We start from the raw sequence: 144179 nt of genomic DNA, 5'->3' as shown, positions 1-144179 counted from the left end.
ATATAGTAGAATCTAGTGTCTCATTTTGGTATCTCAAAGCTCGTGTCACACTACACATACACTTCTATTATGAGCGGTGGATGAAAAAGAATAGTTGTTGGGTCCCAATGCAGGCACATGAACAAGTTGTTTTGCCTCTCGACATATGCGTTCGATTTCCCAGTGGTGCACTGGAAGTTGTAGGTGCAAGTAGACATTGGAGCCTCCTAAATATTAGAGAGCACCTCAATATCATGGGAGGTGAGGATATTAGCAGAGCACAATTCAAGGTGAACAATAGGAAGATTCGAAAATAACTAGAGCCAAAGACCTTGGTAGATCCCGATTGGGATGTTCATGGTATATTGCTGAATTAATGGGGATTTTGAATTTTGTGAATTTTGAAGCTACTTCAAGTATGTTAATTTTGTAAAGTCCTTGCCCTCAAAAAAGTGTACTGAGCAATGAATTTTTGTATTGTAACAGCTATGAATTTAGATTTTTATATTAAAGTTATAACTCAACAAATTTACTCTAAAGTTGTCTTGTATGTGCACAATAATGGTCAGCTCAGTGTAGGTACTAGGGTTCCTATTCCAAAATGGTTTAGTGGCACACAGATTTACAGCACATGGTTTTTTTATGTTGATGGTTTTGGAGTCCATCCAAAATAGTATATAAAGACCTGTCCATAAGGGAATTGAGAACATAATATCTTATAACTTATAAAATCTATACAAAAGCTGCCCATGGATGCAAATTCTTCTAATGAGAGGATTGTTCCTAACAAGGTTGCTAGGCCAGCTATTTTAGCTATTTCTTCTGGATGATGACTCCTATTCCTCTGTTGGGGATACAGATGATCAACCTATCTAGATATCTGAAAGCTTCAAGAAAGACCTTGAAGATGTAGACAAACTGATAGATGAAGCCAAAGAGGTGCATCAAAGAATTCTCCAGATGAACAACCCAAAGAAGAAGACGAAGGAAAAATCTGTCGTGCAGAATTAGAAAGGTCTTGTATTATCGAGGGACTTAGGCCCAATAGAAGTCATTGTAAGACTTGTACTGAACTGTTGTATCTTAGCAATGACTAATGTGATGAAAAATTTCTACATGGACATGTGTCTACTCTACAAAGTACTCATAACGATTTTGAAGCAAATGTCTTTAAAATTTAGTTTTAACCAAAGATAAGTTATGAGAATAAAAATTCTCAACTGTAAGATTTCTCCCTCCAGCTTTTGAGGTGTGCAGGTGTAAGAACCTCCCCTTTTGATCTTATAATTATTCCCCTCTCTAAAATAAAAGAAAGATCCTATTTTACCCTATTTTGGCCTGGAGAGAGAAAATGTCTAGAGAGGGAGGTAATTCAAAATTGAGATATTTTTTATTATAAAAATCCTCCTAGTGTCTAAAATGATTTTCCCTTAAATAGAAATTCAAAAAGAAAGTTCCAAGGTGCAATTGGAATTAATTAAAAATAGGTATAAAGGACCTTAGTCTAAGGGTCCAGATTTTCAGAAATTTTTTATTTATGCTCCAATTAAGGTTCCTATGCACCAATAAGATTAATTCAAATGTAGGGAGGAGATAAATTGAAGAATAAAAGAAAAACCCCCCAAAAATGAGTAAATGCTCACATAAGATGAAGAGTTGACTGAGTACAAGGTTTATTAGTTAAAAATTAAGAGATATTTAGAGAAAATGATGCATTTTTGATACCTCAGTGTTGTCGGGATCTCCCCTCATGGAGGCGCCTATTTCACATGTGTGGAGGAGTTTTAAACTAAAAAATAATCAGATATTTTTATCTCTCCTCTCTCTTGTTTCAACTAGATCCAAAAAGTAAGCTAAACTGACCCAAAAATGGTCAAAAATTAACCAAACTGATCTGGAAAATTCTAGAATCAGTCTGCTTGGTTAGTGGCTCACTTTTTCCTATAAATAGAATCCTCCCCCTTTCTAAAAGCTTAATGGTATTTATGCACTGTTACTCTACTCCTACCCAAAGCTAAAAGCTTAATGGTGTTTATGCACTGTTACTCTACTCCTACTACCCAAAGCCATTTACATTGAATTTTCTTGATAATTCAATTATTTTTGGCTTAATCCTCTCAAAAGTAATTGGTGGCCACTCTTGCTTCAAACAAGCGTAGAACCCTCAATCCCTCAAGCCAAAGGAAAGCTTACAACTCCATGTAAGCTAAATTTTTCTTACTTTTTAATTTTAACTCTATGGTTTTCTTGATTTTCTTGTTTCATAGTTGATTGAAGTAAATTCTAATGCTATGCCTTGATGAAAAGGCCACCCCCTTCTCTTCTTTACAATTCAGCCCTTATTTATCCTAGAATGTTTAACAAAAAGATTAATTAAACTTTTCTTATTGTTTACTCTCTTGGAAATTGAAAATTGTGTAGATTAGAGTCCTTTACATCTAATTGGGGTTAATTTAAATTGAAAATAGAATGTTAAAATTGAGAAATGGTCAGCCATACAAAGAAGGTTATGGCAAAATTTTCTAGAATTTTGTGAAAAAGAAAGTTCATTTTTATATTATTCCAAAAGAGTAATTCCCACCGTTTGTGCATTCTAAAAGAAATATTCTAATTTACTCCATGTACATATTCACCTATGAATATGCATGGATATCATTGATATTAATTATTAAAATTAATTTCTATGCATAGAAAGATGCATAGTGAAAATTTTTATTATAAAAGTGTTGTTTTCATTGAATTTAAGTTCTATGCATAGAAAGATGCATAATGGAAATTTTTATTATAAAAGTGTTGATTTCATTGAATTTAATTTCTATGCATAGAAAGATGCATAATTGAACTTTTTATTATAAAAGTGTTGTTTTCATTGAATTTGATTTCTATGCATAGAAAGATGCATAATGAAAATTTTTATTATAAAAGTGTTGTTTTCATTGAATTTAATTTTATGCATAGAAAGATGCATAAAGGATTTATTTTTATTTCAAAAGTGTTATTCTCATTAAAATTTATTTTATACATAGAAAGATGCATAAAGGATTTATTTTTCTTTCAAAAGTGTTATTCTCATTAAAATTGCTTTTATGCATAGAAAGATGCATAAAGGATTTACTTTTATTTCAAAAGTGTTATTCTCATTAAAATTATTTTTATGCATAGAAAGATGCATAAAGGATTTATTTTTATTTCAAAAGTGGATTTATTTTTATTTCAAAACTGTTATTCTCATTAAAATTGGTTTTATGCATAGAAAGATGCATAAAGGATTTACTTTTCTTTCAAAAGTGTTATTATCATTAAACTTGATTTTTTGCATAGAAAGATACATAAAGGATTTATTTTTATTTCAAAACTGTTATTCTCATTAAAATTGATTTTATGCATAGAAAGATGAATAAAGGATTTATTTTTATTTCAAAAGTGTTATTCTCATTAAAATTGATTTTATGCATAGAAAGATGCATAAAGGATTTGTTTTTATTTTAAAAGTGTTATTCTCATTAAAGTTGATTTTTATGCATAAATAGATGCATAAAAGGATTTTTATAAAAGTGTTATTCCCACTGAATGAAGTTGATTTTTATGCATAATTAGATGCGTAAAGAATCTCTATATCAAAATTAGAATTCTCTTAAATTCTATGTTTAAATTCTATGAATAGATGCAATGAGATATGTTGAGAATCAGATCCGGGTGTGAATGGATTGATGGATGGATTAAATGTGAATAGAGGTGATAAGATGTGAGCTGAATAGATGTAATGAGATGTGATGAGAATCAGATAGGTGTGAATGAATGGATGGATGGATGTGATGTGAATAGAGGTGATGAGATGTGAGGTGAATAGATGTAATGAGATGTGATGAGAATCAGATAGGTGTGAATGAATGGATGGATGGATGTGATGTGAATAGAGGTGATGAGATGTGAGGTGAATAGATGTAATGTGAATAGAGGTGATGAGATGTGAGGTGAATAGATGTAATGAGATGTGATGAGAATCAGATAGGTGTGAATGAATGGATGGATGGATGTGATGTGAATAGAGATGATGAGATGTGAGGTGAATAGATGTAATGAGATGTGATGAGAATCAGATAGGTGTGAATGAATGGATGAATGGATGTGATGTGAATAGAGGTGAAGAGATGTGAGGTGAATAGAGGTGAAGAGATGTGAGGTGAATAGTATGTGAAGGATGTATGTAAATGAGTATGTGAAAGACTGGATGTGAACGTATGTGATGAAATTAGATGTGGATATGTATGTGAAAGAATGGATGTGGATATGTATGTGAAAGAATGGATGTGGATGTATGCGAAAGAATGGATGTAGATGTATATGTGAAAGAATGTGATGTGATGGAAAGAGATGTGATGTGACATGAATATATGTGGATGTGAAGTGATAGATATGAATGTATGAATAGATGTGGGTAGTCGTACAGGTGAAGGATTGGATGGATGTGGATGAATGTGTATGAATGAGATATGATGTGTATAGATATGATGTGATGTTATGTGGATAGAATGTATGTGATGGGATGGTGATGAGAATGAATGTGATGGATATGAGTGAATGTGATGTGGTCCGAATGGATGAGATGTGAATGAATGTGATGTGATGAGATGTGGATATGGGTAGATGGGAGTGGATGAGATGTGGATATGGGTAGATGCAAGTGGATGAGATCTGATGACGATAAATTGAGGAAAGATGTGATGAGATGAAAACGATGTGATTGGATGAGAATAGGAATACATATGAAATGGATGTGGAATTAAATAATGTGGATTGATGTGGAACAATGTGGAAAGACGAGAGTTCGTTATAGAAACTGTATTTATGACCTGTTTTTAAATGACTGTTTTATGTCAAGAATGTTGGGGAAGCATTTTTATCGTCTTGTGAATGAGGTCGTGAAGGAGACCTAATTTGATAAAAGTTGCAATAGCTGACGGAGAGTCAATGGAGGACGTCTCGTGTAGTAAGGTCTCGGCCGAGGTCTTGACCAGCCTCGGTTTGATTAAAATGGTAAGCTTCCGGTACGGTGGATGAGGGACCAAGGCAGCGGCCTATGAGTGAAGTGCTAGGTCACCTGTGCGAAGGATCCTAGAGGGTGCTGAGCATACGGTGCTGACCATACGGTGCTCGAGCTCTGGGTCGCTGAAGATACCCACACGTGCATCGTGCAAGATATTGGAACAAGGAGTAAGAGTTGTTTTCTGAATTCGAGCATGGATCTGACATTGCTGGTCCTCAACAGATGAGTCCATGGCTCTTTTATATGGTTTTGTTGTGGTTGATCTTGCTGATCTTCAACGGAGATTCCATTTTGATTTTTTTAAGTGAAAATATTACTGGTTACTATGAGCTAGGAACTATCGAAAAGTCCCCTGATGAGTGGACAGGTGGTGAGCGTTCTAGTTGCCAATGATGCCATAGGTACACCGATGAAGGGAAAATTGGAAATCAAGAGAGTCAACTGGATATTTTGGAGGATTATGATCAGTGACACTATGGTTTCATTAAATGATTGTTTTAAAGACAGTTGATTATGTGAAAAAGGCAATTTCATATTGGGTGTGTAAGTGGTGTGACTAGTTTTAAGTTTGCATGAATATTCGGCTACGGGCCTGGGAACTCTTTTCCCTGGTACCCGAGACAAAACCTAACCAAATTCTTAAATGGATCCCATCACTACAGTGGTTGGCTAACCCATGGGACTAGATGGGGTTAGGTTGGACTGATGGATCCCTAAAATGAGACTCAATTCTATTATGGTACGATAGATGAAGTAAATGCCATATAAAAATTGTTCTATGGAAAACAATCAATGAGGAAAAAAGCGTTGGTCTCTATGATCCAAGTGCAATCTTTTTCTTGATCTGACTATGGGACTTACGGGTTCGATTAGATCAGTTTAGTTAGTTAAGGCTTTTGACTACGTTAGAGAAAAATTATCCTAGAGGAATCGCCCGTGCTTTCCGGGCGAGGGAAGTTTTTTCGGGTTCGGTTTTGGAAGAACCGATGGATTCCGGGCGAGGGAAGTTTTCCGGGTTTGGTTTTGGAAGAACCGCGCTTTTCGGGTGAGGCCCCGAGTGAGGGACCCTGCCTCGCACAAGAAGTGCTACTTCCGCTGCTAGCACCCCTGAATTCGTTGCGCAGTGGGGATAGGGATCTCTCAGCTAGTATCAGAGCAAATTGGCTAAAGTGGATCAATTGAGAAGCCAAAAATGTCAAAAATTTATGAAGTAACAGTAAAAAGTTGGAAATGTGATGAAATATATACAAATTGATATTCAGACTGAAATTTATAAATTAGTAATTGGGTCTTCAGATGGAAGTACATCAGTTATATGGAATTCCTGACTTGCTTAAGGCCTAGGCATGATGGTATTTACCTTATAGTTCCAAGGATCGTGACTACCCGTTTATACCGAGGGTATAACTGCTGCTCTTTACTGGCACTATATTCGAGTAAATCTAAGACCTTGAAATTATAAGAATAAATGATTCCAGATGATTGGTTGATATGATTTTAAAATTCTAGTTGAGAACTGATGAGTTGGGATTCAACCAGATATTTTGGAGGATTATGATCAGTGACACTATGGTTTCATTAAATGATTGTTTTAAAGACAGTTGATTCTGTGAAAAAGGCAATTTCATATTAGGTGTGTAAGTGGTGTGACTGGTTTTAAGTTTGCATGAATATCCGGCTAGGGGACCTGGGAACTCTTTTCCCTGGTACCCGAGACAAAACCTAACCAAATTCTTAAATGGATCCCATCACTACAGTGGTTGGGCAGTTGGCTAACCCACGGGACTAGATGGGGTTAGGTTGGACTGATGGATCCCTAAAATGAGACTCAATTCTATTATGGTACAATAGATGAAGTAAATCCCAGATAAAAATTGTTCTATGGAAAAGAATCAACGGCTGTGCCTCTCAATAAGGAAAAAAGCAATCCAAGTGCAATATTTTCCTTGATCTGACTATGGGACTTACGAGTTTGGTTAGATCAGTTTAGTTAGTTAAGGCTTTTGACTATGTTAGAGAAAAATTATCCTGGAGGAATCGCCCGTGCTTTTCGGGCGAGGGAAGATTTTCCGGGTTCGGTTTTGGAAGAACCGATGGATTAGTCTCTTGTCCGGATATCCGTGGGCGAGGCCCCGAGTGAGGGACCCTACCCCATGCAAGAAGTGCTACTTCCGCTGCTAGCACCCCTCAATTCGTTGCGCAGTGGGGACAAGAAACTCATCAACAATCTATTTTATTATGGCAAAGCACAATACTCATCACAAAATACAATAATGAGTAGGGCTCAATAAAAATATAGAATGTTTATACAAATATGAGCCGAGCTCAATAAAAATACAAAATCTTTACAACGTTATCTCTGGACATATACAAAATGCCTCTAAGCAGTTTCGGGATCTATAGCCTCAGCCTTGGCCTCCTCCTTTAACTTAGCCTTGGCTTGCTCCTTTGACTCATCAGCCTTGGCCTCCTCCTTTGACTCAGCCTTCAGCACCTTGGCCTCCTCCTTTGTCTCCTTTGTTGGCACCTTGCCTGCCTTGTCCTTGCCCTTGCCTGCAAATGAAAGCTTTCTTTTTTGCCTTGCCCTTGCTTCCCTTCTCAAGGACTCCTTGTTTAAAGCTGAAATGCTTAATAGGGGAATGAAACGGCATCTTTTTTCTCTTCTTTGATGCACTAGTGCCAGCAAAACCAGAGTCATCAGGCATAATTGCATTATTGAGGATAATGTTTATTGCCTTTGTCCGCACACTCCACAACCAGAACTTGTCTAAGCAAACAGACTACAAAACAACATAAAAGTAAATTAGAATAATGCGGGATCTCTCATGAAATGAACATAGAGAAATTATATTACAATGACACAAGAAACTTACACACCTATCAAAATTAGTGTACTTGGAAAGGAGGAACTTCCAAAAATTTGTGACTACGTGCCAGCCACAAGAGTGCCAATCCTTTTGCATAGGAACAGGTTGGTTGAGAAATTTCCACTCTATATCCTTTTTCAATTCAAAACATAGAGTTTCAATCAATGCAATCACCCTCTTACATGCCCTACAGTCAACGATATAAAGAATGACTTACAATCAACAATTAGGAAGCAAGAAGGAAATGATATAAAGTATAATGACTTACAATTTAGACTGTCCGTGCATTCCGAGAAGGCTATTCATAAAAATTGTTCGGCATTTCACCACATTTATTAAACAAGTAGACCAGTGCCCTCTAAAATTGAGAAAGTAAACAAAAAATAGAAGAAACCTAACACCACAGGTAACTAATAACTTAAATTCCATCAACAGCTTGAAATCCAAAGAAAATACATACTTCTCTATATATGGCAGCACAACAAAGCAAGTACCCAGACTAACTTTCTGGAAATAAGGAGCAAGGTCCTCGTCAGACCTCGATGGGTCAATTAGGATAGTTGATACCAAAGGATCACAAATATATACTTGCTTTGCCTGGTTTGGCAAAAGCTCTTTCAACAGTACCCTACATATTGAATTAAAAACATTAGGAAAGGGAAAAAGAAATCAAAATAAGAAAGCATTTAAAAAAAGGAAGAGTACACACCTTAAACAAGTAAGCACAATACTGTCATTGATCTCTTTATTCTTTTCAATGAGCATATAAAAATCCGTTGGAGCAATATGGAGGTACTCCTCCTGCTCGGCCTGTACAAGAAATTGCATATAATCTGATCAGGCACTGCCTTAAGTCTGTCATTATTCTCTCCCTCCAACTTTAGAAGGTTTTCTACCAAATCATCCCTATCGACATTTTCTTCTAATAATGTCTCCTTTCCCTTCATATCTGCCCCCTTTACAAGCCTCTTAAGCCCTTGTGGACCTGGTGTTATCACCTCTTCAATAACCACCTTGTCAGAAGCCCTGCTCCTCTTCAAAGCAAGAGGAATGGAGAGGATTTTTGCTACCTTCCTATCCCTAAATGGTAGAGGTCACATGAACTTATCATACCTAACTCTGCTTACTAATGTCATGTCCTTGTCCATTAGTGTGACCCTCCTGGCATGGGCAGCACAAATAATAAGTCTATAAAGGAAGTCCTCACATGACTCTTGAAGACATGTGAGGGCGCTACTCTGCCATTTAAAGTAACCTTTCCACTTTATTCTGTCACTTATGGATCTGACAATCCTCAAGAAAGGAGCTTTGGGGATGAGGAGATTGACAACCACCTGCACCTTCCTTATCTCTGCAAACATTTTTCTTTGCCTCTGCAAAGTGACCCTGGCCTTTGAAATGTTCCTGCTGGTGCTGGGTTTGATATCAGGAAGCATAGGTTCACTTAAGATGTCCTTTGGAATTTTCTCTGGAATATCTGGAACCGGAACTAGATTCGACGGCGGCGACACTGGATCGGGCAATAGATCTGGATCTGGCTCTAGCACTAAAACTCTCCTGGCGGTCTTTTTTGTGTGCGCCATTACAACACTAGAAAAGAGAAGGCAGAGTAATTAGCCAAGTCACACGACCACCATCCAACGCATGATAAGGGGAATCCAAATCGAGACCAACATTCCTTTCCCACGATGAATGAAACAAGAACTTATAAAATTTTCAGACCCGTCCCACGGAGCGATATTTCAATTTGAAAACATGGAGAATAGATATATCGCACCATGAACGAAATCTCTTATCAATAAAATTCACCGAACCATCCATGGAGTGATATGTCGATTCGATTTCACATGGAGAATAGCTATATCGCACCGTGAATGAAATCAATGAAAGAAAAGAGGAAGAGAGAACTTATCAGTAAAATTCACCCAACCGTCCACGGAGCCGGAGTGATATGTCGATTCAAAAACATGGAGAACTGCCATATCCCACCGTGAACGAAATTAGCAAAAGAAAAGGGGAAGAGAGAGAAAAACTTCCAGGCGCTCAGTGAGCTGCACAAGCAAAGTGGGGAGAAACGTAATTGGAAAAAATCATGAAAAAAATCGTGGAAGAAAAAAGCGTGGAAAAGAAAATATTCCTCCTTTTTATAGAGCAAAATGCAATCATGCGTTGACTGCATCAACCGCCCTACACGTGGCAATTCGTGAATTGACGATGACGTAAGCCCTTCAGCACATGGCATTCGATCCTTAATCATGTGATGTCAGCCCTATTATTTGACCTATATATAAAGATGGTGCGAGTTTTTTTCCTGCTTTTCTCTGCGCTCAAAATTTTCTCGCTTTCCATATCATCCACGGTGCGAGTTAGCTTTTTCCACGGCCATACCGTCCAGGATGCGATAGGTGCATTCCTGCGTCGTTGCTTTCCCCTTATTGCACAGTGAACGGATTCCACCCGGATCAGAGAAGCAAGGTTAAGGGTTCTCACTTGTACAATGCTACAGATGATGTGGATGATTTATTGCTGGAGGAGATTAAGGACGAGCCTAGTGCCACAAAGCATCTCTTTGATCTGCTGAGGAAGGCTGGGCAAGAGAAATCCCTTTGCCATGTAGAGCCTATGTTCAACGTTCCTTGCAGTTTGGAGGAGATTATCAAGGACATGGCAAGGACATCCCTAGAGGGAGAGTGGACAGACTATTGCAGGTTCGTCGGCGGAGGGACAGTCTCTTATGGGTCCATTACATATGTCCACATGTCAAGCCTCACAGTCACCTCGTCTCAGAATTCAAGAATGTCAAAGAGGTGAGACACTTACATGATCAACGTATCAAGATTTGTGTTGACATGTATCCAGTGCAATGCCAGGAAATGCACGTTGCTAGAATATCATTTTGGGTTTGTTGCCTCTTTCTTCATGCTGATAAGGAGGATTACACAAAAGAGGAGCTCAAAGAAAGGACTGATAAATAAGAACAGTCCTTTATTTCAAGTGCTCAGTCTGTAGAAGAAGAGATCCTGGACCTTGTATCCGAGAAGGAGGAGGAACTTCTCAGCACAAATTTTGATGTGGCAGAGTTTAAGGCCTCCACCATCATTGATGAAGGAATGTCATCCGTCAATGGGGAGAGATTGACGTCCAATTTTGTCGTGCATGGGCTACTGTCCTTCCTAATTATTAGGAAGTATTACCTCCTCCTCTCCCACATTACAAAACTCTATAATTTTAGGGAGGATTACTGTCTTGCTATAAAAGTAGACGGTTGTGAAGCTGCGTCTGGTGTTCTCGATGTAGAGAATGAGCATAAGGATGAATTTCTTGCATTGGATACAGAAGTGACAGAAAACTTCTTAGAGGTGAAAAGATGCAGGGGAGAAGAGAGCTTGAGCTCTTGCAAGCACACACACACTCACAAAACACTAAAAGAGAACACACAAGGTGAGAGGCTGAAAATCTTATTCTTCTTCACACAACACTCAACACACCATATACAAAGAGAAGAGTACACACCATATGAAAAGGTACTCAACCAAATACATACTAGGGTTCTCTATAGTGTGAACCTAACTAAATTAGCTGGCACTATAACTATGCTAGTCTCTAGAATGGCTATCACACAGCCTGTCATCCCACTAACCGCATATCACCCATGATCTCACCAACCATGCCAGTGGTGTAAGTGTGGGGCCTATCCCCCAGGCAAGTCATCAGTGTCCACCGCCTCACTAGATGAGCTTGATATCTCAACACTCCCCCTCGAGCTCAACTCCATCTCATGTACACCAAGCCAAGCCCTGAATCTGCGGAGCTTCTCTGTACCTAATGCTTTGGTGAAGATGTCAGTGACCTGATCCTGTGTGCTGACATAAACAAGGTCAATGTCTCCTGCCAAAACCTTCTCTCTGACAAAATAGTAGTGGACCTCTATATGCTTCATGTGCGAGCATGAAAAACTGGGTTCCTGGCCAACTGTATAGTGCTAATGTTGTCATAGAAAATGACAACTTGTCTATCCACCACTGATAGACCCAAATCTGCAAGTAGCTTTCTCAACCAAGCTACCTCACATGCTGCCATAGCAGCACCTCTGTACTCGGCCTCTGTACACTGGATAGAGCAACCGTAGGCTGCTTCTTGCTCTGCTCCAAGTCACAGTAGCTATCCCTAAAGAAAACATGAAGCCACTAGTAGATCTTCTATCTGAGATACTACTAGCCCAATCAACATCTTTGTACCCATGTACACATATCTCTATCCCAGTTTCATAAAATAGTCCACAACGCAAAGTAGACCTCACATACCTCAGTATGCATCTCAATGCATCCAAGTGCGGCTTCCAAGGAACGTGCATAAATTGACTCACCAACCCAATAGCTTAGCTCAAATCTGGCTTGGTGATCGTCATGTAGATCAAGCTTCCTACTATGCACCTAAACATAGTAGGATCCTCCAAAATCTCTCCTCAATCTGCACTCAACTTGCCATTGTGATCCAATGGCACTGAGATAGGCTTTCAGCCTATCATACCATACTTAGACAACATGTCCAAGCCATATTGTCTCTGCAGTAATCCAATACCATGTGGTGACCTAATCACCTCAATGCCCAAGAAATATCTGAGCTCCCCCAGATCCTTCATCTCAAACTTTGTCTAAGCAAGACCTTTACATCAAAGATCTATGCATCATCATGGTCCCCCATAATGATTAGGTCATCTACATAGATGACAAGCACAACCCCTCTATCCTTATGTCTCACATACAGTGAGAAATCTACATTGGCTACATGAAAGCCAATAGTGAGATAAGATATTTAGAAATCTTATCAGACCTTGCTCTTGGTGCTTGTTTTAAGCCATACAAGGCTTTCTTCAACCTGCAAACATGCTCAGGGTGACTCACATGCTCATATCTAGGTGGCTGCAACATATACACCTCTTCCTGCAAATCCCCATGCAAGAATGCATTCTTTACATACATCTGATGTAAAGACCATTGCTTTGATGCAGCCACTGCTATCACAACTCTCACTGTTGCCATCTTGGCAACTGGGCTGAAAGTTTCCTTATAATCAATGCCATATGTCTGCGCATATCCTTTGGCTACCAATCTAGCCTTGTACGTGCTTATGCTTCCATCACTCTTACGTTTTACTTTGTACACCCACTTGCATCCAATGGCTTTCTTGCCTACAGGCAATTGCACTAAATCCCAAGTCTCATTTCCATATAGTGCATCCATCTCCTCATCCATAGCTTTCTCCCAACAGACATTTCCAATAGCCTCATCAATGCATGTGGGCTCTGCAACCTGTACAACTTTTGCCCTATATACATAGTGATGTGCCACATAACCATCATAGGTAAACCTCTGCACAGGATTCTTCACTCTCCCAGATCTTTGTAGCTTTGCATTCATGGCTTCCATAGCCTTCTTTACACCAGGTGTTAGCTGGTATCCCAAGATCCTCATCAAGGCTCATCTCTGAGCCACTAGACTCTCCATCAACATGAGAATGCCCTGCAGAAATGTCAAGCATACTAAGGGGCTCAATCACTTTCTCTTTGCCTTTATGTGATGTACTAATCACATTTGCAGGACTGGTATTATGATGCAGCTTGCCACTCCATGGTCTATCAAAACTGAACCACTAGATGAGGACTCTCCTGGTCCACTCAAAGATTGTGATTGCTGACTTGCATTCTGTGCAACCACATTTCCACTCACATCAACCCCAACAGCTTCTTTTTCAGCATGAAATACATCTGCAAGGTACTTCACTTTGCCATCCTGCATAGACAATGGCACATCTCCGACATGGGCAATTGGATGAGCAGTGTCATCCCCTGTTTCCACAAAACCTGGTCTTTCAAGGTTTTTCATCTCCTTAACCACTCCCCACATGACTTGTCATGTGGTTCGAAGCACCTGAATCAACGTACCATACATCATCTTTATGTGCTGCTTCAACATTTTCAGACATGGCATTAACAACATGCTGCATATAACAAACAACCTTTCATTATCCTCATTGTTTTTGCTCGAGGATGCATAGTTGTTTTGCTGCAATTTTCCATTTTGCATGTGAGCCTGCTTCTTATAAAATAATCTGGCTGCACATGTCCAGGCTTACCACAATAAAAGCATCCACGTGTATCATTATACTACCTTTGCCAATTTCCACAACTGCTTTGACTCCCCCTGCCTCTGAATTGGCCTTTTCCACCTACGTGTTGTTGTTGTTGTGAATTCTGGGACTATTGTTGTTACTGCTGCTGGCCATAATTCTGATTACCTGTTCGGCCACCTCCTTGGCCGCGTCCACGGCCTCCTCTACCTCGTCCTCTTCCTGAACTTGTGTAGAAGGCCTGTTGCTCTGAACTATTTTTGTTTTGTGAAGATTGTTGGTCTTCACCCAAGCTCTTCTCTTCTATAATCAACATAGACACCAAATCTGTGAAATTCAGAATGTTTTCTCGAGTCTGAATAGACGTCATGAACGCCTTGTATTGTGGCCCGAGACCACGTAGACAGACTTCCACCTTATCATCATCATCTACTGAGACGCCAATAGATGCAAGGGATTCCACAATACCCTTGATCTTCAATGCATAGTCATTCACAGACATACTCTTTTTCTCCACTGTATGAAGTTCATTCTTCAACTGTATCTTTCGTGCCTTGGTATTCATTTCATAGAGTTTTATCAAGGTGTCCCATGCCTCCTTGGGGGACTTGGCATCTTGTATGTGCCCAATCATGGTGTCCTATATACTGATAGAGAGCCAATACATAACTTTTCTGGCTCATATTGCCGGTTACTATGAGCTAGGAACTATCGAAAAGGCCCCTGAGTGAACAGGTGGTGAGCGTTCTGGTTGCCAATGATGCCATAAGTACACCGATGAAATGATTGGAAATAAGGATTCAACCAGAGATTTTGAGGATTGTGATCAGTGACACAATGGTTTCATTAAAGGATTGTTTTAAAGATAGCTGATGCTGAGAAAAAGGCAATTTCATATTGGGTGTGTAAGTGGTGTGACTAGTTTTATGTTTGCATGAACATCCGGCTAGGGGGCTTGGGAACTCTTTTCCCTGGTACCCGGGACAAAACCTTACCAAATTTCTAATTGGATCCCATCCCTATAGTGGTTGGGCGGTTGGCTAACCCATGGGACTGGATGGGGTTAGGCTAGACTGATGGATCCGTAAATCGAGAACTCAATTTCTGTTTAGTTCGATAGATGAAGTAAATTCCGGACAAAAATTGTTCTATGGAAAAGAATCAACGAATGTGCCTCTCAATGAGGAAAAAAGTATTGGTCTCTATGATCCATGTACAGTCTTTTTCCCTGATTTGACTATGGGACTTATAGGTTCAGTCAGATGAGCTCAGTTAGTTAAGGCTTTTGACTACGTTAGGGGAAAGCTATCCTGGTGGAATTGCACATGCTTTCTGGGCAAAGAAAGTTTTTCCAAGTTCGATTTTGGAAAAACCGATGGATTAGTCTCTTGTCTGGATATCCGTGGGCGAGGCCCCGAGTGTGGGACCCTGCCTCGCGCAAGAAGTGCTACTTTCGCTACGAGCACCCCTGCATTTGTTGTGCGGGGACAGGGATCTTACAGTTGGTATCAAAGCTATTTGTCTGATGAGGACCAAATATGTCAAAAATTTATCAAGAAGCACAAAAAGGTTGTAATTGTGTGATAAAATTCATACAATTTGATATTCAAACTGAAATTCATAAATTAGTAATTGGGTCTTCAAATGGAAGTACTGCAATTGTATGGAATCCCTGACTTGCTTGAGGCCTAGACATGATGGTGTTTACCTTATAGTTCCAAGAACCATGACTACCCGTATATACCGAGGGTATAACTGTAGCTCTTTACTGACAGTATATACGAGTAAATCTAAGACTTGGAATTATAAGCAGCATTAATGCTATCCAAATGATGAATTCGAATGTGGTTGATATGATTTTTAAATTTTGGTTGAGAACTGATGAGTTGATTTGGATTCTGATTGAAAATTGATGATCCCTGAAATTTTGTTGAAATGTAATAAGCTGAGCAAAACTGCGATGAGGATGAATGGGACGAGTCCCTGTGATGATTTTCTTAACTAGAATGACTTCAGCCAAATCACTATGAGTTAATGACATCAGCCAAATCACTATGAGATTAGTGGATTGTGCTGGCAGATTGCTACTGTTAACTTTTGTCCAGTGGATCAAGTTAAGGGAAAATCAGGGATCAAGATTCCAGACTCCAGCCCCTTCCGTCCAGAGTAATCAGGGTTCTATCCGCCAAAATCAAGGAAATCCCAGAGGTAGACCCTCTATCCAACCAGCAATTTCAATCCAAAGTAATGCAAGACTTCCACCTCAGAATAGGGGAAGTCAAAGAGAGTTGTTCCCAAATCGGCTGTCCACTTCCAAGGCAGTAACGCTGGAAGTGATTGAAGAAGAAGAAGAAGATAAAAGAGATCATACTCCACCTGCGAGATGAAGACATCTCGTATTTTTTAAGTGGGGTAGAATGTAAGATTCCTCCCCAGCCTCGCAGGATGTCTAGTAACTTCCCCTGTAGTCAAATCCCTCTTCAGAAATATAAAAGATCTTGTTTCTACCAGTTCTGGCTTAGAGAGAGAAAATCTTCTAGAGAGTGGTAATTCAGTTTTTACATATTTTTGGATGGAAAAATATCTCTTCTTATTAAAATAAGTTTCCCCGAAACAGAATTTCAAAAAGATTTTCAGAAGGTGCATTAGAAATCAAGTATAATCTGTTCATGAGGCCTTATCCTAGGGGTCAAGATTTTTTTAAAATTTTAAATTAAGGTTCCTATGGACCAATAAGATTCATACAAATGTAAGGAGGAGATAAATGGAAGAATAAAAGGAAAATCCCCCAAAAATGAGTAAATACTCACATAAGATGAAGAGTTGACTAAGGACAAGGTTAATAGTTAAAAAAGAGAGATATTTAGAAGAAATGATGCATTTTTGACACCTCAGTATGGGGAAATTCCCCTCATGAAGGAGGCACCTATTTCACATGTGTGGGAGAGTTTTAAACTCCCAAATAATGAGATATTTTTATCTCTCCTCTCTCCTGTTTCAACTAGATCCAAAAAGTGGACTAAACTGACCCAAAAATGGTAAAAAATTGACCAAACTGATCTGGAAAATTCTAGAATCAGTTGGCTTGGTTAGAAGCTCACTTTTTCCTATAAATAGAAGCCTTCCCCTTTTGTTGAAGCTTAATAGTATTTTTGCATTGTTACCCTGCTTCTCCCAAGAGCCAAAAACTGTGAATTTACTCATAATTCATTAGTTTTTAACCTTCCCTCTTCTAAAGATTGGTGGCCACTCTTGTTTCAAACAAGAGTAGATCCCTCAAACCATCAAGCCAAAGGAAAGCTCTCAAATTCTCCTTTGTAAGTTGGAGATTCTTCTCTTTTCTATTTCATTTTATGGTTTTTTATGATTTTTGTCTTCTCTAATATGAATATGATGTTATGCCACATTTAAAAAAGGCATTCCCCTCTCTTCTTTAGTAAATCTAACCATTCTTTATCCTAGATGAATGATTAATGGATAAAATCAAGTTTTTCATAATGTTTCTCTTAAATAAGTAGAAAATGTTTACATTAGAATGATTTAAATACTCTTGGTGAAATTCTAATTAATTTTAGAGGGTTAAAAAAATTAAAAAATGGTCAGCTATACAAAGGAGGTTATGGCAAAATTTTTTAAAATTGTGTAAAATAAGTTTTACTTTTTTTTATTCAAAAAGAGTAATTCCCATCGTATATGTATTCTTAAAGTGTTATTTTTCATCCTAAGTATAGAAAAATGCATATTGAAAATATTTTATTAAAAAGTGTTACCTTCTTTAGAATTAAATTCTATACATAGAAAGAAGCATATTGAAATTGTTATTTTAATTATAAAAGTGTGATTTTCATCATAAATGATTTCTATGCATAAACATATGCATAAAAGATATTTTTTATATTAAAAGTGTGATTTTCATCATAAATGATTTTTATGCATAAATGGATGCATAAAAGAAATTCTTTTATATTAAAAGAGTGATTTTCATCATAAATGAATTGTGTGCATAAACATATGCATAAAAGATATTTTTTATATTAAAAGTGTGATTTTCATCATAAATGGTTTTTATGCATAAATGGATGCATAAAAGAAATTCTTTTTATATTAAAAGAGTGATTTTCATCATAAATGATTTGTGTGCATAAACATATGCATAAAAGATATTTTTTTATTAAAAGTGTGAATTTCATCATAAATGATTTTTATGCATAAATTAGATGCATAAGAGAAATTCTTTTATTCTAAAAGTGTAATTCCTACTAAATTGGATTTATGCATGGAAAGATGCCTAAAGAATTTATTTTAATCCAAAAGCGTTATTCTCATCAACTTGATTGTATGCATAGAAAGATGCATAAAGAAATCCATTTTTATTTCAAAAGAGTTATTTTCATCAATTTTGATTTTATGCAAAGAAAGATACATAAAGAAACCCATTTTTATTTGAAAAGAGTTATTTTCATCAATTTTGATTTTATGCATAGAAAGATGCATAAAGAAATCCATTTTTATTTCAAAAGAGTTATTTTCATCAATTTTGATTTTATGCATAGAAAGATGCATAAAGAAATCTATTTTTATTTTAAAAGAGTTATTTTCATCAATTTTGATTTTATGCATAGGAAGATGCATAAAAGATTGATTTTTAATTCAAAAGTGTTATTCTCATTAAAATAGAATTTATGCAAAGTAAAATGCATAAAAGGTTTATTTTTAATTCAAAAGTGTTATTTTCCTTAAAATTAAATTTATGCCTAAATAGATGCCAAAAAAAAGGATTTTTATAAAAGTGTTATTCCTACTAAAGTTGTCTTTATGCCTAATTAGATGCATAAAGAATCTTTATATCAAAAAATTAGAATTCTCTTACATTCTATAAATTGATGTGATGAGATGTGATAGGAATCAGATAGATGTAAATGGATGGATGGAAGTGATATGAATCAGATAAATGAAATTGGATGAATGGATGTGATGTCCTCTAAATTAGGATGTGAATGAATGATATAGGATGTGAAGGAATGTGATGGCATGTGAATCGTGATATGAATGAATGATAAGGGATGTGAATGAACGACGGCATGTGAATCGGATGTGGATGGATGATGTGGTTGATGTGTGAATGATGTAGATTAATGTGGATGGATATATGGATGATATGGTTTGTTGTGTGAATGATGTGGATTGATGTAGATGGATGAATGGATGATGTGGATGTGGATGTATGAATGTGGATGTGAATGGGGATGTGGATGTATGAATGTGGATGTGGAAATGGATGTGTGGATGTATGAATGTAGATGTGGATGTGGATGTATGAATGTGAATGTGGATGTGTGGATGTATGAATGTAGAGGTGGATGTGGATGTATGAATGTGAATGTGGATGTGGATATATGAATGTGAGTGTGGAAGTGGATGTATGAATATGGATGTGGATGTATGAATGTGAATGGGGATGTGGATGTATGAATGTGGATGTGGATATGGATGTATGAATGTGGATGTGAAAATGGATGTATGGATGTGGATGTGGATGTGGAAATGGATGTATTGATGTGGATGTGGATGTGGATGTATGAATGTGGAAGTGGATGTGGATATGGATATGTATGTATGAATGTGGATGTGGAAGCGGATGTATGGATGTGGATGTACGAATGTGGATGTGTATGTAGAATAATGAATGCGAATGTGTATGTGAAATGATGTGACATCGATATAAGTGAATGGATGAGATGTGACGTCGATATGAGTGAATGGATGAGATGTGATGGCATGTGAATTGGGATGTGAATAAATGATATGTGATGTGAATGAATCTGATGTGATGAGATGGAAAATGATGTGATTGGATGAGAATGGAAAATGATGTGATTGGATGAGAATGAGTACACATATGAATGGAATGTAGAATAAGTAATGTGGACTGATGAGGGATAATGTGGAAAGACAAGAATTCATTATAGAAACTGTATTGTGACCTGTTTGTAAATGACTGTTTTATGTCAAGAATGCTGGGGAAGCATTTTGATCGTCTTGTGAATGAGGTCGTGAAGATCTATCTGTTAAAGTTGCAACTGCTGAGACGGAGAGTCAATAGAGGATGTCTCGCGTAGCAAGGTCTTGACCAGCCTCGGTTTGATTAAAATGGTGAGCTTCCAGTATAGTGGATGAGGGACCAAGGAAGCGGCCTATGAATGAAGCGCTAGGTGACCTGCGAAGGATCCTAGAGGGTGCTGACCATACGGTGCTCGGGCTCTGGGTCACCGAATATACCCACAAGTACGTTGGGGAAGATATTGGATCAAGGAATAGAGTTGTTTTCTGAATTCGGGTGTGGATCTAGTTGATTGACCTTGCTGGTCCTGAATGGATGAGTCCATGACTCTTTTATATGGATCTGTTGGTTGATCTTGCTGATCTTCCACGTAGATTCCATTTTGTTATGTGAATATATTGCCGGTTACTATGAGCTAGGAACTATCGAAAAGGCCCCTGAGTGAACAGGTGGTGAGCGTTCTGGTTGCCAATGATGCCATAAGTACACCAATGAAGGAATGATTGGAAATAAGGATTCAACCAAAGATTTTGAGAATTGTGATCAGTGACACAATGGTTTCATTAAAGGATTATTTTAAAGATAGCTGATGCTGAGAAAAAGGCAATTTCATATTGGGTGTGTAATTGGTGTGACTAGTTTTATGTTTGCATGAACATCCGGCTAGGGGGCCTTGGAACTCTTTTCCCTGGTACCCAGGATAAAACCTTACCAAATTCCTAATTGGATCCCATCACTACAGTGGTTGTTGGCTAACCCATGGGACTGGATGGGGTTAGGCTAGACTGATGGATTCGTAAATCGAGAACTCAATTTCTGTTTAGTTCGATAGATGAAGTAAATTCCGGACAAAAATTGTTCTATGGAAAAGAATCAACTGCTATGCCTCTCAATGAGGAAAAAAGCATTGGTCTCTATGATCCATGTACAGTCTTTTTCCCTGATTTGACTATGGGACTTATGGGTTCGGTCAGATGAGCTCAGTTAGTTAAGGCTTTTGACTACGTTAGGGAAAAGTTATCCTAGTGGAATTGCCCATGCTTTCTGGGCAAAGAAAGTTTTTCCGGGTTCAGTTTTGGAAAAACTGATGGATTAGTCTCTTGTCCGGATATCCGCGGTGGGCGAGGCCCCAAGTGTGGGACCCTGCCCCGCGCAAGAAGTGCTACTTCCGCTGCTAGCACCCCTGAATTTGTTGTGCGGGACAGGGATCTTATAGGACATGGATCCCACTTCAAGCCTGAGAAGAAGAAATTATGCCTTTTGAGGTAGCTGTGATGATGCAAAATGGTGGATGGATTAAGCGATTGGCAGCAAGCAAGCATTGGAGCCTAGCAGACCTATGTCAACACTTTAGCATCATGGGCTTTGACAATGTGGAAGAGTCAAGTTTCAAGTTGACGAGAAGAAAGGTATATCTGATTCCACTACATGTCTAGAATTAACCCTTACACTTTCTAGTTATTGTGCCACTTTCTTTATTTTTACAGATTGGGAAGCGTAAGGAGGGGACAACCATGGTCTCAGAGTCATGGCAAATGGGGGACCTTGAATTTTCAGCAGCAAGGTGCATAGCCCTACCAACACATAGTAGGCATGTGGAAGAGCTTGAAGATGAACTGAGTATATGGAAAAATAGCCTCTATTTTGATGCATGTGAGGGGCAAGAGTTTCAGGATCGAGGTGGTGAAGGCAATGACAAGCTTTCAAGCCAACAAGGAGATGTAAATGTCACAAGAGGGGCAAAAAATGAAGAAATTATAACAATTTTAGATTAGATGACATGCTTGTAATTTTGTAGCATGCTCTTTTTTAACCAATCTTTATTTAATTGAAATCTTAATATTTTTACAAACTGTAATTTTTTTGTCTAGCAGTCTAGTGTGAAAAGGCCAAACTTTAAATTTTAACTATAAATAGCCAAAGGTGCCTTCTTTCTCATTTTCACGCGATAGAAACCAAGCACGAGCTCACACTATCTCTTTGCATTCACATGGCCACCCACTTTGACAACTTCTGTGAGTTCCTCTCCACCACCCCGTGGGTGGGCAAGAGCGAGCTCTTTGTCATGTTCTCTCGTGAAGTCGACTTTGAGAAGTCGCTCGCCCTTGTGTCCCAACATTATGAGACGCAGATTGCATACATGGAGCAATACTTGGCTCCCCACTCCATCTCCTTTCCCCATTGCCCCAATGATTGCTGGGTGCCTGTTGAGCTGCTTAAGTACATTCAACAATATGCCCGCCCCTACATCCAGCGCCTTGAACGCTTCATCGACATCTGCACTTCAATAAGCAAGAGGTGAAGAGGTTGGGGAAGGGCAATTTAGGAACTAGGTTCCTCTCGTGGCTTGCCACTTTTGCATTCCTCGTCACAGCGAGGATGAGGATTCAGATGAGGAGGTAGAGATGCCTGCATTGCAGTTGGCATGGTATTTGAGGGATGACAAGGAAGTGAAGGCAGTAGAGTGCTGGTGTAGAAGAGCAGCTTGCATTAGAGCACTTTCCAGAGGGTGCACAATCTGCAGCTGAACAGCCCACTGTAGTAGAAGATGCGGGGCCATCTTCCCCACACAATGAGAGCAAGGTGCTGCCGGAGCGTGGAAGGTGAAGAATACTTATTTATTTCTTCATGACCTTGAAAAGGCAGCTGGCTTGAGAATGGATGAATGCTTGGGCATTATATGCACGCGATGTGAGGTGGGGGACCTTGATATGTCCAACCTCAGTCCTCACCTAGATAGTGCTATATTACCCCTTGCAGAGACAGTTGCTTTGGTCAAGGAAACTTTGGTTGAGACCGCGGAGAAAGCCCTAGTTCAAGAGGAGAAATTCACAACCTTACAAGACAAGCTAGAGGCTGAAAAGGATACCCTTGATACTGGAGTAATGGAGGAGACCAAAGCACCAAAAAAGGATGAGGCTAAGTCCTCGATTAGCCTCTCCGCCCCCACCAGCACTTTGGCAAAAGAAGACATTGAGCAAGAGGTAATAATCGACCTTTAACAACCTAGAAACATTTGTAATTATGTATAGGAAAATATTTTGATTTTTCCTTTGATTGCAGAGGGTGGTTGAAATTGACACATTTGCTGGGAGAGGCGGCGGCAGCAGAGAGACCATGCCAAGGTCCATGGATATGATGTTGCGTTGGCGCACTATCTTGGTCGACTTCCTGTGGATGGCATCGCCATTATCCATAGGGACTACACCCCTCAATCTGCCTTCACTCTCTTCTTTTTGAAAGCCCTCTCTAAGGTGCTCTGTGTAGCCTCTATGGCACAGAGCACCAAATGTATAGTTTTGATTAAAAAATCCCTTGCCTTCGATGTTTTTGGTTCTAGATTTAGGGGTAAGCTTCTTGCTCGTATAGGTACCTGTAGCCAAAAGCATAGGCATAGAGGATCCTCATGAAATAGCCCAATCACTCCTTGAGCACACTCTGCTGCCCAATAACAAGAGAAGGAAGCTCAATATTATAAGAAAGCTTTTGTAAAGATGATGTATCACTTCTTATTATGAATACAATACAATTTTTTGCAAACTTATTTTCATCAAGTATATCATTGTTTTTTCTAGTTTGTACCATCAATGTTTTTGTGAATGCATCAGAAATGACCCTGGGAGCCTGGGGGAGCAGTGCCAAAATAGTGCAAATTTTGAGCCTACACCGCTGCTGCTGTAGAGCCCAAATTTGCACTGTTTTTTTGACACAGCTTCCCCAACCCTTCAAGAGCAATTATGATGCATTGGATGACAAATAATGTATTTTTACACATGATTAAAGGTATTTTTATCTTCTAAATTACTGTTTCTCATAATCAATGTACTCAACTTGATTATAAATGCATCAAAAATGATTCTGGGAGAGCAGTGCCAGAACAGTGTGAATTTTGAGCCTACACCGCTGCTGTAGAGCCCAAATTCACACTGTTCTGGCATAGCTTCCCCAGCCATCCAGGAGTAATTCTGATGCATTGGATGACAAATAATGTATTTTTATACATGATTAAAGGTATTTTTATTTTTGGCAAGATGTCTAATGATGGCATAACACAGATTGTGACTGAGAAGCTGGATAAGAATAACTTCCATGCTTGGAGGTTCAGGTTAACAAATTTCCTGATGGGAAAAGGCTATTGGGACTACATAGAAGGTGAGCATGAAGAGGCACCGGAGATACCGGATATAAATCCGACTGCTGCAGATGTGAAAGAGTTTAAAGACTGGAACCAAGGAGCCAGGAAGGTTATGTATTGGCTTTCCATTAGTATACAAGACACCATGATTGGGCACATTCAGGATGCCAAGTCCCCCAAGGAGGCGTGGGACACCTTGGTAAAGCTTTATGAAACAAATACCAAGGCACGTAAGATACAGTTGAAGAATGAACTTCATACTGTGGAGAAAAAGAGCATGTCTGTGAATGACTATGCGTTGAAGATAAAGGGTATTGTGGAATCCCTTACATCTATTGGTGTGTCAGTAGATGATGATGACAAGGTGGAAGTCTGTCTACGTGGTCTCGGGCCACAATACAAGGCGTTTAAGACGTCTATTCAGACTCGGGAAAACATTCCTAACTTTACAGATTTGGTGTCTATGCTGATTATCAAAGAATTTTGAGCCTATACTGCCGCTGTGCAGAGCCTAAATTCGCACTGTTCTGGCATAGCTTCCCCAGTCCTCCAGGAGCAATTCTGATGCAGTGGATGATAAACACTATATTTTTACACATGATTAAAGGTGTTTTTATCTTATAAACTACTGTTTCTCACAATTAGTGTGCTCAACTTCATTATAAATGCATCAGAAATGATCCTGAGTGGCTAGGGAAGCAGTGTGAGAACACTACGAATTTTGAGCTTGCACCGCCGTTGTAGAGCCTAAATTCACACTGTTTTGGCATAGCTCCCCCAATCCTCCAGGAGAAATTTTGATGCATTGGATGATAAACACTATATTTTTACACATGATTAAAGGTGTTTTTATCTTATAAACTATTGGTTCTCACAATTAGTGTGCTCAACTTCATTAAATGCATCAGAAATGATCTTGAGTGGTTGGGGAAGCAGTGCCAAAACAGTGCAAATTTTGAGCCTGCACCACCGCTGTGCAGAGCCTAAATTCACACTGTTCTGGCATAGCTTCCCCAGTCCTCCAGGAGCAATTCTGATGCATTGGATGATAAACACTATATTTTTGCACATGATTAAAGGTGTTTTTATCTTATAAACTACTGTTTCTTATAATTAGTGTGGGTGTGTACTAGCTCAACCCAGTGAACACATAGGGATTTCCCTATTAGCTCTACTAGTCATCACTAAACTACTGTCATCCCACTGGCCGCATATCACCCATGATCTCACCAACCATGCCAGTGGTGTAAGTGTGGGGCCTATCCCCCAGGCGGGTCATCAATGTCCACCGCCTCACTAGATGAGCTTGATATCTCAACAAGAGGCCCCAGAAGAAATGTCCTTGTGCTTTAAAAAAACCAAGAAGAATGAAGCTTCTCTTCCTTCAGAGGAAGAATTTCAAGCCCTTCAGCAGGATATGGGCATTTTTGAGTTTGGTACGGAACTTGTTCCCAAACTTGACAAAGAAAATGAAGAGGGCTCCATCAACCTTTGGGATGCAGCAAAGTTGGAGGAGGATGAGAACCAGAAGGTAAATTATTACTACTGTTACCTGAATTAATTATTTGTTTAGTTTGTCTGGTTTAATTCTTATTGCTTCAGTCTATTTGAATTATTTCTTACTTTAGTTTGTTCCCTCCTGGTTTTTTGTCAATGCAGAGAGAGCTTGACGATGCCGATGGATTTCTTGGACGAGGTGGTGCTGGTCGTGCAAGAGTTGTGCAAGACGCCGCTCTTGCACACTACGTCTCTTCTATTGACAAAAATATAATACTTATATATCATAGCAACATTAGGAACTCAATGGAGTCTTCTTGGGCCCTTTTATTTGGCAGTTTAAGGGAGTCAAACCTTTTCTCTTAAGAAGAAACGTTTTCTAATTAGAAGCTTCAAAACGGCTACTTTATTCAAATTTGAATTTTGGGGGAAAAATGGAATTTAAAATCTAGCGGATAAAACCATATCATGTAACATATCTATGGAAAGCTCTTGATGCGTAGATCACAGATCTATAATCTCTGCTCAAATCGGAGCTTGTATGTAGAAGTTATGGAGGTCCGAAAATTGTAAAATTGCCCCCTCCCCTTTTTGGGAGAAAAAGTGCACCCTTTGACCACTCTTACACCTCTCTTACAAACCATTGGTTTTTGCTTACATGGCGGGCTCCTATTTGTCAAAAAGTTAAACGTTTCCATAACCTCATGGCAAATTAAAGGGCCCAAGAAGACTCCATTGAGTTCCTAATGGTACTCCAGGGATGTAGAGATTCCACTCCTTACACTTAAATCCCTATCTAGGTATACATGGTATGCATTTATACCTTATGATATACATAAAGTCATGCTTATAGGGAAGTCATGCTTATAGGGAAGTGTGCTGCCATCCATATCTTTGGATATGGCCCTGGTTTTTGGCCTTCTCGAGCCAAGCAGGTTATTTTCTATGTTATTCAAGCTATGTCCTAGGTGCAAGAGTGGAGAATGTAAAGTCACTCAAGGGCTATAATCGTAAGAGGTTTTTGCGTTATAGAGGGAAAATGCCTACCGAAGAGAGGGAGCAAGAAGAGAAGAGACTCAAGAGCAATTAGCTCTTTTCATTTTGTAAATATTTTCATTGTAAATCTTTAATATATGGAATGGTGCAATTATTTTTTATTTTCAAGTCAAAAGTCTTTACAACTTTCTTCTAAATGTTTACTTCCTAAGTCAAAAATGTTTACAACTTTATTTCAAATACTTTCAATTTCAAAGTGTTGTTTCTACTTCCAAAATCTTCCTATGCATCTTCGTGAAGATCTCCATGTTGCATGACGTGCTGGTCCTGTGCCAGCTTTCCACTTTCGTGATCTTCTCTGTTTGGCATTATTTTGTACTGCCCTTGCTAGATTACTCATACATGCCCTTTCCATGGATAATTTTTGCCCAAAAGTGTATCTGTAAAACCAGTTAAACATCTCCTTGAGGTAATCTGTAAGAGTCTTCCCTCCTCCATGCCGGGTATTTTTAAAATATACTCCTCTAGCTTGATAGTGAGATTTCTCCATTCCTTGTGTGCTCCACATGTCCAGAGAACCATGGGGTCATGCTCAATATCTTGATTCTCAAGCATCCTCTTCTTTCCCAACTTTTGTTTGTTTTCCCTCACCATTCTCATGCACCACGGACAAGGATTTGGGGTGTTGGCACCTTCTGGACACCCAAGCAAGCACTTTATTGTCTTCAGGTTACCCCCCAAATGCCAATCTACTGTATAAGTGTCCTTGCCCTCTACCTCAAGTTTTTCTCCCTGAATCTGTGCTTTGATGACAGTGGTAATCCAGGGTATCCTATCAAACATCCAAGTGAGAACTTCATATGTCTCTATTGGTACTTCAAATGCCCCAAGCCACCATATCTCTTTCTCAGATTGGACACTATAGAGGGAAGGTCTAGCTTGCAAATCCTCTCCCTATCAGAAGTTTGGTTGATCTCAGTAATCCCCTCAAATGTGTCTTCCACTGAGAAAAGACGATAACTCTGTACTTTTTGCATATGCCATAGCCTCATTCATGAGTGTGATACTCATTCACTCTATCCTCTTTCCTTTCACAATCTGACACTCATCCATTTTCAACACAAAGCTAACTTTGTCACCTTGCATGACAAACAAAATTAAATAAGCTTTGATTTTTCATAGACTTTTTCAACTACTTTGCAAGAGATAAAAGTTACTTACAATTATTAGGTAATCCATAGAATAAGATCATAACTTTCTGAAAATGTTGTAGATCAACAAATATATTGTTGAACTCGTTGCAAGGAACTACAATATTACCATTGTTGCCTTGCTTTGTGGTACTCTCCAGTCTTACGTTGCACATCTTCATTGCATGTCCTCTTTGCTAATCTTAATCTTCTTGGGGCAGGAAAAATATTTCGTGCGATGCCTTGTTTAAGAAGTGTATCTTGCAGTAATTGATGGAGAGCCTGGTATCCTTTTGTGCTTATGCCCACTTCATCTCATGCATTCTGAACTTCCTCAATGCATAAAATGTTAGTTATATCTTTCATTATCTCATTTGCAAGTATCTGTCGTACCTTATTGTAGCGTGGATCTCGAACTATGGAAAGAATGTCATGTTTTCTCACACAGCTACGTAACATATCTCCAATATCTTGAGGACCATTATCACCACACGCATCTTTAAAAAAGGTCCTGCAATAACAAAGATTACTTATAGCAGCAATATTATATAATGAATTGACAGTTAATGAAAAAAATCAAACAATAGATACACTCTAATAAGAAGAACTTATAACCAAAAATCAAACAAACCTTGCTGCATGAATTCTTCTCTTAAGAGCACCACCACCAATTGCAAGTGTCTGAATGTTGTTCATTGTCCTCTTTTGCTCTCTGGCTCCCATGGGTGTGCTCTTCACAAACGAGATTGTATCCTGTAACTTGAGGATGTGGTCCTCTTTCTCTTTGCCCTCTCTCTGTAGCTGTAAAATATTATTCTGTGCAATTTCGAGAGCTTGTTGCACACTACTCAAAGTGACTTGCAAGCTATGAATTTGTGAGTTTAGAAATTGAACCTTCCATACATCACATATACTTAAGCGTTTGCAATATCCAAGGAGCCCATTCTCACCCTCTCCAACAAAATGAATGAATGAATGAGGATATGTCTGTGAAAGGTGGAGAGAAATTTGAAGAAGGATCATTAGGATATAAATACCCATCAACCCAAAGATCCACATTACAACAATGACCTTGCTGTCTTCTTTCTTGCTTCTCCTGTGCGTTTAGACATTCTTTTCTGATAGGTGCATATTCATTCAAGATGCGAATATGCAAGTCTACCTTCCTCACTCGTGATGAATTTGAGGTGTTTGTTATTTCTGTGAGTGCCATAGTAGACACAATAGAAGATGGTAGATATCTTGGATCCCAAAGAGAAGCTTGAAAGAGAGACCTATTACAATGAGAGAAGGGCTTGGGAGGGAGAGGACTGAGAGAGAGAGAGAGAGAGAGAGAGAGAGAGAGAGAGAGAGAGAGAGAGAGAGAGAGAGAGAGAGAGAGAGAGAGAGAGAATCTTTTAGTTGTTGATCAGACAGAGAGGAGATGTGATAGTAATCAATGAAGAAAATGGTTTTTAGGTGGGTTTGCTATAAAATAAAAATTTTAAATTGCTAGCCTATGTGATAGTAATCAATGAAGAAAATGGTTTTTAGGTGGGTTTGCTATAAAATAAAAATTTTAAATTGCTAGCCTATTTGAAAATTTAAATTTAAATTAAACTTTTTATTTTTTATTCATTTAAAAGTGAAAAAATAAAAAAATTTAAGTTTTTCTTATCTTTTAATGACTTAATTTAGAATTTGTGGGAACTTCAAAAACGAAATTAAAGTGTATTAAACAAGATTATCTTTTAATGACTGTTGATATGAAATTTAGAGGGAACTTAAAAAACGTAATGAAAGTGCATTAAATGTGATTGAAAGTTATTTTGAGATAATTATTTTGAATTGTAATAAAAAATATTTTTGGGGCCCCTATATGAACGAGATTGATGATGTTTCGAGAGTTTTAGTGGCTAGAAAGAGAATCCTAGAGTGAAAATCCTAGAGAGGGAAAACTAGAGAGATCCCCTACTTTTAGGGCCAAAAGTAGGCGTCATTATATGAGGTTTGTCTCCTTAAGCCTCAAATAAAATTAGTCTTAATTCCTTAAAATTAGGAATCTTTACAGGGTCCTTTTTATGTTCAAATGTCCCCTAATGGTGAGATTTGGTGTAGAATAGCTCTCTTTTTTGTTTTTGTAAAGAATGCTTTTTGCTTAATTTTTAGCTTAATTTGTTGTTTTTGTTGTTGTTATTATGGTTTTTCATATTCTTAGAGCTTGCACATAGTTTGTATTAGGCTTAGTTTGCATTTATTGCATCAAACAATGCAATAGAATGCAATTTTTAGCGAATATTAGCTCTCTTTAGCGTTAAACATAGAACTAAGATATTAATTTTGGTTTAATTGTGTGTTTGTTGTTGAAATTGTTTGGATTAAAATGTTAGCAAGAAATAGGAGTAGCTTAATCTTTCAAAAATTTCTTAAAACCATAAAAAAAACCCTTGAATTTGACTAATTTCTCTTAATGGATTGATTTTTATCATTAAGGGTGATTAATCTTGCTCAAGAGAGGCAAAAAAAATCAAAAATGTGTTAATTGGGGTCTAAATTGATCATATGAGTAGTCGAAATTTATATTTTTTGAGTGTTTTGAGAGCATCTAAATGCATCAAAATACCTAATTACATCAATTGTTTTATTAATTGGAGAAATTTGACTCTCTTTGCTTAATTTTACCTTAAAAGAGAAGACCATAATTAAGAGTCTAATTAATCTCTTATTTTAGATTAATTTACACATTTGTTGATGCACAAAGATTAGCATTCCCTTGCTCTATCCAATGATGTGCTCAATTGCGTGAATTAATTAAGGATAAGTGGTATGCCTTGCAATCATATGAATTCGTATTTCCCACTAATCATATGCAGAGAGCTTGAGCTCTTGCAAGCACACACACACTCACAAAACCCTAAAAGAGAACACACAAGGTGAGAGGCTGAAAATCTTCTTCTTCTTTACACAACACTCAACACACCATATACAAAGATAAGAGTACACACAATATGAAAAGATACTCAACCAAATACATACTAGGGTTCTCTATAGTGTGAACCCAACTAAATGAGCTGGCGCTATAACTATGCCAGTCTCTAGAATGGCTGTCACACAACCTGTCATCCCACTAGCCGTATATCACCCATGATCTCACCAACCATGCCAGTGGTGTAAGTGTGGGGCCTATCCCCCAGGCGGGTCATCAGTGTCCACCGCCTCACTAGATGAGCTCGATATCTCAACACTCCCCCTCGAGCTCAATTCCATCTCATGTGCACCAAGTGAAGCCCTGAATCTGCGGAGCTTCTCTGTACCCAATGCTTTGGTGAAGATGTCAGCAACCTGATGTGCTGATATGAACAAGGTCAATGTCTCCTTCCAATACCTTCTCTCTGACAAAATGGTAGTGGACCTCTATATGCTTCGTGTGAGTATGAAAAACTGGGTTCCTGGCCAATTGTATACAGCTAATGTTATCACAAAAAATGACAACTTGTCTATTCACTGATAGACCCAAATCTGCAAGTAGCTTTCTCAACCAAGCTACCTCACATGATGCCATAGCAGAACCTCTGTACTCGGCCTCTGTACTCGATGATAGAGCAACCGTAGGTTGCTTCTTGCTGCTCCAAGTCATAGCAGCACTCCCCAAAGAAAACATGAATCCACTAGTAGATCTTCTATCTGAGATACTACCAGCCCAATCAGCATCTGTGTACCCATGTACACATATCTCTGTCCCAGTTTCATAAAATAGTCCACAATGCAAAGTAGACCTCACATACCTTAGTATGCATCTCAATGCATCCAAATGCGGCTTCTGAGGAACCTGCATAAAGTGACTCACCAACCTAACAGCATAGCTCAAATCTGGCCTGGTGATCGTCATGTAGATCAAGCTTCCTACTATGTGCCTATACATAGTAGGATCCTCCAAAATCTCTCCTGAATCTGTACTCAACTTGCCATTTTGATCCAATGGCACTGAGATAGGCTTACAGCCTATCATACCATACTTGGACAACATGTCCGAGCCATACTATCTTTGCAGTAATCCAATACCATGTGGTGACCTAATCACCTCAATGCCTAAGAAATATATGAGCTCCCCCAGATCCTTCATCTCAAACTTCTGTCTAAGCAAGATCTTTACATCAAAGATCTCTGCATCATGGTCCCCCGTAATGATCAGGTCATCTACATAGATGACAACAAGCATAACCCCTCTATCACTATGTCTCACATACAGCGAGAAATCTGCATTGGCTACATGAAAGCCAATAGTGACAAGATATTCAGAAATCTTGTCAAACCATGCTCTTGGTGCTTGTTTTAAGCCATACAAGGCTTTCTTCAACCTGCAAACATGCTCAAAGTCTCACATCCTCATAACCAGGTGGCTGCAACATGCTCAGGAGGGTGACTAACATCCTCATAACCAGGTGGCTGCAACATATACACCTCTTCCTGCAAATCCCCATGCAAGAATGCATTCTTTACATCCATCTGATGTAAAGATCATTGCTTTGACGCAGCCACTGCTATCACAACTCTCACTGTTGCCATCTTGGCAACAACTGGGCTGAACGTTTCCTCATAATCAATGCCATATGTCTGCGCATATCCTTTGGCTACCAATCTAGCCTTGTACCTGCTTATGCTTCCATCACTATTATGTTTTACTTTGTACACCCACTTGCATCCAATGGCGTTCTTGCCTTCAGGCAATTGCACTAAATCCCAAGTCTCATTTCCATATAGTGCATCCATCTCCTCATCCATAGCTTTCTCCCAACACACATTTCCAATAGCCTCATCAATGCATGTGGGCTCTACAACCTGTACAACTTTTACCATGTATGCATAGTGATGTGCCACATAACCATCATAGGTAAACCTCTACACAGGATTCTTCACTCTCCCAGATCTTCGCAGCTTTGCATTCATGGCTTCTATAGCCTTCTTTACACCAGGTGTTCTCATAGCTGGTATCCCAAGCTCCTCATCAAGGCTTATCTCTGAGCCACTAGACTCTCCATCAACATGAGAATGCCCTGCAAAAATGTCAGGCATACTAAGGGGCTCAACCACTTTCTCTTTACCTTTATGTAATGTACTAATCACATTTGCAGGATTGGTATTATGACGCAGCCTGCCACTCCATGGTCTATTAATTGAACCACTAGATGAGGACTCTCTTGGTCCACTCAAAGACTGTGATTGCTGACTTGTATTCTGTGCAACCACATTTCCACTCACATCAGCCCCAACAGCTTCTTTTTCAACAGCATACCAGCTGCTCATCTTATCAAAAACAACATCCCTACTTACCCTCAACTCACGTGTAGCAGGGTTATAACACCTGTATCCCTTTTGCTAGGGAATACCCAATAAACACACATTTTTCAGCTTTTGGATCCAGCTTAGTTCTCAGCTCATCTTGCACATGCACATATGCAATGCATCCAAAGACTTTCAAATGAGACAAATCAGGTTTTCTGCCAGTAAACCTCTCCTCGGGAGTTACATCATGTATGGCTGCAGTTGGAGTCCTGTTCATAATGTAAACTGCTATAGAAACAGCCTCAGCCAAATAGCTATGCGGCATATTCTTCTCTCCCATCAATGCTCGCGCAATCTCAGCAATGTGCCTGTTTTTTCGCTCAACAACTCCATTTTGCTGTGGGGTGTATCTGCATGTAAACTGTCTCCGAATACCATTCTTCTTCAAAAATTCAGAGAGCTCATTGGAGAAGTACTCTCCCCCTCTATCTGACCTTAGACACTTTACATATTTCCTTGTTTGCTTTTCAACCATAACTCTGAAATTTTGAAAATGAGTGAACACCTCACTCTTCTCCTTCATGAAGTATACCCACACTTTCCTTGTGTGGCCATCAATAAATGTCACATATAATACCTGCAGCCTCCCATCATAGACATGGTCTTTGTAGGACCCCATACATCTGAATTCACAACATCTAGTGCATTTCTGCTCTCATTTCTGTCACGTGGAAATACATGCTTTGTTTACTTTCCAAATTGATATGCTTCACATATTTTCTACATACCTTCAACTTTAAACTTTGGCAGCCTTGTCACATATTTTTTGCATACCTTCAACTTTAAACTTTGGCAGCCCTGTCACTTATTTTCTGCATACCTTCAACTTTAAACTTTGGCAGCCCTGTTACAATTCCTTTAGTCTGCATAGACTTCATTCTCTGCACATTCACATGTCCAATTCTTTTATGCCAAATGTCTGTGTCTGTAACAATTCCTGAACCATTTGCAAACATCGCAGCACTCACTTCAGGCATGTTTACATTCAATGTAAGCACTTTGCCCACTTTGTTGCCTTTTGCAACCAACCTACACTTGTCTTTAAAGTTTTTAACATAATAACCATCAGGGTTAAACCAAACCTACAAACCTTGCTCAATCATTTGGCCAACTAAAACCAGATTCTTTGTTATGTTTGGAACATGAAGTACATCTTCAAGGTACTTCACTTTGCCATCTTGCATAGACAATGGCACATCTCCAACATGGGCAATTGGATGAGCAGTGTCATCCCCTGTTTCCACAAAACTTGGTCTTTCAAGGTTTTTCATCTCCTTAAACCACTCCCCATGACTTGTCATGTGGTTTGAAGCACCTGAATCAACATACCATACATCATCTTTATGTGCTACTTCAACATTTTCTGACACGGCATTATTGACATGCTGCATAACAAACAACCTTTCATTATCCTCATTGTTTCTGCTCAAGGATGCATAGTTGTTTTGCTGCAATTTTCCATTTTGCATGTCAGCCTGCTTCTCATGTCAGCCTGCTTCTTATAACAATCTGCCCTGCACATGTCCAGGCTTACCACAATAAAAGCATCCACGTGTATCATTATACTGCCTTTGCCAATTTCCACGACCTCTTTGACTCCCCTTGCCTCTGAATTGGCCTCTTCCACCTGCGTGTTGTTGTGGTTGTGAATTATGGGACTGTTGTTGTTACTATTGGCTGGCTATAATTCTGATTACCTGTTCGGCCACCTCCTTGGCTGCATCCACGGCCTCCTCTACCTCGTCCTCTTCCTGAACTTGTGTTGAAGGCCTATTGCTCTGAACTGTTTTTGTTTTGTGAAGACTGTTGGTCTTCACCCAAGCTCTTCTCTTCTATAATTAACATAGACACCAAATCTGTGAAATTGGGAATGTTTTTCGGAGTCTGAATAGACGCCTTGAATGCCTTGTATTGTGGCCCGAGACCACGTAGACAGACTTCCACCTTATCATCATCATCTATTGAAACACCAATAGATGCAAGGGATTCCACAATACCCTTGATCTTCAATGCATAGTCATTCATAGACATACTCTTTTTCTCCATAGTATGAAGTTCATTCTTCAACTATATCTTTCGTGCCTTGGTATTTGTTTCATAGAATTTTACCAAGGTGTCCCATGCCTCCTTGGGGGACTTGGCATCCTGTATGTGCCCAATCATGGTGTCCTGTATATACTGATAGAGAGCCAATACATAACTTTTCTGGCTCCTTGGTTCCAATCCTTGAACTCTTTCACATCTGCAGTAGTCAGATTGATCTCCAGTATCTCCGGTGCCTCTTCATGCTGCTCACCTTCTATATAGTCCCAGTAACCCTTTCCCATTAGGAAATTTGTCAGCCTGAACCTCCAAGCATGGAAGTTGTTCTTATCAAGCTTCTCAGCAACAATCTGGTTTATGCCATCATTTGACATCTTGCCAGACACACAAATTTACCAGAAACAGCACTCTGGTTTGTCCTACACAAACTGCTGTATTTTCTGCAACAACAACGGTACTGTACTACACTCAAATGTCACCAACTGATGACCTCAATGTGCATACATACACCCAATGGAAATTGTTGACCTCCTTACAGCACACACAATGTCTACACAACCAATCTGTCTTCGTGCAGTTCTCAAAACAGAGTTCTGCAGAGAATCGATGACTTACCCGCAATGCTCAAAATTGCCTGCTTTCTGAAAAACGGAGGTCCTAATGCACCCGAAACGCTTTTTCGACATGAAATTTTTTTGTCCAATAGGATAGTATAGTTGCCCTATAGCTTTACTCCCGCGAAGAAAGCTCCTCAATCAGAGATCGTTTGCCGGTGCCTCCTGTAGAGCTCCCGCGCGACAAGGGTGTAGAAGCCAACACAAATAGAGAAGAGTAGATGAAGCTCTTACCCTCGTACCACTTCTAGTGCTTCTCTTGCTTGCAGCTCAGCCCTTAGCATGAACCAGGCTCTGATACCATGAAGAGATGCAGGGGAGAAGAAAGGTTGAGCTCTTGCAAGCACACACACACTCACAAAACCCTAAAAGAAAACACACAAGGTGAGAGGCTGAAAATCTTCTTCTTCTTTACACAACACTCAACACACTATATACAAAAATAAGAGTACACACAATATGAAAAGGTACCCAACCAAATACATACTAGGGTTCTCTATAGTGTGAACCCAACTAAATGAGCTGGCGCTATAACTATGCCAGCTCTAGAATGGCTGTCACTAATCTGTCTAAAGCTTTGCTCAGCCCTTCATCTTCTTCTAGGTTAGGTGGCTTGCCACCATTGAAGTTTTTAAAATCATTTTCCCATTGAATGACTTTAGTTTCATCAATGGAGGGGTAATTGATGTGAGGCAAATCAAATCATTTTCCCATTGAATGACTTCAATTTCATCAATGGAGGGGTAATTGATATGAGGCAAATCAAATTCTAAAGAATTCTCCCTTGTTTTAGTCTTTCCAAATGCAATGTAATGAGTCGAAATAATTTTCATATGCCCAAGGGGTGATAAAGATTGCTCTACCTAACCCTTCAATACAAGGAGCATAGACCATAGGCTCGTAAGGTCCATAAAGTTGCAGGCTTTTCTCTAAGTAGTCTCCAGGTGTAAGATTTCTCCCTCTGGCTTTTGAGGTGTGCAGGTGTAAAAACCTCCCCTTCTGATCTTATAATTATTTCCCTCTCTAAAATAAAAGAAAGATCTTGTTTTACCCTGTTTTGGCCTAGAGAGAGAAAATATCTAGAGGGAGGTAATTCAAAATTGAGATATTTTTGGATATAAAAATCCTCCTAGTGTCTAAAATGGTTTCCCCTAAAACAGATATTCAAAAAGAAATTTCCAATGTGCAATTGGAATAAATTGAAATCAGGTAAAAAGGACCTTAGCCTAAGGGTCCAGATTTTCTGAAATTTTTGAATAAGGTTCCTATGGACCAATTAGATTAATCCAAATGTAGGAAGGAGATAAATTGAAGAATAAAAGGAAATCCCCCCAAAAATGAGTAAATACTCACATATAAGATGAAGAGTTGACTAAGGACAACGTTATTAGTTAAAAAAGAAAAGATATTTAGAAGAAATGATGCATTTTTGACACCTCAGTGTCGGGGAATTCCCCTCATGAAGGAGGTGCCTATTTCACATGTGTGGTTGAGTTTTAAACTCACAAATAATGAGATATTTTCATCTCTCCTCTCTCCTACTTCAACTAGATCCGAAAAGTAAGCTAAACTGACCTAAAAATAGTCAAAAATTTGACCAAACTAATTTGAAAAATTCTAGAATCAGTTTGCTTGGTTAGAGGCTCACTTTTTTCGATAAATGAAGTCATCCCCTTTGTAAATGGTTAATAGTGTTTTATGCAGTGTTACTCTACTCCTCCCCAGAGCCAAAAACAGTGAATTTATTGATAATTCAGACCGTTTCCTCTTCAAAAGAATTGGTGGCCACTCTTATTGTTGCAAACAAGAGTAGATCCCTCAAACCATCAAGCCAAAGGAAAGCTCACAAAAATTCATGTAAGCTAGAAATCCTACTTAATGGTTTTCTAATTTTTGTTTTCTTTAAAATGAAAAATGATGTTATGCCTTGTTGGAAAGGCTTTCCCTCTCTCTTCATTCTTGAATTCAGCCTTTCTTTATCCTAGATGTGTAATCAAATTGTTAGAATTAAACTTTTCATATTGGTTCTCTTTAAAAAGTGGAATTTGATTAGGTTAGAATGCTTTAAACCATTTGGGATAATTTCTAAGTAACTTGAGAATGAAAAAAATTGAAAAATGGTTAGCCATACAAAGGAGGTTATGGTAAAATTTTCTTAAATTTTGTGAAATAAGTTTTATCTTTTATTATTCAAAAAGAGTAATCCCCACCGCTTGTGTATTCTAAAAGTGTTATTTTTATTCTATGCATAGAAAAATGCATATTAGATATATTTTTATAATAAAAGTGTTATTTTCATTAGAATGATGCGAATCAGATAAATGTGAATGAATAGATGAGATGTGATGTCATGTGAATCAGGATGTAAATGAATGATATAGGATGTGAATGAATGTGATAACATGTGAATTGGGATGTGAATGAATGATAAGGGACGTGAATGAATGTGATAACATGTGAATCGAGATGTGAATGAATGATAAGGGGGGGACGTGAATGAATGTGTTAGCATGTGAATCGGGATGTGAATGAATGAGATGTGATGTGAAATGGATGTGATAAGATGCGATGTAAACTGGATAGATGTTAATGTATGTGAAGTGATGAGATGTATGGGTAGATGCAAGTAGATGTGATCTGATGAGGATAAATGAGGAAATAAGTGATGAGTTAGAAAAAGATGTGATTAGATGAGAATGGGAATACTTATGAAATGAATGTGGATTGATGTGTGGGTAATGTGGATTGATGTGGATGGATGAGTGGATAATGTGGATTGATGTGGATGGATGTATGGATGATGTGGATTGATGTGTGGGTAATGTGGATTGACGTGTGGATTGATGTGGATGGATGAGTGGATAATGTGGATTGATGTGGATAATGTGGATGGATGTATGGATGATATGGATTGATGTGTGGGTAATGTGGATTGACGTGAATGGATGTATGGATGATGTGGATTGATGTGTGGGTAATGTGGATTGACGTGAATGGATGTATGGATGATGTGGATTGATGTGTGGGTAATGTGGATTGACGTGGATGGATGAGTTCATAATGTGGATAATGTGAATGATGTGGATGGATGTATGGATGATGTGGATTGATGTGTGGGTAATGTGGATTGACGTGTGGATTGATATGGATGGATGAGTGGATAATGTGGATTGATGTGGATGATGTGGATGGATGTATGGATGATATCGATTGATGTGTGGGTAATGTGGATTGATGTGAATGGATGTATGGATGATGTGGATAATGTGGATTGATGTATGGATGATGTGGATTGACGTGTGGATTGACGTGTGGATTGATGTGGATGGATGTATGGAAGATGTGGATGGATGTGTGGATAATGTGGATTGATGTGGATGGATGTATGGATGATGTGGATTGGTGTGGATGATGTGGATGGATGTCTGGATGATGTGGATTGATGTGTGGATGATGCAATTGGATGTGATTTGATGTGGGAATGATATGATGTGATAGGGATTGATTGACGTGTGGATTGATGTGGATGGATGAGTGGATAATGTGGATTGATGTGGATGATGTGGATGGATGTATGGATGATATCGATTGATGTGTGGGTAATGTGGATTAACGTGAATGGATGTATGGATGATGTGGATTGATGTGTGGATAATGTGGATTGATGTATGGATAATGTGGATTGACATGTGGATGGATGTGGATGGATGTATGGAAGATGTGGATGGATGTGTGGATAATGTGGATTGATGTGGATGGATGTATGGATGATGTGGATTAGTGTGGATGATGTGGATGGATGTATGGATAATGTGGATTGATGTGTGGATGATGCGATTGGATGTGATTTGATGCGATTGGATTGATGTGTGGATGATGCGATTGGATGTGATTTGATGTGGGAATGATATGATGTGATAGGGATCGTGAAGAAAAAGAAAAAAGAAAAAAAACTGCGGGAAGATGAGAAAAGATGGGGACTAATGTGAAAGGATGTGGAGTGATGAGAAAAAATGGAAATATTGTTGAAACTGTATTTGTATGTGAAATCTATTTTTAAATGACTGTTTTATGTCAAGAATGTCGGGGAAGCATTTTGACCGTCTTGTGAATGAGGTCGTGGAGACCCATCTGTTAAAGTTGCAACTGCTATGACGGAGAGTCAACAGAGGATGTCTCGCGTAGCAAGGTCGGCTGAGGTCTTGACCAGCCTCAGTTTGATTTAAATGGTGAGCTTCCGATACAGTGGATGAGGGACCAAGGAAGCGGCCTATGAGTGAAGCGCAAGGTGACCTGCGAAAGATCCTAGAGGGTGCTGACCATACGGTGCTCGGGCTCTGGGTCACCGAAGATACCCACACGTATGTCAGGGAAGATATTGGAACAAGGAGTAAGAGTTGTTTTCTGAATTCAGGCATGGATCTGGTTGGTTGACCTTGTTGGTCCTCATCAACGGATGAGTCCATGGCTCTTTGATATGGATCCGTTGGTTGATCTTGCTGATCTTCAATGGAGATTCCATTTCGATATGTGAATATATTGTCGGTTACTATGAGTTAGGAACTATCGAAAAGGCCCCTAAGTGAACAGGTGGTGAGCGTTCTGGTTGCCAATGATGCCATAGGTACACCGATGAAGGAATGATTGAAAATAAGGATTCAACTGGAGATTTTGAGGATTGTGATCAGTGACACAATGGTTTCATTAAATGATTGTTTTAAAGATAGCTGATGCTGAGAAAAAGGCAATTTCATATTGGGTGTGTAAGTGGTGTGACTAGTTTTAAGTTTGCATAAATATCCGGCTAGGGGGACTGGGAACTCTTTTCCCTGGTACCCGGGACAAAACCTAACCAAATTCTTAATTGGATCCCATCACTACAGTGGTTGGGCGGCTGGCTAACCCATGGGACTACTGGATGGGGTTAGGCTGGACTGATGGATCCTTAAATTGAGACTCAATTCTGTTATGGTACGATAGATGAAGTAAATCCCGGACAAAAATTGTTCTATGGAAAAGAATCATTGGCTGTGCCTCTCAATGAGAAAAAAAGTGTTGGTCTCTATGATCTAAGTGCAATCTTTTCCCTGATCTAGCTTGGGACTTATGGGTTCGGTCAGATCAGTTCAGTTAGTTAAGGCTTTTGACTACGTTAGAGAAAAGTTATCCTAGAGGAATCGCTTGTGCTTTCCGGGCAAGGGGAGTTTTTCCGGGATGGGTTTTGGAAGAAAAGATGGATTAGTCTCTTGTTCGGATATCCGCGGGGGCGAGGCCCCAAGTGTGAGACCCTGCCCCGTGCAAGAAGTGCTACTTCCGCTGCTAGAACCCCTGAATTCGTTACGCGGTGGGGATAGGGACCTCACACCACAGTGTTTGGGCTTCAAAGGTTAAATCCTCAAGTAAATCTAAATTGATGAGTTCTCCCTCTTTAGGGAAATCTTGACAATTTAGAAGCACCCTAACCCAGGCCTTGAAATTGAGAACTATAGGATGCAATGAGGCATAGAAGAGATCACTAGGGCTTTCTAGACTAATATCCCCATGAAGAATGGCCATTACAAATGTTGGGGCATTTTGTCTATACATATTTTTAAAAACCCACTACACTACCTCGATGTTCAAAGGAGCATCAAAGTCTATGTCTTTCACAGTCATAGATAGTAAAAGTGTAGAGGTGTAAAAATTATGGGTCTTTGCAGGAGTTCTCAAGGAAACAACTAAGGTAGCTAGATTAGAGGCATGGTTAGAGATGGTATCAAAAGTAATGTATCTGACCCTTGTTCCATTGGAGAAGAATCCTTATCTTCATGTTGATTCTGCTTCTGTGGAGAGTAGACTCCAATTCTCTTGTTTTGTCCATAGCTTCATCATGATACTTTGTGCAGTCTTCTTGTGCCTTTTTTAGCTGTGCTGGAATAAACTGTCCTTTTCTGCCTTATGCTTGAGGTTTAGCTTGAGTTCCTCTTCATTTTTCTTTTGAAGCTGTTGTACCATACTTTCCTTGGCTTCCGGTAGTCTACACTCCAATTCACTACATTGTGCTGTCAAGTCTTTTACCTTAGCCATTTCCTCAGTAACCTTGCTATGAACTTGATTCATGTCTGCTGTTACCAAGGCAAGTTCTTTTCTTGAAGTTTATAGCTTTCTTATCATATCTTGGTTTTGTTTTTTTACGTTTTCATAACGACCCTTAAGCATGTTAGCATTTGCGGCCCACTTTAAATACAAAATTTTTTCCTCTTCAAGATTGGCCACAAATTCACTGATTTGCTCTGCTTGGTTGGCCTATTCCTGGAGTTGGGCTTTGAGCTATGTTATTTGAGTAGTTTGTTGGTCAATGACTTGTTGCTTGTCTAGTGCCTTTTGTTTTTAAACTTGTGCAATTGTTTGTTTGTTTAGTACCCTTTTCAACTCTAAAAGCTGTAGCTCCTCTACTTGTTCTGTGTCCAGTCCAAACAGAGTGACTACTTGCTCATGTACTTGTTACACTTTAGGGTTTAGGACTTCCTTTTCAATCCTTTACTTCTTTGTCTCAGAGGTTCAAAGGGTTTTGACACTTCTTCAGACATTTGAGTGGTTATCCCTGAATCAATTTTTCTCTTGCCTTTAGGTTTAACTGCTTCCTGTCTAATGCAAACTGTGCTTGTGGAGAGATTACAATAAGGGTTTCCCTACACATGGATGAAGATTCACCTTGCACATGTTGGGGCATCTTTCACCCTGAGAGCCTTGGTCTCCCTGGTCTTGCCTTTGAGATTCTTGTCTTAGGAGAGTAGGAATGTTGACATCCTCTTCTTTAAGAATCTTTCTAGCCCCATAATCTAGAACTTGTTGTAGAAGATAGAAATTACCAATTGTATACTTATGGTTTGCAAAATAAGCAGTGAGTTTGTTAAATATTATATGTGCCCAATTTTCCTTACGGCCTTCTGCAACCATAAAGACAGCCTGAGAGTTTATCCTACTATGTTTGTCAGTGTTTTTCACCTGAGTGAGAAGACAGACTGCCCTACAAGCCATTTCTACTGTAGGATCCTGGATCTGTGCAAAAAATTCACCATGCGATGACTTACTCCATTTTTTCATGTGCTTATTGATATCTATGGTGCCTTTTTTTGCTTTTTGAATATGACACCTTTGAAGGCAGGCCGAATGCTTCAATGATTAACTTTCTGTGTAGCTTAATCTCAGCCTCATATTCTCCTATAGTTACCACACCCACCCCCCGTCAGCATCATATGAGTTAAGGAATTCAGTAATGAGGATAGGTTCGTAATGAGGATTCCATGAGACTCCCATCTGATCCAAGCCAGTAGTCCTCGCCTTCAGTCTCGCTAGCATCCTCTTCTTTTAGTACTGAGTAGCACCGAGTTGCATGATGAGTGAATAGCCAAGGTTCTTTGTCATAGTTCCTTTGAAATACCCTAACGGATATGCCCTCTCCATTCTTCCCAGCATCACCAAGCCAGCTAGATGATATGGCATTAATTGAGTTTATTTTTAGAATTAATTAATCAGTTTGATTCCAATTGGGTAAGTTATTCCTTCCCTTTTTTCATCAATTACACAATTATGCTTCTTTTTGGACAAGTAAAAATTGTAATTTTGTCTAAAATACAAGGGGGACTGCCGAAATATTTCCAAAATATCTCGCAATATGCAAAAACCTATATTTTGTTAAAATCTCTTGACTTAGGGATCGCCTTGGCATGAAATTCAGTACACTTGTGCCTCATACAATTATCTTAAGGGGTGCACCTTTTTGTTTGAATCTGTCTCATAGGTAAGTACCTTGTAAGATTCTTCCCTCTAGCTTTTGAGGTGTGCAGGTGTAAGAACCTCCCCTTCTGATCTTATAATTATTCCCCTCTCTGAAATAAAAGAAAGATCATGTTTTACCCTATTTTGGCCTGGAGAGAGAAAATATCTAGAGGGAGGTAATTTAAAATTGAGATATTTTTGGATATAAAAATCCTCCTAGTGTCTAAAATGGTTTCCCCTAAAATAGAAATTCAAAAAGAACTTTCCAATGTGCAATTGGAATTAATTAAAAATAGGTATAAAGGACCTTAGCCTAAGGGTCCAGATTTTTAGAAAATTTTGGATTATGGTCCAATTAAGGTTCCTATGGACCAATAAGATTAATCCAAATGTAGGGAGGAGATAAATTGAAGAATAAAAGAAAATCCCCCAAAAATGAGTAAATGCTCACATAAGATGAAGAGTTGACTAAGGACAAGGTTTATTAGTTAAAAAAGAAGAGATATTTAGAGATAATGATGCATTTTTGACACCTCGGTGTGGGGATCTCCCCTCATGAAGGAGTTGCCTATTTCACATGTGTGGAGGAGTTTTAAACTAAAAAATAATGAGATATTTTCATCTCTCCTCTCTCCTGTTTCAACTAGATCCAAAAAGTAAGCTAAACTGACCTAAAAATGGTCAAAATTGACCAAACTGATCTAGAAAATTCTAGAATCATTTTCCTTGGTTAGAGGCTCACTTTTTCCTATAAATAGAAGCCTCCCCCTTTGTAAAAAGTTAATAATGTTTATGCACTGTTACTCTACTCCTACCCAGAGCTAATTGAATTTTCTTAATGATTCAATTATTTTTGGCTTAATCCTCTCCAAAGTAATTGGTGGCCACTCTTGCTTCAAACAAGAGTAGGACCCTCAATCCCTCAAGCCAAAGGAAAGCTTACAACTCTATGTAAGCTAAATTCTTCTTACTTTTAATTTTAAATCTATGGTTTTCTTGATTTTCTTGTTTGTTTTAGTTGATTAAAGTAAATTCTGATGCTATGCCTTGATGAAAAGGCCATCCCCTTCTCTTCCTTACAATTCAGCCTTTCTTTATCCTAGAATGTTTAACAAAAAGATTAATTAAACTTTTTTTATTGTTTACTCTCTTGGAAATCGAAAATTGTGTAGATTAGAGTCCTTTACATCAAATTGGGGTTAATTTAAATTGAAAATAGAATGTTAAAAATGAGAAATGGTCAGCCATACAAAGAAGGTTATGGCAAAATTTTCTAGAATTTTGTGGAAAAGAAAGTTCATTTTTATATTATTCCAAAAGAGTAATTCCCACCGTTTGTGCATTCTAAAAGAGATATTCTAATTTACTCCATGTACATATTCACCTATGAATATGCATGGATATCATTGATATTAATTATTAAAATTAATTTCTATGCATAGAAAGATGCATAATGGAAATTTTTATTTATAAAAGTGTTGTTCTCATTGAATTTAATTTCTATGCATAGAAAGATGCAAAATGGAAATTTTAATTATAAAAGTGTTGTTTTCATTGAATTTCATTTTATGCATAGAAAGATGCATAAAGGATTTATTTTTATTTCAAAAGTGTTATTCTCATTAAAATTGATTTTATGCATAGAAAGATGCATAAAGGATTTATTTTTATTTCAAAAGTGTTAGTCTCATTAAAATTAATTTTATGCATAGAAAGATACATAAAGGATTATTTTTATTTCAAAAGTGTTATTCTCATTAAAATTGATTTTATGCATAGAAAGATGCATAAAGGATTTATTTTTATTTCAAAAGTGTTATTCTCATTAAAATTGATTTTATGCATAAAATTATCCTGGAGGAATCGCACGTGCTTTCCGGGCGAGGGAAGTTTTTTCGGGTTCGAATTTGAAAGAACCTAGGGATTAGTCTCTTGTCCGAATATCCGTGGGGTGGCGAGGCCTCGAGAGTTGTTGAAATTAGAGCAATGTGATGAGCTATGGTGGATCAAACACTAGAATCAACATCATTAACAAAGTGATTAGCAAATAATTAAGATGTAATTAGCAAGTAATTAGCAAATAGCTTAATGTAGGCATGGATAATCAAAAATCAGCAAGTTCTCATTAGGCCAATGCCTCAATTTATAGTGTTTACATCCAAGCATCAAATCCCACTGATTTCTCCTTGATTCACTCCACCTCTCTTGCTTGATTCTCTCCACCTCTTCACTTTTCCCAGAATATCTCCACACTTCCTAAATCTTCTCATGCTACCCTTTATTCTCTCCTAGTAGATTCTTCTCACCTTTTCACAGGTTCTTTCACATTTACACATCCTCTTTTACAGCCTCTAACCAAGGGCTTGTTCCCGCACACACCCTATTCACTTGTATATTTCAACACCTCCCCTCAAGTGAATACTCCTAGTATACCTAGACCCTATACCAAGTTTCCCTCTTACTTGATAGTCTGCGACTAGTTTCTAGCACACCTCCCCTCAAGTTATCTTAGCACACTTGGATCCTATACCAAGTTTCTGTCTTACTTGATAGCCTGCCGACCAGTGCCTCAAGTCCCTAAACTCATAGTCCTTGACACTCTCTCTCTCTATGTGTCCAAGGCTACTATAGTTGCCTGTGACCTTGACTAAAGTGCTCACACATACATCTATCTACCAAGTGGCCTACATCATCGGTGGCTCAGAGGTGGTTTTACTTTGTTGGGGCAGGTTACATTGGATTGTGGGGTCTCTCTCTCTCTCTATCTCTCAGAAAAGATGATTCGACTCCACTTCCTTTGGAGCCTCCATGAAGTTTGCCATGAAGTTTGCCGATGTCGTTCCTTCTCCACTGGGTTTGCTGTAACAGTCTCTTGCCATGTGACCTGGCTTTCCACAGTTGTTGCAAGTGAAGGTTCTTCCTCCTACTCTGCCTCTTCCTCGTCCTCGTCCTTGAGAGAATCCTCCTCGGGTGAAGAATGCTTTTTCTTCTCCTGCTATTGAGTCGAGCCATTTCTTCTCTTTGCCTCTGCTCTCTTGCTCTAGTAGAGCTGCTTCTATCTCGTGTAGCTTCAATTCAGGTACATTCTTTAGTGTTGCTACAATGTTTTCATATTCTCCTTTGTCCACACTCTTCAGAAGTGCAGCTAGTGCCTCATCATCTTCTACCTTTTTGCCAATAGAGCTGGCAGTTGTTGCTTAATGCTTTTATATCTGTTCAAGTGTGTGATTAAAGGTTCACTTTCCTTCATATCCAATTTGTAGAATTGCATTAACAGATTTATCTTTGAATTTTTAGCTTGTGTGCCAAATAATTTATTGAGTTCATCCCATGCATCTTTTGCCCATTGTATCCCTGTGATGTGATGAATGATTTCATCATTTAAGCTGAGTGCAATAAGTCCCAATGCTTTTTCATTCCTGCTCTTCCACTCATTTTCCCCTCTCTCTGGACATTCATCTCTTCCCTCAACTAGCCCCCACAAATTTTTCCTCATGAGCAAATACATGGTTTTTGTCTGCCATGTGTAAAACTGCTCCCCATTAAATTTGGCTATTTCTTGTGCTGTACTCATGATGATGTGAAGGGGGTCTTACCTCTTGATCCAATTTCAAGATTCAAGGGCAATGTCTACCCTTTTACAACTCAATCTGGTGTTTAAGAGATGATTACAACAAATTTATCAGCATAAAATTACCAAAAATTACATTAAATCAAGGGTAACCAATTTGTACGGAATGGTTGGAGTATCAAACCAACTCCGAATTGTAATCTAAAGTTATAAGGATCTGTATCAGTTAATTTGAACCCTCAATTACACCAAAATATAGTGATTAGCATTGATTAATCACTAATTAGCAAATTAATCCATTGTTTTGTGTGCAAAAAACAGAGTATGCGGGGAGTCCATATCTGATGCCTTAGACTTCAAATAGCTCAAATGCTTTCAAAGACATCAATAGCAAATGAGTCTAGTAGAGGATTAAGCCAAGAAACACAAGATTTGACCAAATATTGAAAGCTTAATCTCTGTTTTACCAAAGTCACCTGCTGCTGCAGATTTGATGAAGAGCTTGGATCTCATTGTAGACTTGATCAAATTGAATTCTGTCTTCACCAGCTTGTAGAGAATGCTTGAAAACCCTCGGGGCTAAGAGGAATTAGAGCAATTTGATTGGATGAAGACAAGATCTATAATTTCATCAGAAAAACCTGTGCTGGAAAAAATACGAATTGCTCCTGAATGCGTTGGTGGTTTGACGATTTGATTAGCTTGGCTGGAGCTCAAGGATGTTGGCTACCTAGGGTTAAAATAGTTTGGGCAACGGTTGAGTGTGCAAAGAGCTAGAGCTCCTCCACCAGCTGGGGGTACAGAGGTGAGTTGAAAACTAACTAAAATTTTAATTAATTTCTAATTATCTACTAATCCTAATTAATTAAATAATGGGATCATAAACCTGATGGATTCTAGGCATGGCTCTAATACCATGTTGAAATTAGAGCAATGTGATGAGCTATGGTGGATCAAACACTAGAATCAACATTATTAAAACAAAATGATTAGCAAATAATTAAGACGTAATTAGCAAATAGCTTAATGTAGGCATGGATAATCAAAAAACTAGCAAATTCTCACTAATTTAGTGAGTAATTAGCAAATAGCTTAATGCAAGCATGGATAATAAAAAACCAGCAAATTCTCATTAGGCCAATGCCTCAATTTATAGTGTTTACATCCAAGCATCAAATCCCACTGATTTCTCCTTGATTCACTCCACCTCTCTTGCTTGATTCTTTCCACCTCTTCACTTTTCCCAGAATATCTCCACACTTCCTAAATCTTCTCATGCTACCCTTTATTCTCTCCCAGTAGATTCTTCTCACCTTTTCACATGTTCTTTCACATTTACACATCCTCTTTTACAGCCTCTAACCAAGGGCTTGTTCCCGCACACACCCTATTCACTTGTATATTTCAACAAGAGTGAGGGACCTTGCCCCGTGTAAGAAGTGCTACTTTCGCTGCTAGCACCCATGAATTCATTGCGCAGTGGGGATAGGGATCTTTCAGCTGGTATCATTTGAATAGAGGTGATGAGATGTATAGATGTAATGAGATGTAATGAGATGTGATGAGAATCAAATAGGTGTGAATGAATGGATGGATGGATGTGATGTGAATAGAGGTGATGAGATGTAAGGTGAATAGATGTAATGAGATGTGATGAGAATCAAATAGGTGTGAATGAATGGATGGATGGATGGATGTGATGTGAATAGAGGTGATAAGATGTGAGGTGAATAGATGTAATGAGATGTGATGAGAATCAGATAGGTGTGAATGAATGGATGGATGGATGGATGGATGTGATGTGAATAACGTGAATAGATGTAATGAGGTGATGAGAATCAGATAAGTGTGAATGAATGGATAGGTGGATGTGATGTGAATAGAGGTAATGAGATGTGAGGTGAATAGATGTGATGTGAATCAGATAGATGTGAATGAATGGATGAGATGTCATGTCATGTAAATCAGGATGTAAATGAATGATATGGGATATGAGTGGATGAGATGGGATTAAGTGGATGATATGTGATGAGAATGGATGTGAATGTATAAGTGAAGAATGGATGTGGTTATGTATGTGAAGAATGGATGTGAATGTATAAGTGAAGAATGGATGTGGTTATGTATGTGAAGAATGGATGCGAATGTGTATGTGAAAGAATGGATATGGTTATGTATGTGAAGAATGGATGTGAATGTATAAGTGAACAATGGATGTGGTTATGTATGTGAAGAATGGATGTGAATGTATAAGTGAAGAATGGATGTGGTTATGTATGTGAAGAATGGATGCGAATGTGTATGTGAAAGAATGGATATGGTTATGTATGTGAAGAATGGATGTGAATGTATAAGTGAACAATGGATGTGGTTATGTATGTGAAGAATGGATGTGAATGTATATGTGAAGAATGGTTGCAAATGTGTATGTGAAAGAATGGATGTGGTTATGTATGTGAAGATGGGATGTGGATGTATGTGAAAGAATGAATGTGGATATGTATGTGAAGAATGGATGTGGATGTATGTGAAAGAATGGATGTGGATATGTATATGAAGAATGGATGTGGATGTATGTGAAAGAATGGATGTGGATGTGTATGTGAAAGAATGTGATGTGGATGTGTATGTGAAAGAATGTGCTGTGGATGTGTATGTGTATATGAAAGAATGTGATGTGATGTAAAGAGATGTGATGTGACATAAATATATGTGGATGTGAAGTGATAGATATGAATGTATGAATAGATATGGGTAATCGTACTTGTGAACGATTGGATGGATGTGGATGAATGAGATGAGATGTGTATGAATGAGATATGATGTGGATAGATGTGATGTGATGTTATGTATGTGATGGGATGGTGATGAGAATGAATGTGATGGATATGAGTGAATGTGATGTGAATCAGGATGTGAATAAATGAGATGTGATGTCATGTGAATCGGGATAGATGTGAATGATTGAGATGTGAGGTAAAATGGATGTGATGTGATGTGATGTGATGTGATGTGATGTGGATCGGGGTAGTTATGAATGCATGAGATCTGAATGAATGTGATGTGATGAGATGTGGAGATAGGTAGATGCAAGTGGATGAGATCTGATGAGGATAAATGAGGAAAGATGTGATGAGATGAAAATGATGTGATTGGATGAGAATGGGAATACATATGAAATGGATGTGATTTAAATCAGGTGGATTGATGTGGAACAACATGGAAGGACAAGAGTTCACTATAGAAACTGTATTTATGACCTATTTTTAAAATGACTATTTTATGTCAAGAATGCTGGGGAAGCATTTTGACCGTCTTGTGAATGAGGTCGTGGAGACCTAATCCGGAATCAATGGAGGACGTCTCGTGTAGCAAGGTCGGTCGAGGTCTTGACTAGCCTCGGTTCGATTAAAATAGTGAGCTTCCGGTACAGTGGATGAGGGACCAAGGAAGCGGCCTATGAGTGAAGCGCTAGGTCACCTGCAAAGGATCCTAGAGGGTGCTGACCATACGGTGCTCAGGCTCAAGGTCGCCAAAGATACCCACACGTGCGTCGTGGAAGATATTGGAACAAGGAGTAAGTTGTTTTCTAAATTCGGGCATGGATCTGGTTGATTGACCTTGCTGGTCCTCTCAAATGGATGAGTCTATGGCTCTTTTATATATGGATCTGTTGATTGATCTTGTTGATCTTCAACGGAGATTCCGTTTTGATTTTTAGAAGTGAAAATACTATGAGCTAGAAACTATTGAAAAGGCCCCTCATCAGTGGATAGGTGGTGAGCGTTCTGGTTTGCCAATGATGCCATAGGTACACCGATGAAGGAAAAATTGGAAATTAGGATTCAACCAGATAATTTGGAGGATTCTGAACAGTGACACTATGGTTTCATTAAATGATTGTTTTAAAGACAGCTGATTCTGTGAAAAAGGCAATTTCATATTGGGTGTGTAAGTGGTGTGACTAGTTTTAAGTTTGCATGAATATCCAGCTATCTACCCATGTCCACTCGCATCTACCCATCTCCACATCTCATCACATCACATTCAGTCAAATCTCATCCATTCATAAATACTCCGATCCACATCACATCACATCACATCCATTTTACCGCTCACATCTCAATCATTCACATCTATCCCGATTCACATAACATCACATCTCATTTATTCACATCCTGATTCACATCACATTCACTCATATCCATCACATTCATTCTCATCACCATCCCATTACATATATAACATCACATCACATCTATCCACATTACATCTATCCACATCATATCTCATTCATACACATCTCATCTCATTCACATTACACATCACATCTATCCACATTACATCTATCCACATCATATCTCATTCATCCACATGACATCTATCCACATCATATCTCATTCATACACATCTCATCTCATTCATCCACATCCATCCACATCCATCCAATCGTTCACAAGTACAATTATCCATATCTATTCACAAATTCATATCTATCACTTCACATCCACATGTATTCATGTCACATCACATCTCTTTACATCACATCACATTCTTTCACATACACATCCACATCCATTCTTTCACATACATCCACATCCATTCTTTCACATACATCCACATCTATTCTTCAGATACATATCCACATCCATTCTTCACATACATAACCTTATCCATTCTTTCACATACACATTCGCATCCATTCTTCACATATACATTCACATCCATTTTTCACATACGTAACCACATTCATTCTTCACTTATACATTCACATCCATTCTTCACATACATAACCACATCCATTTTTTCACATACACATTCGCATCCATTCTTCACATATACATTCACATCCATTCTTCAGATACATAACCACATCCATTCTTCACTTATACATTCACATCCATTCTTCACATACATAACCACATCCATTCTTCACTTATACATTCACATCCATTTTTATCACATATCATCCACTCATATCCCATATCATTCATTTACATCCTGATTTACATGACATCACATCTCATCCATTCATTCACATCTATCTGATTCACATCACATCTCATCACATCTATTCACCTCACATCTCATCACCTCTATTCACATCACATCCACCCATCCATTCATTCACATTTATCTAAATCTCATCACATCTCATTACATCTATTCACCTCTATTCACATCACATCCACCCATCCATTCATTCACACTTATCTGATTCTCATCACATCTCATTACATCTATTCACCTCACATGTTATCGCCTCTATTCACATCACATCCATCCATCCATTCATTCACACCTATCTGATTCTCATCACATCTCATTACATCTATTCACCTCACATCTTATCACCTCTATTCACATCACATCCATTCATTCACACCTATTTGATTCACATCACATCCATTCATTCACACCTATTTGATTCTCAGCACATCTCATTACATCTATTCACCTCACATCTCATCACCTCTATTCACATCACATCCATCCATTCATTCACACCTATCTGATTCTCATCACATCTCATTACATCTTATCACCTCTATTCAAATAATACGAGCTGAAAGATCCCTGTCCCCACCGCGCAATGAATTCATGGGTGATAGCAGCGGAAGTAGCACTTCTTGTGCGGGGAAGGGTCCCTCATTAGGGCCTCGCCCACGGATATCCGGACAAGAGACTAATCCCTCGATTCTTCCAAAACCGAGCCCGAAAAAACTTCCCTTGCCCAGAAAGCACGAGCAATTCCTCTAGGATAATTTTACTCTAATGTAGTCAAAAGCCTTAACTAACTGAACTCATCTGACCGAACCCGTAAATCCCATAGTCAGATCAGGGAAAAGATTGCACTTGGATCATAGAGACCAACGCTTTTTTCCTCATTGAGAGGCACGTCCGTTGATTCTTTTCCATAATACAATTTTTATCCGGAATTTACTTCATCATACACTTATTGGTCAAATCACTTTGCAACCTTCATAATTGTTAAAGAATTATTATAATATTAAAAAAGTGATACTAATAGATGAGGAAAGATGTGATAAGATGAAAATGATGTGATTGGATGAGAATGGAAATATATATGAAATGGATGTGATTTAGATGAGGTGGATTGATGTGGAACAACATGGAAGGATGAGAGTTCGCTATAAAAACTGTATTTTTTACGTGTTTTTAAAATGAGTGATTTATGTCAAGAATGCTGGGGAAACATTTTGACCGTCTTGTGAATGAGGTCGTGGAGACCTAATCTGATAAAGTTGCAACAGCTGACGAAGAGCCAATGGAGGATGTCTCGTGTGTAGCAAGGTCGACCGAGGTCTTGACCAGCCACGGTTCGATTAAAATGGTGAGCTTCCGGTACGGTGGATGAGGGACCAAGGAAGCGGCCTATGAGTGAAGCGCTAGGTCACCTACGAAGGATCCTAGAGGGTGCTGACCATACGGTGCTTGGGCTCTTGGTCGCCGAAGATACCCACATGTGCGTCATGGGGAAGATATTGGGACAAGGAGTAAGAGTTGTTTTCTGAATTTGGGCATGGATCTGGTTGATTGACCTTGCTGGTCCTCAACGGATGAGTCTATGGCTCTTTTATATGGATCTGTTTTGGGCTGATCTTCAACGGAGATTCCGTTTTTATTTTTATAAGTGAAAATATTACCGATTACTATGAGCTAGGAACTATCGAAAAGGCCCCTGAATGGACAAGTGGTGAGCGTTCTGGTTGCCAATGATGCCATAGGTACATCGATGAAGGAAAAATTAGAAATTAGGATTCAACCAGATAATTTGGAGGAATATGATCAGTGATACTATGGTTTCATTAATGATTGTTTTAAAGACAGCTGATTCTATGATTTTGAAAGAACCGAGGGATTAGTCTCTTGTCTAGATATCCGTGGGCGAGGCCCCGAGTGAGGGACCCTGCCCCACGCAAGAAGTGCTACTTCCGCTGCTAGCACCCATGAATTCATTGCGCGGTGGGGACAGGGATCTTTCAGGTGGTATCATTTGAAAAGAGGAGATGAGATGTATAGATGTAATGAGATATGATGAGAATCCGATAGGCGTGAATGAATGGATGGATGGATGTGATGTAAATAGAGGTGATGAGATGTGAGGTGAGTAGATGTAATGAAATGTGATGAGAATTAGATAGGTGTGAATGAATGGATGGATGGATGGATGGATGTGAATAGAGGTGATAAGATGTGAGGTGAATAGATGTAATGAGATGTGATGAGAATCAGATAGGTGTGAATGAATGGATGGATGGATGTGATGTGAATAGAGGTGATAAGATGTGAGGTGAATAGATGTAATGAGATGTGATGAGAATCAGATAAGTGTGAATGAATGGATGGGTGGATGTGATGTGAATAGAGGTGATGAGATGTGAGGTGAATAGATGTGATGAGATGTGATGTGAATCAAATAGATGTGAATGAATGGATGAAATGTGATGTCATGTAAATCAGGATGTAAATGAATGATATGGGATATGAGTGCATGATATGTGATGAAAATGTATGTGAATGTATAAGTGAAGAATGAATGTGGTTATGTATGTGAAGTATGGATGTAAATGTATAAGTGAAGAATGGATGTGAATGTATATGTATGTGAAGAATGGATGTGAATGTATATGTGAAGAATGGATGCGAATGTGTGTGTGAAAGAATGGATGTGGTTATGTATGTGAAGAATGGATGTGAATGTATATGTGAAGAATGGATGCAAATGTGTATACAAAAGAATGGATGAGGTTATGTATGTGAAGAATGGATGCAAATGTGTATACAAAAGAATGGATGAGGTTATGTATGTGAAGAATGGATGTGGGTGTATGTAAAAGAATGGATGTGGATATGTTTGTGAAGAATGGATGTGGATGTATGTGAAAGAATGCATGTGGATGTATGTGAAGAATGGATATGGATGTATGTGAAAAAACGGATGTGGATGTATGTGTTGAAGAATGGATGTGGATGTATGTGAAAGAATGGATGTGGATATGTATGTGAAGAATGGATGTGGAAGAATGGATGTGGATGTGTATGTGAAAGAATGGATGTGGATGTGTATGTGAAAGAATGTGATGTGATGTAAAGAGATGTGATGTGACATCAATATATGTGGATGTGAAGTGATAGAGATATGAATGTGTGAATAGATATGGGTAATCGTACTTGTGAACAATTGGATGGATGTGGATGAATGAGATGAGATGTGTATGAATGAGATATGTGAATATATGTGATGTGATGTTATGTATGTGATGGGATGGTGATGAGAATGAATGTGATGGATATGAGTGAATGTGATGAGAATCAGGATATGAATAAATAAGATGTGATGTCATGTGAATCAAGATAGATGTGAATGATTGAGATGTGAGGTAAAATGGATGTGATGTGATGTGGATCGGGGTAGTTATGAGTGGATGAGATGTGAATGAATGTGATGTGATGAGATGTGGAGATGGGTAGATGCGAGCGGATGAGATCTGATGAGGATAAATGAGGAAAGATGTGATGAGATGAAAATGATGTGATTAGATGAGAATGGGAATACATCTGAAATGGATGTCATTTAAATTAGGTGGATTGATGTGGAACAACGTGGAAGGACGAGAGTTCACTATAGAAACTCTATTTATGACCTGTTTTTAAAATGATTGATTTGAGTGAAGAATGCTGGGGAAGCATTTTGACCGTCTTGTGAATAAGGTCGTGGAGACCTTATCTGATAAAGTTGCAACAGCTGACAGAGAGTCAATGGAGGACATCTCGCATAGCAAGGTCTTGACCAACCTCGGTTCGATTAAAATAGTGAGCTTCTGGTACGGTGGATGAGGGACCAAGGAAGCGGCCTATGAGTGAAGTGCTAGGTCACCTGCGAAGGATCCTAGAGGGTGCTGACCATACGGTGCTCAAGCTCTGGGTCACCGAAGATACCCACACGTGCGTCATGGGAAAGATATTGGAACAAGGAGTAAGAGTTGTTTTTTGAATTCGGGCATGGATCTCCTTGCTAGTCCTCAACGGATGAGTATATGGCTCTTTTATATGGATCTGTTGGTTGATCTTGCTGATCTTCAACGGAGATTCCGTTTTGATTTTTATAAGTAAAAATATTACCAGTTACTATGAGCTAGGAACTATTGAAAAGGCCTCTGAGTGGACAGGTGGTGAGCGTTCTGGTTGCCAATGATGCCATAGGTACATCGATTAGGAAAAATTATAAATTAGGATTCAACTAGATAATTTGGAGGAATATGATCACTGACACTATGGTTTAATTAAATGATTATTTTAAAGACAGCTAATTCTACGAAAAAGGCAATTTCATATTAGGTGTGTAAGTGGTGTGACTAGTTTTAAGTTTGCATGAATATTTGGCTAGGGGGGTTGGGAACTCTTTTCCGTGGTACCCGGGACAAAACCTAACCAAATTCTTAAATGGATCCCATCACTACAGTGGTTGGGCGGTTGGCTAACCCACGAGACTGGATGGGGTTCGCTAGACTGATGGATCCCTAAAATGAGACTTAATTATGTTATGGTATGATAGATGAAATAAATCACGGATAAGAATTGTTCTATGGAAAAGAATTAACGGTTGCGCCTCTCAATGAGGAAAAAAGCATTGGTCTCTATGATCCAAGTGTAATCTTTTTCGTGATTTGACTATGGGATTTACGGGTTTGGTCAAATCAGTTTAGTTAGTTAAGGCTTTTGACTACATTAGAGTAAAATTATCCTGGAGGAATCGCCCGTGCTTTCTGAGCGAGGGAAGTTTTTTCGGGTTCAGTTTTAAAACAACCGAGGGATTAGTCTCTTGTCCGGATATCCGTGGGCGAGGCCCCGAGTGAGGGATCCTACCCCGCGCAAAAAGTGCTACTTCCGCTGCTAGCACCCATGAATTCATTGCGCGGTGGGGACAGGGATCTTTCAGCTGGTATCATTTGAATAGAGGTGATGAGATGTACAAATGTAATGAGATATGATGAGAATCAATAGGTGTGAATGAATGGATGGATGGATGTGATGTGAATAGAGGTGATGAGATGTGAAGTGAATAGATGTAATGAAATGTGATGAGAATTAGATAGGTGTAAATGAATGGATGGATGGATGGATGTGATGTGAATAGAGGTGATAAGATGTGAGGTGAATAAATGTAATGAGATGTGATGAGAATTAGATAGGTGTGAATGAATGGATGGATGGATGTGATGTGAGTAGAGGTGATAAGATGTGAGGTGAATAGATGTAATGAGATGTGATGAGAATCAGATAAGTGTGAATGAATGGATGGGTGGATGTGATGTGAATAGAGATGATGAGATGTGAGGTGAATAGATGTGATGAGATGTGATGTCAATCAGATAGATGTGAATGAATGGATGAAATGTGATGTCATGTAAATCAGGGATGTGGTTATTTTTGTGAAGAATGATGTGAATGTATAAGTGAAGAATGGATGTGGTTATGTATGTGAAGAATGGATGCGAATGTGTGTGTGAAAGAATGGATGTGGTTATGTATGATGTGAATGTATATGTAAAGAATGGATGCGAATGTGTATGCAAAAGAATGGATGAGGTTATGTATGTCAAGAAAGGATGTGGGTGTATGTGAAAGAATGGATGTGGATATGTTTGTGAAGAATGGATGTGGATGTATGTGAAAGAATGGATATGGATGTATGTGAAGAATGGATGTGGATGTATGTGAAGAATGGATGCGGATGTATGTGAAAGAATGGATGTGGATGTGTATGTGAAAGAATGGATGTGTATGTGTATGTGAAAGAATGTGATGTGATGTAAAGAGATGTGATGTGACATGAATATATATGGATGTAAAGTGATAGAGATATGAATGTGTATGGTTATGTATGTGAAGAATGGATGTGAATGTATATGTGAAGAATGGATGCGAATGTGTATGTGAAAGAATGGATGTGGTTATGTATGTGAAGAATGGATGTGAATGTATATGTGAAGAATGGATGTGAATGTATATGTGAAGAATGGATGCGAATGTGTATGTGAAACAATGGATGTGGTTATGTATGTGAAGAATGGATGTGGATGTATGTGAAAGAATCGATGTGGATATGTATGTGAAGAGTGGATGTGGATGTATGTGCAGAATGGATGTGGATGTATGTGAAAGAATGTATGTGGATATGTATGTGAAGAATGGATGTGGATGTATGTGAAAGAATGGATGTGGATGTATGTGAAAGAATGGATGTGGATGTGTATGTGAAAGAATGTGATGTGATGTAAAGAGATTTGATGTGACATGAATATATGTTAATGTGAAGTGATACATATGAATGTGTGAATAGATATGGGTAATCTTACTTGTGAACTATTAGATGGATGTGGATGAATTAGATGAGATGTGTATGAATGAGATATGATGTGGATAGATGTGATGTGATGTTATGTATGTGATGGGATGGTGATGAGAATGAATGTGATGGATGTGAGTGAATGTGATGTGAATCAGGATGTGAATAAATGAGATGTGATGTCATGTGAATCGGGATAGATGTGAATGATTGGGATGTGAGGTAAAATGGATGTGATGTGATGTGATGTGGATCGGGGTAGTTATGAATGGATGAGATGTGAATGAATGTGATGTGATGAGATGTGGAAATGGGTAGATGCAAGTGGATGAGATCTTATGAGGATAAATCAAGAAAGATGTGATGAGATGGAAATGATGTGATTGGATGAGAATGGGAATACATATGAAATGGATGTAATTTACAGGTGGATTGATGTGGAAGGATGAGAGTTCGCTATGGAAACTGTATTTATGACACCTGTTTTTAATATCACTGTTTTATGTCAAGAGTTCTGGGGAAGAATTTTGACTGTCTTGTGAATGAGGTCGTGGAGACCTAATCTGATAAAGTTGCAACAGCTGACGAAGAGTCAATGAGGACGTCTCGCGTAGTAAGGTAGGCCGAGGTCTTGACCAGTCTCGGTTCGATTAAAATAGTGAGCTTCTGGTACGGTGGATAAGGGACCAAGGAAGCGGCCTATGAGTGAAGCGCTAGGTCACCTGCTCTGCGAAGGATCCTAGAGGGTGCTGGCCATATGGTGCTCAGGCTCTGGGTCACCGAAGATACCCACACATGCGTCGTGGAAGATATTGCAACAAGGAGTAAGAGTTGTTTTCTGAATTCGGGCATGGATCTGGTTGATTGACCTTGCTGGTCCTCAACGGATGAGTCTATGGCTCTTTTAAATGGATCTGTTGTTGGTTGATCTTGCTAATCTTCGAGTAGATTCCGTTTTGATTTTTATAAGTGAAAATATTGCCGGTTACTATGAGCTAGGAACTATCGAAAAGACACCTGAGTGGACAGGTGGTGAGCGTTCTGGTTTGCCAACGATGCCATAGGTACACCGATGAAGGAGAAATTGGAAACTAGGATTCAACCAAATAATTTGGAGGATTATGATCAGTGACACTATGGTTTTATTAAATGATTGTTTTAAAGACAGCTGATTCTATGAAAGAGGAAATTTCATATTGGGTGTGCAAGTGGTGTGACTAGTTTTAAGTTTGCATGAATATTCGGCTAGGGGGCCTGGGAACTCTTTTCCCTGGTACTCGAGACAAAACCTAACCAAATTCTTAAATGGATCCCATCACTACAATTGTTGGGTGGTTGGCTAACCCACAGGACTAGATGGGGTTAGGCTAGATTGATGGATCCCTAAAATGAGACTCAATTTTGTTATGGTACGATAGATAAAGTAAATCTCGGATAAAAATTGTTCTATGGAAAAGAATCAACGGCTGTCTCAATGAGGAAAAAAGCGTCCGTCTCTATGATCCAAGTGCAATCTTCTCCCTTATCTGACTATGGGATTTACCAGTTTGGTCAAATCAGTTTAGTTAGTTAAGGCTTTAGACTACGTTAGAGTAAAGTTATCCTAGAGAAATCGCCCGTGATTTTCGGGCGAGGGAAGTTTTTCCGGGTTCGATTTTGGAAGAACCAAGGGATTAGTCTCTTGTCCGGATATCCGTGGGCGAGGCCCCGAGTGAGGGACCCTGCCCCGCACAAGAAGTGCTACTTCCGCTACTAACACCCATGAATTCATTGCGCGGTGGGGACAGGGATCTTTCAGCTAGTATCATTTGAATAGAGGTGATGAGATGTATAGATGTAATGAGATGTGATGAGAATCACATAGGTGTGAATGAATGGATGGATGGATGTGAGGTGAATAGAGGTGATGAGATGTGAGGTGAATAGATGTAATGAGATGTGATAAGAATCAGATAGGTGTGAATGAATGGATGGATGGATGCGATGTGAATAGAGGTGATAAGATGTGAGGTGAATAGATGTAATGAGATGTGATAAGATGTGAGGTGAATAGATGTAATGAGATGTGATGAGAATCAGATAAGTGTGAATGAACGGATGGGTGGATGTGATGTGAATAGAGGTGATGAGATGTGATGTGAATCAGATAGATGTGAATGAATGGATAAGATGTGATGTCATGTAAATCAGGATGTAAATGAATGATATGGGATATGAGTGGATGATACGAGTGAATGATATGGGATATGAGTGGATGATACGAGTGAATGATATGGGATATGAGTGGATGATATGTGATCAAAATGGATGTGAATGTATAAGTGAAGAATGGATGTGGTTATGTATGTGAAGAATGGATGTGAATGTATAAGTGAAGAATGGATGTGGTTATGTATGTGAAGAATGGATGTGAATGTATATGTGAAGAATGGATGCAAATGTGTATGTGAAAGAATGGATATGGTTATGAAGAATGGATGTGTGAATGTAGAAGTGAATAATGGATGTGGTTATGTATGTGAAGAATGGATGTGAATTTATATGTGAAGAATGGATGCGAATGTGTGTGTGAAAGAATGGATGTGGTTATGTATGTGAAGAATGATGTGGATGTATGTGAAAGAATGGATGTGGATGTATGTGAAGAATGGATGTGGATGTATGTGAAAGAATGGATGTGGATGTGTATGTGAAAGAATGTGATGTGGATGTGTATGTGAAAGAATATGATGTGATGTAAAGAGATATGATGTGACATGAATATATGTGGATGTGAAGTGATACATATGAATGTGTGAATAGATATGGGTAATCGTACTTGTGAACGATTAGATGGATGTGGATGAATGAGATCAGATGTGTATGAATGAGATGTGATGTGGATAGATGTGATGTAATGTTATGTATGTGATGGGATGGTGATGAGAATGAATGTGATGGATATGAGTGAATGTGATGTGAATCAGGATTTGAATAAATGAGATGTGATGTCATGTGAATCGGGATAGATGTGAGGTGAAATGGATGTGATGTGATGTGATGTGGATCGGGGTAGTTATGAATGGATGAGATGTGAATGAATGTGATGTGATGAGATGTGGAGATGGGTAGATGATGCGAGTGGATGAGATCTGATGAGGATAAATGAGGAAAGATGTGATGAGATGAAAATGATGTGATTGATAAGAATGGGAATACATATGAAATGGATGTGATTTAAATCAAGTGGATTGATGTGGAACAACGTGGAAGGATGAGAGTTCGCTATGGAAACATTATTTATCACCTGTTTCTAAAATGACTGCTGTATGTCAAGAATGCTAGGGAAGTATTTTGACCGTCTTGTGAATGAGGTCGTGGAGACCTAATCTGATAAAGCTGCAAAAGTGTGACGGAGAGTCACTAGAGGACGTCTCGCGTAGCAAGGTGGGCCGAGGTCTTTTTGACCAGCCTCGGTTCGATTAAAATGGTGAGCTTCCGGTATGGTGGATGAGGGACCAAGGAAGCGGCCTATGAGTGAAGTGCTAGGTCACCTGCGAAGGATCCTAGAGGGTGCTGACCATACGGTGCTCGGGCTCTGGGTCACCGAAGATACCCACACATGTGTCGTGGAAGATATTGGAACAAGGAGTAAGAGTTGTTTTCTGAATTCGGCCATGGATCTGGTTGATTGACCTTGCTGGTCCTCAACGGATGAGTCTATGGCTCTTTTATATGGATCTGTTAGTTGATCTTGCTGATCTTCAAAATAGAGATTCCGTTTTCATTTTTATAAGTGAAAATATTTCCGGTTACTATGAGCTAGGAACTATCGAAAAGTCCCCTGAGTGGACAGGTGGTGAGCGTTCTGGTTGCCAATGATGCCATAGGTACACCGATGAAGGAAAAATTGGAAATTAGGATTCGATCTGATAATTTGGAGCATTATGATCAGTGACACTATGGTTTCATTAAATGATTATTTTAAAGACAGTTGATTTTGTGAAAAAGGCAATTTCATATTGGGTGTGTAAGTAGTGTGACTAGTCTTAAGTTTGCATGAATATCTAGCTAGGGGGCCTGAGAACTCTTTTCCCTAGTACCCGGGACAAAACCTAACCAAATTCCTAAATGGATCCCATCACTATAGTGGTTGGGCGGTTGGCTAACCCACGGAACTGTGGATGGGGTTAGGCTAGACTGATGGATCCCTAAAATTAGACTCAATTTTGTTATAGTACGATAGATGAAGTAAATCTCGGATAAAAATTGTTCTATGGAAAAGAATCAACGGCTGTGCCTCTCAATGAGGAAAAAAGCGTTGGTCTCTATGATCCAAGTTCAATCCTTTCCCTGATCTGACTATGGGATTTACGAGTTCGGTCAGATCAGTTCAGTTAGTTAAGGCTTTTGACTACGTTAGAGTAAAATTATCCTGGAGGGATCCCCGTGCTTTCCAGGCGAGGGAAGTTTTTTCGGGTTCGGTTTTGGAAGAACGAGGGATTAGTCTCTTGTTCGGATATCGGTGGGCGAGGCCCCAAGTGAGGGACCTTGCCCCACGCAAGAAGTGCTACTTGCACTCCTAGCACCCACGCAAGAAGTGCTACTTGCACTCCTAGCACCCATAAATTCATTGCGCAGTGGGGACAGGGATCTTTCAGCTGGTATCATTTGAATAGAGATAATGAGATGTATAGATGTGATGAGATGTGATGAGAATCAGATAGGTGTGAATGAATGGATGGATGTGATGTGAATAGAGGTGATCAGATGTGAGGTGAATAGATGTAATGAGATGTGATGAGAATCAAATAGGTGTGAATGAATGGATGGATGGATGTGATATGAATAGAGGTGATAAGATGTGAGGTGAATAGATGTAATGAGATGTGATGAGAATGGATGGATGGATGTGATGTGATGTGAATAGAGGTGAATAGAGGTGAATAGATGTGATGAGATGTGATGAGAATCAAATAGGTGTGAATAGAATAGATGGATGGATGTGATGTGAATAGAGGTGAATAGATGTAATGAGATGTGATGAGAATCAAATAAGTGTGTATGAATGGATGGGTAGATGTGAAGTGAATAGAGGTGATGAGATGTGAGGTGAATAGATGTGATGAGATGTGATGTGAATCAGATAGATGTGAATGAATGGATGGATGAGATGTCATGTCATGTAAATCAGGATGTAAATGAATGATATGGGATATGAGATGTCATGTCATGTAAATCAGGACGTAAATGAATGATATGGGATATGAGTCGATGATATGTGATGAAAATGGATTTGAATATATAAGTGAAGAATGGATGTGGTTATGTATGTGAACAATGGATGTGAATGTATAAGTGAAGAATGAATGTGGTAATGTATGTGAAGAATGGATGTGAATGTATATGTGAAGAATGGATGCGAATGTGTATCTGAAAGAATGGATGTGGTTATGTATGTGAAGAATGGATGTGAATGTATAAGTGAAAAATGGATGTGGTTATGTATGTGAAAAATGAAAGTGAATGTATATGTGTGAAGAATGGATGCGAATGTGTATGTGAAAGAATGGATGTGGTTATGCATTTGAAGAATGAATGTGGATGTATGTGAAAGAATGGATGTGGATATGTGTGTGAAAGAATGGATGTGGATGTATGTGAAAGAATGGATGTGGACGTGTATGTGAAAGAATGTGATGTGAATGTGTATGTGTATGTGTATGTGATGTGCATGTGCATGTGTATGTGAAAGAATGTGATGTGATGTAAAGAGATGTGATGTGACATGAATATATGTGGATGTGAAGTGATAGATATGAATGTGTGAATAGATATGGGTAATCGTACTTGTGAACGATTGGATGGATGTGGATGAATGAGATGAGATGTGTGATGTGGATAGATGTGATGTGATGTTATGTATGTGATGGGATGGTGATGAGAATGAATGTGATGGACATGCGTGAATGTGATGTGAATCAGGATGTGAAAAAATGAGATGTGATGTCATGTGAATCGGGATAGATGTGAATGATTGAGATGTAAGGTAAAATGGATGTGATGTGATGTGATGTGGATCGGAGTAGTTATGAATTGATGAGATGTGAATGAATGTGATGTGATGAGATGTGGAGATGGATAGATGATGCGAGTGGATGAGATCTGATGAGGATAAATGAAAGATGTGATGAGATGAAAATGATGTGATTAGATAAGAATGGGAATACATATGAAATGGATGTGATTTAAATCAAGTGGATTGATGTGGAACAACGTGGAAGGAGGAGAGTTCGCTATGGAAACGTTATTTATGACATCTTTTTAAAATGACTGTTGTATGTCAAGAATGCTAGGGAAGCATTTTGACCGTCTTGTGAATGAGGTCATGGAGACCTAATCTGATAATCTGATAAAACTGCAACAGTATGACGGAGAGTCACTAGAGGACGTTTCACGTAGTAAGGTGGGCCGCGGTCTTTTTGACCAGCCTCGGTTCGATTAAAATGGTGAGCTTCCGGTATGGTGGATGAGGGACCAAGGAAGCGGCCTATGAGTGAAGTGCTAGGTCACCTGCGAAGGGTCCTAGAGGGTGCTGACCATACGGTGCTCGCGCTCTGGGTCACCGAAGATACCCACACATGCATCGTGGAAGATATTGGAACAAGGAGTAAGAGTTGTTTTCTGAATTCGGCCATGGATCTCGTTGATTGACCTTGTTGGTCTCCTCAACAACGGATGAGTCTATGGCTCTTTTATATGGATCTGTTGGTTGATCTTGCTGATCTTCAAAACAGAGATTCCGTTTTCATTTTTATAAGTGAAAATATTTCCGGTTACTATGAGCTAGGAACTATCGAAAAGGCCCCTTAGTGGATAGGTGGTGAGCGTTCTGGTTGCCAATGATGCCATAGGTACACCGATGAAGGAAAAATTAGAAATTAGGATTCGATCAGATAATTTGGCGCATTATGATCAATGACACTATGGTTTCATTAAATGATTATTTTAAAGACAACTGATTCTGTGAAAAAGGCAATTTCATATTGGGTGTGTAAGTGGTGTGACTAGTTTTAAGTTTCCATGAATATCCAGCTAGGGGGCCTGGGAACTCTTTTCCCCTGGTACCCGGGACAAAACCTAACCAAATTCTTAAATGGATCCCATCACTATAGTGGTTGAGTGGTTGGTTAACCCACGGGACTGGATGGGGTTAGGCTGGACTGATGGATCCCTAAAATTAGACTCAATTCTGTTATGGTACGATAGATGAAGTAAATCCCGGATAAAAATTGTTCTATGGAAAAGAATCAACGGCTGTGCCTCTCAATGAGGAAAAAAGCGTTGGTCTCTATGATCCAAGTGCAATCTTTTTCCTGATCTGACTATGGGATTTACAGGCTCGGTCAAATCAATTCAGTTAGTTAAGGCTTTTGACTACGTTAGAGTAAAATTATCCTGGAGGAATCGCCCGTGCTTTCCGAGCGAGGGAAGTTTTTCCGGGTTTGGTTTTGGAAGAACGAGGGATTAGTCTCTTGTCCAGATATCCGTGGGCAAGGTCCGAGTGAGGGACCTTGCCTCGCGCAAGAAGTGCTAGTTCCGCTACTAGCACCCATAAATTCATTGCACAGTGGGGATAGGGATCTTTCAGCTGGTATCATTTGAATAGAGGTGATGAGATGTATAGATGTAATGAGATGTGATGAGAATCAGATAGGTGTGAATGAATGGATGGATGGATGTGATGTGAATAGAGGTGATGAGATGTGAGGTGAATAGATGTAATGAGATGTGATGAGAATCAGATAGGTGTGAATAAATGGATGGATAGATGTGATGTGAATAGAGGTGATAAGATGTAAGGTGAATAGATGTAATGAGACGTGGATGAGAATCAAATAGGTGTAATTAAATGGATGGATGTATATGATGTGAATAGAGGTGATAAGATGTGAGGTGAATAGATGTAATGAGATGTCATGAGAATCAAATAAGTGTGAATGAATGGATGGGTGGATGTGAAGTGAATAGAGGTGATGAGATGTGAGGTGAATAGATGTGATGAGATGTGATGTGAATCAGATAGATGTGAATGAATGGATGAGATGTGATGTCATGTAAATCAGGATGTAAATGAATGATATGGGATATGAGTGGATGATATGTGATGAAAATGGATGTGAATATATAAGTGAAGAATGGATGTGGTTATGTATGTGAACAATGGATGTGAATGTATAAGTGAAGAATGGATGTGAATGTATAAGTGAAGAATGGATGTGGTTATGTATGTAAAGAATGAATGTGAATGTATATGTGAAGAATGGATGCGAATGTGTATGTAAAAGAATGGATGTGGTTATGTATGTGAAGAATGGATGTGAATGTATGAGTGAAAAATGCATGTGGTTATGTATGTGAAGAATGGATGTGAATGTATAAGTGAAAAATGGATGTGGTTATGTATGTGAAAAATGGAAGTGAATGTATATGTGTGAAGAATGGATGCAAATATGTATGTGAAAGAATGGATGTGGTTATGCATGTGAAGAATGGATGTGGATGTATGTGAAAGAATGGATGTGGATATGTATGTGAAGAATGGATGTGGATGTATGTGAAAGAATGGATGTGGACGTGTATGTGAAAGAATGTGATGTGGATGTGTATGTGTATGTGTATGTAAAAGAATGTGTATGTGTATGTAAAAGAATGTGATGTGATGTAAAGAGATGTGATGTGACATGAATATATGTGGATGTGAAGTGATAGATATGAATGTGTGAATAGATATGGGTAATCGTACTTGTGAACTATTAGATGGATGTGGATGAATTAGATGAGATGTGTATGAATGAGATATGATGTGGATAGATGTGATGTGATGTTATGTATGTGATGGGATGGTGATGAGAATGAATGTGATGGACATGCATGAATGTGATGTGAATCAGGATGTGAATAAATGAGATGTGATGTCATGTGAATCGGGATAGATGTGAATGAATTAGATGTGAGGTAAAATGGATGTGATGTGGATCGGGGTAGTTATGAATGGATGAGATGTGAATGAATGTGATGTGATGAGATGTGGAGATGGGTAGACGATGCGAGTGGATGAGATCTGATGAGGATAAATGAGGAAAGATGTGATGAGATGAAAATGATGTGATTGGATAAGAATGGGAATACATATGAAATGGATGTGATTTAAATCAAGTGGATTGATGTGGAACAACATGGAAGGACGAGAGTTCGCTATGGAAACATTATTTATGACCTGTTTCTAAAATGATTGTTGTATGTCAAGAATGCTAGGAAAGCATTTTGACCGTCTTGTGAATGAGGTCGTTAATCTGATAAAGCTACAACAGTGTGACGGAGAGTCACTAGAGGACGTCTCGCGTAGCAAGGTGGGCCGAGGTCTTTTTGACCAGCCTCGGTTCGATTAAAATGGTGAGCTTCTGGTACGGTGGATGAGGAACCAAGGAAGCGGCCTATGAGTGAAGTGCTAGGTCACCTGCGAAGGATCCTAGAGGGTGTTAACCATACGGTGCTCGGGCTCTGGGTCACCGAAGATACCCACACATGCGTCGTGGAAGATATTGGAACAAGGAGTAAGAGTTGTTTTCTGAATTCGGCCATGGATCTGGTTGATTGACCTTGTTGGTCCTCAACGGATGAGTCTATGGCTCTTTTATATGAATCTGTTGGTTGATCTTGCTGATCTTCAACGGAGATTCCGTTTTTATTTTTATAAGTGAAAATATTTCCGGTTACTATGAGCTAGGAACTATCGAAAAGGCCCCTGAGTGGACAAGTGGTGAGCGTTGTGATTGCCAATGATGCCATAGGTACACCGATGAAGGAAAAATTAGAAATTAGGATTTGATCAGATAATTTGGAGCATTACGATCAGTGACACTATGGTTTCATTAAATGATTATTTTAAAGACAGCTGATTCTGTGAAAAAGGTAATTTCATATTGGGTGTGTAAGTGGTGTGACTAGTTTTAAGTTTGCATGAATATCCAGCAAGGGGGCCTGGGAACTCTTTTCCCTGGTACCCGAGACAAAACCTAACCAAATTCTTAAATGGATCCCATCACTATAGTGGTTGGGCGGTTGGCTAACCCACGGGACTGTAGGCTGGACGGATGGATCCCTAAAATTAGACTCATTTCTGTTATGGTACGATAGATGAAGTAAATCCCGGATAAAAATTGTTCTATGGAAAAGAATCAACGGCTGTGCCTCTCAATGAGGAAAAAAGCGTTGGTCTCTATGATCCAAGTGCAATCTTTTCTCTGATCTGACTATGTCAGATCAGTTCAGTTAGTTAAGGCTTTTGACTACATTAGAGTAAAATTATCCTGGAGGAATCGCCCGTGCTTTCTGGGCGAGGGAAGTTTTTTCGGGTTCGGTTTTGGAAGAACGAGGGATTAGTCTCTTGTCCGGATATCCGTGGTTGGGTGAGGCCCCGAGTGAGGGACCTTGCCCCGCGCAAGAAGTGCTACTTCCGCTGCTAGCACCCATGAATTCATTGCGCAATGGGGACATGGATCTTACAGCTGGTATCATTTGAATAGAGGTGATGAGATGTATAGATGTAATGAGATGTGATGAGAATCAGATAGGTGTGAATGAATGGATGGATGGATATGATGTGAATAGAGGTGATGAGATATGAGGTGAATAGATGTAATGAGATGTGATGAGAATCAGATAGGTGTGAATGAATGGATGGATGGATGTGATGTGAATAGAGGTGATAAGATGTGAGGTGAATAGATGTAATGAGATGTGATGAGAATCAAATAGGTGTGAATTAATGGATGGATGGATGTGATGTGAATAGAGGTGATAAAATGTGATGTGAATAGAGGTGATAAAATGTGAGGTGAATAGATGTAATGAGATGTGATGAGAATCAAATAAGTGTGAATGAATGGATAGATGGATGTGAAGTGAATAGAGGTGATGAGATGTGAGGTGAATAGATGTGATGAGATGTGATGTGAATCAGATAGATCTGAATGAATGGATGAGATGTCATGTCATGTAAATCAGGATGTAAATGAATGATATGGGATATGAGTGGATGATATGTGATGAAAATGAATGTTGAATGTATAAGTGAAGAATGGATGTGGTTATGTATGTGAACAATGGATGTGAATGTATAAGTGAAGAATGGATGTGCTTATGTATGTGAAGAATGGATGTGCTTATGTATGTGAAGAATGGATGTGAATGTATATGTGAAGAATGGATGCGAATGTGTATGTGAAAGAATGGATGTGGTTATGTATGTGAAGAATGGATGTGAATGTATAAGTGAAAAATGGATGTGGTTATGTATGTGAAAAATGGATGTGAATGTATATGTGTGAAGAATGGATGCGAATGTGTATGTGAAAGAATGGATGTGGTTATGCATGTGATGTGGATCGAGGTAGTTATGCATGGATGAGATGTGAATGAATGTGATGTGATGAGATGTGGAGATGGGTAGATGATGCGAGTGGATGAGATCTGATGAGGATAAATGAGGAAAGATGTGATGAGATGAAAATGATGTGATTGGATGAGAATGGGAATACATATGAAATGGATGTGATTTAAATCAGGTGGATTGATGTGGAACAATGTGGAAGGACGAGAGTTCGCTCTAGAAACTGTATTTATGACAGGTTTTTTAAATAACTGTTTTATGTCAAGAATTCTAGGGAAGCATTTTGACCGTCTTGTGAATGAGGTCGTTTGGAGACCTAATCTGATAAAGTTGCAATAGCTGACGGAGAGTCCAAAGAATCCCCAAGAATACAAGGAACAAATATGAGAAGCCTAATGTGAATCTAATTCCTCATGTTCAAGGAAATATGGGGTAGCCTGTTGAGAGTAGAACCATATGCAAGGCTTGGGGGCAACTGAAGGATCAGCCCGCTCTTTTCCTTTTTGATGATGCATCCACAAATAACTTCATCTATAAAGAGATGGCTACAGCTATTGGGTTAAATGTATCAGATTCTGGTATGCAAATGAATGCTGATGCCGCTTTTGTTGGTAAAGGGGTTAATGTAACTCCTATTATTGGGAAACTCTGCATTCATATTAAGGGCTATTTAGATCATGAGAGTTTTTTAAGTGCTCCACTCATGGGATGCGATGTATTGTTGGGAATGCCCTAGCAGGCTCGTATGGATCCGAAAAAGGACTATAAGTCCAAGAAAATTTCCTTCTTACATAGAGGTAGGGAAGTGGTCATAGATTCTTATGCTCCAAGAAGCACCATACCTATTGTCAGTCATGTACAAATTCGCAAAGTAATGAAAAAGTATACTTATTCTTACTTGGTTTTTGTCAGAGATGAAGTTGAACATGCTCAAACTCATGTAAATGTGGATCATTTGACATATGAGAGATTAAAGTTTTTGCATGGTTTTAGTGATTGCTTCCATGATGCTTTGCCTGCTGGTAAGTTACCACCAGAGAGACCTGAGGATCATCGTATTAATAGGCCACCTTATCAGGTGAGTGCCAGTCAACAAGAGGAGATTATGATGTCTTTAAGTGGGATGATGTAGAGAAGGAAGATTTCCATAAGTTGAAAGCTTGTATAATATCAAGACCCGTATTGGTTATTCCGAATTTACATAAACCCTTCTCAGTTGAGTGTGATGCATGTGGGGATAGCATTGGAGCTGTTTTGAATCAGGAAGGAAATGCCATAGCTTTTGAGAGCAGACGTCTTCAACATGCAGAGCTCCACTTGCAGGTTTATGAAAAAGAGCTATTGGCAATTATTCATGCCCTTACAGTATGGAAGCATTATCTTCTTGGGGCTGAATTTGTTGTCAAAACGGATCACCAGAGGTTTGCAGTACTTTTTGACGCAAATTAAACTATCATAGAAGCATATGAGATGGGCACATTTCGTCTCTATGTTTCATTTTCAAATTTTGCATACACCTGATTAAAAAAATGTAGTGGTGGCAGATGCTCTTTCTAGAAGGCCACAGGTACATGCTATCACTATTGCCTATCATCAGGACCTTTTCGATATGCAAAATTAGTATGATACGGATGAGGATTTTCAGCTTGGATGGGCTGATTTACAGCAGGGCATTTCAGCCCCGAACTTTGCATATAGGACGGATATTTGATGATGCAAAATCGCTTATGTGCGCATAAGGATTTATGGGTTAAAGTGATGGATGAATGCCATGCATCGCCGTATGCAGGGCATAGAGGAATTCTTGCCACTCTGTAGGATTTGGAGAGGTTCTTTTTCTGACCAAACATGCGCAAAGACATAGATGTATATGTGCTCGGATGTATGGTTTGTCAGAAAGTGAAGTTTGACAGGCATAAGGCACCCTGTTTGCTTCAACCGTTGCCTATTCTGGATCAGCCCATGGAGTCCATAGCTATGGATTTCATCATGGATTTGTCTAAAACGCGGCAACAAAACGATGCCATATGGACCATCATAGACAGGTTTAGCAAGCAGGCTCATTTCATTCCTGTACGACGAAAGAATATTAATCCTAAGCACATGGTGAGGATATTCTTAGCCCAAATTTTCTAGCATCATGGTATGCCCAAGACTATCGTGGCAGATCGGGATCCGAGAACCACAAGTTTGTTTTAGTAGGCTTTATTTGATAATATGGGCACAAAGCTAAATTTTTCATCTGCTTACCATCCTCAGACAGATGGACAGAGTGAAATCGCAAATTCAATTGTACTTGATTTGGTCCAATGCTATGTGGCTAAGCGGGAATTGGATTGGGAGAAGTACTTTCCCCTTGTGGAGTTTGCTTATAAGAATACGGTACACACCATGACTAGAAAGGTACCCTTTGAGATTGTTTATGATAGGGTGGTGCTTCCACCTATCCTTCGAACAAAGGATGAAATCTTTGCTACAGATGAGTATGTTAGAGATCTAGATACAGCTTTCTCACACGTACGGACAGCCATACAAATAACTCAGGAAAAGCATAAGAACGCTGCAGCAGATAAACATCGCAGGCAAATGGATTTCAAAGAGGGTGATTGGGTGCTTCTCAAGTTTGAGAAGGCATGCCTTTGGAAGCAACCTGGCAAGGAAGGCAAATGCCCAAAGTTGTCTCCCATGTATTATGGGCCATTCCACGTATTGGAACAGATTAATGAGGTGGCTTTTAGGCTTGCTTTGCCTGAACATTGGCGCATACATAATGCTTTTCATGTTAGCCTCCTCAAGAAATATGTGGGTCCTGAGCCACAGGAGCCAGTTATTGAGGAAAAACCCAAAATTGATAAGCTTGAAGAAGTGCTTCAACCGGAACAGATTGTGTTCATAAGGAACAGAAAGCTGCTAGTGGCACGCTTATCCCGCAGGTTCCTTGTGAAGTTTAAGTACCCCGCCTCTGGATGCGTAATGGGTAGATGAAGACTACTTCAAGGATTATCTGGATCTTCTGCAGGTTTATTTGGCTGCATTTCAATTGCGGACAACTGATTAGAAGCCGAGAAGATGTCATATTTCTGATTATGCACATGTGGAGGAACACCATGGAAGGGTAGGTGCAGACCCTGGTGTGTGTTCCAAACATGGTTTAGTACATGTGGAACGACTCCATGGAAGGATTGAGATCCTGATGTGAGCTCCTGGCGCATGATTGGTTACATGTGGAAGGGCTCCATGGAAGGATTGATATCCTGGTGTGAGTTCCTGGCATGACTCTGTACATGTGGAAGGGCTTCATGATGGAAGGGTGGATACCCTGGTGAGAGTTCCTGGCATGCTTGGAAGGATGGACACCTTGGTGAGCATTCTTTATACCTATATGGGCGTTGCCCGAGAAAGGTTCGGTACAAGATGAATAAGTTGGGAGATGGAATCGAGAATATTGTGCATAAAGCATTTGTTGTCTGTGTGTTGACATGTATGAATGACTTGTTTTGATTGCCTGGACAATGCCTAGTATTTTTGCATGTGATTGTCCATGGGCTCTGCGGATGCCTGGAAACCTGTGGACACGTGTACACACCTGTTTGTGGGACTAAGGCAGTGGTATTATGTGTTTTGTAGGTGGTAAGTGACCCCAAACTCAATTTACAGTTTATATTTTATTATACTAAGGTTTATGAGTGCAAGTGTTCACATACACTTAAATTTGGGTGGACAAATTATTAAGTGTTCACATACACATGTTCAAGTGGACAACTTTTTAGGTGTTCACATCAAAAGGGACCAATTTTTAACAAAACTTGGCCATTACGAGCCCTCAAGCTAAGAAAAACTCCACGCGTTACTATTCTGGGGGGAGGAGGGCCAAAATCAGCTAGGCGCCTCCCTTTTGTTGAAATTTGAGCAAAATGATGAGCTATGGTGGATCATACACTAGAATCAACATAATTAACAAAGTGATTAAGAAATGATTAAGACGTAATTTAGTGAATAATTAGCAAATAGATTAATGTAGGCATGGATACTCAAAAACCAGCAAATTCTCATTAGGGCTATGCCTCAATTTATAGAGTTTACATCAAGCATCTAATCCCATTGATTTCTCCATGATTCACTCCTAGAATATCTCCACCTTTTGCCTGATTCTCTCCACCTCTTCTCTTTTCCCTGAATATCTCCCAGAATATCTCCACACTCCTAAATTCTCTCATGCTACCCTTTATTCTCTCCCAGTAGATTCTTCTCACCTTTTCACAGGTTCTTTCACAATTACATCTTCTCTTTTACAACCTCTATCCAAGAGCTTGTTCCCACACACACCCTATTCACTTGTATATTTCAACACCTCCCCTCAAGTGAATACTCCTAGTACACCTAGACCCTATACCAAGTTTGCCTCCCCTCAAGTCAATACTCCTAGTACACCTAGACCCTATACCAAGTTGGCAGTCCGCGACCAGTGTCTACTCCTCCCCTCAAGTTATCTCAGCACACCTGGACCCTGTATCAAGTTTCTCTCTTACTTGACAGTCCGCGACCAGTGCCTCAAGTCCCTAAACTCCATAGTCCTTGACACTCTCTCTCTCAATGTGTCCAAGGCTACTATAAGTGCCCGCGACCTTGACTAAAGTGCTCACACATACATCTACCACGTGGCCTACATCATCGGTGGCTCAGAGGTGGTTTTACTTTATTGGGGCAGGTTACATTGGGTTGTGGGGTCTCTCTCTCTCTCTCTCTCTCTCAGAGATTTTCACATGGCTCCTCACTCTTTGGAGCCTCACATCTTCTCTTCTCTTCAGTCTTCTTGTCGTGGCAGCTTCTCTCCACGCGTCCGTCTCTTCTTTCAGTCTTCTCTGGGCAGCTTCTCTTCTTGTGGCAGCTTCTCTTCTCGTGTCCATGTCTTCCTTCAGGTCTTCTTCTCGGTGTGGATCCTCTTCTTGGGAAGAGATATTCTTCTTCTTTCATGGCTGGGGCCATGAGCTCGTCCGTCAGGTCATTTTGCTCCATGTGAGCAACATGTTTCAATGTTTTGCTGACAGTTCCTTTGGGCTTTTTATGTTTATCTTGTATCATTATGCAATGCAAACCCAAATTTATGCGGGAGGTCTTACCACTTGCCTTATTCTGGACAAGGGCAGTGTCTGTTCCCATTTTTACACTGATGCAATGTGCCCAATACATAATGCGTATAGCATTCATTCTCATGCACATTCCCAAATGCAACTCTGGCTGTGAATAATCTTGATTTTGAGTGAGATTTACAGGCATTAACCAAAGGTTAAATGCAAAATGATGATTTTAACAATTTTATCAGCACAATTTTCTCAGAAATTACATTAAATCAAGGGTAACCAATTTGTACGGGATGGTTGGAGTATCAAACCAACTCTGATTTGCAATCTGAAGTTATAGGGATCTGTATCAGATACCTAATGGTTAATTTGAACCCTCAATTGCACCAAAGTACAGTGATTAGCATTGATTAATCACTGATTAGCAAATTAATGCTCTGGTTTGTGTGCAGAAAACAGAGTATGCGGGGAGCCCAGATCTGGTGCCTTCCACTTCAAATGAGCTCAAATGCTTTCAAAGGCATCAATAGCAATGAGTCTAGTAGAGGATTAAGCCAAGAAACACAAGATTTGACCAAATAATGAAAGCTTAATCTCTGTTTTACCAAAGTCACCTGCAGATTTGATGAAGAGCTTGGATCTCTCTGTAGACTTGATGAAATTGATTTCTGTCTTCACCAACTTGTAGAGCATGCTTGATTACCCCTTGGGCTAGGAGGAATTGAAGCAATTTGACTTGATGAAGTAGCAATGGCAAAATCTGCAAAGAAAAAAGGCACCGACGAAAATGACGATTTCTCCTGATTCCTTCGGCGGTTTGCTGCGCCGTTTCGATGATCTGGTAGCCAGGGGTGTTGGCTAGCTTAAGCTAGAAGCTTGTGCCCTAATTTGATGTGTGCTAAGTGCTAGAGACCCTCCACTGGCTGGGGGTGAAGGGGAAGATGAAGAACTCACTAAAAATTGATTTTTTTTGCTAATTACATACTAATCCTGATTAATTCACTAATGGGCTCATAAATCTGATTGATTCTAGGCATGGCTCTGATACCATGTTGAAATTTGAGCAAAATGATGAGCTATGGTGGATCATACACTAGAATCAACATAATTAACAAAGTGATTAAGAAATAATTAAGACGTAATTAGTGAATAATTAGCAAATAGATTAATGTAGGCATGGATACTCAAAAACCAGCAAATTCTCATTAGGGCTATGCCTCAATTTATAGAGTTTACATCAAGTATCTAATCCCATTGATTTCTCCAACACTCCCGGAATATCTCCACCTTTTGCCTGATTCTCTCCACCTCTTCTCTTTTCCCTGAATATCTCCCAGAATATCTCCACACTCCTAAATTCTCTCATGCTACCCTTTATTCTCTCCCAGTAGATTCTTCTCACCTTTTCACAGGTTCTTTCACAATTACATCTTCTCTTTTACAGCCTCTATCCAAGAGCTTGTTCCCACACACACCCTATTCACTTGTATATTGCAACACCTTTCCAGCTATTTTTGGCTATGGAACATGCAGTCTGGTGCCAATTGTGAAAAGGGCATGCAAAGGAACTAGAGAGAGCCGGTCGACCATGAATAGAGCTATTTATTAGCTAGGGGACTGCCTCCATAGATTCTACAGTAAAAAATGATTCTTCTCTCTCTCTCTCTCTCTCTCTCTCTCTCTCTCTCTCTCTCTCTCTCTCTCTCTCTCTCTCTCTCTCTCTCTCTCTCTCTCAGTAGGCGACCATTCTTGGCCTCTCTACAGGGCTGGTCGATTGTTGTACAACAGGTCTTTTGGCTAGTTATAGATGCTCGTAAGGCTCCTGATTCAAGGAAAACCACAAAGCACTCACCTCATCTCTTGGGTGACTTTTATAGCATGTTCGTGGGCTGAAAACAGGGCTATGCAGTCCAATTCAACAAGGTTCTTCGCTCGCGAACAAAATTGAAAGTAAACAGTCTCTGAACCTACATGAAGCCTGTGACTCTAAGGGTGGAACCTTTGGGTGGCCAGAGCCAAGGTTTTCATGGTTGGTTATTCGGGACAGCATCACTATACTAGAGGGTGTAATCACGTACTAGAGTGTGGTTGTTTACTCTCTGGCACCCATTCTCTTGTACTCGAATACTCTGGTAATAAAGATACCTCAGGGGGGGGCTGGCCCAACTTCATCCCTAGTGTTGTGTCTTTGTGCAGATTTTCATATTGTTGTTTCTGTGGTGTCAAAGTATGATGATGATGATGATGTGATGCTATGTATGATGCCATGATGTTATGTATGGGATAAGGTTTTCTGTGTACATGCTTCCGTATTTGTGACACCACCACCCAAGCTTGCCAAAGGGTATAAACATCATAGTTAAGCTCATGACCCTTCACCACACACTTGGGGAGCCACTAGAAAGTGGGCATAATCTCTCTAGATTATATGATGTCCCTACCCAACCCTCCACTCACTAGCCAAGACATCCTCACGCACTTGGGGAGTCACTAGAAAAAGGGCACAATCTCTTTAGAATGTCTGATGTTTGTGCCTCTAGAGATTTAGATCCTCCACTCACTAGCCAAGACCTCACACACCATAGAGATTTAGACCCTCCACTCACTAGCCAAGACATCGCACACAATAGAGATTTAGACCCTCCTCTCGCTAGCCAAGACCTCACACACCATAGAGATGTACCACCATTGGAGGGAAACATTGTTACAGTGTACACCATTTAGGAGGAGGAAGACAATTTTTCATTGTCTTTTTTATTTGGTAGATATTTTGTTTTCATGTTTTTGGCATATTTTTTATTTGGTAGATATTTTGTTTTCATGTTTTTGACATTCAGTTATTCATGGATCATACATGCTTATTTTCAATCTCATAGACTTGTTTGATACAATCTCTCTCTCTCTCTCTCTCTCTCTCTCTCTCTCTCTCTCTCTAATGAAAGTTGAGGTTCCTTCTTTTGCTTATTGTTGCTTCTATTCTTGCAATTATCCATGTGGTTTTTCATTCCTTGCAATTATCCATGTGGCCTTTAAGGAATCTAAAAATGCATGCCAAGTTAACTTGAAGACCCTTTTAATCAAGAAGACCAACTTACATATTGGATGAATGCATGGATGGTAGAGAGGTAACACAAAATTATGGAGGAGTTAGAAAGAAATATAATTGATAGTGTGTTGTGTATAGGTATTTGGTTTATATTATATAGGTATTAGGTATATGGTCAAAATAACCTAAAGACAAATGAACCTTGGCCATTAAGCAGATGCTTGAGATCAAGGAGCACATTAAGAAGTTCAATGGTACAAAGGCCATGGTAAAACAAGGACTTCCATAGGGTTAACGCTAGCTCCATAGTTTTGTTGATTGCATGCAACCTTAACTTTGTGTGTTTTGCATAAAATGCAAGTTGAAAATTGATGATGGATGCCAAGTTACATAGCCTAATTGGCTCCACCCTTGGAATTTCTAATATTTTGGTGTATTTATAAAAAGGTAGGACCAAATTAAAATGCTCAAACCCCTTCTTTTTGTCATGGGCTTAAAATCTCTACCTCACAACTTTGTGTTAATATAGCTAAAGCATAAGTTTTGTAAAGACTAACAATATGAATATGTTAGAAATATGGTCTCACACCCCCCCAACACACACACACACACACACACACACACACACACACACACACACACACACACACGTTGAAACCTATGGACAAAAAAGAGTCCAAGATAAGAGAAGAGAACGCGGACAAGGAGAGGCCCTTAATATTTCTCATTAAATAAGTGATGCTTCCAAGGAGAGACCCTTAATATTGCTCATTAAATAAGTGATGCTTCCAATGCATCTCTAATCATTGAATGAGCTTCACAACATAGGGAAATTCTTGTAAAGTCATTGGTGTCCTAACATAGATGCACCAATTAAATTGTGTCATGGAAGCGAAGGATCTTATGAAAACAACCACAAGCCAATTGGTCTTAATAAAAATGGCATCCATGTCCAAACTTAAATTCCATAGGTTTGAATTGTTTCATTTACTAGGAGAAGCCTTACAAACATGAGCTAGCCCAAGCTAAAGATAAGACTAAAGCATTGATTTCTAAAAAGACTTCAAGAGTATTGTTAATGTAATCTCCTTTAAAATGTGGTCACTTCAAGTGTTAAAATTTGTTATTTTTAAAGCATTAAAGTGTTTTTTTCTTGGTTAATGCCATGTGATTATGCTAGTGATAATACAATATCCATTATTTCATGTAATGATTTCTACCCCAAGTCTTCCTCAACACAATGATTGTCCAAATCCCCAAGAATAATGCTTATTGTAAAACTTCTATGTGTTTCTACCTCTAGACCCTTGTTTCAACTTATCGATTATTTCTTGTAATACATTTCATTCTTTTCACCTTTAAATGTTATACATTTTGTGTTTTTATCTAGTGAAGACATCCACTAAACCCTTATTATTCAAACATCTCTTATGATGCCTTATGATTTAAGCAATCACTACCTACTTTAAAAAGAGAGAAGATCATACCCTTAGACTAGCCCATGTTAATGTTAAGATAATAATTTTGGAAAACCTTTTACAATGGATCTAAACAAAGTTGCAACCTTTCTAGAGCATGGGATAAAAAATTACCACATTAGCCGCATAAAAAAGAATGAGAACCACCCTTACATCTTGTGCATACTCCCTCCAAAGAGTCTAGGAAATAGTGGGTGCTCTAGTTACACACCTATAGTGTTGTATACGGTCCCTTAAGAATCCCTTTGTTACGTACACTCTTTTACTAACTTGATTGTATGCTATCATAGTGACCCAAATTATTGGCTCCTCTCCTTTAAGCTTCTAATTGCCAATGTCTACTAATCAATTAATTGATGGCCCTAAGAGTAGAAAGATAATCCAATGTGGAGTTGTTTGGGACTAAAAGCTCTCTCATCACAATCATCCTAGTGTAGGACCTTAGATCTTGGTCCAACCATCTCTCCTTTAGGCTCTAATTGCCAATGTCTACTAATCAATGGCCCCAAGAGTAGAAAGATAATCCAATGTGGAGTTGTTTTGGTCTAAAAGCTCTCTCATCACAATCATCCTGGTGTCCAACCATCTCAACGCAATAATTCTGTGATTTTAGGAATAAGGACAATCATGTTGGTTGTCCACAATTAGAGAAAGACACGGCAGACACCTCCGTTCTTGAGAGACTTTCTAAGACAAATGCCAATGTTTCACAGTGATGAGCCCAATGCATCACAAAACATCCTTGTTTGTTTTTTTTTTAATGCATCACAAAAGCCTCATTTACTTGCCAATTATAATAGACCGTAAAAACTACCCCAAAAGAAAACCTATAAATATTAAATACACAAACGAGAGAAAATTGTTTTAGTGACATGTTAAAGGGGAGGAAAAAAGGTGGAGGTAATGGACACATGCATGTGCACAATTGTGATGTTGTAGAGTCTCAATGTGGACTTTTTAGATGATTAGGTCTTTGATGAGTTCTGATTTTCATCCTAGACACACTGAAGCAAAACTGATATGCCAAATATTGCATCAGCTCTACATGTATAAAAAGCCCCCAAAACAGATAAGGGAGTCATGTGTCATCCTCATCTACCAAATATGTACTATCTGCCCATATCCTGTGGAAGAGGGTGTCCCTGATCTAGAGTTCTCAAAATCATAGCACCAGTGGACAGGGATGCCTCAATCTCTGGAGCTACTGTGATCTGTCTATAATGACCTGTTGAGGATATTGCCATCTGACTTGGTCTGGTGCATCGATCTAGCCTCTGCCTTGTGAAAGGATGCCCCATCACGTGGATCAAGGAAATCTATCTAGACACTGCTACTCTGAATCTCATAAGTGGGCTTGTGGAGAGTTCGTATTGGGGTGACGTAGCTCCAGTAGATTAGAGGCCTAAACATATTTGATCTTGATGAACCATGACGAGAGAGAGAGAGAGAGAGAGATTGTAAAGTCGGAGTCAATGCAACAAGTTCAAGTCCTAAACTTCAATCCTTCACACACTTGTTGGGGAAAACCATATGGCATTTGAGTTCATATTAGTGGCTTTTATCCTTGTTGCAAGCAACATGGCCCTTAAAAAGCTTGACATCAGTCACTCCACGCAAGCACAAAGCTTCACTTCGATTCTTTGGGATTTCAAAAAGATCAAATTGTTATGATAAGACGGAAGCCATAAAAACCAGATTTTTCTGGTTAAAATGCTCCATCCTCTCAAATTCTGGGCTACTGGTACATTTCACAAGAAAAACTTCTCAAAACTGGTTCTGCCGTTTGGATTAATTTACAGAACCCTTTTTCTCCCTTGGCAACTTGTTGGACAGCAACAGGGAAGAAATATGAAGCTCCCCAGGACTGGGCCCTGCATTAGCCAGGTGCTGTTGAGCTGCCTTCATAAATTACACGACACAAAGGGCCAGGTCCAGACCTATCCCATCAACAGGCCACACAAAGATGGGATCCAGCTTCTGACCTAAGCACAATTCTGGTCACACTTCTAACCGTTCCGGTATGCTGGCAAGGCGGCTCAACTCAGCTCGTTGAAGCTCGGCAACCCTGACAGCTTGCACTGTATCATTAGCTGATACTCTGTTTCTATCATTGCGGCTGCTATTCCTCCGGACTCCCAGCCGCAAAAGCTGCTGGGAAACCTCTCTCATTCTTGGCCGATTGCGTGAACTGGGGCTCACACACTGCTTTGCAAGGGTGGCTAAAGCCCTAAGCTCTGCTGAATTTACCTTTCCACTGATCCTATCATCCAGAATCTCCTCCCAGCCCTCCTCATCCTCAACACTCAGCAAAGCCTGAACAGCACTCAGCTTCAAGAAGTTAGCAATCACATGCATTAGCCCCCATTAGAATGCACCACTAATGGGGAAAGGACAGCCTTACCAGCCCAACATAGTCCATAAGGCCTTTCTGTGGATTCCTGGCTGTTATCAGCTCAAACAGCAAAATCCCAAAACTGTAGACATCACTTTTAACAGTGAACTGGTTTGTGGAGATGTACTCAGGGTCAACGTAGCCAAATGTTCCCCTCACACCAGAATTTGGATAATCTGTACTGACTTCCTTGGATAGACCAAAATCCGCCACCTGAGAGCAGCAAAATCAACAGTGGGATCACATCAACTCTTCTAAATTTTCCATACTCATTAGGGGAGCTTCAGAGAAAGCAGCACACACTACAGCACCCATTTTGTAAAAGCTAGAGTGAGGCCGGTTACAGATATCAAACTGCCCATCAGTGGCCTGTATGAATGATGAACAGGCAGTCTTACCCATTCAAATCTGTGCCTACGGTGGGCGAGGGAATATCTGTACCGAGCCTAACTCATTCGTATATTGGCAAAAGACACCAGAGAAGACCAAAGACAGGAGTCTAATTGATCGCATACCCTTGCTTTCATAGAGGCATCCAATAGTATGTTTGCAGACTTTATGTCTCGATGTATCACAGGTGGTGTTGCCTGCAATATAGCAGTACTTACATCAAAAATGTGTAAAAAACCCAAAGCTTTAGGAACCTTATATTGAAGCAACATAATCCATGTCCAGAGCTGAGCATCTTTGTCTATGCAATCGTTCAGATTCTTGGTCTTTTGTCTAGCAATGGCAATGGAAGTTCTGCCACAGGCAGAAGAGACCCAAGGAAGTCTTCAGCATACCCCTTCATGAAGATACTCAATCCCTCTTGCAACATCTTGAGCTATTTGGACTCTGCAGTCCCAAGACAATGTTTCTCGACCATCACCTGAATCGCAATACAGTCTCACATCACCTCTACAGTCCTCATGAAAGAACTAGAGAAAGTTGGCATTTTGAGCTTTTATCATATGCAGGAGTCTGCTCACCTAAACTTACCATAAAGCAGTTCTGCCAGGCTGCCATTACTCATGAACTCGTATATTAGTATACGATGACCTTTTTCAGCACAAAACCCGACAAGATTGACCAAGTTCCTGTGATGTAGCCTCCCTAACAGCACCACCTAACATGAACCCAAAGACTTGGTCAATGTAAAATATACACACACAAGTTAAAAACACACAAAAAAGCTTGAATACTATGGCTTATCATAATTTCTACACTTGAAGAGCCAGCACAAACACACACAGGTAGCAAGGCGCGCACCACTCTTGAGATGTGCCAGATATAGTGAAGGTAATAAGTTGCTGCTCCAAACTGAGGGTCAACTGCTTCTGAGGGTATTCTTGATACTCTCTTGATTGCCATGCGAAAGAGCCTTGTCTGATGTAGCTTTGGCCCTGCATGTTGGTGGCATGAAACCTGTCTTCCTTGCTTATACCTATTCAGTTGCACCAAAGGCATTATGATTGTCTGCCACAAGGCATCTTCATAAGGTGGTGTATACTTCTAGGGAGTGCCCCATATATTGGGGTAATTAGCAGCTCCATTAGAATGAGGCACCTGTGCTTAAGGACCCTCAAGGTGTATCGTAGGTCTTGTCTCCATTGCCCATTGAATAGTCGTGTATTCTTGTGCATACCTACGACGCGATGGCACATGACCAAAGCTATAATCTATTACTTGACATCCTTTGAAGTTCACAAGGTCCAAGTGTTAGCATATATCATCTCCTATTGGTGGCTATTCTGGTGTCTATGGAGGCCCTTCCCATGCTCGGGCACTCCCCTATTTTTCTAGGCCTCTAATGTGGGCTGGCCACCCTATTTATGGCATTTATGCCTATTTTCAGGTCGTGTAGCATTCATGAGGGAGTCGGCCAGCTTATGTGGACACTGGAGAGTATATATATGCTGGCCTTCCCCCCTCACTTTTCATCATTGCTTTTGGTCATTTGGTGAGCACCTTCAGCCCTTTGCCTATACAGTCCACTCCTCACCTATGGACTGGTTGTATCCATCTTTTCTTGAGGATTAGTGCATCAGCGTTTTGCTGTTCTCTCTCTCTCTCTCTCTCTCTCTCTCTCTCTCTCTCTCTCTTGGAGCTTCAGCATTTTTGTCATTCGTCTACATCTTTCCGCTGCCCTCTGACATGGTACAAGAGCCCAGAGGCGTCTAGACCTGGAATCGCTGATTGGTGCTGATTTTTTCTGCGTTTTGTCAGAATATGCAGCGGAGATGAAGACGAGATCTGAAAACACAAGAGCAAGTGCACTGCAGAAAAACACAGCAATAGAGAGGGAGAGAGAGAAGCGTATAACTCTGCTATATACACAAGAAAATCCCGGAGACTGAATATAATGTGTGTGGGGGCGAGGGCGAGGGGCCATTTTACATGGCCCCTATGATCCAATCGGCCAGCATAAAAGGCAGCCGACAGCACTCTGATGGTGACCCGACTGCTACAACATCAGTCGGCCAGCATACAGACCAAGTTGGCCAGCTACAGAGAGGGGCGGGGAGCAACAGAAGCAGTCGGCCACCACACCTGGATCAGCCAAGAACCACAGGACAGCCTCCCACACCAGAATAAAATGGGGAAACAATAGGGAAACTTCTCCTCTTCTCGTACGGTCCAAAATAGTCCACCAATCAGCAACAAAACAGCCCCCCTCTTGCTCACACAATTCCCAAGATCTTCCAAGAGCCTAGAGCTCTGATACCATGTCAGAATATGCAGCGGAGATGAAGACAAGATCTGAAAACACAAGAGCAAGTGCACTGCAGAAAAACACAGCAATAGAGAGGGAGAGAGAGAAGCGTATAACTCTAGTATATACACAAGAAAATCCTAGAGACTGAATATAATGTGTGTGGGGGCTAGGGGCCATTTTATATGGCTCGTACGATCCAGTCGGCCAGCATAAAAGGCAGCCGACAGCACTCTGATGGTCACCCGACTGCTGCAACATCAGTCGGCCAGCTACAGAGAGGGGCGGGAAGCAGCAGAAGCAGTCGGCCACCACACCTGGATCAGCCAAGAGCCACGGGACAGCCTCCCACAACACAATAAAATGGGGAAAAAATATGGAGAGTGGGGAAAAATGAGAAAACACCTAAATCGGGCGAGCACACCCACAACAGAGGCCCTGGTGTAAATATACAGACAAGAGATGACTGCTAACAGTTTTCACACAAACTTGGTAGCTGCCCAATGTTTCACACTAGCATTTTCTTCTCCGGAGGGGCAGATCTGCATTTTTTACGTTTTTTTCTCGTCTCCATCACTTTCTATCCCGCGCACCCTCCCTACAAGTGCAAAGAGCAGCTCTTCGGCTGTTTTGGTGTCTGCGTTTTTCAGAGGGGCTACATAATGGCACTTATTCAACCTCGGGCGGTTCAGATACCCACTCTTCCAATTTTTCCTTTGGATGCCAAGTTGGATGGCACAAACTACGACATCTGGAAAGCCATGGTGGAAGCAGTCATACGATCTTTTGGAGTTCATCACTCGACCAGTCCTCTGCCCTAACTCGGACGCCGTAGAGGATGAGGATATGAGGGATGCCCTTACACACGAAGCTGCTCGATGGGATCGGCTTCATGCATGTGCTCAGTCATTCATCCTTCTAAACTCTGACTCTCAACCCTCAGTCATCGCTCACATCAAACGGGATACCCATGCACATGTTGCCTAGAAGAGACTCTTCGACATTTACAACCAAAAGACACCCATGAAGACAGTTTCCTTGGAGCTTCAAATTTCACCCCCACTGATTCTACTTCCATGCGGGATCACATCAACAAACTGGAGTCATTGCGAGTCATTGCGATCTCAAATTTCTAGGTGCAGGAAGGAGATTTCCGACGAGAATATGGCCATCTGGCTACTTGCTCAATTGCTCCCAAAATATGAGAGCTTCTATTCTTCATTTCTTACCTCAGGACGGACGGAGACCATTACCTGGAATGAGTTGGTGCCTATAGTTCTTGATCAGGAGAGCAGATTCAAGGATTCTTCTTCAAAGAAAGGTAACCAAGCTTTCATTGGACAGAGAGGGGGGTAGCCTAACAAAGCAAAGATGGGGCACCTCAGGACTCCAAGGACTCTAAGGATGCTAAGCCGAAGGGATCTTCAGCTCCTAATTCTTCTGGCATCCAGAAGGTTTGTGATTACTACTCCAAACAAGGGCACTTATGGCAACAATGCCGAAGTCACATGCAGGACTTGGAAGGGAAGTCAAAGGACAAAGGGGCGAGCTCATCCACCAGAGTTGTGGAGGAGTCGGCTTTCGTCACCCTAATTGATCTCAAGTCCAATACTACCCATCCAATGGTGGAGTAGGATTTTCCTTCTTTTTCCAACTCTCCTCAGTGGATTTTGGACAGTGGTGCCACACACACAACACATGACTTATCGCAAGGATGGGCTTGATGAGTTGCAGCTACGTCGCGCAGAGTTACCATTGGAGATAACTCTAATGTCCCCATTCTTGGCGAAGAGACAATGCCCCTCATTCCGAATGGTAATGGAGGGAAGTACACCTTGAGAGTGCTATATGTGCCAGATTTAGGAATCCATCTCCTTTCTGTACATGAGATTTGCAAATTGGGCACTAAGGTGGAATTTATGGAGGACTCTGTGATCATTCGTGACCCTCTCGCTAATAGGATCCTATGGCAAGGCATATTGAGTGCACGATAATCGACACACAATCACGAAGAACCATCTTTTCTCTTGACGAACAAGATCGCGGTTGCAAATGGCGACACACTAGGACGTATGAAGCTAGATTGCACAACAGTTCTTGGAGTTGCCAGTCCAACTACGATTCCATTGCCTTGGACACGCGGTATGGAAACTTGCTCGGGGGATCTGAGCCTGGGAGGAGGTCTATCTTGTGGTTCTTCAGTCTAGACGGGGGGGAGATAGGGAGGGTGATTGTCCCGAAGAAAAATCTTCTAGAACTTTTCATGAAGAGCCTAGTACTTTCTAAGCAATCTGGATATAAATCATCGCACGTGGTGCGCCTTTCCGTATTTCTCGTTTAGCCTGCAAGTCGCTTATGAGAGGAAAGTTCGAGATTCTTGGCTCACACTTAATCGTCACTCACTAGGGCTTTGAACACATTCCGGGAAATCCGGAAAGTGTGTCTGTCCTAATCAATGTCTAATTGGAACTTACTAAAGCAAATACACCTATGAGGTGGGGGCCCTTGAGAGGGTGGATTGGGACCCAATATGTTCATTGTATATTTCTTTCAACCCTAAACTCTGCAATTCAGAATTCAGTGTTAAGAGGTGATCGACACTCCCACAGGGCAGCACAGATGTTGTGGTGTGGTGGAGACCTGCTGGTGCTAATAAAGAAAGATGACTAACACAAGAGTTGCACAAACACAATCATGCAATAGTAATTTACGGTTATCTTGTAATAATTCCAAGAATCCAAACCCAATTATACAGCACGAAAAAGTACAACAGATCTCTGAAAGTAACAAATGATCAACAATCAAGAGGAAAAGCCCCAAGTTGATGAAAACCATGGCCGTTTCCCAAACACTGGCTGTCTCGTGTTGATTCTGCCTTTAAACGCATGGGTAGGCTTTGTCAAGCTGCTCGACTGCTGATATAGAAGGCTGAATGTTTGATGATTGAACAAGGAGGGGAAGGTGCCTATTTATTCTCCTTTTACATGCTGTTCACGTCATTATTGCTTTAAAAACAGTGCATTAATCATATTCAAAATTATATTTATCCTTGCCTGAAAATGGTAATCAGCATACCTCATTCAAAAATTCTCTCTCGCCTTGCTTAGATTGTGAGGAAAGCACCTTGACCGCAAAAGTGCCACCATCTGGCATTACTGCCTTGTAAACAGGACCAAAAGCTCCCTCTCCCAATTTGATTGTAAAGTTATCGGTTGCCTTTTGCAGGTCCCTAATAATGAAAAAAATTGACGCTGAGATGATGGTGCACGTTTTTGATACACTTCTAGCATGCAATGGTTATTGCAATGCATAGGGCAGACAAGGCCAGTACTTACAAAACCGCATGCATGTTACAGCACCACTAACATACAGCAATCACTTCACTGAAATAAATGCCTGTTTTTTATTTTCTTTAAAAAAATTGAAAGCATACGGACAATATTTCTTTTAAAAAATCAAAGAGCACAAAAACACATGTATGCATGTGCCTTGACTGCAATGAAACTTTTGAACACATAAGCCCTATGGATGAAGGCCATACTTGTAAAGACGATCTGAATGCAAATTCATTTGAACTAGGCGCAAGCCTGTGAAGGAACATCCAAGATGCATGCACATATTTATAAATAAGGTGCAAGAATGTTAAGGAACATCCAAGATCCAAAGGCGTGCCAAACACGGAACACATTGAGTAGGAAATCTGAGCAGCCATGAGCAGATTCAGTGATTGACAGCAGGGCTCAGCAACAGGCCAGTAAGGTTTGGGCCTTGGCCACCCAGAAAGGGCTTTTAAGATTGCAAAAGATAGTGGGATGGCCAACCAGCCACTCAGGATATAGGGGGGTTGGCAGTCAGTAGAATAGGGCATTTTTTACCTCATTGCCTTACATTTATCCTCAGGTCCACCGAATTGCCTACCATTCCAACAAAATAAGCTGATCAGGGACTCAAGAACTCGCAAATAACCACAAACAGGCTTGGACTGGTCCATTCGAATGGGTGCATGTTTACCTCTGCCAGCTGGCAGACTGCCAACAGCCTCGTTGCTGCTTACCTACCAAACTTGCTGTCCACCTGGCCCACGCTTTATCCAATATATACACTCTGGCCTGGACATTAACCTTTTGCTGGTATCTTCAAAATTCATGTGCCGTGGACCTGCCATCAGATCACTCTCTGGCATGGTGTAAAGGGCCCTCTACAAGGCTTTCCTTTTTTTCCCCCAAGTTGAGATCCTACTAATCAGTTGGAATTTCTGCTACTCTCCGGTCTTGATCCCTACTTTGGAGGGTTAGGGAGAACAGAGAGTCCTACACCCACCTGTGGGCAGAATACAACCCCCACATGAGGAGGTGTCCATTGGCTGCAGCAAGCTGGGATTGAACCATGAACTACCAACTCGACTCAACACTGCCGACTGAACATGGCTTCTCTCAACATTTTGCCTTTTTAAAAAAAGGCATGCCAAAAACAGCTCAAGTATATAGTACTATTTTTTTTCACTCATGAAGGACTAGGATAGCAGCCGCAAATTCTTGGCTTTCATGATCACCAGTAGCACATAGACCCTCCTCCAACCAAGGTGGAACACAACAGTTCCTGGTACCTTTGGCTCTGGGAGAGCCAGCCTCTAACTCGTGTTCACGGGGATCCAGGCGAGTGGGAGTGGCACGCTCCCGACCACCCCCTTTTTTCATTACCCGGCAAGGTTGGGTCGCAGGATCCAGATCCATGAGATTGATGGCACTCCGGCAACGGCAGCCCACTAGGCATCCAAGGGCATCTCTTCTTGATTCCTAGGAGATTTTTGGAAGTGGTTGTGGGATAGTTATCGGCCTAGAAAGGTCACACTCTTCCTGTGGCAATAAGCCCACCGCAGCCTCGGGTTGGCCATCGGAGGACGGCCAGCACGGTGCGTGCGATGCAGCCACCCCACAGCGGCCTTTGGGACTATCCCAAAACACATGTTTGGCAAAGGATCCTTCGCTTATACACGTCAGTGTGGTCCACGCCACGTAGTCTCACTTGGGGGACAGTAGCCTGCGGGACTGAGACCGGCCTGCTCCTCTCTACGAGGAGGCCGCAGGTGGGCAAGCCCTCCAGCTCTTTCACTGTAGGATTGATACAGTTCCTGCCCCCGATACTCAGGACAGTGAAACCAGCCTCTGGTAGAAACCAAAAGCAGTCACCCTTCCACTTGTCGTCCAAATATAAAAACAAATTTAATTGGAGCTAGAGTGCCCCAAAACTGAAATGAGAACGACACCTGTTGGCCCCAAAGCTTGGCGCCCCTTTCGGTATTTCTTTATTCAAATTCAAAAAGATGTAAAGCTCAATACAACAAAGCCAGCCAGGAGAATACACCTGTATGTCCAATCTGGCAGCCCACAAGACCTCTTAGCACAGAGGATTCACACACAGATCTCTGTCCCACAAAAGCAACACTCTGTGTTTCCCTCTGATCAGCCAAGACCATTCAGCAGGGCAGCCTTGAGCACACATCTGGCATATCCCATGAACATGGTTCCACAACTCAGCACAAACATACATCCACTGTCCAATCTCTATTTCCACCCTTTCAATCTGCCATACCCCTCCTCTCACAAGGGGCCAGATAACACAACTCTACAGCAGACATAAGCCAATGGAAAGAAAGAAAGATGGACAAGTTCAGAGCTTACCAAATCAGCACGTGGTTCTGCACTCGTGAGACCAATCGTACCAGTCTGTACTCGCCTTCCTGCAACCACTTGACTAATGCACCAAATAAGCTTTGGTACAGCACTGCTTGCAACTGGAGATACACCGCCCACTATTGTTCAGGTCTAGAACAGAACTGAAACCAACTGTACCTGTCCGTACAGGTCAGTAAATCCCCACTGTGCCTGTATGTACAGTCTCTGCAGCCACCTGTACCGTACTGGTCAGTACCTGCACAACAGCCGCCTGCTGTATGTTTCTGTCAACGCAGCCTAAATCAGCGCCGCCTGAACCTGTTCTGTCCGTACACCTATACCTACAGTCGTACAGCTACCACGTGGACTGTACCTGCCTTCAGTCCCAGCCTGCATCGCCTGAATCTGCAGCAGCCGTACCCTGTACTAGCAGCAGCCAACTGTACGGGCAACCTACACGTGGACTGTACGGCCTGTCTGTACGGGCTCTGTGCGCAGCCAAAAATCCCAGCAGCAACCGTATGCAGTCGACCTTCTTCTCTTTGCATCCACGCATGAAACCTGCACGTAGTTTGCACGCCTCCCCAAAAGCGAGAGAGAGAGAGAGAGAGAGAGAGAGAGAGAGAGAGAGAGAGAGAGAGAGAAACGTGTAACTCCAAAAGTGGAGTTCTCTCTCTCCAAAAATATCCTAGGGCCCAACTTTAATGTTTATTAAAGTTTCCTAGGAGCCACTAAGGCCTAGGGGCCACCCCAAGGTTAGAAACATTAAAAATGTTAATGTTCTTGGTCCCCCTTCACACCTGAGGATGTCCACACATCATTTCCTTTGTCCAGGCACCACAAATATGAATCATTTAATATTTATTTTGCTCAGCAACCACCATGCCCACACTTGTGCTGTTCCATTTTCACAGGGTCATGACATACCCCCCTCTTGAAAAATGGCAAGCGTCCTCGATTGCATTCTGGTGATACAGCAAAATAGCCAAAGTGAAATATACAATATGGCAAGATCAGCGTCCCAATCTCTCTAAGCCAAGCACATGTAACATCATTCACTGCAAACCAATGGCGTAGTAAGAGTCCAAGTTGTATACCACTGTGAACCATACACAACCACAACATCCAATGTGACTAGTACACATATATCATAGAAGTCCCATAAACAGATGTACTGTCAACCATCAGTACCTTCGGGTGAGACAAAAACTGCACCAAGCGACCTCTAGATGTCATCTGAGCCTGTCTGTATCAAGGGAGTGGAGGTGCTACCCCCCTCTTGAGCATCAGGCCATGCTCCAGACCCATGCTCTGCTGAACCTGAATGAGCCAAAACAAGAGTCGGCTCCAACTCAAAGGCATCGAGATAAAGCTGCAAAACCTGAGGTGAATCTGTTAAGTCACCTTCCTCCATCCACTTCGCATCCATCGGTGAATAGTTCTTGAACTTCACAAGATAGCGACGGGAAACTTTACCTCGTACCTTTCTTTCCTTATGTGCCAGTATTTGCTCTGGAATAAGAACCTCATCAAGTTCCTCAACTTCCGGCTGAGCCTCATCTGATACATCCTCAGGCACATCCCCACGGAAAGGTCTAAGGAGACTCACGTGAAATGCATTGTGAATCCTCCAGTGATCTGGTAGCTTCAAGCGATAGGCCACCTCACCAATCTTTTCCAATACCTGAAAAGGCCCATAATAGCGCATGCTCAACTTAGGGAATAAGCGCTCTTTACCCTTCATCTTCTTGAGCCTAGCCTTTTCAAATCGCAAAAGAACCCAATCACCCAATGCAAACTCTAAAGCACGTCTGTGACAGTCTGCTGCTTTCTTTTGCTTTTGCTGAGTTTTCTGGAGTGCCAACTTAACTCTCCGATAAGCTTCATCCATATTCTCCACATATTGATCAGCCTCAAAAATCTTATCCTTTGTGTGCAAAATGGGTGGTACCTTCTTCCCCCCTTCCACAATCTCAAAAGGCGCCTTGCCCGTCGAGGTATGGACAGTGTTGTTATATGCAAACTCCACCAAAGGAAGATACTTTTCCCATTGTTGCTTGTGCTCTGACACTTTACACTTAAGAAGATCTAACACTGTAGAGTTAGCCTCTTCTGATTGACCATCTGTTTGTGGATGAAATGAAGATGAGAACTTGAGAGTTGTACGCATGTTGTCAAACAACCCTCTCCAGAACAAACTTGTCATCCGTGGATCACGGTCACTAATGATAGACGTAGGCAAGCTATGATACTTAAAGATGTTCGCCATGAACAACTTCACCATATGATCAACTTTGATCGTCTTACGCACGGGAATGAAATGAGCCTGCTTACTGAATCTGCATATGATAGTCCAAATGCCATCATTGCCCGTTTGTGTCCGTGGCAGATCAAATATAAAATCCATGGCAATGCTCTCCCATGGTCTATCGGGAATAGATAAAGGCTGTAGTAACCCTGGTGTCTTTTGACAGTCAAACTTTACCTTCTGACATACGATGCATTGCCTAACAAAGGCATCAACATCTCGTCTCAAGGTTGGCCAATAAAAGAAAGTCTCCATTGCTTTTACCGTGGCGTCAATACCTCTATGACCTGCATACGGTGGAGCATGACTTTCAATCATAACCTTGAGGCGCAATTGTGAGAGTCCCCCGGTCGGGGTTGAGCAAAATCTTGGCAAACACTTAAGCTATTAACATAATTAAACAATTTTAAATGGCGCAACACAATAGAGTAAGAAACTGAATTTTATTTTTGCACACTGCACTAGGGCCGGAAAGGGCCGACCCCCCTTGTAATAGAATTTATTATCAAGGAAAACTGTTACAAGCCTCACGGGCATTCACATGCCAAACTGTTCAAGTGCATCCATGATCATGAAAACAGCATTGCAAACAAATTTGTCGTAGACGATGGAATCCATAGCTTCACTTGAGAGTAGCTTCGTTCCTTGATTCCTTGAAGCTTGTCAAACGCAGCTATGCTCCACTGGCATCCATACACATACACATGTGTGTGCCAGGACCGAGACATAGGAGACCATATTGACAAAGCATTCGAATCTCAAATTTAAAAATTGCTTGCAAAATGCTCTTACCAAGTATTGGACGATCAATGTCGAGCTCCACCTCCGTGTGGACGAACTACAGCTTGAATGTGACCGTTTTCCACTTCCGGCTGAAATTAGGGTTTCTGATTTTTAGGGTTTTAAGCAGGTTATATGAGTCCAAAATTGGGCATTTTGGGCTCTTTAGATGCCTATGAGTAAGGGGCACAGCTTGGTATGGTTTCCTCCAAAATTAGGGTTTCTGAAATTAGGATTTCTGCAGAATTAGGGTTTCTGAAAATTAGGGTTTCAGCAGAATTTGGGGGCGGTAGAATGGTTAGGAGACTCCATATTCATTTAGAAGAGAGAGATAGAGTGAAAAGGTGAGCAACTGGAGGCTTAACTGTGAAAGGAAGAATCTTCAAGCTTTCCATTGGAGTTGGGAGCAAGAGGGAATGAAAATCAGCACTCTCACCAAGCAAAAAGTTAGAGAGAATAACAAAAATAGGCTCTCTTGAAGGGGGGCGCCTATTTCTAGAGAGAGAGTGTAGAGAGAGGTAATTTTCAAAATGAGTAATAGCATGGTGGCAGGTCCTCATACTGCCACCCAGTCCATAACCATCCCTTTTCCACACAAATTTAGTGGGAAGGGTGCCTGGACACTCGCCTAGCCGACCGGAAGGAAATTCTAGTCTATTCTTACTTATAGTTTGTCCGCCCGAGCTTTAATGAAGTGTGGACGCCCAATCTCACTTATAACTTGGGCGGACACACTTATTAAAGTGTGGACCTGCAAAACAAAGAATACATTGCTTTAACTCATAAAAAAAGTAAAGTGGTGTACTTACCACCTGTCTACAGCCCACAAACGAGGTCAGAATACAGTTTCACTCGCACGGTTCACAAGAGGGCGTCCCCTACATGTGAACTACACAAACAAATCTTGCATGCAATCAAATAGTTCATGCAAAGACAGGATTTTTAACTTGCAAACATGTTATGCAAGGATGCATTGAACAGTCTCCCTATTCATTTAGCTTGTAGTCCGTGGTACCACACTCTGGATTTGGGCGCAGATACACAATCCCAACCCATATATCCAGCCTACTGGCTCTCGGTGTAGACATAAGTCCCCAACCATAAGATGCCAGTCCATCCTACAGAACTCGTCCATAGGCCTGAAGCGCAGAGAATGCCCAAATAGTGACATCCTCCCCTGCTTCTAAACAGTTGACCGCAACTGAAATGCTTCCAAATATGCTTGAAGGAGCTGCGGATACTCCTGGAAGTATGTTTCATCCATCCATTTTGCATCCATAGGAGAATAGTTCTTGAATTTCACAAGGTAGCGCCTCTGGAGTTTGCCACCTGCAAACTTTCGCTCCTTATGAAACACAATTTGCTCTGGCTGCAATACCTCTTCCAGCTCTTCCACCTCTGGTGGATCTTCCATAACCGGTTCCAAAGGTTCCGGTCCCACATATTTGCGCAAGAGGCTCACATGGAATGCATTATGAATCTTCCAATGATCCGGTAAAGCAAGTCGAAAAGCCACATCATTGATCTTCTTGATCACCTTGAAGGGTCCATAATACCTGGTAGAGAGTTTTGGGCATGCTCTCTCCTTGCCAGACCTCTTCCTGAGTCTAGCTTTCTCAAATTTTAGCAATACCAAGTCATTCTCTTTAATGTCCAATTGCCTTCTATGCTTGTCGGCAGCTTTCTTATGCTTTGCTTGAGAGCGTGCAATGGCTGTCCGAACTTGTGAAAAGGCAATATCAAGGTCCCTGACAAAGTCATCAGCAGCAAATATCTCATCTTTTGTGCGTAAGATAGGTGGCAATACCACTTTGCCATAAATGATCTCAAATGGGGCCTTGCCTGTAGAAGCATGTACCGTATTATTGTATGCAAATTCTACAAGCGGTAGATACTTTTCCCAAGAAGATTTCTGATCTGTCACATAGCATTTAAGCAAATCCAACACAGCTGAATTTGCAGCTTCACTTTGTCCATCCGTTTGAGGATGATAAGCTGAAGAAAAATTCAGCTTTGTGCCCATGTTATCAAAAAGAGCTCTCCAAAAGAGGCTTGTTGTTCGGGGATCCCTGTCTCCCACAATTGATTTGGGCATACCATGGTGTTTAAATACCTGTGAGACAAAAATTTTGACCATATGTTCTGGTTTTATGGTCTTTTTGACAGGTAGAAAATGTGCTTGTTTACTAAACCTGTCCACAATTGTCCATATTGCATCATTGCCATTTGGGGTGCGGGGCAAATCCATAATAAAATCTATTGCAATGCTTTCCCATGGCTGGTCCGGAATAGGCAAAGGCTGAAGCAAACCAGGAGTCTTTTGCCTATCAAATTTTACCTTTTGGCAGGTGACACATGCACGTACATAGGCTTCTATATCTTTCCTCATACCTGGCCAAAAGAAGTATCTCTCAATCATTTGAGTAGTAGGGAGTATCCCTCTATGCCCTGCATAAGGTGGTGCATGACATTCATCCAAAACTTTTTGTCTCATGTTTGAAACCACACATAAGCAGTTATCCTTCATGATATAACCATCTTTGACCACATAAGAAGCATGTGTATGACCAGTCATTAAATCAGCCCATAAATCTGAAAAATCAGCATCCAAATGGTACATTTCTCGCATAGTAGACAAGTCTTGATGAGAAGCAACCGAAATTGCAGCCACATATGGTTTTCTGGACAATGCATCTGCTACCACATTTTTCTTGCCAGGAGTATGCAAAATCTGAAAATGAAACATTGAGAGAAAATTGGCCATTCTCATTTGTTTCTCAGAGAGTTTAGTTTGCGTAAGAAAGTACCGCAAACTTTGGTGATCAGTTTTGACAACAAATTCAGCTCCCAATAAGTAATGTTTCCATACTGTGAGAGCATGAATGACGGCCAATAATTCCTTCTGATAAACATCAAGAGTAAGTTCAGCATTTTGCAATCTCCTGCTTTCAAATGCAATGGCATGTCCTTCTTGATTTAAGACGGCTCCAATGCAATTGCCACAAGCATCACATTCTACCACAAATGGCTTTTGCAAGTCTGGAATGATTAAGACTGGCCCTGTGATAATGGCATTTTTGAGCTTATTGAAAGCATTAATCTCAACCTCTGTCCATTTAAACATAGGACGTTTCTTGGTGAGTTCATGCAATGGCGAAGCAATCATTGCAAAGTGAAAGATAAATCTCCTGTAATATGAACATAGACCAAGAAAGCTTCGGACTTCATGAATAGATTTAAGTTCTGGCCAATCTTTGATGGTTTGGATCTTTGCAGGATCCATTCGTACACCATCCTTTGATACTATGTGTCCCAAGTAGTGAATCTCTGAAAGGAAAAATTCACTCTTTTTGGCGTTGATCATAAGCTTATGCTGCCTTAGTTCTTCAAAGACCACTCTTAAGTGCTTTTTGTGATCCTCCTCATTCTTGGAGAATACAAGAATGTCATCAAAGAACACACCTGTAAAAGTTCTATGGTTTCTGAAAATTCGGTCCATCATGCGATTGAAAGTAGCCGGGGCATTTGTAAGACCGAATGGCATAACCAAATACTCATAGAGACCAAAAGAAGTGCGAAATGCTGTCTTATGTACATCCTGTGGCATCACTCGCACTTGATGATAGCCGCTTTTAAGATCAATGCGACTAAAACAAGATGATCCATCCAGCTTGTCCAAGATATCATCAATCCTCGGTATGGGAAACTGATTCTTGATGGTAATCTTATTTAATGCCCTGTAATCCACACACATACGGAATGAACCGTCTTTCTTTTGTACAAGAAGAACGGGTGAACAAAATGGCGAAGAACTAGGCCGCACCAAGCCTTTCTCAAGTAGTTCACCCACTTGTTTCATAATCTCTTCTTGTTGGCAAGCACTAACACGATATGCTGGCCTATTTGGAGGTGAATTCCCTGGAACTAATTCAATGCAGTGATCTTCTGGCCGTGAAGGAGGCATTACATTAGGTAAAGAGTCAGCAAAACAATCCCCGAATTCGCTTAAAAATTTCAGCCTCTTTAGTAAGAGTGTCCACATGTACATTACTGTGTTCCACATTATCACGTACAAAAACCAAGTACGAAGAAACACTCTTTTTCATTGCTTTATTGATTTGTATATGAGATACAACGGGGATAGTATCACCCGACACACCTGCATCTAAATGATGCTCTATACCTTTATACATAAAAGTGATTTTGTTGGTCTTGTAATTCTTGGTAGGCTCAAGGCGTGCATGCCAAGGTTTTCCCAGTAATACATCACATCCACTAAGAGGGGCAACGAGAAAGTTCTCGTGGTCGAGGTATCCTTGGATATGCATTCGCAGCTTTCCAATAAGGGGTGTAACCTTCACATCTTTTTCCAGAAAAGCTGAACATGCATGAATTTCGGGTCCCATGTCACCTACTTCAATCCCCAAGGCAGCAGCCATATCAGTGGAGATGAAGTTGTCAGTGGAGCAGTCATCAAACATGAATAAAGCTGGCTGGTCTTTTAGTTGTCCCCATGCTTTGCATACCATTCTATGCATGTTTGCATGTCCCGTGTTGCCCTGTACATCATATACCATGTTGACATGCACTTTAGGCTCTTCTGGCTTCTTATTCTTGTTAGGGCATTGTGGAGAGATGTGATCTTTACTACCGCATTTAAAGCATTTGCCTTCACGAATGTATTGTACCCTTTGTTGAGGAGTCAAGCCATAAACACCCTTTTTCTACCACGGTTTCTTTTCTTTTGCATTTTCAGCTCTTTGAGGGGGCTTTACATCCTTCAAATCTGAATTTTCAGCTTTGTGCATGGCTTTGAAATCTCTTCTAAAGGGCTGTCCACCCTTTTGCACATTAAAACCAGCTTTCTCCTTACCCTTGCCCAAGCTTTGGTCAATTCTAGATTGCACCCATTTGACATTAAGCTCTTCGGAAGCCAAGACCGAGTTTATGAGTTGACGAAGAGTTTGGTTTGGATAGATTTGTAGTCCTCTTTGGAAGATGGGTTGCAATCCTGACTCAAATTTCCTCTTCTTTTCTTCTTCAGTAACAGTCATGAAGGGTAACACTTCCATTAATACCTCCCAAAATTTGGAGACGTAAGAGGTAATGGACTGCCCTTCTTTTTGCTCCAACCTGTCCCACTTCCTGCATATATCCTGAGTAAAATTTGGAGGCAAAAATTGATCATAAAACTTTTGTTTGAATTCAGCCCATGTAGAAATGGTGTTGCCGGAAAGCATCTCGGCCAACCACCAATGAGCAGCAGTGCCTTTCATGTACATGCCCACATGTCTGAGTTTTGATGATTCTGAAAATTCTCCCTCATGAAAAGCAATTTCAAATTGGGAGATAAAAGATAGAGCTTTGGTAGAATCATATTCTCCATGAAAATACTCAAACTTAACTGTTTTGTCACCTGCAGTAAACTCTTTAGTCTTCTTCTTCTTATGTTGATGCGTTTCCTCTTCATCTCTCTCGATTGGTTGCTTATTTGCTTCATTAGTAGGAACATATCGCTCAATTCCATCATGAGGAGGGGCTGATTTATGAGTCGGTTCCTTGAGAAGACTTTCATGAGCTTTAATAGATGACCTGTGGGGAGGAGAAACATGTGCGGTAGAGGCATGATGAGAGGTAGCAGACGCCTCTTCTCTTTCCTGTCGCACAATAGATTTAAGCTTTGATGTTTCAGCTGCATGTTGATTCAAAAGAGGAGGCTTTTTAAACCTAAGCCCTCCTTCCTTTCGAGTAACTACATCAGCTTGTCCCATGAGGTAAGAGACAGCCATATCTCTTGGTTGAACCCCCAATTCCATGGCAACATTTTCCAATGCATCATTCACAAAAGGAGAATGCTTTGACACACGAGATACATGCCTTGACTGTGAGTCTTCATGCATATCCTTGAGTTGTTTTTGCATCATACATAATTGCCTTTTGAGGTCTGCAATTTCAGCCTGCATAGCATCATGTGCATCACTCTGTATAGCCTTCTCCTTACCACGGGATGGCTGTCCCATATATACATGAGTTGCATTTTCTTCCCTTCTAACATAAGATGGCTGTCCGGCATGTGCAATACCATCCTGTGACCCAAGAAAAACATTTTCAGCAGTGTATTGTTCATGCATTTGAGTATCATCATGCACATTGTCTCCTCTTGGCTTCACATATGTGCTCTTCCTTGGATTTACATCCCGTGAAGTACCTGTTTGGCTCGCCATAATGCTTAAGAATGCTAACAGCTAGTGTAAGCTAGATTAGGACCGTCTTCCACACAGAAAGGAGGAAGATCCTAGGCTCTGATACCAATGAGAGTCCCCCGGTCGGGGTTGAGCACAATCTTGGCAAACACTTAAGCTATTAACATAATTAAACAATTTTAAATGGCGCAACACAATAGAGTAAGAAACTGAATTTTATTTTTGCACACTGCACTAGGGCCGGAAAGGGCCGACCCCCCTTGTAATAGAATTTATTATCAAGGAAAACTGTTACAAGCCTCACGGGCATTCACATGCCAAACTGTTCAAGTGCATCCATGATCATGAAAACAGCATTGCAAACAAATTTGTCGTAGACGATGGAATCCATAGCTTCACTTGAGAGTAGCTTCGTTCCTTGATTCCTTGAAGCTTGTCAAACGCAGCTATGCTCCACTGGCATCCATACACATACACATGTGTGTGCCAGGACCGAGACATAGGAGACCATATTGACAAAGCATTCGAATCTCAAATTTAAAAATTGCTTGCAAAATGCTCTTACCAAGTATTGGACGATCAATGTCGAGCTCCACCTCCGTGTGGACGAACTACAGCTTGAATGTGACCGTTTTCCACTTCCGGCTGAAATTAGGGTTTCTGATTTTTAGGGTTTTAAGCAGGTTATATGAGTCCAAAATTGGGCATTTTGGGCTCTTTAGATGCCTATGAGTAAGGGGCACAGCTTGGTATGGTTTCCTCCAAAATTAGGGTTTCTGAAATTAGGGTTTCTGCAGAATTAGGGTTTCTGAAAATTAGGGTTTCAGCAGAATTTGGGGGCGGTAGAATGGTTAGGAGACTCCATATTCATTTAGAAGAGAGAGATAGAGTGAAAAGGTGAGCAACTGGAGGCTTAACTGTGAAAGGAAGAATCTTCAAGCTTTCCATTGGAGTTGGGAGCAAGAGGGAATGAAAATCAGCACTCTCACCAAGCAAAAAGTTAGAGAGAATAACAAAAATAGGCTCTCTTGAAGGGGGGCGCCTATTTCTAGAGAGAGAGTGTAGAGAGAGGTAATTTTCAAAATGAGTAATAGCATGGTGGCAGGTCCTCATACTGCCACCCAGTCCATAACCATCCCTTTTCCACACAAATTTAGTGGAAAGGGTGCCTGGACACTCGCCTAGCCGACCGGAAGGAAATTCTAGTCTATTCTTACTTATAGTTTGTCCGCCCGAGCTTTAATGAAGTGTGGACGCCCAATCTCACTTATAACTTGGGCGGACACACTTATTAAAGTGTGGACCTGCAAAACAAAGAATACATTGCTTTAACTCATAAAAAAAGTAAAGTGGTGTACTTACCACCTGTCTACAGCCCACAAACGAGGTCAGAATACAGTTTCACTCGCACGGTTCACAAGAGGGCGTCCCCTACATGTGAACTACACAAACAAATCTTGCATGCAATCAAATAGTTCATGCAAAGACAGGATTTTTAACTTGCAAACATGTTATGCAAGGATGCATTGAACAGTCTCCCTATTCATTTAGCTTGTAGTCCGTGGTACCACACTCTGGATTTGGGCGCAGATACACAATCCCAACCCATATATCCAGCCTACTGGCTCTCGGTGTAGACATAAGTCCCCAACCATAAGATGCCAGTCCATCCTACAGAACTCGTCCATAGGCCTGAAGCGCAGAGAATGCCCAAATAGTGACAATTGCCTGGTAACACACAGTCTACCATGCATCAACAAAAACCCATCTCTGAGAGTATAGTGCTCATGCCGCTGACCCTCAAATATCTGATCATACAACCTTTCAAAGTCCTCATCATGGGCAAATGGTTTGATCGCCATCTAAAGGACAAGGACATCAAGGTTGGGGATAAAGTCCTAATGTATGGAGTGCGAAACGAAAAGAAGAAGCTCAAATATGCTGGCAAGGGACCATATAGAGTATGTGAAATTACCCCGCAAGGTACCATCAGAGTGGAGACTCTCGACGGAGTTGAAACCATTGGATTCCTTAATGGGAGTAAATTCAAACGATACTATGACCCCCTGAGCCAGGAGGAGTTACATGCAATCCATCAAAAGAAGGCAGCTAAAGAACAATCTGAGCTTAAAAAGATACAAGCGAGAGTCGAAGCCAAAGAACGTCAACAGTGTGCTAGGAGACAACGAGAAGCCAACTTGGGAATTACGCAGGTATTTTTCGAGGAAGCAGAGGAGGATGCACTGGAATCTGACCCACCTCTAAGATACCCAATTGAGTTACAGAGTCCTTACGGGGAGGTGCTGTATAATGCATTATTGGATACAGGAGCTCAACACAATTTGCTATCATATGGCGTGTGGTGTCAACTGGGAAAACCACCTTTAACCAAGAGTTCTATCCAAGTTCAAGGAATCAACAAGAAGAAAACCCCTGTCTCAGGAATTCTGCACACTCCGGTTGCCTATGACAAGGGAACCATAATTCAAAGCTTTTTGGTTATGCCTGCTGGTACCATGGAAGGGACTGTAATCTTAGGGCGCAAATGGATGATGGCCACCAAGTGCAATATCGATTGGGCAACCAGACAAGTCACAACGCAAGAACCAACACTAGGTCTGACCGCTCAAAATCCCGCACCTAAGTCATCCACTCAAATATTACTTATGCACATCCTCGGGTCTAATACGTATCTGATGATAAGTCAATCCGACTAAGAACTGTGGAGCCCTGTAAGCGGTCCAAAATGTCATTGATCCTCGGAATGGGGAATCGATTCTTGATGGTATTCTTATTCATCGCCCTGTAGTCAATACACATGCGCCAAGAACCATCCTTCTTTTGCACTGAGAATACAAGTGAGCAAAAGGGTGATGAGCTAGGCTATATCAACCCTTTATTCAAAAGCTCCTGTACCTGACTCATAATTTCTTCTTGTTGGGCTGAACTAACACGGTACGGCCGTCTATTTGGTGGAGTACTACCAAGAATTAGATCAATGGCATGATCTTCTGGCCTTTCCGGAGGAAATTCTCTTGGCAATGACTCGGAAAAACAATCTTGGAACCCACATAAGAAATCAGTCCTGTCCTTATCTAACATAGACAAATTAGACTTAGACTCATCATCTTTTGCATCCTTTACATAAATCAAGTACGCGAAAAGATGCTTTTTCATTACTGATGAAATTGCCGAAGCTGATACAATAGGAACAGATTCCCCTTTAAGTTTTACATCCAAAACATGTTCTTTCCCTCTATGAGTCAAAGTGATCTTCCTATTGTATGTATCCACCACCGCATGTCCTCTGTGGCACCATGGCATTCCCAACAAAACATCACATCCATCAAGTGGTATGATGAAAAACTCTTCGCTGTCCACATAACCCTGCAAATGAAGCCTAAGCTTCCCAATAATAGGAGTGACGGGTTCTGCATACCCTAGACAAGCCATGTTAGCCTCATATAACGGCCCCATCTCCTCTGCGCGAATCCCCAATCGGCCAACCAAATCCGGTGAAATAAAGTTGGCTCTAGCACCTGTGTCAAAGAATATCAAGGCATTTTGATCTCTCACTTTGCCCCATGCCCTGCACAACTCAGTCTCTTCACCACCTGGCTGTTCCCCAACAAGATCAGGAACTAACCCTGCAGAAGGTTTTGGTTTCTTTGACTTGGGCTCTCCTTTATTGTCAGAGTCCTTTTGAGACTTTCGCTTGGGACAATTAAAAGACATATATCCCCCTTCTGCACAGTAGAAACATTTCCGAGCATCCCTCAAAGCCTGTCTCTCCTTAGGAGTTCTCTTGGGCATTGGCAACTTCTTATACCGCGTCTCTGTAGACCCTTTTGCATCACGCGAAGCATGCTCAGACTTTTCAGATTTCTTGCTCGAGTTCTTACTGCCTTTAAATCCAGATGAGACTCCAGTGAGTAACGCATTAGCTGTCATAGCATTCTCTATCATCTGTGACATGTTTGTTACTCGAGTCTTGATGCAGTCACGCACTTCCTTGGGCAGCCCACAACAATACTTCTCCACCTGCTCAGACAAAGGCACCGCACGGTAAGAAGTAACTGGGAGTAAAGCTTCCCAAAACTTCTTGTTATAATCTTCTAGATTTTCACATTTTGATGCATCCAACTTGTGCCATGCTGTCATTACATCCACCTCAAAAGTAGATGTGAGCCATACGGAAGTGAACACCTGTTTAAATTGTACCCAAGTAGATGGTGCTATGCCCTGCAGAAGAAGAGTAGACCACCACTGCAATGCATTGCCTTTGAGAAAAGTCGTAGCTTTTCTCACCTTAGAGGACTCCGTGTAATTACCACCAGAAAAAGCAGCATCAAACTGCTGTAAGAAGGTAAGTGCCTTTAACTTATCTTTGGCCCCACTGAATGTATCAAATTTCACAGCAGCTCCCCCTTCCTTATAATCCTTCGCCTTACCCATAGGCGTTAGATTATCGTAAGGAAGTGGCTTCACAAGATTGCTACGCCTAGCATTCATGCCCATCATAGGGTCAACATTTCCAATTCCCACACCTGGCATGCCATACATTCCAGCCATGTTTCATTATGCATACCGGGCTGCATGCCCCCATACATATTTGTTTGCATTCCAGGTTGCATGCCCCCAAACATGTTTCCTTGCATTCCGGACTGCATACCACCATACATATTCCCTTCCATACCAGGCTGAAAATTTGCTCCAAAAGTCCCTGGCATACCCATGCCTCCCTGAGGATAACCCCCAGTCATGGATTGGAACACAGAGCCACCACCAAAATAACCTGGATGCATAGTCTGCTGAGGAACAGATGGCTGTCCGAAAAAGGAACTCTGAGAATTAGCACCAAAAGCCTGTTGCATGTTCGAAAACTGTCCAAAAGATGGATCCTGTGGGAAGGCAGCACTATGACCCTGAGGAAGGTTCTTAGAACGCACCTTCTTCTTCTTCTTTTCAGGCTCAGAACGGGATCTCATAAATTCAGCAAACTTCTCACTTTGTGTGAGCTGCATAAACACATCCATTACACCAGCCAAACGATTTTTAAACTGAGCATCATCTTCCTCTTTACTAGGCATATCTTCTGGCTGTGTTACATCCTCATATTGCTCATCATCTGCAGAATGTTCTCCTGCAAGAATATCCTTAGATTCATTTCTCTCAAGAGAGGTCTCTTGCTCTTCCTCTTCATGATAAAAATATTTGTCTTCTGTATCAGACATGTTGCTGAATTTTTCAGCAATGACTTTCTTCGAGTCAACCACGAGCTCACCCCCTTAAGAAAGTTGATGATGGGTCCTGGCAAATGGAACCTTGAAACCGGCCTCTGGTAGAAACCAAAGTGCGGTAGACTAGCAATCACCCTTCCACTTGTAGTCCAAATATAAAAACAAATTTAATTGGAGCTAGAGTGCCCCAAAACTGAAATGAGAACGACACCTATTGGCCCCAAAGCTTGGCGCCCCTTTCGGTATTTCTCTATTCAAATTCAAAAAGATGTAAAGCTCAGTACAACAAAGCCAGCCAGGAGAATACACCTGTATGTCCGATCTGGCAGCCCACAAGACCTCTTAGCACAAAGGATTCACACACAGATCTGTGTCCCACAAAAGCAAAACTCTGTGTTTCCCTCTGATCAGCCAAGACCATTCAGCAGGGCAGCCTTGAGCACACATCTGGCATATCCCATGAACATGGTTCCACAACTCAGCACAAACATACATCCACTGTCCAATCTCTGTTTCCACCCTTTCAATCTGCCATACCCCTCCTCTCACAAGGGGTCAGATAACACAACTCTGCAGACATAAGCCAATGGAAAGAAAGAAAGATGGACAAGTTCAAAGCTTACCAAATCAGCACGTGGTTCTGCACTCGTGAGGCCAATCGTACCAGTCTGTACTCGCCTTCCCGCAACCACTTGACTGATGCACCAAATAAGCTCTGGTACAGCACTGCCTGCAACTGGAGATGCACCGCCCACTCTACTGTTTAGGTCTGGAACAGAACTGAAACTAGTTGTACCTATCCGTACAGGTCAGTAAATCCCCACTGTGCCTGTCCGTACAATCTCTGCAGCCGCCTATACCGTACTGGTCAGTACCTGCACAGCAGCCACCTGCTGTCTGTTTTTGTCAACGCAGCCTGAATCAGCGCCGCCTGAACCTATTCTGTCCGTACACCTGTACCTGCAGTCGTACAGCTACCACGTGGACTGTACCTACAGCTGTCGACTATACCTGCCTTCAGTCCCAGCCTGCGCCGCCTGAATCTGCAGCAGCCGTACCCTGTACTAGCAGAAGCCAACTGTACGGGCAGCCTACACGTGGACTGTACGGCCTGTCTGTACGGGCTCTTCTGTGCGCAGCCAAAAACCCCAGCAGCAACCGTATGCAGTCGACCTTCTTCTCTTCGCATCCACGCATGAAACCTGCACGTAGTTTGCACGACTCCCCAAAAGCGCGCGCGAGAGAGAGAGAGAGAGAGAGAGAGAGAGAGAGAGAGAGAGAGAGAGAAACGTGTAACTCCAAAAGTGGAGTTCTCTCTCTCCAAAAATATCCTAGGGCCCAACTTTAATGTTTATTAAAGTTTCCTAGGAGCCACTAAGGCCTAGGGGCCACCCCAAGGTTAGAAACATTAAAAATGTTAATGTTCTTGGTCCCCCTTCACACCTGAGGATGTCCACACATCATTTCCTTTGTCCGGGCATATGAATCATTTAATATTTATTTTGCTCAGCAACCACCATGCCCACACTTGTGCTGTTCCATTTTCACAGGGTCATGACACACAGCCCTAGTCTCCGGGCACTAGCCCGAGATGGGAAAACATCATTCATGCCCTCCTCGGTAAGGGGGAAGCTGAAGGGCAGGTTGGATCACAAGATGCCTTCTTGCGTACATGGCGCACAGGTCCCTTTCTCCATCATCAGACCACAAGATGCCTGACTCTCTCTCTCTCCCCAATGTAGTTTCTCTCCAAGAGCAGCCAGCCATGGAGGGAAACAACCGTCCCCAATTTGTATTTTGCCTCCTTGAGGATTCTTGGCATGTACATCTAGCCCTCAGGCTGCTATTCTTTTAACTAATAGAAGGATCTTTTAAAAAAGGATACCAGCCGCAAAGGGGCAGGAGGCAGTGTCAACTTGAGATTCACAAGAACGCTAGCCAAGAACTTGGCATGTGAGGCCACCTGACCTGACCTTCAGTCTGGCTAGAAACAACCTGCACTCTACAAAAAGGAGCCAGCCCAGCACATTTCCTTAATTTCAAGTCTTCTCCTCTCTAAGTATGGCTACACTGCACTTACACACTGCCAGATAGCACACATCTCTCATGCACACAAACATATCAAGAAGTCGTGCGACGTGGCCTAAGATTCAAAAACTAAGAAAATGTGACAGTCTAGACACATTGACATAAAATTTAGTTTTTTTGTGATTCTAGGGTGCACTTAACAAGATAGCTATACAAAGTAAATCATTTCGCTGAAACACATAAAATGATACTCACCTGTAAGGGTAATTGGGCAGCCCCGAATGAGAAAGGACAGAATTCTTCTCACCCCCTCCAAACCATGATGAAAAGAGTCTATTCTCTTTTCCATGAGGGGGTGAGTCATGATCTGTTGTTGTATCTGATAAGACTGAGCTTGCATCAAAACCATTTACTCGAATGGGAAGTTGCATACCACGCCGTTCACTAGCACCTTGGATCAACCTTTGTTTTCTGCGAACTTTGAAGCATAGGAGGAGACAGCCTGCTAGTACCACTCCAATTGTGACACCAATGGAGATGCCTATAATTACACCAAGTGACAATGAGGTGTTGTTCATCCTTCTCTCTTGGTCAAAGCATCCGTGAGCAGGTGGAAATGTTCCTGTAAGACCAGAACGTTAACAAAGACAGAGAATAGAGTAGCTTGGCTCAACCAAATGACTCTCACATGCCTATATACACATACTACATAGTCTGCATAAAGTTTTAAAATGGTAGTGATTGCCACTCAATACATTCATATAAACTTCACACATAGATTCCTTGATTATGACAAACAATGGGGTCGTGGCAGTGATATCTGGAGAAAGGCTGAATATGCCAAAAAACTTATGAACGTGAGTGACTTTGAGGACAGGCCATGTAAATAGGGTCGTGGCAGAGATCTCTGGAGAAAGGCTGGATGCTTCTCATATAGATTTCTTAGTTATTACAAACAATGTGTGTGAGTGACTTGAGAACAGGAAGTTGAAATAGGGTCCATGCATAGATCTCTGGAAAAAGACTGGATGTGGCAAAACTTATTGTGTAGGTAACTTTGAGAACAGGCAGTGTAAATAGGATCGTGGCAGAGTTCACTAGAGAAAGGCTGGATGTGACAAAACTTAGTGTAAGTACAGATATATGCAACATGTGTGCACAAAGCCACATCTCTCAACAGGCAAAAAATCGTTACAATCTGTTAAAAGCTGGCACATGGATAAGCTCTTAACACTTTGCACGTGGCATGTTAGGTTATAAGTTAGGGCTAGTGTTTAGCAAGAAATACGCCCATGCTGTGAGCTCAAATTAAATGGGGACAAAAGAGGCAATGATTCTGAGGTGTGGCACTCAAAATGGCTACCCGCCAGAATAACATGCGTGAATGCAAATAACATATTTAACACAAATTAACACAACTAACCCAACGCATTCAAACTTACACAACTAATGCGACTCAACACAAGTAGGCCTACCATTTTATGGTCTATAAATAGGACCTCTCTCCCCATCTTATACAACCTTATATAATTCATTTGGAGCAGTTAGCCAAGCAAAAGAACACCAACCCTCAAAAGACATTCGATTAGTAGAAATTAATGCAAATCAGTCCAAGGCTTCCATCTAAACCGTTGGGAGAGCTAGAGAGAAGACTACATAAGTTTGCCTTCCCCCCCTACACACCTTGACATCTTTGAGCGTAAAAGTGCTAAGTAAGCAATTCAGTCTAAAAGTCATTATAAAATGACAAAAGATTATGTACAGCCCATGTGGCATGAAATGCCCATTTACTTTCCAAAAGTTTCTAGAACAAGAAACTTTCCTAAAAGTCATCTTGTAAAACACAACAATGAATTACAAAAAGAGTTATATGAAGTCTTACATGTCCTGTATTAACAAAAATCCCCAAAGGATTGTTAGCAGTCATCTCCTGTATGTACTATATTACTCAGTAGGGAGTGAGGGCCATTGTTGTGGGTGTGCCCGCCCGTGTATGAGCTGGCCGACTTGTTTTCTGATGGCCGACTTGCTTCTCTTTTCTGGCTGACTCATCATGTACTGGCTGACTCATGTTTTGCTGGCCGACTGGTATTTATCCAGTCGTATGCTTCAGTGGCCGACCAGCAGCCCAGGTGGTAATAGGTATATATAACACTCTTCCCCCCCCCCTTCTCTCAGTTTGTACCGGATTCAGGTGTATATAGCAGAGTTTATACAGCCTTCTCCTCTCTTGCATTTCTGTACTTTCTGCTCTCAGTACTTTGTCTCATTTCCACTGCCCATTTTGACAAGGTATCAGAGCCCCAGGTGGCTTGAAGATTCAAAGACGGTGAGAGCATTCGGGACTGCTGCATTTGGTGCTGATTGGTGTATTGTTGGGCTGTTCGGGACGTGGAGAAGAAGGTAGAAGGCAGCATCACTGTTGGACAGCCACCTTGCATTTATTTGCAGCCTCCTCTTCATATTTTTTTTCCCACCCACCCTCCCTTGACAAGACCAACTAAACCCCCGAGATGGCAGAGAAACATGTGAAGATCCCCACCCTCCTGACATTCCCGGTGGACCAACAGTTGGATGGCATCTAGAAGGTAGTGATGGAGTCTGTCTTGGAGTCTTATGATTTGGCTGATTTCATTGTGGTTGGAGTTCCAAGGCCAGAGTTGGAGGAGGAGCTTTCACTATCCACTAGGAAACAGCGGGAGGCTCAGGCACAGTTGTGGGATCGTGTCAATGCCCGTGTGTGTTCTTTCATCTTCCTTAATTGCACACCCCAAGTGATCAACCACATCAAACACATAATGCTGGCTCGAGGGATTTGGCAGCACTTGGCTTCTTTGTACAATAGGGTATCGCCCATGAAGAGAATTTCCTTGGAAGTGCAGATGCGAGTGATGAATCATGCAAAGTCTTCGACGATGCGAGAGCACATCAACAAACTCCAGGCTCTTCAGCAGGAGGTTCTTCAGGCTAGGAAGGAGATATCATCAGAGGATATGGCCATCACTTTGCTGTCTCATCTATCCCCTCAGTACTCAGCTTTCTATTCTTCTTTGATCACCACTAGGAGGCTCAGCACCATTACATGGAAGGAGCTTGTGCCGATGGTTTTGGACCAGGAAAAGCGGTTTTTGAACCCTCCACAAGACAGAGGTTCTCAGGCTTTGACTAGCCAGCGGTCGAAAGGCCACAACAGCAGCAACAAGGGCAAAGGGAAGTCTTCACCGTCGAAGTCTTCTGAGAAGAAGCCTGACTCAGGGCGTGATGCTTTGAAGGCCGAGCGGACCTATAACCATTGTGGCTAGAAAGGTCATTATTGGAGGAAATGTCCTCAGCGGAGCACCGAGAAAGGTGTTGATTCCTCAGCTGCAACCGCAAAGATTCCAGCTTTTGTGCACTTGGAGATTATGGACGCTGAAGCTGCATCTTCTTTGAGCAGGGATGTCAAAACCCCACAGATTCCCTCGTGATCGATCTTGGTTCGAAACTCGAATCCTGCAAACAAACGAACAAACAAGCAAGCAAGGGGGTGCAGGCCTGACTCACCTCCCAACCATGACAGCCGTGGGCAAGCCCACAGTCTTGGCTGTCCCCACCGAGCCACGAGCTGAGCTAACTAGGATGACGTACCGACCAATCTCCTCCTCGCGACGTCCCATACCGCCACGAAGCTGCCCTCGCGGGCCTCGAGATTGCTGTCGGCCTCGGCTGCATAAAGCAGGTGCACGTCTGCACTAGATCCAAGCTCCAAGACCATAGAGCTCTCACAAACTCGCGAGACTCTCTATATTACAATAACTAACCTTGGCCACCCTTTTATAGGCTCTTGGCCGGTCATCGGGCGTCCACACTTGGCCGCCCGCCCGTCCATACTTGGGTGCCCGCCCGTTAGTATTTCCCTAACTCAGCTCGTCAATCAGCCTGCCTAGTTCCAAGCTTCCCCAAGCCTCGAAACTAGTCTTGCATGCGTATAGCACACGGTAGATACACACTGTGCACATGACATACTCCCCTTCCTCTAAGAGCTCACTCCTGAGCTCACTAAAAAGCCAGGGTAATCTCTCTGAAGAGTAGTCAATGTCTCCCATGTAGCGTCCTCCTCAACACGATCCTTCCACTTGATCTTGTATTCCGTGATAAGCGTATTATGCAATCTTCTTTCACGAAATCCAAAAATCTTTTCAGGTTCGTGCGGAACAAATGTCATGTTCTTGACATCTATAATTTCTTGAGGAGTTTTTAACTGATCTGCTCCACCCAGTACTTCCTTAAGTCTACTGACATGAAATACAGGATGAACTTTCACATGAGAAGGCAAATCCAATTCATATGCAACTGAACCAATCCGTCGTGTGACACGAAATGGTACACAGTATCTAGGGGATAATTTCGGAGATCTACCTGTCCGTAAAGTCTCGGAATCTTTCGGAACTCGCAAATACACCATCGTTCCTTCAGAGAACTCTCTGGGTGAACGATGTCTATTAGAATAAAACTTGTCTCAGTCTTGAGCACTTCTAATAGATTCCTTTGCAACTTGTAACATTTCTTACATATCTTGCAAAAAATTACGTGCTGCATCATGTTGAAGTCCTGAGAATCCTACTGTAACAGGTGATCTTGGTTGAAAACCATACATAAGCATGAAAGAACTAAAACCTGTACTCGTATGCTTAGTACTGTTATATGCAAATTCTAACATAGGAAGATAATCCTCCCATGAACTCTGTCTTTTGGATACATATGCTCGAAGCATATCCTCCAAAATCTGATTCACTCTTTCAGTCTAGCCATCAGATTGAGGATGATCTGAGGAACTCAAATTCAAAGTTCTTTCCAACTTCTCAAAAACAAGTTTCCAAAAATCACTCGTAAACTTAGAGTCCCTATCACAAACTATGTCCTGCGGTAACCCGTACAGTCTAAACAATTGCTCGATAAACTGCCGAGCTAATTGCGTAGCTGTAATAGACTTCCGGGTCGGTAAAAAATCTAGCCATTTTTGAGCGATCTACCACAACCCAAATAGAATCGTGGCCTTGATGTGTTCTTGGCAATCCGGTAATAAAATCCATGGAAATACTTTCCCATTTATTACCTGGGATTTGCAAAGGATGCAACAACCCAGCCTGTCTAAAGCGTTCAGCTTTATTTGCCTGACAAATTTGACACTTGAGAACATAATCTTCTACATACCCTTTCATCTTCGGCCAATAAAAAAGTGTGTTTCACTAATGATAGTGTCCTGTGTACCCCAAGGTGTCCAGCAGAAGGGGCGTCATGACACTCCTTAAGAATCTTGGACCTAATGTCCGGGATCTGTGGTACACAAGTTTTGTCATTACGGAATAGCAAACCATTCCGAATCATCCACTGGCCTCCTGCAGCCTGAATAGTAGACTGCTCAGTCACCGAGTCTTGGTCAATCAATGAGCTCCCGTCTTGGATCTTCTGCCAAAATGGACCAAAATAACTATCAGTCCTGCAAAGCCCTCTCAATGAGGGAAATAAGTCAGTAGAAATCTCGGTGAACGACAAAGTATTCACCTCTGTAATTCGACTAAGCGCATCTGCAATACTATTCATGGACCCTTTTCGATAACGCATCTCAAAATCAAAATCTTCCATTAACTCTGCCCAACGAGCTTTCCTTCCTCTCAAATCATCCGCATCACACACATACTTGATTGACTGATGATCAGTCAATACCACAAACTTGGAGCCATATAAATAATGTCTCCAAACCTTGAGAGCATGAATCACAGCATAAAGCTCCTTCTCAAGGGTTGGCCAACGAGATTGAGTGTCGTCTAGCTTTTTACTTTCAAAAGCAACCGGTCTACCATCTTGAAATAAAGCAGCCCCGATAGCATAGTCACTGGCATCAGTTTCAAGAACATAAGGCCGACTAGAATCAGGCAATGCTAAGATAGGTGCTTCCTTGACTTTATCTTTCAAAAGTCTGAAGGCCATATCCAAATCGTTATTCCAAGTGATAGGCTAATTGGACTTACGTCCACGACCTTTCAATAAGTCAGTCATCGGTAGTGTGAGCTGAGAGTACTCCCGTACAGATTTCCGAAGAAAAACTACAAAACCGAGAAAAGAACGAAGTTGTTTCACTGTTCGTGGTATAGGCCAGTCCAAAACCTTCTGAACTCGGTCATAGTCAATGCTCAATCCATCTCTAGTGATCTTGTGTCCCAAGTAAATGATGTCAGTCATAAAGAACTCACATTTACTTAACTTAGCATATAGTCGATTCTGTCTTAAAATAGCTAAGACAATCGTGAGGTGTCTCACATGATCCTCAAGAGTACGACTATAAATCAAAATATCATCCAGGAACACCACCACAAATTTCCCCAAATGTTCACGAAAAAGATCGTTCATCATTTGCTGGAAAGTGACTGGAGCATTGGTTAACCCAAAAGGTAATACGAGAAACTCGTAATGGCCATACCTAGTCCGAAAGGCAGTTCTTTCGACATGCCTTTCATGAATACGTATCTGGTGGTAGCCAGTACGTAAATCTATCTTCGTGAAATATTTCGCTCCTGCTAACCGGTCAATCAGGTCATCTGATCTAGGGAGAGGATAACGGTTCTTAATGGTCAGCTTGTTCAATCTCTTGTAATCTATACACATTCTCCAAGTATTGTCCTTCTTTCTTCTAGGCAACACAGGTTCACCCCAAGGTGATTTACTCGGACGGATCTTGCCCATCCTCAAATAATCTTCGAGTTGCTTAGCCAACTCATCTTCCTCAGCTTGGCTCATCCTATAAGGTGGAATACTGACAGGATGAGCACCAGGGATCAAGTCAATACGATGATCTACTGCCCGTTCAGGTGGTAAACCCGATGGCAATTCCTTAGGAAATACATCTTGAAATGAATGAAGTATCTTCTGTAATTATTTGCTTTCAAACACACTTAATTCATTTACATCCAAAGAAGGGATGAGAAAAGAAGAAAGTGGAATCAATACACAATGGAAAGTACTATACAAAGAAGAATCCATTATATTTCCAAAATCAATTGTATTTACAAGAGGTCCCTGAGAGGGATGAATACAATCACCTAAAATACTATACTTCGTGTCCCTATACTGAAAAGAAAAAATATGACTAGACCAATCTATCTGGACTTGAAGAGTCTTAAACCACTCAATCCCTAATAACAAGTCTACATTTTCCAGATGCATAACATAGCATTCCAGAGTATCTTTGTAGTCCTGAATCTGGATTGGAAGCATCTCCACCTTGCGATCCCAAACTTGCCTTCCCGCAGGTAGGCGTACCTCATAGGTATGGTCGCTGAGTGTCGTATCAAGACTCAATTTCTGCACAAGTTTGTAGTTAACAAAGTTATGCGAACTACCAGGGTCTAAAAGAATGTGAATTCTATGGCCACTCACTTCTCCATAAACTCGGAGAAGATCATGCATGCCAAATACCTTAGAATTGAACAGACAATCAGAACAAGTACTAGGGTGAGAAAGTACAGTAATTGACTTACCTGTCAAAGACAACTGGTTAGCTGCCTTTGGCTTGGGTCCTGCGTTTGACTTGGTACCCTTTTGCTTCGGGCACTCATTACGCATGTGTCCTTTTTCTTCGCAGATAAAACAACATCCTTCCTTCTTGAGCTTCAAAGCCCTAAGGAGTCGTTTCTTCTTCGCTAGTGTTGAACTGGAATTCTTCGAAGGTTGGTCCGAAGACTTTCCTTCAGTCGTGTTAGCCATAGGTGCGGAGAACTTTCTTTTATGCTTGTTTCCCTGCTCGGTAACGGGTTTGGACTTGGAAGAGACCATCGTATTATCATAGATACGAGCTGAATGAATGGCCTCGTCCAAAGTTTTACATTTGTTATTTTTAACCTGTAATCGGTACGAGTCTGGTAAACCAGCTACAAAAAAACCCCAAAAGAGTAGTGGGATCCATCTTTGTAGCTTTCATATGCAAGTCACGAAACTTCTGGAGGTAGACCTCATAAGTGAGGTGCTGCAAGGTCATGGTCAAAGCTGAAAACCGGGCAACAACATCGTAGTCATCCTCTTTCTTGAGGAATTCTTTCTTGAAGATATCTTCAAATTGTGCCCAAGTCGTTGGCTTAGGGTTGAGTTCCTTCCACCAAAGCAAAGCTTTGCCGGACAGGAAACCTGCTGCTAATTGGATCTTCTTTCCATCATCATATGGATGAAACTGAAAGTGAACTTGCCACTTGTGTAGCCACGTGTCCACGATCTCCTTGGTGCGTTGCTTTTGCTCGCCCCCGAACGGTTCCGGAGTAATGTTGGGGCCTAAAGCTGAAGCCAAGGTATCCATACCCGAGAAAGTAGAGAGGATAGTGGTCAATAGAGCGATGGAGTTTTGCAAAGCTTGCATCTAGGCTGCGATTTGTGCCTGACGTTCCGTCGAAGAAGCTTCGAGAGCCACTTTGAACTCTTGGAAATCTGATTTTGACACAAAATCGTCAAAAAGATCGTCATTGGTACCTTCCGTAGCCGGCAAGCCTTCGCGTTCCACGAGGGGCTCCAACTCTGATTCTTGGGTCGACATCGTGAAGAGGGTACGTGGAGAGAAAATTCAATCTTTGCACAATGAAAGTGCGAGCGAACTTGAGAGCTTGAGAGCTTGAAAATTTGAGAGGTGTGTGGCAAGAAGCCCACTTGAGGGGGTTTATAAAGGTTTTCCAAAAGAACTAAAAGCCCCTAAAAGCTATGCTTGGCTTTTTCTTTGCTTTTGTGTTTTTTTTTCCTTGAATAAATGTATGTGTATATATATATATATATATATATATATATATATATATATATATATATATATATATATATATATATATATATATATATATATATATATATATATATTCAAGTTTCTTTAAAAAAAATAAAACACATTTAACCTTGGAGGGGGGGGTTTAACCTTTAAAAAATAAAAAAAACGAAAGCCCAAAAACGAGTGCTTTTCTTGTTTTTTCTTTTTTTTTTCTCATCCCTCCTGGATTAGCCCGCCGTGTCTGCTGACGTCAATACTGCCGGCTGCTTTCTTGCCGTCGCCTCCTCGCTTGCCGTCGGATGCTGAAAACCGGCGCCTTCTCGCCAGCCTACGCCTGTGACAGCTCGTGTAAGCGTGGCCATAAGGCCACGTGAGCCCCTGCCTTGCGTGGACTGGGCGCTGGCCTGGCCTGGCCTAGCCTGGCCTGGGCCGCCTACACTAGGCTGCGTAGGCCTGGCTACGTAGGCCTAGGCGCCCGCCAGCCTGCTGGCCGCCTGTAGCTGCTGGTAGTCCATGCCTGCGCATACCTTAGCCCACGCCTGCGCCTACCTCAATAACCAGCCAGCAATGCAACCGACGTTCTCTCACGATCTCTCTCTTACGCGTTCAACCAAAAAGCATCATGCTTTTCGTTTTGTTTTCTCTCTACGTTCATGCGACTGCACAAACGATTCAGGCCTCTTCTTCATGCAAATCAACGACCCTACTTATACTACCATCTCCCCTCAACATGGGTGTCTTTGATGAAGAAAAAACACATACTAAATCTGAAAACTGTAGTATGCACAAAAAACACAGCAAGTTTTTTAACACATACCGTTCTTCGACCTCATCTTCTCCACCTACCGACTTGCTCGTTCACGAGGTATGCTCTAATACCACTGTCAAAACCCCACGGATTCCCTCGTGATCGATCTTGGTTCGAAACTCGAATCCTGCAAACAAACGAACAAACAAACAAGCAAGGGGGTGCAGGCCTGACTCACCTCCCAACCATGACAGCCGTGGGCAAGCCCACAGTCTCGGCTGTCCCCACCGAGCCACGAGCTGAGCTAACTAGGATGACGTACCGACCAATCTCCTCCTCGCGACGTCCCATACCGCCACGAAGCTGCCCTCGCGGGCCTCGAGATTGCTGTCGGCCTCGGCTGCATAAAGCAGGTGCACGTCTGCACTAGATCCAAGCTCCAAGACCATAGAGCTCTCACAAACTCGCGAGACTCTCTATATTACAATAACTAACCTTGGCCACCCTTTTATAGGCTCTTGGCCGGTCATCGGGCGTCCACACTTGGCCGCCCGCCCGTCCATACTTGGGTGCCCGCCCGTTAGTATTTCCCTAACTCAGCTCGTCAATCAACCTGCCTAGTTCCAAGCTTCCCCAAGCCTCGAAACTAGTCTTGCATGCGTATAGCACACGGTAGATACACACTGTGCAGCTGACAAGGGAGGCGGTTGGTCTCCCCGTTGGGGATACTCGGGAGTGGATTCTAGACGGTGGTGCTTCTAGGCACGTGACTCCATTACAAGATCTTCGAAGGCAAACACGTCACATCTTTATTGGTGACAAATCCACTATCCCGGTTCACAATGAGGGTAGGTTGGAGATCGTTCCCGATGGCAAGGAGGGAAGCATTCCTCCCAGGTTCTTTATGTTCCATCTCTTGGCTTTCATCTTTTGTCAGTGCATGAGGTTTGCAAGACTGACATGCGGATGGAGTTTGATGAGCATTTTGTTGCTATCCAGGACAAAGCAACGGGCCAGGTTGTTTGGAAAGGCGGAGTGAAGAATGGGATTTACAGACTCTCAGCACTCTCTTCTCTTACGGGTACTCAGCTTGATGATTTGTGGCATTTCCATTTTGGCCACTTGAATGTTGATGCGTTGTGGGAAGTAGCATGGGGAGTCTTTTCCGAAGCAAGCTACTAGGCAGGCTTCGAAACCATTGAAGTTGGTACACACTGACTTGTGTGGACCTATGCAGACCCCATCTTTGGGAGGTTCCTTGTATTTCATGCTGCTTGTGGATGATTGCAGCAGGTTCACATGGGTTTATTTTCTCTCAGAGAAGGATCAAGCCTTTGCTCGGTTCAAGGATTGGTATGTTATGGTGGAAAAGGAGTCTTGATTGCCGGTGAAGACTATTCGGGCTAACAAAGGAGTCTTGATTGCAGGTGAAGACTATTCGGGCTAACAAAGGAGAGAAATTTTCTTCTAATGCTTTTGTGCGGTTTTGTGCGGAGCATGGCATGAAGCGGGAGCTGGCCAATACAAGGTCGCTTCAGAGAATGGAGTGGTTGAGCGAAAGAACAAGACTGTGGTGGAGATGGCGAGGACGATGTTGGAGCATTGTCATCTTCCTCATCCACTTTGGGAAGAGGCTGTGGCTATGGCTATCCATACCCTCAACCGATCTTCGACTAATTCAGTACCTAAGATGACTCCATTTGAGGATTATTTTGGCAAGAAACCAGATGTCTCCCATTTTCGTGTTTTTGGGAGTGATGCCTATGTTCACATACGAAAGATGCAGAGGGGGAAGCTTGACTCAAAGTCCCATAAGCTTGTTTTTGTGGCATATAACTCTCTTTCCAAAGGCTACAAGTTATATGACCTAGAACGAAATGAGGTTGTTGTCAACAAAGATGTTGTCTTTGATGTGCATGTTCCAGCTTCCACTGTTGAGGAGCCACCACTTCTTGGAGAACCAGATGAGTATGAGGATGATTCCCAGGCTATTGTTCGAGCTAGCCAGCCCCCGTCAATTGTAGAGGTTGAGCCCGAGGTTGGAGATATGCCACAGCACCAACAACAGCAACGGCAGGAAGCTCCGCATTCTGTTCTTCAAGTACCAAAGTGGTTGTTGGATACCATTCGGGAGTCAAGTGTTACTGAGTATCTCTCCGAGTGGACCACAGTGGATGGACCTCAAAGATCGCACAAAGTTTGTGATAAAAGTCAATCAGAAAAGCTTTTAGAGGTGAACTATGCATTGATGTCTCGTATCATTCGCGACAAAGAGCCTACTTCAGTTAAGGACGCTCTTTCCCAGGAGACTTGGAGGAAAGCCATGAAAGTGGAACTTAAAGCCATAGAGAAGAATAAAACTTGGGAGTTGGTTCCAAGGCCATCAAAACGGTCAGTCATTGGTGTCAGGTGGGTCTACAAGACCAAGTATACGTCCGATGGATCGGTGGACAAGCACAAGGCTAGACTTGCGGCTACGGGCTATGCTCAGCGGCTTGGCATCGACTATGAGGACACTTTTGCACTGACAGCTAAGATAACCACGATTCGGACAATTCTTTCCCTTGCCTCTTCTCAGCAGTGGCCAGTGAATCAGATGGATGTGAAATTTGCATTCCTGACTTGCAAGAGGAGGTGTATGTTGAGCAACCTCCAGGCTTTGAGGTTCCAGGATCAAAAGGTATGGTTTACAGGTTATGAAAGGCCTTGTATGGTCTTAAACAAGCTCCCAGGGCTTGGAACCAGAAGATTAATTCTTTCTTTCTTAGAAAGGGTTTCCAGAGATCAGCTGCGGATCCGAACTTGTATCTCTTTCGGGAACGTGGTATGGTCACCTTGATTATCCTCTATGTGGATGATCTTATTCTCACTGGCGGTCATGTGGAGCACATAGCTATGACGAAGGTTGCCTTGTCAGAGGAGTTTGAAATGACGGATTTAGGCTTACTCCATTTCTTTTTGGGATTGGGGATTTGGCAGACCCATAGGAGGTTATTTGTTTCTCAGCAACAGTAAGTTCAAGAGTTGTTGGAGGCCTTTGGGATGCAGAACTGCAAGCCTATTTCATCTCCGATGGACCCAAATACCAAACTTACAGTACATGATCCTTGTGAGCAGGTTGATGCGTCCTTGTATTGGAAGCTTGTTGGTTAATTGATTTGGTTGCTGAACACCAAATTGGACTTGAGTTTTCCAGTGGGGCTATTGAGCTCATCTATGCAGACACCTTTGAAGGCTCATTGGGACGCAAGATTGCGGCTCTTGCAGTATCTGCAGGGTACAAAGGATCTTGGACTCTTTTATAACACTACCAACTCGAGGGGGAACGAAGGACCAAGTCAGTCTCTGAGGTCGGAGCGACTCTGATTGGAAAGGAGATCTACTTCAGGATACGACTTCACCCTTGGCTCAGGAGCTATTTCTTGGTGCAGCAAGAGGCAGCCAACTACTTGTGGTGCTGCTTGCGAGGTGGTGTGGCTACGGAGGTTACTTGGTGAGATTGGGTTTCCACAAAAGAAACCCACAGTCATCCAATGCCACTATCACATGCACGCTCGTGCCATGGCTAATCTTCAACATGAACTGGCTTAATCCCTAGTTAGTGCAGTAGTTAGGACAGCATCAGCATTAACATCATCAATAGCTAAGCATCAGGACCATCAACTTCATCATCAGCATCATCAGCATCATCAGCATTAGACCCGTCAACATGGTCTACAACATCTACATCATCAGCAGCACCATTAGGAAGGTATGGGGCCTGTCGGCTGGCAGCAAGGCTCCATACAGTAGTTGGCTAAGGTCTCTACAGGGCCAGTAGGTGTTGGGCATCATGTAGAGCTAAGCGCAACACTAAAGCAAAGAATTCTTGTTTATTTGTCCAAGACAAACAAGGTGACAAGTGGACAGATGGCCCCCGACTGTAGCCTAACACACATATATAAGCATAATTCATAAATCAGCATAGGGGAGGTCATTAGCTCATCATTCATTCATTCCATGTGTACAATAGTAATACAAGAAAACCTAACACGTAATCTCTCTCTTCTTCTCTCTCCTCTGTATCTTAATCATGTGTTAATCAGCATCAATGTTCTTAATCATGCTTAGGGCTGTGGATCAATACAACAAGGCTTCCGCGCATGCAACATTGGTATCAGAGCATTCAAACTCAGCCCACTAAGCTATATCCCAAGGAAGCTGCATAGTTCCAACAGATTGGATGCGGCGGGGTAGCAACAGGAGTGGTCTGCAAATAGGTGAAGCCAGAGGAAGCATCCCCTGAGGGTAGGTACGCATACCCAATACCTCATTAAGCCCTCAGATCATTTTCAAAGGCCTAGCAACAGGCATGATCAATTCCGGTAGGTGACCCACCGCTGTGTCAAGGTTAAGGGAAAGCAAGCATGGGGACAACAATGAACAGATGCTCAGTTCTTCATAAAGACTTGGAAGTGGAGATCAGGACTGAAGGTGTTCAAACCAAAAATATCAATCAGTTAAAGTCAAAGTCAGTAAGCAATAGCAGTTCAAGGTCAATAAAAGTCCAGGGAGGAAGGATGACAGAGTCTCCACCCCGTCATCAAGTTTAACAAAAGGGAATGTCACACGCACGCCCGTGCCATGGCTAATCTTCAGCATGACCTTACATACATGAAAAGCATTAAAAAAGGTTTTTATTAATGTATGTATTAGAAAAAAAAACATTCAGCAAGTTTTTTATTAATGATAAAAAACTCGCGTTTTTTATTTAAAAAACGTTTTTTATTATAAAAACGTTTTTTATTTTAAAAAAACGTTTTTTGCGTTTTTTTTTTTGAAAAAAAAAATTCACGTTTTTTATCAATTGGACGTTTTTTATTATAAAAAACGTCCTGTCGCGTCCAATATATAAAAAACGCGTTTTATAGCTGCTTTGGGTCACTTCAGCAAACGTTTGGTCTACCTCGTCCTTGCGTTTGGCATTCCACAGCCAATCCTCATGAGTAAGTTTTCTGCATTGTAAAAGAAGTTATCCAAAGTAATAAAGCATATACTCCTGCTTGCGGGAGGGGGCCCGTCGACTCTCTATCTCTACAGCTCTATCTCTTGTGTATAAAGATTAAAATGGATTGCTTAGGCTCATTAAAAGAAAAGGTATGAAGGCGGCCTTGCAACGAGTTGCACGATCATATCAGTTACATGCTTCATTGGTATTAGAGCTTCTGGTTGTGACCCAACTTGGCCACCTAAAGTGAGAGCATTCCGTGGATGGTAAAATTGAGGTCAGGAAAAACCACATAGCTGTCCACCACGTCAAGAGAAGAAGAAAGAAGCTTCACCACCGCAGAAGAAAGTGTCCAAGAAGACACCACCACAAAAGAAATGCTTACACCAAGCACTAAAGATTTCCTTCAACGGTTGATGGTGCAAAACAGATTGCTAAAGTTACAACTTCAACATTTAAAAGAAGTAGAAAAGCCTAAGAGCAGGGTCCCACAGAATTTGAATGTGTTCTTCTCCTAATGGAGCAACAACACTTGCTGAGGAACAGAAGGCCAAGGAAGCCAAACCCAAGGTTGAAGAAGACCAACGCCGTGCAAAACTCGCGGCTCTGGAGCATCAACAAAGGCTACATCGGGAAGCCATACAACTCCAACATCATCAGCAGACATTGGCAACATTACAGGCTAGTCTGATAGCAACACTTCCCAAACTAGCACCTGGCCCCAGTTCTTCCACCACCCCATCCACCACCGTCTTGTGGTCAACCAAACTTCAATAAGCATGATGGTAAGCGTGATCATTCTGCAATTACTCAATATATTCATCAATTTGTGGCACATTTTCCATAGGCTGAGATTGCAGATCCACAAGACAAAGTCCACGTGGCAACACCACATCTCACTAGGAAGGTATCACCTAGTGGCAGCATTGGTCGCGTCTTCATGTAGATCCAACCACAAGGGCACCAAATCATGTATGGGAATTCTCTGTGTCTGACCTCAAAACCAGATTCCTCCCATCCCAGTACATGACCAACCCTGAGGACGAGTTTTACCATCTCTCCAAAATGGGTTACCCGTGCGACATACTCCAACAAAGTCATCACCATGGCCCAGCAATTGGAAAAATCCGAGGAAGAAAAATTGACGCAGTTTCTTGAGGGGTTAGATACTAACATCAAGTTTATTGTGTAGAATTTCGAGTCTCAATCTCATGATCAGGCTTTGAATCTGTGTAAAATCCCGTTATTTTTTATTTATTTCTTCTTCTTCTTCTTTTGCAAAAACACCCCCCCCCCCCCCCCCAATATTCTCCCACACCATTTCTCCGCACCACCCATGCTGTGCAAGCCTTCCCTCTCTCACTTGTCTTATTGTCCCACCAGCCAGCCACGTCACCTCCTCCCCCATTTGTCTCTCCTCCCACCAGCCAGCCCATGCTGCTGCGTAGACCCTTTCCTCATCATCTTCTCCTACCGATCGCCAGCCCATGTTGCTGCCTAGACCCTTTTCCTCCTTGTCTTCTTCCACCGGCCAGCCACGTCTTGACCTCTTCTCTCTATCTCTCACTCACACACGCTCCAGTCCCCCTCCTACTCCTATAAAACCACCCTTCGCCAGTTCGCTCTCTCCCTCCCTCTCCCTCACCCGCCTTCTCTATCTCCCCTCGCAGCAGCTCCCCACGTTCCACTCTCCCTCACGACTCCCCCTCACCCTCTCTCACTCCCTCACTACCTCTCCAACCACCCTCACTCACCCCCTCATCAACCCCTACTCTCTTGTCACCTCTCCAGCCACCCTCACTCAACCTCTCCTCACCACCCACACTTTCACTCCCTTACCAGCCCTCACCACCCACCCTGTCCCCTCACTCTCTCGCCAACCACTCCCTCATCACCACACTCACTCCCTTACCATCCCTCACCACCCGCGCCCCCTCAGTCTCTCGCCAACCACTCCCTCATCACCTACACTCCCTCTCCCTCACCAACCTTCCCCCCCTCTCATGCGCTCTCTCCCTCTCCCTCATTTCCTCCCTCCCGGATTCTCTCACTCAATCCCTCCCTCCCTCTCTCGGTCTCTTTTCCAACCAAGACCAGCTCACCTCCCCGTAACCGCAATTATTGGGCCTCCACCTCGTTGTGTAAGTGGAACTAAACCCTAGAAGTTTTTGATTTAAAAAAAGGAATTAGCTAATGCATTTAGCTAGGGTATTTTTTTTATTAAATAAAGAGAAAATAGAAAAGGTTATTTTTCTCTTATGTGAGAATGTTTGCCGCATGGACTGTTGTGTGAAATGTGGATGCAAGATTACGACAAGACTAGTAATATATTCTAAAATTGTTGTAAAATAAACCAAAGGACATATTCTCTTGGGAATAACCATTCATGTCTAGATTGTATGTAACTTGCTATGTTGAGGGATGTTTTTTCAGATTGTGTTGTAATTCAAGTTTATGATTATAAATGTATTATTTTTTTAAATGATTTGTTGACATTAAGGGATAAACGAACCAGTGTATTGTTTTTCATAGGAAGTTTCAAGTATTACTTACCAGAGTGAGATTCCTCCCTACCTCGAGAGAAGGAAGAGTACGAGATATATCTTACAAGTAGTATCAAAGCCAAGTTGAGAGTAGAATTTAATTTCGAGAATTGAATTACAGGTATGATTTCATATGAGTCCTGATCGAATAGTAGAAATACTCAAATTAACCTTCGACCACTTAGCGGTCAAACCAATTGATGAACGAAGAGCTTGGGCAAGCTACTTTTTAGACTTTAATCGATCACCAACATCGAGGATGAAGTTTCTACAATTTCCCTCTACTCGTGAATGTATATTCGCTAGTAGATTCGAACTTATAGATGTCGAGCTATGCATCCTTCAAATTTTAGAGAAGCTTAGAGTACTAAAATACTTCATATTCTATGGAACTCTTTTCCCATATCAAGCTATAGTTGTGAATGGGGAGACTCGTTACACATCCCAATACATCTACGATCAGATCACTCAATTCACCCCTTCATTGTTGTGGTAGATTTCACCCGAGATTTTTGGAATCACTGACTTCACAAAAATACATGTCTTGATCTTACCAAACAACCTCTCAAGTTTATCCTAGGGATAAACAATCTCCAAGAAAGTAGTATTGTAAATCAACACTCAACCTTGTTCACAAAATATAATAAAAAGCGAATATTATCTTTTGCACCTCTTTAGTTTTCCTCAAATTTAGCGTTAAAGTGTGCTCTCTTTTTTCACACCAACAAGATAACGAAGTTGAAAGGAAATTCTTGTTTAAGTAAATGCAACCCTCTTCCTTCTCAAGATGCAGAAGCATGGCTAGAGTCCATGACCGACTATTTCTCTCTTTTGGTACTAATGAAGCCAACCAATCTATGTTGGCCCATTTCTGACTAACCGATAATGCTAAGCTATGGTGGAAGAAGTACTGTAGGAAAAAGGGTGTCCAAGAAAGCACCATCATCGAGGAACAAATCAAGGGAGCCATAAAGGAAAGGTATTTGCCTCTAGACTTTGAAACCCTGAAGATAAATGAGTTCTACAGAGCCTAACCCAAAGAACTCATCAGTGGATACTTACTACTCACAATTTGCTAAACTCAAGAAGTATGCTCCAACTATGAGCTTCGGCTCAAACCATTAGCCAATTTGTGCAAGGTTGAACCCTCCCCTCAACCATCGGCTACAATCCATGCAGCCAACTAGCCTTAAGGATGCAGTTCTTCGAGCTAAATCTTTAGAAGAGAAACTAAAGGATAAAAATAGCAATAACTTCAAGAAGAGACCTTACTTTGAATTGTCCAATGCAAGGCGACCCTCGGGATCACCCTTCAATCAACCACCAATTAGTGGTCGAAATTCACAGCCACTCTTGCCTCGCCTAGAAACCCTACGGAATGACCAAGCATGGCGAAGTGGAGTGTGCTACAATTGCCACCAACCAGGCCATCGCCGTGCTGAATGCCATCATCCACCCAAGGCTCTTCATCTTTCAAAATTACCTCCTCCAAACTTTTCCAGAAACCCACAAACTAATGCTAGGGGAACAACTGAGCCAAGTAAGAAATGGAGTTCAAGGCCCTAGAGGTGGATATCATGGAAGACGAAGAGTTGTTATAATCCAAGCTGAAGAAGCAACCCTTGAAGAAAAAGAGAAGGATAGAGCCCGAGTTCATGCTATGATAGAGCACCAAGGTGAAAATTAGCAATTTTCAGTGATCCAAACACCAGCATCTCATCACGGTAAACATTTTAAATTGTTCATTGATTCTACTCATTCATTTCTTTCACCAAAGTGCATCAAACAATTAGGTCTTAATCAAAAACCATCCAGAAAAATGGTCATCGAGCTGGCTAGTAGCAAGAAAGTAATTTCCCAACCATAAGGGACTAGAGTTTGATATTGATGGCAAACCAACCAACTGCTACTTCCACGTGATGCCCCTAGGGATTTATGATAGTATTCTTGGAATGGATTAGCTAAAAGCAAAAAGAACCGCCATCCACTATGAGAGTGGAAAAATCTCATTCAAGGATACCAAAAACGAAGAAGTAGTGGCTTCAAGAAGGACTGGTAGACTCAGCTTACAGATAGTAAAGGATAGTAAGTTACTGAAGTGTCTCAAGAAGAATCAAAGAGTGTTTGTAGTAAAACTCAATATGGTAGAGAAAGATATCGTAGGAAGTGAACCTGATTGGCTACAAGACTACAAAGATCTCTTTCTAGAGGAACTCACCCAAACGCCTCCACAAAGGAAAATTGACCACAAGATTGAGCTTATTCATGGAGCACAACATGTGGCAAAAAGAGCATAAAAAATATCGGTTCCACAGTTGACAAAACTCAAGGAACAACTCCGATTGATGTTAAAGCAAGGGTTCATCAGGCCGAGTGTCTCGCCTTGGAGAGCTCCTGTCCTATTTCAAAAGAAGAAGAATGGAACCTTACGTTTCTACATTGACTGTAGAGATCTAAATCAACTCACTTTGAAAAATAAGTATCCAATCTCTAGGATTGACAAACTTCTAGATCGACTTCACAAAGCCAAAGTCTTCACAAAGATTGATTTGAAGTCTAGGTACTATTAGATTACAGTCAAGGAGAAAGACATCCCAAAGACTACTCATAATGCCCATATCTGGAGTTGAATGCACACCATGACGCCATTTGGATTGACTAAAACCCAGCAACTTTCAATATGTTCATTCAACATATATTCAGAAAGAAGCTACACAATCATGTCTTGGTGTTCTTTGATGATATTCTGACCTACTATAAGGATGAGAAACATCACGAAGCCCAAGTTAGAGAAGTTCTAGAGATCCTTGGGAGGCACCAACTCTTTGCTAAAAAGAGTAAGTGCACCTTCTTTATAGACAAAATTAAATATCTAGGATTCATTGTCTCCAAAGATGGGATTTCAGTAGACCCACTGTCAAAGTCACACAGCAGCAGCACGCACACCACCCTAGGACACTGCGCAACATCGACGGTTGGGCTCCCATCTCTCAACCGTTGCTCCTCCCAAAAACCCGACCAGAGGAGATATCTATGACAAGGTGCCACCACACCCTATATATGGCTTTTTGACTTCCCATGCTCATGCATAGGGGATAATCCACCACAACTTCCAATCATGCAATAACCCGAGAGTAGCTACGAGAATTGCCACCTCCATTAGGTACAAGATAGAGTGGAATGGCCCAACCGTTCAACATCAAGGAAATCTAGGGATTTCTGGGAATCACAGGGTGGTACGTATCTTTGTTCAAGATTATGCAAAGATAGCCACACTTTTAACCAAGCTACTTAAAAAGAATGCAAAAGTAGTTTAGACTAAGGAGCATCAACAAAGTTTCGACAAACTCAAGATGGCTCTCACAAAGGCACTCATCCTTCAACTCTCAAATTTTGATGCAGATTTTGAAGTAGTCACTGATGCCAATAGATCACCTATCCACAAGAAGGAAAACCGATAGCTTACACTTCAAGGAAGCTCAAGAATTATGAGAGAAACTATGCTACTCATGATCTAGAACTTTTGGCTGTAATTCATACTCTTAAGCTATAGCGACACTACCTCCTAGGCAGAAGGTTCATGCTTGCTAAAGACCATAAGAGCTTAAAGTGGAATTTCACCCAGCCAGACCTCAACATGAAGCAAAGACACTGGATAGGAATCTTATCAGAATTTGATTTTGAAATCAAATACAAACAGGACAAAGATAATGTAGTTGCAGATGCATTTAGTAGGAAGTCCTTTGTGGTTGAAATCTCTATGCCAAGTAATCCTTTACTTATGGAAGTGAAGGACAAAATAGCCTTGAATGAGTACTTAGGGCATATTTTACAACTCATGGCTCAAACAACTCTATGAGAAAACGAGTAGGATAATCAAAGATTACACTCTTAGTAATGATGCTTATTTTATCAACTAAGGATGTGCATACCAAACATAAAAGATTTGAAAGATCAAATCCTACATGAAGCACATGCAGCATGATGCATCTTGGGCCGGACATCCAAGATATGTGAAGATGTTGAATGTTCTACAAAGAAGTTCCTTTTAGCCGGGATTAAAGAAGAATGTACTCAGGCATATCACCCACAAGAACAAGAATGAAAGAGTAAAGATGCCAGGCAACTTGCATCCACTAGACATTCCTCAAATGAAGTGGGAATGTATCAGTATGGATTTTGTCACAAGTCTTCCTTCTGTGCAAGGAAGATATGACTCTTATCATGGTGGTGATGCAAGTTAACGAAAGCAGCCCATTTAATCCTTGTCAAAAAGACCTTCAAGGCAATGGATATAGCAAGAATATTCATCAAAGAAATATTCAAACTACATGGTTTACCCAAAAGGATTGTCAATGACAGGAATACAAAGTTTACTTCTCGGTTTTGGACCGCCCTTTTTGAGGGGATTGGAACTCAATTAAACTTCAGCACATCCTATCATCCAAAAACAGATGGTCAGACTGAAAGGGTAAATCAAGTTATCAAAGACGTACTTAGGGCTTATTGCAATCACAAGCCAAAGCTATGGCTTCATTACCTACCATTGGTAGAATTTGCCTGTAACTCAACCTATCACAAGAGTATAGATATGTCCCCTAAGCCCTTTCAAGGCTTTATATGGTCAAGATTGTGTAACACCATTAAATTGGTCTGATCCAATGAATAGAGTAGAAGTCTCTAAACAAATGCTAGATAACATGCATCAACAAATGAAAGCTGTCCAAAAGAAGATTAAAGCTGCCCAGGATAGGCAAAAGCACTACGCGAATGCTAGAAGAACTCAACAATTATTCAAAGAAGGAGATATGGTCTTTCTAAGAGCACGTCCAAAAAGAAGCTCTATATCTCTAGGAAAGTACAAAAAGTTGAGCCCTACTACTGTGGACCTTATGTCATTACCAAATAAATCAATGTCCAAGCCTATGAGTAATTGCTACCCCCTCATTGAAAAATCCGAATGTATTTCATGTAAGCCTTTTGAAAGCCTATGTACCTAGTCCTCACCATATCCAAATTGTTATGTCATCCCAAAGCACCTTGAAAATTCAACTAGACAAAATCATTAGTTCCAGAGAACGAACACAAATTGTTATGTCATCCCAAAGCACTTTGGAAATTCAACCAGACAGAATCATTAGTTTCAAAGAAAGGACTCTCAAAAATAGAGTCATTAGAGAACATCTAGTTCAGTGGAAAAACTTCACGGCAGAAGATAGTACCTAGGAAGATGAGTCTAAGTTGTATCAAGATTTTCCCTACCTTTTAAAATCTCTTTTTTTTTTCTTCCTTTTCTTTTGCGTATCCCCACGATATTCTCCCGCATCGTTTCTCCCCACCACCCATGCTACATAGGCCTTCTCTCTCTCACTTGTCTTATTCTCCCACCGACTAGCCACGTCGCCTCGTCTCCCCTTTGTCTCTCCTTCCCACTGGCCAGCCCATGCTGTTGCATAGACCCTTTCCTCGTCATCTTCTCCCACTGGCGGCCAGCTCATGATATTGCATAAACCCTTTTTCTTGTCATCTTCTTCCACCAACGAGCCATGTCTTGACCTCTTCTCTCTCCCTCACTCGAGTCCCCTCAACTCCTATAGCCACCCTCACCTCTCAACAGTGACACTGTTAGAATACTAAATGTATGAATAAGCTTGATCTCATACTCAATGGATGAGCTATGGTGGATGGAAAAGAGCCATATCATAAAGCTAGTAATTAAGCACTAGTTAAGCATGATTAGAAAGACTTAATCACAGCATAATAACAACATGAATGGGGCAATAGAATTCGTGTTTTTCTCATTAGGAGGGCCACCATTTTATAGCCAAAGAGTACATGTTTGAATGACATCATTGCTTACATCTAACCAAGAGCATCCAAGGCCATCTCCCCCCACATGGCTCCCTAGAATATAGCCTCCATGGAATCTTCTGAAACTCGCCTACTTCAAGTGGGGTTTGACCCTTACATTCACCTAGATTCTCTTCTCATTACATGGTCCTTTTACATTTGATTGAGTGCTTTAACCTTAGACCATGACATTGATCATAAATTCCAACATATTCCAATACCCTCCCTTGATCATGGCATGGTATATTGCCCTCCCTTGATCCAAACATTACATGAAAAAAGCTTAACTCATAAGGAGTATAGCTCTACAGTACATAAAAGAAATTAGCATCGCTCATAGGGAGCATAGCTTCTACATTGCGAAAAGAAAATGACATGACATGAAAAACATTCCTACATGAAAACATTCCTCTCCCATACCCCATCATTATCATATCCATGGGCATCATCATCATCATTTGTTGGTCATGGAGACCCAACTCCCCATCAATCCCCCCTTGAGGGCTACATGGCCTACTGAGAGATATTGTGAGCATCATAGAAACACATAACCTACATCATCGGTGGTTAGAGGTGTCCATACATAAACATTTGGGTAAGAGAGGGCATAAACATTGTTGGCTTTAGAAAGCCCATTCTGCATCTACCTCTGCATCAAAGGAGGTAGTAACATTGTTGCATGCTTGGATTTCTTCTGCGGAATCATTCGAAGTGCTTACCATATTTGCCTGGTTGGTGTAACATTTGTCGGCGAGGTGACCTGGCTTTCCACATTTGGTGCATATTCGCTTTGGCTTGTCTTTGTGGTAGCAATTCTTGGCAAGGTGTCCTGTCCTTCCACAATGTGTACATTGGAGTGATTTGCCGGTTTGCTTTTGAACAAGGTATGCCTGGTTTGAGACAAGATCAATGACTCTACCTTTCAGCTTCTTCTCTTCTTCCAAGAGAACACTCTCTATTCCCTCCAAAGTGGGATCCTGCATATACTTTAAGGTCGGCATGAGTGTATCATACTCGGATGGCATTGACTTTAGGAGGATGGCTATGGCATCACTCTCCTTGACTGGTTCATTGATGGCTTCTAGTTGAGCCATTATGCTCTTCATTTTGTTGATATGAGACGCAAGTGTCTCTTCCATTTTTAGCTCCAAGCTGTAAAAGTCAACCTTTAAACTGATTTTACTGTGTAGACCTTGTGCTCCAAAAGATTTGTCAAGTGTGTTCCAAGCTATTTGTGACGAGTTACCATTACCAATGTAATGAATGTAACTATCTTCCAATCCAAGAGCAATGAGAGCAAAAGCTTTCTCATCCTTGGTTTGCCATGAGATTTCCCCTTCTCTAGTGTTGGGCTTAGGTATAGATCCATTGACGATGCCCCAAACACCATCTTTCATCAACAAAAACTTCATTTTGACTTGCCATGTGTGGAAGTCATGGCCATTGAATTTTTTAATGAGGATTTGAGATGACATCTCCATGAGAAGGTCTTACCAAACAATGGCAGTGTCTAGTCTCATGAGAAATAAGAAAGTTCAAAAACTAGAAGGCACCATCAACATACAAGTGCATGTTGTTACTTAGAAATTCCCCAAACCCTAAAGCTCTAGCATGATGATAGTAGTAGGTTCTAGTTTTTACCCGCATCCTTGGCTTTCTGATTTTTCTTGTGCTTTTGAGGGATTTTCTCACATATGATTCATTTGAAGATTCTGCATCACTTTCCGTCATGATAATGTTGAAGAGGATTTTAAATTGTGATGTTTATTATTACATCATCACAATACCATATGATAGTGAAGTACAAAATCATATTGGATTAGCTCAAACCTTATCCATTCATATGAAGGCTGTCCCTAAAACAGAGTTGACTTTGAGTGTTTCATTGAAGGTCTTCCCAAATGATTCACTTAAAATGCTTTGAACACAATGAATAGCAGTGATTTGCTAAGCTATTGAGCTCAACACCATCCAAAACAAGCGAGTAAATCACTGATATGAGCCTCAACACTTCAGACACTTTGAAAACTGATGAATGACTTGAAGTAGCAGCTACAGTGCATCAATGCTCATGAAATTCAATATGTATAAGCTTCATATCTAGGCGCCGATTTGCAGGCGTAATGGCGACGCGATGCTGGCGATTGAACTCTCGGGCAGCTACACGCTGAAAGCGCCGCCTCTTAGCTTTCTTTTGCACCAAAAAGTTTGTGAAATGGTTGAGTATTCAGCCCGCAATCAGCAAAAGACCAAGGTTATGTAGTTGAAGCTTCAATGGAAAGCTTCATTTTGATGAAAATGAAGACCATGGTTTAATGCCTTGTAGATGATAATGATAACTAGGCCTAAGGATGAAATGTGGCTCTGATACCATGTTAGAATACTAAATGTATGAATAAGCTTGATCTCATACTCAATGGATGAGCTATGGTGGATGGAAAAGAGCCATATCATAAAGCTAGTAATTAAGCACTAGTTAAGCATGATTAGGGAGACTTAATCACAGCATAATAACAACATGAATGGGGCAATAGAATTCGTGTTTTTCTCATTAGGAGGGCCACCATTTTATAGCCAAAGAGTACATGTTTGAATGACATCATTGCTTACATCTAACCAAGAGCATCCAAGGCCATCTCCCCCCACATGGCTCCCTAGAATATAGCCTCCATGGAATCTTCTGAAACTCGCCTACTTCAAGTGGGGTTTGACCCTTACATTCACCTAGATTCTCTTCTCATTACATGGTCCTTTTACATTTGATTGAGTGCTTTAACCTTAGACCATGACATTGATCATAAATTCCAACATATTCCAATAGACACCCCCCCCTCCCTTTTCTACGACTTCCCTCACTCCTCTCTCTCACTCCCTCGTAGCGCTCTTTGCCAGTTTGCTCTCTCCCTCACCCACCTTCTCTATCCCCCCTTGCAGCGCTCCCCACCTTCCACTCTCCCTCACCCTCTCACTCCCTCGCTACCTCTCCAACCACCCTTACTCACACCCTCATCAACCCCTACTCTCTCGTTACCGCTCCAACCACCCTCACTCACCCTCTCCTCACCAACCACCCTTACTCACCCTCTACTCACCACCCACACTCACTCCCTTACCAGCCCTCACCACCCGCGTCCCCTTGCTCTCTCGCCAACCACTTCCTCATCACCTACACTCACTCCCTCACCAGCCCACACCCCCTCACTCTCTCGCCAACCACTACCTCATTACCTACACTCCCTCCCCCTTGCTAGCCCTCTCATGCACTCTCTCCCTCTCCCTCCTGCCCAACCCCTCGCCAATCTCTCTCGTTCTCTCCCTCCCTCTCACGCGCTCTCTCTCTCTCCCCCTCATTCCTCCCTCCTCGATTCTCTCACTCAGTCCCTCCCTCTCTCGGTCTCTTCTCCAACCACCTCCACCTCTCTTGCTCTCCACTCCCATCTCTCTCTCTCTCTCCCCCGCTCTCTCTGTCTCCCGGTCCCTCTCTCTCCCTTCTTTTATTTTTCATTCTTAAGTTAAAGTTAATAACTTTAACTTGATTATTAAACATAGTGATTGAAGAGTATTTTGAGAAACTTGAGGTTGTGGGTTCAATCCCCAAGTAACTTTGAGTATATCTCTTAGTCAATTTTTTTTTTTTAACTCTCCTTAAGAGAGGATTTCCACTTGACTCCCAAGTCTTTTGCATCAATTGTCGTTCTTCGATATACACAAAGAGGAGTTAGTTACTTCTTGACAAGCGAAGACTCAATCACGACAAGGAATAAGGACTCATGGAGGAAGTGCAAGATGCGGATGTCCAAGGATAGCTAATCATGATGAGGTTACAACAGAACATCAAATAATAGTAGCATTTAGCTAGGGATTTTTTTTATTAAATAAAGAGAAAATAGAAAAGGTTATTTCTCTTATGCGAGAATGTTTGTTACATGGATTAGTGCGTGAAATGTGAGGATGCAAGATTACGACAAGAGCGGTATCATATTCTAAAATTGTTGTAAAATAAACCAAGGGACATGTTCTCTTGGGGATAACCATTCCGAAGTGATCGATCAGGGGCAACTTGATATTCCCCACCCAAGGCAACCAACTCTTGAGTATTTACAGAGTTGGGGCAACTGCTTATGATGGTTAACCCACCACAAAGCAAGGTGAGAGTTCCTTCTGGAATTACAAACCCGAGCTTGATAGCTTTCATGTTAGTACACGTGAGTGAGGGGACATTTCACCTTACTAATATGTGATTTATCATCACGATAGTTGCAATGCCTAGATTGTATGTAACTTGGTACACCAAGGGATGTTTTTCCAAATTGTGTGGTAATTCAAGTGATTATAAATGTATTGTTTTTTTTAATGATTTGTTGACATTAAGGGATAAAGGAACCAATGAAGGGAATTAAATTAAGGAACTTTGTTATGTGATGCATCTGTACCAACAATGTGCTTAGTAATTAAAAAACCTCATAGATGAACGTATCCCGAATCTGGAAAGTGTTAGACAGTCAGTAGCACAAAGATTCAAAACCTAAGAAGACGCCAGAGGAGAAGACCAAGGAGGCTATTACAGGAGGTTATCTCTAGCCAAATGAGCAAAAGCGGTACCAACCAGAGAACCAATGTTTTTTTCAACCATCATGAGGGACATAGTAAAAGCGATTGTACCAAGTGGCAAGCTGAGAAAACCGCAAGTAGCCATCCTCTACAATGGCCACCGCAGAAGCACCTACATCTCCAACCTCAATCTCTAATATTGTTCAGCTTTTGCCCGCTTTGAATCTAGTCCCTCCCATGGTGTTTGATGATAAGAAGAGGGCGAGGATGCAAGAAAGAAGAAAGGTATGATCTGTGCCTAAAGCACAGCGAAGGGATAGTAGTTCATTGTCCTCTTCGACATGGGCAGCTCTGAGCATGCCATCTCTCACAATTGGTTTCTAAGACAAGTTGTACCTTAATACTATACCATTTGCTTGTAGATGGGTTTACACCTCGGATCCGCACACATATTACTCACCAACCTAAGCAGTTTCAGTTTCAAGTTCAATGGGCTACATACTTCATTCTTTCACCTCTCTTGGAGTGTGACATGCTTCTCGGCATCCAGTGGTGTACCTTAGTACCATACCATTTTCTTGAGGATGGATTTACACCTCTCTTGGAGTGTGACATGCTTTTCGACATCCAGTGGTGTACCTTAGGACCATACCATTTTCTTGTGGATGGGTTTACACCTTGTATCCGCACGCATATCACTCAACAAGCTCAGTAATTTTGGTTCCAAGTTCAACAGGCCACATTCTAGCGAGACTTCATTATTTCACCTCTTGGAGTGTGACATTCTTCTCAGCATCGAGTGGTTTCAAGAGTTTGCGCCCATTCCTAACTCGAGGCAAGACACCTTCACTATTGTTGACGGTTTTCCTAAGCCAATCGTGATTCGTGGGGATAGGAGCATTTCTTGAATTCCACTCATTTCTCATATCTAGGCCTGAAAAGCGAAGCTGATGGTGTATTGATCCATGTCCACAATCACCAATTTGTTATCTAGACAACACATTCTTTAGAGCAACCGATGGTCGGTCTCCTTGCGCAGCTTCAAGATATCATGTTGAGGAATGACTTCCCGCCCAATCTCCATGCAAGCCAACAAGTCAAGAAGAGATGTCAACTACAAGGAAGGGGATTGGGTGTTTCTCCGAATCATGAAGTAAGTGGGCAAGCATTGTCCCAAGATCTCTTTCCAAAGCTTTGGCCCATTTCCCACTGCGAACCACACAGTTGGAGTATGCATGATGTCTTCCACATCTCATGGTTGAAGCCTTATGTTGGACCATCGTTGCAAGAGGTTCCGGATGAGCAGCAGCCTGAAGTGGTTGATGACTCAACCCCAACACCAACCCCAACCCCAGCCCTGCCTCCCTGTTACACAAGTGGGAATTCTTTCCACAAGAAGGACAAGCTGTGTATCTCTTCCAATTAAAAGGGCATTGGTAAGACAAAAACTTGGGCTCGGAGTGCAGCAATCCCCAACCATCATCCGTGTGAAAAGGCAGCTCATGCACGCCTGGCCTAAACCACGCAAAAGCGACCAGAGATGAAAGAAACCCAAAGCTGGTTAGGGATGGGATCCATGTGTCAGCTATTTAAGCATAATGGATAAATGGCATTGGTGCCATCAATCTGCAAAGTTTTCAACAGGTCACTAAGGCCGCTTACCCATCCTAATCAATGAACCATTGTGATTAATGATCCAAAACTATGGGTGCCATCTAGTAATCTCTACATTAGCACATCATGGTCTCAAAGAAAAAGAGATCTATACATCCTCATGTGCAAGCCATCCTCATGTGCAGATTTAGACTACAATTATTAATTAACTTTGGGAAAAAAGAAAGCCCACAGCTAAAGGTTAAAACGTAAATCTGGTAAGATAAGGCACCTGGAGACAGCAAGAATCTGTAAAGTCTGTAGCCTGCCTGAAGCCGGTTCTACGAAAAGGAATACACATCCGCTTCTGTTTTCCCAAATCTTGCATTAGGTTTTGCTTCACATCCACTAAACGGAGAGATCGAAGGGCCCCCTTTCAGATGGAGAAAAATAAACTGTTTTTCTTTGGTTACAAAAGCTATGAAATAACAGCTTCTTTGTCAATCGAGCTAACCCCAGATCGACATAGCCAGCAAGCTGTATGGTTACACAGGGAAAGGGAGTAAACAACCGAGAAAATACAGCTTCTGTGTGATTCGAGATAACCCTAATTTGCCATAGCCATCGCCATGGATACAGTTTCTGCTGAGACTTCAAAGGAAGGGCATGGATGCGCAGATGAAACGCGTTTGGGCTTCAAAAACAGCACAATGCTGCACAGAATGGAGGGGACAGCGCCTCGGCATCGCCATAGCTCAAATTCTCCTGCATTGCTTGGAAATTTGTATTTCTTGTTTTTCTCGTTTTCTCTGCAGGCGCCTGCACGCGGTAGAAGACAATAGCGACTAAGCGGATTCCAAACTCCCCTTCAATCCAGCCTATGGGTCAAAATTAACATGGATATTTTATTTGAATATTATCAAAAATGTCTTTGCTGCCCAACCTAAGAAATTGAAAACACATAAACATAACATAGATATTTTATTTGACTATATATTATGAAAAATGTCTTTAGCCAACCTAAGAACACATAACACAACACGAGTGGAGTCTCATGCAAGTTGCTAAGGGCCTTTACACATGGTAGAATGGGAGCCTTTGCCCCAGCAGAATCTTGCCCTCGCCCATCCAATCAGCAAACAAGCAATATGCATTAAGAGCTTGTGGGTATAACAACAACACTTAAATGCAATGCACAGGCAAAATAGAGGATGGATGGGCATGATTGCCTAAAAACACAACGAGCAATGAAGATATGTGTACTACGTCACATGCTAAAAGTGTAGTGTGTGTGAAGACAACGTAATCTAGTTGGCTAAGAAAATGGTTCATGGGCACTAAGAATGCTATAGGCATTAGAGATCTTTGTCTTTGTTTGTTATGTGGTGGTTGTGTCGATATATTGAGTGGCAATGTGACCAAAGGATGATTTGCTCCATTAGCTTGAGTGCCTACTATCTGAGAGAAAATTTGATATGGTAATAGATGTCAACAACCACACACAAAAAAAAATCCAATCTCTTGGTATAACAATGGTGAGAGGAACTTTCCATCCATCACTTATGCCTCTAATATCTATTGAAAATTTCAATATGCAAGAAAAAAACATACTTGGACCTATAAAGATTGAAAAATGACTCCAAAAATTAAATAAGCATTATCTTCACTTCTTAAAATGAACATTTTCCACCCACACATGGAAGGCTTTTCTTGGAACACATATATACTGGCTTTCATGCTTCTATGATAATTATAGAAGAAAAGGTCTTCCATGGGGAAGGAATTCACATGCTATGACATGTCCCAAAAGCATACAACCCCATTGCACTAATAAAACTTACCACCCTAACATTGTCAAAGAGAGTATTTTACCAAAGATTTCATTGAAAGTTGGAAAATTCTCTATCCATGTGAGTAGAGACTTAAGACGCCGAGCTCCAAGGTAATAGCATGCATAAGAAAAGATTTCTTGCGTTTTTGTGATCATTTGTGTTAAACCACTCTTGCTACTCAAAAGTAGGACAATTTTTCATAAAATAAATTGGGGCATTCAAGAAGTCATTATTAGCATAAGTGGAGCCTCCATCTTGGTAATAGAATAATAGTGCACCAATATTGCAATGTCATGTTCAAGTCTTCATACATATGCGCTTGTAGTGACCCATTATTTTGATCCCTTTTTTTAAAGCTCTAAGTGTCATTACAAGTTAAATGATAAGGTTTAATTGATGTCAATTCTAAATGAATTATTTAATCGATGGCATAGCTATTATGTAGCATGGCATCTTCTTAAATGGGTCTTGAACAATCATCACTTTGTGAAATTTCACATGACTCCCATTTATAGAGACCATCAGATCTCTCTTTTCTTTATTCATGTTGCTCGAAAGTAAGAAACTATAAATTTGCTTTGCAAGATAATATTTTTTTGCTACCATGTCTAACTTGTTCTATTTATTTATTCGACATAAAGCATAAAGCGCATCTCAACCTTAAATAATTCAAAATTGTTAAGAATGTTCTATTTATTTATTCGACATAAAGTACATCTCAACCCTAAATAATTCAAAATTGTAAAGAATGTTCTTTCTTTAGATAGATTGCACCTATTTTATAAGCAATTATTACTTTCTCTATTTTTCAATTTAAAATCCAATTAGCCACAAGATTAGATTCAAATGGTTACACTTTCCACCATTGATGCCTTAATGAGATCCTTCCAATGCTTCAACATTTGTTTTTTACACATTTACCAAATCTTGTCTTTTCATTACTTCTTAAATTACCTCACAAGGATAGTGTTATGTAGTAGAATTGGCAAGGAATAGTATCATGTAGTAGAATTGGCAAGGAATAGTATTATGTAGTAGAATTTGTAAGGCATAATTCACTTTAACATAAACCTTCATTAAGCTAGCATTTATACAAGGCTTAGAGTTAGGCATCTTAATGTGAAGTTTTGACATTGTGTGATGATACAAATTAAGGTTACTAAAGATAGTGAACTAGAAATGTGCAATCATCAGCAAATTGAGAGTTCAATGCTATGTAATTTGAGATTTTATAATTTTGCAAGTGTTGTTTCATTTCAACAAAACTTTGCCATATGTGGTAACAAAAGTGCATGCACGATTTTCTTGTAAACACGAAATTAATATGTGTGTACACATATGTACACACGCACACATATATGCACACACACAATATAGCCACACTTTCATGTGGGTGGAGAGTTCACATACTTCCTCTCCCAAAACTACAAGACCCAAGGAACATGCCCTTGTATAGAATAATACTGTTATTCTTCTAAACATAGTGCCATCTCATAGTATGTTGTATTCTCTCTCTCTCTCTCTCTCTCTCTCTCTCTCTCTCTCTCTCTCTCTCTCTCTCTCTCTCTCTCTCTCACACACACACACACACACACACAAGAACACCTCAAAGAAGCCTTAATGACCCATAATTTCAACTATATCCATGTATCTTCACCTACGATAGTGCCGCTAGGCATCTTTGTATCCATTTACGCTTGGAGGATCCCTTCTAGATGTTGTGTAGCTGGTTATGATGGTTATGCATGGGTGTGTGTGTGTGTGTGTGTGTGTGTGTGTGTGTGTGTGTATAAACAACCACACTTTCATGTACAAAATCCAAGGAACTTGCCCTTCCATGGAATAATACTTTTGTTCTTCTAAACATAGTACGAGAGGTTTGGGAGACTTTTGATTTGTGTATTCTCATATATATATATACATATATTTTTACTAGAAAAATATAATGTATTCTCATATTGTGTTCTATTTCAATGTAAAGTCTCTCTCTCTCTCTCTCTCTCTCTCTCTCTCACACACACACACACACACACACACAAGATCACCACAAAGAAGCCTAAATGACCCATAATTTCAACTATATCCATGTATCTTCACCTATGAAAGAAGTGCCCTAGGGTGTCTTTGTATTCCAAGAGCCCTTCTGGATGTTGTATAGCTGGTTATGATGCTGGTGCGCATGAGCTTTTGAGCTTGCTAAGGCTTACGTAGCGAAGCTTATGCATTCATGAATGCTAGTGTGGCAGAGCTTATGCGCGAGCACCCGAGCTTCTGCTATCCGCCATGTTTTCTTGTGCTTATGTGCCTAAGTGTGGCCCAAGCTTCTACCTAGTTCATGTGCTTGGCCTCATGCGCCACACGCCCTTTTAAAAAAAATTAAATTTTGTATTTAAAATAAATGACAAATTTTAAAAGAGAGTTTTTTGAGAAATAGTGTAAATTGTGACCGCGAGCTACTGCAATGGATAGAGGTGTTGCTTGAGAGTCCTAAGGTCATGGGTTCAAGCCCTCACTTTGCAAGCGGTGGCACGCATGGGTGTGTGTGTGTGTGTGTGTGTGTGTGTGTGTGTGTGTGTGTGTTGCACTTTCTAATTCCAGCTAATTCACAAAAAAAGAATATATATATATATATATACACACACATACATATATACATATATACATATATACATGTGTGTGTGTGTGTGTAAGTATATGTATATATAGTTAAAAATTAACTTAAAACTAATTAATAGAAAGAAAAAAGAAAAGGGAAGAGGGCAGTAAAAAAGAGGGCCCAAGAGGGTAGAAAAGGTGGGGGTTTAATTATAGTAAAAAGTACGGGTATAAATAGAATTAGGGGGGATTTAAGAGAGAGGATCAACATGATTGGAAACCGTATAGCCCATCCCTATAACCCAAAAGACATAGGGTTATGTGCAACCATTTCTTTATGTTCCGCCACCTCGTGAATACGTCAAATACATACTAAGGATGGCATTTAAAATAAGGGAATTAATAATCTAAGAGATTCGATAGTAAATCATTATAACTTAACCTAAAGAACTAGGAGATCCTCAAATTGAAGCTTCATCCAAAAGAAAGGGTGCCAAAGCAACATGGAACCATGATAAGGCACAATGACGATTCGAAGATTTGCTTATTTGTGACTTTGTCTCTCAAAGGCAAAAGGAGTAGGCCATTGGTTTAGGTCACTCTCCACTTGAAAAGGCCATTGGTTTAGGTCACTATCCACTTGAAAAGGCACTAGACACATTTTCATCATGGGATTCTCAACCCAGTGGAGCGAGATGAATCCCCATCATCCAAATCTATTACCTCAAGTAGAAGTTTGAGAAGGGCAATGGTTTAGGTCACTAGATCCACTTTAAAAGTCCATACACACTTTCATTGTGTGATTTTCCAATAGTGGAGCGAGGTGGATCCCCATCATCCAAATCTATTATTACCTCAAGTCGAAGCTTAAAAGTTGAAGCTTAAGTAAGAAAGAAGGAAAAAACATCCGAGACTAAATTTCTAGGACCAAAATTTATCTCCACATGAGATGCACTCTCCAAAGAAAGGTTAAAGAGTAAGAGTAAGAGGATTCATAACAATCTCTATAGGAGTGGACCTAGTAGACACTACATCTTTGAAGAGTGAGTGTTGCCATGAGGGAGTGGACCTAGTAGACAACATGCAAAAAATAGAGATGTATGTTACCTAGTCTGTAGGTTAACATGGTTTCACCTACCTGATCTACCGTAAGGTGCTTTGTCATCTTACATGCTCAAATGGGCACTTATCAAGGCGGTTTTCCATCATACATGCTCAAACGGGCACTTATCTATGACGCTGGAACATATAAAGTGGCCTTACCTTGTACATAATGTCAAATATGGAAAGTGTAAGTGTATACTTGCTTAAGACTAGTAATAGAGGCCCGAACATTTTTAAGTTTGGTCAGCCTAGTGAAAAAACTTATCACTTGTATATAAGTCATTTTTTATAATAAGCAATAGACAATCATTCCCTTGTAATAATTTACTTATAAGCTCTCCTCTTCCCTCTCCTTACTTGCTTGTATGCCATTGAATCTTGCTTGCTTTGATTGATGCATACTAGATACATTTGATTGTAAGTTATCTTCTTGCATTAGCGTTTCCCTTCATTCCCAGCATTTTGTGAGAGGATTGTCTGTGAGAAGGACCATCTCTTTTTGCCTCCATCTAGGCATAGACAGCTCTCCTTTCACCCCTTTGGCAAATGAGTAGTCTAGTGTGACAACAAAGTAAGGACGCATTCGACAAGCTAGCGCACCCACATAGGGTAGTTGTAGATTATGGCTATAAAGCAAGGCCCCACAACACATGCTTCAGTAAGCTAAGGTAAGCTCTTGACTTGAATATATTTAACGCTAGTGCCAGGAACTAGTCTAGGGCTTAGCTCCATTCATAGACGGTGTTGTGGAGTACTTTTCTTTTTCCCTAGCCTCTAAGTGCTGCATTGAGGAAGAGGCTTTGACTAACGAGGCACCCAAATTTGATTGGCACCTTCATAGTAGCCTTGAGCACAACAAGTAGCTTCTTCTCCACCCACCTTTTGATACCATTAAGATACCTTTATTTTTGTTGTCTCGATGGATTTTTCCTTTTGGTTGAAGTAGGAGGTTGTGAGCCCTCCACATTAGTTTTGGCATTGAGGTTGTAGGTTTAAGACTCATGGGTATTTTTGAAGATGATGAGGCTAAAGTCTCTTATGGAGTGGCTGTCAAGGATGAGACTTTCGAGCATGCGGTTGTCTCCTTTGGTGAGGTTTGTTTCGATGAAGAGGCTCCAGGGCTTTTCCTTTGAGTTCCTTGTTAGAAATAGATGGTTGCGTGGGGGGAACTTCTTCACAAATATCTGTTGATAGAGAGATTTTGGCATCAAACTTTGTTGGTTTAGGATGGGGTTGAAGGAGTAGATACTTTATTGGAGTCGGTCGTTGATGCAGATGGGAGGTCATTGTGTAGAGGAGATTTCATGGAAGAGTTTTGTAACTTTTTGCGTTCAGCATCATAGAAATCCATTAGGGTTGGATCCTCTTCCTTGCAGTATGGTATTGTCAACTTTGGACGTTGACCATCAGGATAACTCTATCATTGGCAAAGCACAACGGTGCTTGGGTAGCAACAGCCCATTTATACCCCAAGATCAAATCTGCTTCCAACACATACTCAACCACAAAAAACTTGCAACAAGTAAGGGGGTTAGTTTCAATATACATTGTATGTTCAAAGTACCCCAAACATGGCATGTTCAAGTCTTGTGTATATGGAAATCTTTCAGGATGAGCCGTAAGTGTTGGTTGACCTAACACATCCCATTACTCGAGGTTCATGAGATTGTGTTCCCATGTTGGATAAAGTTGTGCCTGAGTTGTGGTGATTTTATTGGAAAGTTCCAATCCAACCAGAATCCTAGGGATCTTTTTAGTAAGATGTGTTAGAAGTTCTAGCTCCTCTGAGGTCTCGTCCTTCGTATATTGCTTGCAGGAGTGTTCAAGGTGACTGTTTGCATGAATTCATCAATTGAATACAACGAGTCACATATCCAAGTTCCACCAAGGATGACATCATACTCATGGGAATCTAGGGTACATGGAATGTAAATTCCACATCTCTACCAATTGTTTGAGTAGCATAGCTAAAGTAACCAGGAACTTCAATGTTTTGTCCATTGGCTCCCCTTGCAATACCATTGTCTGTAGGGATTAGTTTAGGTTGTCCCAATAACACCCAAGTATCTATTGTCGAGATGTTATGAGTAGCTCAAGGGCTGATCAATACGTGTTTGTGCTTAACATTATTGCCTGTAGGGAAATCTAACCATACCATGATAGAATCTTCCAGAGGAACCATGTTTAGTTTTAGCTTCAGATCCCGTTTCTGTTTCATATTCCTATTCACTTTCATCCTCTTTTTGGCTCTTAGCTTTTTCAAGAGAGTACCCAATGTGTACACTGGCACACTTGGTCCTTTGACAATTCTAAATGAGGTCTGTTTTGAAACTTGTGAATCCTCACAATCCTATTCTATGGAACTCTTTATGTCTTGGTATAACTCATGTTAAGCCCTTAAATGTGCAAGTGCTAATGTTATGCTGGCTTCACCATGAGAGAACAACATTCCTCTAAATGAGGTTTTGAGGGACTGCTTTGATTTCGCAAAAGGGATTCATCGAATTCCTCACGTGCTTTCTCAACCGCATAGATCGTGCTATCCGTCTCTAATGACTCTTCTGTAGAGAGTATGTCATCCTCTCGGCAATCCTTATTTCAAGCCTTGGGAACTCAACTTTGCTTTAGCAACTTTGCTTTAGCACAACTTA

The 144179-nt window shown here is 41.0% G+C and overlaps 1 protein-coding gene across 1 annotated transcript; it reads right to left on the bottom strand.

Moving 5' to 3' along the window:
* Positions 1-81141: 81141 nt before the first annotated feature.
* Positions 81142-136878, bottom strand: LOC147613042 (calcium/calmodulin-regulated receptor-like kinase 1). Its single transcript, XM_086782336.1, has 8 exons — positions 136290-136878; positions 107202-107568; positions 87788-87941; positions 82999-83125; positions 82803-82888; positions 82533-82604; positions 82027-82230; positions 81142-81938 (listed from the first exon to the last, which is right to left on the bottom strand). Exons 2-8 carry the CDS (start codon positions 107522-107524, stop codon positions 81624-81626), a joined length of 1281 nt encoding a protein of 426 aa, XP_086638462.1. The 5' UTR covers positions 107525-107568; positions 136290-136878; the 3' UTR covers positions 81142-81623.
* Between the last annotated feature and the right edge of the window lie 7301 nt (positions 136879-144179).

This window comes from Cibotium barometz, chromosome 44 (assembly GCF_041138505.1).
Source record: "Cibotium barometz isolate CiBa-2024 chromosome 44, ASM4113850v1, whole genome shotgun sequence".
Lineage (NCBI taxonomy): Eukaryota > Viridiplantae > Streptophyta > Polypodiopsida > Cyatheales > Cibotiaceae > Cibotium > Cibotium barometz.
The sequence above is the reverse complement of the archived record's forward strand: the minus strand, read 5'-3'. Positions and strand labels throughout refer to the sequence as shown.

Excerpts from the sequence above, each read along its gene's own strand:
- LOC147613042 (XM_086782336.1), bottom strand. The coding sequence starts at position 107,524 with ATGAACAACACCTCATTGTCACTTGGTGTAATTATAGGCATCTCCATT. Across the intron at positions 83,126-87,787 it reads AGAGAGAATTTTTGAATGAG|GTGGTGCTGTTAGGGAGGCT; the intron begins GTATGCTGATTA and ends GGTTCATGTTAG. Across the intron at positions 82,231-82,532 it reads ATGCCTCTATGAAAGCAAGG|GTGGCGGATTTTGGTCTATC; the intron begins GTATGCGATCAA and ends TGCTGCTCTCAG.